This window comes from Cynocephalus volans, chromosome 13 (genome assembly GCF_027409185.1).
Source record: "Cynocephalus volans isolate mCynVol1 chromosome 13, mCynVol1.pri, whole genome shotgun sequence".
NCBI classification, from domain to species: Eukaryota; Metazoa; Chordata; class Mammalia; order Dermoptera; family Cynocephalidae; genus Cynocephalus; species Cynocephalus volans.
The window spans coordinates 74,397,589-74,519,484 of record NC_084472.1 but is presented as its reverse complement, the minus strand read 5'-3'; the positions used below and the strand labels follow the sequence as shown (position 1 = coordinate 74,519,484).

Below are 121,896 nucleotides of genomic sequence, written 5' to 3'. Positions count from 1 at the left end.
TGAGAGATTGAGGGAAAGGGGAAGTCTCTGAAAAACGAAAATGGGGTTTATGATTCTCAAGAATCTAGATATAAAGTCCAGGCTGGGGTCATGGGAACAGATTGTTAAAATGGAGGAGAACCAGATGATAAGCAGAGCTTGTTTATGTGTACTGTATATGTACTTTGGCGTGGAAAGTAGGAAGGGTGGAGTTAACGTCTAGTTGAATCAATATCAGTAAAGGTCAAAACAACAACAGACAGCCATTTACATTAAAAACTTCTAGGACCCACTTCAGCAACAATGGAAAGAGGAAATCAACATTTAATTGTATCTGCTTAGAAGTGGAACAGCAACCTGTATAGCATTTAAAGCACTTGTATGAGATAATTTAATAGATAAACAGAGAACGTTGTCCTTAGACATTGTCTTCCGAGTTAAGAGTAGATTTTGATATCTTGGCTACCATTAACTAGCAGTAGGATCAGGGACAAGTAATTAGGCTTTCTAAGCCTGTTTACCTTATCCACAAGACAGCAACAATAATAGTTATGTACGTCATGGGGTTTTGTGAGATTAAATGTGATAATAAGTGTTAAGGGCTTAGCCTAGTGTCTAGCACATAAAAAAGCTCAATAAATGCTTTTAGGACAAAGCATAATTTTCTCCTGTTAGCAAATGTGTTCTTATGATACAAAGGTCCCGGTAAGTATCAGATACTAGTGAAGAACTGATATAAGATAAACTCATGACTTAACCATGGGTCAAGTGTCAGGTTCTTTTGTTTGCTTTCTCAATATTATTGTCCCTGACACCATGACTATTTTCAATTAAAAAGAAAAGAAAGTGAAGAACACTTGGCAGAAGTAAGTAATGCCTCCATCTCTGTTCTGAAATAACTTGATATTCCAGATTCTGAGAAGAACTTTTTTTCTTCTTCTTTGCTCTTCTGCTCTCTTTCCACTGTGAGCAAGTCACCCCCGCCCTCTCCTTCCTCTGAAGATAAAATTGGTGGTTTCCAATTCTCTCCGTTTACTACCCAACTCACCACCACTTTGAATCTCAATATATTCTGCATACGTATAACATCACGGAATTAAGAGCCTGGAGCACTAAAGGGCAAAGACAGGCTGGGATTGAAACAAATTGCAGACGTTAATAGGAGCGATGGCAAAACTTAAGAGCATTTTTCCTTTCAATTTAAATTCTCTGTGGAGCCTTTCGGGATGGAGAAATGAAACCGAAACTCACACTCTAGGCGTAAAAGACCGGCTGCAGGGGCTGGCATCGCGCAGTATGTCGACGCCTGCGGCCAGGGTCCGCGCTCGGTCTCCTCCCTCCACTCCCTCCCCGCGGGACGCGCAGCGCGGGAGCCCCTCTTTGCACACAGCAGGTCCGGGGTCAAGGGTCAGGGGTCGGGTGAGGAGTGGGGGGCGCTTCGGGGCTCGGCGTGCACTTGGGGCTCTGGGGTGTCAAGGGAGGGTCCTGGGGCGGAGCTGTCCTGCGTGGATTCTAGGTCTCCTTCAACATGTGGATGGGCCCGACGGAGAGGTGGCCCGGGGGCGCGGGGCGCGGGGGGTGCCCACTGCGCTAGCGACCGCGGCGGTGCACCTGCCCCCCTGCTGGCCCGGGAAGCCAGGCGTGGGGAGAGGCAGAGCAAAGGGACGGCCCTGATGATCGCAGAGGGCTGAGGTCTGCAGGAGAGAGGAGGGTGCTTAGGCATTCAAGGGGTGCTCTGCAAAACGGGGCGCTGGGGATGTGGCTGCTGAGGAGAAACTGAGGGACGGCAGATGTGAGCACGGCCGACGAAACCTGGACGTTGACAGCAGGAAACGGCTTCCTCTTCCTGTCCTGAAAGTAAACGCTTTTACCAGCAGAAAATCAGGTTTTATCATATCCCTGGAAAGGTCCTTCGTTCACTCTCTCCACTTCTCTTTTATTTACAAAGTTGCACTTATAAATTCATAATTTCCCAAAGTTTTCCTTGATCAAAGAAGCTGACGTCGTCCCCGATGGGGTATTAAGTGAAAGCTCCTAAGGACTGCAGGAGAGGGACGATTACCAGGCAAAAGTAATTCCCTCAAAGGCAGAGTAAGAGGTCCAGACGATGAACATCGACGTGATACAAATCCTCGTGATTTTGAGTAATTCTCCTGAAAACAGTAATATATCATGCAGCGAATCTCAGGTTTGCAGTTTGAAGTTTAGTAGAAGGACACAGGTGCTGGGAGTTGAGGGTGCTAAAATAATTGAGGGTGGATCTCTGCTTCCATGGCCCCTGTTTCTTCTCTTCTATCCAAAAGACATTCAGAAGAGTTTGATGTGTATCGTTCCTGATACTCTACTCAGAAACAGGTTTATGTGTCTACAGCTTCTGTCTATCCATCCATCCATCTTCCACCCTCTGTCCATCTTTAGATCTATATACTTTTAGAACATATTTGGCTGTCATGCTGGTCTGCAACATGCTTTGTTCACTTAATGATTTATTTGTACGTATCAGTCCCATTTAGTAATTGTCATGTGATGTCCCAGTTGTATGCTGTATCGTAACTGATTAGTTTTATTTGCAGCAAAATGGAAGGACATAAAATAAAAATTAAATGCCCTTTTCTCCTACTTTCCCCTCATACTCAGTCTCACAGTGATAGGACTCCTGAGGGTTAGCATTATAAAACTACACTTATAACTCTATTTCTTGGTTACTTATAAATTGTATACTTATAACTCTGTTTCTTGGTTTATCAACTCTAGACAGATTCTACTGACTCCTTGCTGTGAAATACCCACACACTCTGTTTTCCAATATGGGTTATATATTTAAAACAATTCTTTTCATGTTTAGCTTTATGACCTTAATAATATATCTGTGTTAGTTTCTCTCCATGGCTATGTTGATGTGGGGTTGAAGTCTCTGCCTCCCTGCTATAGGCTCCCTTCCTGTTCCTGTAAGTATGGGGAGGCCTGATGGTTATTTTACTGACATAACCCTTTTCAGGCCAGCTTATAGTTTGTTTGTGAATTATGCAGTTCTGTAAAAAACTTATCTGGCTTCTGGTTGTGTTTGCCGTAGTTAGTTCCTTATGCCAGTAATTACACCCAGAGATCTTACATTTTCATCCTTAATTCCCATGCATATTTCTCAAATTAGTGGAGTCTGTCTTGTTTATTGAAAATGATGGTCTTGCCTGGGAAAAGTAACACTTTCATCTCATCTCTGCAGCAAGGCTACATCCTTCTGTTTAACAGAGAACTCTTTATGAGTCTTTGTTGACCAAAGCTTTTTTTCTTTTTCTTTTTCTTTTCTGTCTTATCGCTTTTTATTTGGGGCACAGAAGCAGTCACCTCATGAGACCCAAATTTTTTGATTCTCTTTCTTCCAACTCTGTTTTCAAAACAGCTGGTTCTTTCCTAAGGTATTTTTTTTCTTCTTTTTTGTCAATAGCTCCTTAAAAATAGCAAGTAAAAGGCAGCAGACACTGACCTTTAACCATTTGCAATCACTTCCCTTGGAACATCAGACTCAGTTGGCATGTGGTTGGCTTCCTGGTTTGGAAAGAGATAGTTTTTACCAAATATTTTGTTTTACGTCACATGGGTTTCCAGTTTTTAAGCCCAACAAGCCTAGTGTCTCACTGCCTGTTATCTATCTACTAGGCCCAAAGACACATGCCATGTTTCATTGATTTTAGTCTTCTGTTTTTACATCTCTGAACCGATGATCTGTGTTACAAATCTGAAGTATGTTACAGTTTACAAATTAAATTCCTGATGATGCGAATAGTACATGACGGGAAGTTTGTCTTTATAGAAGTAACCCAGTTCAAAAAAAGAAAAAAAGAAAAGAAGAAAGAAGATAGAAGGATGGAAGGATTTATATTATCCTCATTTTGAAACATCTAATGAATTGATGGATCTAGACATTTTAAATTGTTGAAGGAGGAGCATGAAATTTGATGCATAGCTAAATGTCTCCAACCTAATACCTAAAACATCTTTTTACATTTTTTCAACTTCAATCAGCATCTAAAAATGTCCTCGCATTGCTATTGGTGGATAAATCTCTGTTTTTTAATGTATAGGTTTTCTTTCTTTTTCTCCCTCCCTCTGTCTCTGTCCCTGTCTCTGTATCTCTCTCTCTCTCTCAATTCTTGTGATTAGAGGCATGATCATTTATTTTGTATTTGTCTGTCAAGAGTTCTTACAGATGGTATTGTGTTCCATTCAGAGACACGTAATGCCTTGCTGTCTCTTTTGTGGTGTCAGAATCCATGGTGTTTAATGTCTAGATCCATTAATTCATTAGATGTTCAAAAAGGAAGATTCATTAATTCATTAGATGTTCCAAAATGAAGATAATGTAAATTCCTCATTTCTTTCTTTTTTCTTTTCTCTTGCTTTTTGACTGGGTTATTTCTATACTGACAAACTTCCCCTCATGTACTATATAATCTTATGCTTAATCAGGGATACAATTTGTGGCGGAAATATGGGATAACTGATTCTTTAAATCTCTGCTTTTGGATTTATCATCTGTCCTAGTTTGCTAGAACTGCCATAACAAAATACCATGGACTGGGGTCTTAAACAACAGAAATTTATTTCTCACAGTTTTGGAGTCTGGGAAGTCCAACATTAAGATTCTGGCTGATTCAATTTCTGGTGAGGGCTCTCTTCCCAGCTTGTACGTGGCCACCTTCTTGTTGTGTTCTGAGTCCTTACATGGTAGAGTAAAAGAGCTCTCCCATATCTGTTTTTATAAACACACAAATTCTCACTGCTTCTTGACCTTTTGGCTAAAATCAAATGTAATATCTGTTCTTATCAGTGTAATATAAAGACTAATTCTATCATATAAAGTCTCCGCCCTCATGACCTCATCTAACCCTAATTACTTTGAAAGGCCCCTTCTCCAGATACCATTACTTTGGGGGTTAGGGCTTCAACATATGAATTTGAAGGATATAACATCATCTTTGGATGCTATCTCCGGACTCCCTATTGTAAAAAAAAAAAAAAAAAAAAAAAAGATAGACATAGCATACTTATTCCTTTCCAACTGTTTGTCTCTCTTTCGACTTTCCAAATTGGTTAGTTACTTTAGCATTTTTACATTGTCATTGTTTAAAATACTTACGTCATGTCTCTGAATCAATTCCATTTATTGTTATCTATATATTGAGTCGAAATGTAAACATAACAAATAACACTTACATTATAACTACATATGGAATATGTATTGTGGAGCCAAGTCTTGTAATTAGATCCAAATAGTAGGAAATTTATCCTCTATCATTAAAATATGCTTACAGTAGATTTTTCAAAGAATTAAATAACATTAAGAACATGGTCAAGTGTCAGAGTTTTCAATGCTGATCATGATGTTAAAAGAGTTACTTTAATCAGTTCTAACTATGTTCTAGGTACTTTTAAAGCAGCTTATGTATTAACACATTTTATCTTGACAGCAATCCCAGGATAATATTATTCCAAATTTGCAGGTGAGGGAACTGAAGCAAAGAGAGAATAAGGAAGTCGTTTCAGGTCACACTACTAGTTCACTGGAGAAGTAGGAATTCAGCCCAGGCATCCTGGCTCCAGAGCTCATGCTCTTATCCTCTCTACTTTACTGCCTTTTTCATTTTCATTCCTTTGTAGCTATAATGTCTTTTCTCTTTGGCCGATTTTAGATTTTATTTTCAGAGCACTGAAATTTACTTTGGTATGTCTAGCTACGAGTTTCTCATTTTTCATCAAACTTCCTTTGTTTTTGGAGAAACTTATAAATTTAGGCACTCATTTCTTTCTTTAGCCCTGGGCTAGTCTCCTTAAATTGCATTTTATCCTATTATATTTTTGTTTATTTCTACCGTCCATTATGGTGTGCCAGTTATTTCCTCCCAGATTTCCTGTTACATGAATTGAAGGCTTTGACAAGTCTTTATGTGTCTTCATGTTTCTTTTCTTTCTACCTCATTGTCTTTTTTCTCTGTATTCTGGGAGATTTCTGGACTCTGTTTTTTAGCTTACTAATTTGGGATTCTGTGATTGTTCAGCAAGCTAATTTATTTTATATTTCTAATCATACTTTGAATTTTCAAGAACATCTTCTTGTTCCCATATTTTTTCTTTTTAATAGCAGTATGCTTTTGCTTCATAGATTCAATATCTTTTTGATTCTCTTGGTGAGAATACTAGTTGGAATTTTTTTGAAGTTCTCTTCTGGCCTCTAAGTCATCCCTGTTTTCTCAGGAGGCAGATGTTTTTTAGTCCATTTATTTGTTTTCTTTCTCTTCACTGTTGGTGTTCATTTTCTGTTTGATCATTATTTTATGTCTGACGATCCTTACTTTTACATTCATAGTATAAATAAAGAAAATTACCCTGGTTAGTAACAAGGCTGATTTGGGCTTCCCTAACCAGTCTCTTCCTTAAATGGGAGAGAAGGCTAATTATGCACTCAAGTTTGTGTTTAGGGTTGAATATTTCAGGGAAACTCTACTGTAGGTTATGAGTTTGGGGGACCCCATACCCTCACATGTAATTTAAAAATCAGCAGAAATGAATTATATGAAAAATGTAACTAATCAAGGGGAAACAATGATGTACTCGTATACTTCATTTATATTAGAATCATCATGATTGCAAATGGACAGTGCTTGTGTTTCAAATACCATGGGTAACTTTACTGTCGGTGTCATAACATTTTAAAATGGTGAAAACCTCTTGGGTTAAGGTCCAAATTTAAAAAAAGAATTATTTTCTTTGATGTACACAGGATTGAAGAAACCCCGTGTATATCAAAATTGTGTTAACAGAGTTTGCATTTGTAAGTAAAATAGGGTTTAATTCTAGGCTTAGAAAATTATAAATCAATTTTCAACCTTCATTAATGTCCAGTAAGACACTCGTAATTTGTGCAAAATGCAGGACAATTTTTCACAAATGGGACTGTCTGTGATTTTCAAGCTATCTAATATTTCTGTACCCTAGTATTAAATGCCAGTGTCACCTGCAAAAATTTCTTAAATGCCTCTAGGGGTGGCACTCCAGCTTTTGGGAACTATAGGACTATCATTTTCTCTCCTTCGATTTTTCTACCAATGTTATTCCATTTATTTGTATAGTCCAAGAATCCCTTTTTATTTTCCAGTACTGTTATGACTACATGATATTAAATGTATGAGTCCATTTTCTGAAGTTTTAGTGAAATCTTGGAGGGAAAAGGAGGCAGTAGTGTCTTTCGTAACACAATCTTGAACTGCAAGTCTCTATCTTTTCCTTTTTCTGGACCTTCAGTCTCTCCACAGACTGCTCAAGGCTAAAACATGCTAAATCTTTTCCATCTTAAAAAGACCTCCATGGATTTTGTACTCCTCTCTAGTTACCTTTCTATTTCTGTATTTTCCTGAAGGAATAAACTTCTTGAAAAAGTAGGTTATGTTTACCATGTCTTCTTTCTCTTACTTCCTCCTTAAAATTTCTCTCGTATACTGTCTGTTTTGTCTTTCATACATCCATTCTCAAAAGAACAGCCAAAGTCATCTTTTGAAAATGAGAATCAGATCATGTCCCTCCCTCCCCAGCAGGCAGTGAACTCTGATTATACTTAGGATGAAGTTCCTACTCCATTTCCTGTCCTATAGTGTCAGCCCTGCCCTAACTCTCCAACCTCGGCTTATGTCACTCTCACGTTCCTCTGCTCCAGTCACAGTGGACTTCCGTCCTTTCCTAGAGCACACCAATCCTTTTCCTACTTGGGTGCTGCACACTTTCATTTTCTTCTTGAAATGCTTGAAAGAAGCACGGCTCTTTGCATGGCCACTCTGTATCTCCTTCAGGTTTCATCTGAAATGTCTTCCTTGGAAATATCTTCTCTAACAAGTCTATCTAATTCTCTATAACCCTCTTTTATTTTTTTAATAGTAGTTGACACAACTTTTAAATATGTAAATTTTTGTTTATTTTTTCCCACCAGAATATAGGCTCCCAGAGTGCAGCAGAGACTACTTTTGTCCTTTTCAATGTGTTCCTGTCACCAAGCACAGTGCCTCGCACATGGCAGGTGCTCATTAAATAGTTGATGAATAAATGCATTCTGCATTTAAGTAAATAAATTTATTCACCCTCTGTCAGCTGGGTGTAGGGGGTCCCATATAAAGCCACAGGTGTGAGCTGAGAGGCATTAGAGCAACAGTGGAAGCTGACACGTGGTACCTGTTTATGTGACCCACTTATGCTCACTAGGTCTGTTTGGCCATGATCTTTAATTACTATTCCCATCATTCATTAGACACTGCTGTGCCTGCCTGACTGTGTGACCTGGAAGGTGTGATGATACTCTGCTCCTGAGAATCACCTTTGATTGCATAGTCACTTGGTACACTGTGGTAAACAACTCAATTGCTGGCAGGGCCAGTAGAAAACTAAGAGCTGCCATAGATTAAGAGGCAACATCTTCTTTATTTATGCCAGTTACCAACTCCCCCCACCTTCGCAATACTTACATGCAGTTCTTTATCATTATTCCAGCTTTCCCTTTAAAAACCAAAGTCTACAACCTACACCCTCCTGCCTCTAGTCTGGTGATGGCATGCCTGCTCAATGCTCCCACACCTAACTCTGCCGGAGTGTTCAGTATATTGTACTGTAGGGACTGATTTGCTTCTTTGTAAAGCTCATGCATTTTTATTTATTTTGTAACATGAATGATACATGCTTAAAAAGTAGGTGTTCTATACATATTTCAGAGGGAAAAGAACTGGGTGGGAGTGGGGAACCAAGTCCAAACCCTGTCTCTACAAATTCTTCCTCAGTGTCCCAGCCTACAGTGACTTCTACCTCTGATCTACATCAATTTTCTCAATTATCTTTAATAATCAAATGACTCACATAATTGTGTTTCTCACCCTGAAAACTGCCCTCCTTTCAAGGAGCTCTGTGCTCTGCTCCATCATGCATCCTGTTGCCCTAGCTTGGATCCAAGGAGTCATCCTTGACACCCTGACTCTCTTCTCCCTCTCCACATGGAATCTATTACCAAGCCATGTCAAATTTACCTTCAAAGTGTCCTTCAAAAGATGAATTTGAGGCGGATCCTAAGATGGTGATGGCTGCGATGGTTGGCGCTGAGTAGCTGAGGTGGAAAAGGCGGCCACTGGGCCTTAGGCAGCCAAGAAACTTGTGGACCTTCCTCTTGCCATCTCTTAAGGGAGGACCACTGCTGGTGGCCGGTCGTGGGGGCTCAACGCCACTTTGCCCTTGGCAGGAGAGGCTGCCTCGTTTATAGGCAACAGCTTTGAAGTGTGGAGCAGGAAAGGAACTGTTTCTTAGCTGCAGTGGCCAGCTGCCCTGTTCAGGATTCGAGGTTTCAGGCCGGCATAAAAGAAGATTCCTGGGAGCGCCCAAGCTGTGCCGCGGGACCGAGTGAGCAGCCCGAGGCGGCGGCGGCCGAGGACGGGGACAGCAACAACGTGGAGGCAGAGAGGGAGCTGCCCGGCCCAGCCCAGCCCCGTGAGTGACCCCCGGCCCGGCCCTGCTCGGGGGGTGGACGCCCGCCAGGCTTCTGCCTGCCCCACCGGGCCACTCACCGGCCCCGGGGCTGCCTCCATTTTCTCAGGTGGTGGCGGCTCCGGCCCGGCTCGGCCAGGCCTGTCTTCCTTGCCCTGCTCGACTCCTCACTGAGACTTCCCACTTGCCTGCCACGGTGCAGGGCTTCCAGGGGCCTGTGGGCTGGCCTCCCCTCCCACTCCCTCGGCAGTTTTCTGGCGGGGCTGGTGGCGTGGGGTGTCCCCGGCCAGTGTCGGGAAGGCAAGGCAGTACGGGCTGGGCCGACTGTCACTCCACCACACCCTGGGCTCTGGCCCCCAGTAAACTTCCTGTTACCAGGAAGCAGATACCATCTCTGTGGCCACCAGTTCGGAAAAACACCTAACTGATTTCTGGTTAGGAATAGTGTGGTAGGAGCATTCCCGAGTTCGCTTGAACCTGCTGAAGAGCTGACTGCAGGCGGGCACCAGAGTCGGTCCGCGCCGGGGGGATTCAAAGGATAACTGTGTGCTGCGGGCTCCTCCCCCGAGGAGCTCACGCTCTGGTGTGGGAGATAAGACAAGTACACAAATAACTGCGATACCAGGAGGAAGGTGATAAGTCCCGAGAAAGATCTACACAGTGCTACAAAGGCACCCAGAGTGACCGGTTGTCTGTACCTAGCAGAAACCTGGTAGACTTCCTGGGCGAGGCGGTGCCGAGCAGGGTCTTGAAGGCCCGGCTGATAGACGAGGGGTGCAGAAGACATGTCCCAGCCCAGCCTAATGCGCATGGAGTGGGGAGACGTCCGGCTAGGGAGGCGGAGACTCGACAGAAACCACACACCCTGTGGGGCCACCACTGCGTGATCCAACAGCCCGGGCCAGAGTGCACAGAACAGGGAGAAGTCCTACACGGGAAGTGGAAGCTCAGCAGAGACCACACACCCTGCGGTACCGCCCTGTGATCCAGCATCCCAGCAGAGTCCAAGCTGACCAGAAAGGTGGCTCCCCGGAGAAGCCCAAGACCCAAGGCAACCACACACACAAGGCACTAGAGGCCAACTGAGCAGTCACGGAGGTAGCCATACCAAATTGGCAACCACAGCAACATCTTAGTTAGTCAATAGTCTCAAACCGGTGGACTGTGAAACCCCCTGCCACAATGAATAAACATCAAAAAAAAGATACCAGAAATACAAAAAATCAAGAAAGTACACCACCAAAAGTAAATAAATCTCAAACTCTAGATCCTATAGAACAAGAAGCCCTTGAAATGACTGACAAGGAATTTCGAGTGATAATTCTAAGGAAACTGAATGAGATACAAGAAAGCTCAGCTAGACATCATGATGAAACAAGGAAAAGTATACAGGATCTGAAAGAGGAAATGTACAAGGAAATCAATGTCCTGAACAAAAATTTAGCAGAACTTGCTGAACTGAAGAAGTTATTCAGCGAAATAAAAAACACAATGGAGAGTTTAACCAGCAGGCTTGTCGAAGTTGAAGAGAGAACCTCTGAACTTGAAGATGGGCAGTTTGAAATAACACAAGCAGACAAAAAAAAAAAAAGAAAAAGGAAAAAGAATCAAAGACATTGAAGAAAATCTGAGAGAGATATCAGACAACCTTAGAACACAATGGATTAAAACTAGAAATTAATAACAAACAAAACTCTGGAAACTATACAAACACATGGAAATTAAACAGCATTCTACTTAATGACACATGGGTCCAAGAAGAAATCAAGCAGGAAATCAAAAAATTTCTTGAAACTAATGAAAATAATGATACATCATACCAAAACCTGTGGGATACTGCAAAAGCCGTATTAAGGGGGAAATTTATTGCATTAAATGCTCACCTCAGAAGAATGGAAATATGGCAAGTGAACAACCTAACAATTCACCTTAGAGAACTAGAAAAACAAGAACAATCCATACCTAAAGTTAGCAGACGGAAGAAATCATTAAGATCAGAGCAGAAATGAATGAAATTGAAACCCGAAAAACAATAGAAAAGATCAATGAATCAAAAAGTTGGTTTTTTGAAAAGATAAATAAAATTGACAAACCATTAGCATGGCTAACAGAAAAAAGAAGAGAGAAGATTCAAATAACAAAAATTAGAAATGAAAAAGGCGATATTACAACTGATTCATCTGAAATACAAGGAATCATTCGAGACTACAATAAACAACTATACACCAACAAATTTGAAAATCTGGAGGAAATGGATAAATTTCTGGACATACACAAGCTCCCAAAACTGAACCATGAAGTCACAGAAAATTTGAACAGACCAATAACAATAAAGGAGATTGAAGTTGTTATCAGAAGGCTCCCAACAAAGAAAATCCCAGGACCAGATGGATTCACAGCAGAATTTTTCCAAACATTCAAACAGGAATTGACTCCGATTCTTTACAAACTATTCCAAAAGATTGAAACAGACACAAATCTCCCAAACTCATTCTATGAAGCAAACATCATCCTGATACCAAAACCAGGTAAAGATATAACCAAAAAAGAAAACTACAGGCTGATATCCTTGATGAATATAGATGCAAAAATCCTCAATAAAATACTAGCAAACAGAATACAGCAACACATACGTAAAATTATTCACCACTATCAAGTGGGATTCATCCCAGGGATGCAAGGTTGGTTCAACATACGCAAATCAATAAATGTGATACACCATATTAAAGTCAAACACAAGGACCATATGATCATCTCTATAGATGCTGAAAAAACATTTGATAAAGTTCAGCACTCATTCATGACAAAGAGTCTCTATAAGTTAGGTATAGAGGGAAAGTATCTCAACATAATTAAAGCCATATATGACAAACCCACTGCCAATATCATCCTGAATGGGGAAAAGCTGAAAGCTTTCCCTTTAAGAACAGGAACTAGACAAGGATGCCCACTCTCACCACTCCTATTCAACATAGTGTTAGAAGTACTAGCCAGAGCAATCAGAGAAGAGAAGGAAATAAAGGGTATCCAGATGGGAAAAGATGAAGTCAAACTGTCTCTGTTTGCAGATGACATGATCCTATATATCGAACAGCCTAAAACCTCTACAAAAAAACTCTTGGAATTGATAAATGATTTCAGCACAGTAGCAGGATACAAAATCAACACACAAAAATCAGTAGCATTTCTTTTCTCCAAGAGTGAACATGCAGAACGAGAAATCAAGAAAGCCTGCCCATTTATAATAGCCACCAAAAAAATAAAATACTTAGGAATTGAGTTAACCAAAGAGGTGAAAAATCTCTATAATGAGAACTACAAACCACTGCTGAGAGAAATTAGAGAGGATACAAGAAGATGGAAAGATATACCATGCTCTTGGATTGGAAGAATCAACATAGTGAAAATGTCCATACTACCCAAAGTGATATACAAATTCAATGCAATCCCCATCAAAATTCCAAAGACATTTTTCTCAGAAATGGAAAGAACTATCCAGACATTTATATGGTATAATAAAAGGCCATGTGTAGCCAAAGCAATGCTGAGCAAAACAACATAAAGCTGGAGGCATAACACTACCTGACTTTAAGCTATACTACAAAGTTATATTAACCAAAACAGTATGGTACTGGTATATGTTCTTACTTATTGGTGGGAGCTAAAAATTCATATATAAATTCACACACACACACAAAAAGTAAACCTGGGGTGGGGGGGGGAAAGATATAACAACTACAATTACTTGAAGTTGATACGACAAGCAAACAGAAAGGACATTGTTGGGGGGGAGGGAGGAGGGATGGAGGTTTTGGTAAGGGGCAACAATAATCATCCACAATATATATCAACAAAATAAAATTAAAAAAAGAAAAGTGTCCTTCAAATAAATCCACACCTCTCCAGTTCTAAATATTACCATATTAGCTCAAACCACCATCATCCTTCTCCAGCACTGTTTTAGTAGCTTTCTCTACACACCTCTCCATCCAATCTGTTATCTGCGCTAAAGCTAGAGTAATGTTTTCCAAATGCAAGTAGTGATCATTTTATAATCCAGCAATGGCTTATCATTGCTCTTAGGATGAAGACAAATCACCAGAAGATTCCTTAAGAGGCTCTGCATAGTTTCCTATTTTTCTAACCTTTTCTGATACTACTGTATTCTTTATTTTCTCTGCTCCTACCACACTAAATTCTTTTCTGAATCTTATACTTTACACACTCTCCCCTGTTACAGGGCCTTTGTACATGCCATTACCCTTGCTAAGAATGCTCTTTATTGCTTTTGGGGGACAAATTAACTATAGGGGAGTACTTATTCTTCAGATCTCAGCTCAAGCAGTGACTCTTTAGGGAAGCCACCTCTGATCTCAGTGCCTTTTGTCACATTTGTGATTTAAATTTTTTCTATGATTATTTGAATTAATGTCTGCCTTGTCCACTAGGTTGTTTGCCCTGTGAAGGATGGTACTATGCCTATTTTTGTTCATTTTCTTTGTTGTAGGAATAAATGCATTTCTTCTTCTTCTTCTTTTTTTTTGTTACAGGGGTGGCATTTACCTCAAATATAGCCATTTTATGGGTGCCAAAATAAAAGACACTAGCCATATTTAAAAATTGCCTGTTCTACTCTATGGCCCAAGTAGCAACAATGATGGGCAATTTTCAATCTTTGATATTTGTAGTTTATAAAACAACAATCTTGTAAGATACTCAAATTCAACAGTATTAAAAAATACAGTCAAGTGCTGCATAATGATGTTTTAGTCAGCAATGGACCGCATATATGACAGTGGTCAGAGCAATAGGCTATACCGTATAGCATAGGGGTGTAGTAGGCTGTACCATCTAGGTTTGTGTAAGTACACCCTATCGTGTTCACAAAAGGAAGAAATCACTTAATGATGCATTTCTCAGAACATATTCCCATAGTTAAGCAACACATGAGTGTAATTTGATTGCCATCTCTCCTTTCCCTAAAAATAACTAAATTATGTAGCTATTTAAAAAATATTGATGGTTTAAAATAATTCTTTCTTCCTTAGGGTTAGAGGACCACGCACTGTTTTTCAGGAAAGTGACACAGTTAATTTTGAGGGAAATGCCAAAAGCTGGGTAAGTACCACCGAAGTGAAAAATAAAGAGCTGTGAAATTTTATGCTCTGTGTATCCAGACATCTAGAAGCTGATACGCACATAAATGACCATTCAGCATACTTATTTGGAGCAGCCTGGTGATGATGGGAAAACATTCTTCTTCCTGTAGTTGTCAATAGCTGTCATTGAACAGATTGTTTCCTAAAGCAATCAGATAGATGGAGCAGGGAGGTGTATCATATATCAGGCATTCTCAAATTCAAATCCTGTCTCTACCATTCAGCATTGGATAAATTGCTTTTCCTCTCTGAGCCTAATTTTCCTTATTATAAAATAGTAACTGTACTACCTCCTTCTTATGAAGGATAGTTGTAATGCATGAAGTAAGAACTCAACGAATAGTAGCTTTTGATAATAATAGTAACAACAACAGTAGCAGCAGTGTCTTTTTGGGACCTGTGTAATCTACAATCTTTATTCTAACCATTTGATTTTTATTCTAGATATTCCAGCTTACTAAATGATTTTGTCGAATCTAATTTTTTTGTGATTGATGGAGATTCCTTGCTTGTCACGTGCCTATGTGAGAAATCATTAAAGCAGGGACAGAATCTCCATTTCTTCTATCTGATGGAATGCTATCTTGTGGATCTTATGAGTAATGGAGGACAATTTGCCATAGTTTTCTTCAAGGTAATAATAGTGATTAATGTCTTTTTAATCCTTTGAAAACTATAACTGAAATCTCTTAACTTACTTTAAAGACTCTTTTACTTACAATAAAGTATATTATGCTAGAAAATATAAAAAAGGACAGATTAGTAAGAAAAAAATCAACTGTAATGTCACTACTCAGAGATAACCATTCTTTAGTTTTCAACATTTTATCATAAGAATTCTCTGATATAGAAAAGTTGAAATATTGTGCAGCAAATACCTATATTCTGACCATCTAAATCTACCATTACATTTCATTATACTTGCTTCAGTATATATCTATCAATTTATCCATGCCTCTCTTTATCCATCAATTCTTTTTTCCTTTTTTTGGAGCATTTCAAAGTAAGTTGCATTCATTATATTTTGCTCTTAAGCACTTCTGCATGTATGCTACTAACTAGAGTTCAGTGCTTATTTGCAGTTTATTTTTTGAGATAAAATTCACATAAAATGAAATGCACAAATCTTAAATGTACCAGTTAATGAATTTTGGCCTATGCATAAGTAATTACTCTTCAGTGAGTTTGGGCAAATGCTTGCCTATGAAATCCAAACTCTTGCTTCACAGCACATTCCCTTATGCCCCTGCTTACTTAGTTCATCCTCATTCCATTTCCCAAATGCAACCACTGTTTAGATTTCTTTCTACCACATATTAGTTTTGCCTGTTCAAGAACTTATAATGAATGGAATCTTATGGTATGAACTCTTCATGTAAGGCTTCTTTCATTCAACGTAATGTTTTTGAGATTCGTTCATTTTGTTGAGTGTATCAGTAGTTTGTTTCTTTATCAGTGCTGAGTAGTATTCTATTGAATAAATGTGCTACCGTTTGTTTATCCATTCTTCTGCTGAATGGACTCTTGGGCTTCTCCCTATTTTGCCTATGAGAATAAAGCTCTTATGCACATCCACATGAAAGTCTTTGTCTGGACGTAAGTTTTCATTTTCCTTATGTAAACATCTATGATTGAAATTGCCATGTAATAAAGTACTTATGCTTAGTTTTATTTTAAAAAAAAAACTGCCTAAACTTTTCTCAAAGTGGTTGTGTCACTTTATACTCCCCTCAACAATGAATGAGAGTTCTGGTGCTATATATACTTGCAAGCACTTGTACTTGATCACTACCTATTCTAGCAGATGTGTGCTGTTATGCCATTGTGGTTTTAATTGTCATTTACGTAATGGCTAATGATGTTGACAATTTTCCAAATGCTTATTGTCCATCTGTATTTGTGAAGCATGTGCTCATATCTTTGACCATTTTTAATTGGATTCTTTATCTTTTTATTATTGAGTTGTAGGAGTTCTTAATATATTCTGGGTAAAACCCTTTGTCATAGATATTGCAAACATGTTCTCTCAGCCCAAGTCTTGCTACCTTGTTTTCTTAATGCTATCTTTGGATGACCAGATATTTTTTGTCTTGATGAAATCTAACTTGTCATTCTTTAATGGTTATTGCCCCTGTATTCTGCTTAAGAAATAATTGTTTATCTTTTAGTCACAATGATATTCTCCTATATTTAATTCTAGAAATATATAGTTTAGCTTTTGCGTTTGGATCTATGATATATCTTGAATTAATTTTTTGTATGCATGGTGTGTATTAGGGATTGAGGTTCAGTTGTTCCATCATCAATTGTTGAGAAGATTTCTCTTTTCCACTGGATTGTTTTGGTTTCTTTGCTAGAAATCAAATAACTGTATATGTCTGGGTTTATTTCTGAATTCTCTACTTTGTTCCATCAAAGGATTTAAAAATTTTTATACAGGTACCATAGCATCCTGGTTAGTGTAACTTTATAGTAAGTCTGGAAATCAACTTCTTCTTTGTTCACCTTTGGCTATTCTAGGTTCTCTGCACCTGCACATAGATTTTAGAATCAACTTGCCAATTTCTATTTTTAAAAAGCTTGATGGAATTATGATTGATATTTATTAAATCTGAGTATCAATAAGGACCCTTTCAATTAATGAACATAGTATATGTCTCCATTTGTTTAGATCTTCTTTAATCTCTATCATCAATGTGTTTTAAATTTTAGTATGGAAGTCTTGTGCATATTTTGTTAATTATAATTTAATATATTTCATGTTTTGATGTTATTGTAAATTGAGTTTTTAAAAATAATTTTTATTTTTTGCTGTTAGTATATAGAAATATAATTGATTTTAAAATATTGACCTAGTATTCTGCTATGTTAATAAACCAACTTATTAATTTTAGTTGCCCATTTGTACATTTCTTAGATATTTCTGCATGTCTTCAGTGAATAAATATATGCTTATTTCTTTTCAATTTTATGTCTTTATTTCTTCTTCAACTTTACGTTTTTATTTCTTCTTCCTCCCTTCTTACACTGGCTGGGATTTTAGTTAATGTTAAAGTTGAGTGAGTGGGTATCTCTATCTAATGGGAAAGTATTCATTATTACACTATTAGGTATCATGTTAGCTGCAGTTATTTTGTAGACAGACATTATCAGATTGAGGAAATTCCCTGCTATTGCTAGTTTTCTGAGTTTTTAATCATTAGAAGGGGTTAAATTTTTTCAAATGCTTTTTCCACATGAGGTGAAATTGTCATATGGATTTTCTCCTTTATTTCTTGATTTAATGAATTACATTGAGTGATTTTTGTGTATTAATTCAACCGTTTATTCCTGGGAGAACCCAAATTGGTCCTGATATATATCTTTTTAAATTTTAATTTAATTTAATTTTGTCAATATACAATGTGGTTGATTATTGTGGCCCCAAAACCTCCCTCCCTTCTCCCTCTCCCCCCTCCCTCCCTCCCAACAGCCTCATATCTGTTCACTTGTCAAATCAACTTCAAGGAATTGTAATTGTTGTGTCTTCTTCCCTCCCCCCCATTTATTTGTGCATTTATTTATTTATTTATTTTTAGCTCCCACCAATAAGTGAGAACATTTCTCTTTCTGTGCCTGACTCGTTTCACTTAATATAATTCTCTCAAGGTCCATCCATGTTGTTGCAAATGGCAGTATTTCATTTGTTTTTATAGCTGAGTAGTATTCCATTGTGTAGATGTACCACATTTTCCGTATCCACTCATCTGATGATGGACATTTGGGCTGGTTCCAACTCTTGGCTATTGTAAAGAGTGCTGCGATGAACATTGGGGAACAGGTATACCTTCGACTTGATGATTTCCATTCCTCTGGGTATATTCCCAACAGTGGGATAGCTGGGTCGTATGGTAGATCTATCTGCAATTGTTTGAGGAACCTCCATACCATTTTCCACAGAGGCTGCACCATTTTGTAGTCCCACCAACAATGTGTGAGTGTTCCTTTTTCTCTGCAACCTCGCCAGCATTTATCATTCAGAGTCTTTTGGATATTAGCCATCCTAACTGGGGTTAGATGGTATCTCAGTGTGATTTTGATTTGCATTTCCCGGATGCTGAGTGATGTTGAGCATTTTTTCATATGTCTGTTGGCCATTTGTATATCTTCCTTAGAGAAATGCCTACTTAGCTCTTTTGTCCATTTTTAAATTGGGTTGCTTGTTTTTTTGTTGTAAAGTTGTTTGAGTTCCTTGTACATTCTGGATATTAATCCTTTGTCAGATGTATATATTGCAAATATTTTCTCCCACTCTGTTGGTTGTCTTTTAACTCTGTTAATTGTTTCTTTTGCTGTGCAGAAGCTTTTTAGTTTGATATAATCCTATTTGTTTATTTTTCCTTTGGTTGCCCGTGCTTTTGGGGTCGTATTCATGAAGTCTGTGCCCAGTCCTATTTCCTGAAGTGTTTCTCCTATGTTTTCTTTAAGAAGTTTTATTGTTTCAGGGTGTGTATTTAATCCTTTAATCCATTTTGAGTTGATTTTAGTATATGGTGAGAGGTATGGGTCTAGTTTCATTCTCCTGCATATAGATATCCAGTTATCCCAGCACCATTTGCTGAAGAGGCAGTCTCTTCCTCAGTGTATAGGCTTGGTGCCTTTGTCAAAGATCAGTTGGCTGTAGGTGTGAGGGTTGATTTCTGGATTCTCTATTCTATTCCATTGATCCATGTGTCTGTTTGTATGCCAGTACCATGCTGTTTTGGTTATTATAGCTTTGTAGTATAGTTGAAAGTCAGGTAGTGTTATGCCTCCAGCTTTATTTTTTTTGCTCAGCATTGCTTTGGCTATGCATGGTCTTTTGTTATTCCAAATAAATGTCTGGATATTTTTTCCATTTCTGAGAAAAATATCATTGGAATTTTGATGGGGATTGCATTAAATTTGTATATCACTTTGGGTAGTATGTACATTTTCACAATGTTGATTTTTCCAATCCAAGAGCTTGGGATATCTTTCCATCTTCTTGGGTCCTTTTCTCTCAGCAGTGGTTTGTAGCTCTCTTGTAGAGATTTTTCACATCCTTGGTTAACTCTATTCCCAAGTATTTTATTTTTTTGGTGGCTATTGTAAATGGGCAAGCTTCCTTGATTTCTTTTTCTGCATGTTAACTATTGGAGTGCTAGAATAATAGAAATGCTACTGAATTTTGCGTGTTGATTTTGAATCCTGTAACTTTGTGAAATCATTTATCAACTCCAGAACTTTTTTTGTAAAGGATTTAGACTATTTGATTATATAGGATCATGTCATGTGTAAACAGGGACAGTTTGACTTCATCTTTTCAATCTGGATGTCTAGTCATTTTGGCAAGGGATTTCATGGTCCACTGGTTCGACACTATTGTCTGGCTAGGATCCTGCGGGGGCTGCCAATTTGGCATGGCTGACTCAGTTTCTGCTCGGTTGCATGCTGGCACCTTGGGTGCATGGTTGCCATGGGTCTCGGGCCTCTCTGGTTGGTGCGCATTCGGCCAGACTGGCGATGGAGTCTGATATGTACCTTTTTATACATTGCTGGATTTGATTTCCTAATATTTTTTGTGTTTTAAATATATATATTCATAAGGAGTATTGATCTATAATTTTGTTTATTATAATGTCTTTGTATGGGTCTGCTATCAGGATTATGCCAATCTAGTAAATGTGTTAAATTGATACTCCCCCTCTATTTTCTGAAAAATCTTTAAAAGATTGGCATTATTTCCTGAGATGGATTTGATAAAATTTGATAAAAACATTATTCTAAGCACTTTCTTAGCTACATACCACACATTTGCATCTATTGCTTTTTTTCTTTACAATTTAATTAGAAATATCTTGTAACATCTCTTGTGATTCTTCTTTGACCAATCAATTATTTATAAGAGTGTTGTTTTAATTTATAAATATTTGGGTTTTTTTCTAGATGTTGCTTTTAATTTCTATTTTAATGCCACAGTGATAAGAGAAAATATTTCTGTATAATTTCGGCTACTTAAAAATCTATTGGGACTTGTTTTTTGGCCCAATATATGGCCTCTTTTGGTGAATGTATCATGTGCTGTTAAAAATAATATATATTCTGCAATTCTTGGGCATTATGTACTAGAAATGTCATTAATTCAAAGTGGTTGATAGCTAAAATTAATTTTTATTTGCAATTATGGATGCTTATTTTAAGGACACCCAGGTAGGAGGAGAAATTTCATCAACAGCCTTTATGCTCTCTGAATTCCCATCCTTAAATTCTATGAAGTACTTTAGGCTTCAAAACTCAGCAGGAATTTCATTTATATTCCAATAGAATGGCAAACTCAACAGAGGCACTATCATATTTTTCTTGTTTGTTTTATGATAAATATCCCCAACAGTGTAATATACTATGATTTTTAAAAATTAAATATTAAATGGCTTCCAATTTTAACAAATCTTGATCCAAATACAGAAGTATATAATTACCCTGTTCCCCCATCCTACTCCCTGGAAGCAATTGATGTTTTACTCTTAAGAATTCTGGCATATATCTATTCAATCTTTATATGTAGAGCTTTTTTTTTTTTTTTTTGTTGGGGGTTTGGTTATTTTTAACATTACTGAAGGTATGAGCATTGTTCTGATCTATACATACAGAAAAGTCAGGGTCCTTCTTTAATAGTGGCAATCTAGACTACAGTTAAAAATGGAAATTTTGATCTGCTGAGAAAAGACTTAAGTTGTTTAAGGAGGAGATGCATTACCTTGAACATTACATTTAATCAAAAAACAGTGCTTGCCAATTTAGATAAAATATATCTATCCACTTTCTACCTTGATACCCTTTCAAATGCAGAGAGTAAAAGAATTGGAAGGTGAGAAGTGAAAGTAATAGGTACTCTGTACTTTTAGTAGTGTATTCCTGCTTAGAGAGAGGAGACAAATCTACTTAATTCAAATTTTGACCTAAGGCACACACTTGTGATATGAGAGTCAACGTTTAAGGACCTCCTTCTCAAACATAATAAAGAGCAAAACAATTGAGTTCCGCTGGATCTGATCCTATGTCCCTTTGTGCTCTAACCAACAAAATTAACAAACCAGTAAACAAAGATTTCAATATAATGTACTTTTTTCTCATTATAGGATGCTGAGTGTGCATATTTTGATTTCCCTGAACTTCTTTCATTGAGAACTGCTTTAATTCTCCATCTTCAACGCAATACTAACATCGATGTTCAAACGGAGTTTTCCGGGTGCTTATCACTAGACTGGAAATTATTCTTGGAAGATCATCACCCGTATTTTCTGGTAGTTTCAGATGAAGGCCTGAATGATCTACAAACATGTCTTTTTAACTTCTTAATCATACATTCCTGGGGAATGGGAGTCAATGTTGTGCTTTCATCGGGACAAGAAACTGATATTCTCAGATTTTATGCATATATTATGGAAAGCACGTACAGAAACCAGACGTTTTCTAAGGAGGTAATTGACATTAATAATTCTCATCTTTTTGTCCTGATTTTTATTATGATTCTCAAAGGGATTTAACTTAATATTATTTTCATCTTTTTTATGGAACTTGTAAATAGTCTCAGAAGAGGTAATAAATTTAATAATTGTCACAATGCTAATGACAGACACTTATTAAGCACGTATAATATCCGAATTTACTTGGATGAATTATGTCTTTTAATTCTCAGAATAATGCTATGAGTTAGGTGGTATTATCATTTCTATTTATCTATTCATATTTATTTATGGTATCATCCCCTCATCTGTAAAAGAGTACTTGCCGTATTGAAGTAATCTGCCCACGTTAAGTACCTATACTAAGAAATATATCTGGACTTTGTCCCCAGTCCCTGTCACAGAGCTCCTAAAGCCCTTGGAAATTCTTGAGGGAGACTAGTGTTTTTTTTCATTTGTCATGATCCCCTTTTGATTACACCTGAGCTTGTATTAATGAGGTGACTTAGGGTGAGGCCCTGAGGTAGTCCCAGGATGGGGCGGGTCACCAGGAAGACCAAGTGATACGAGGGTTGGAATTTCCAGCGTCAACCACCGACGTCTGGGAAGTGAAGGGTGATGGGCCTAGAGATTAATCTCCATCGTCTGGGAAGTGAAGGGTGATGGACCTAGAGATTAAGCTCCATCGTCTGGGAAGTGAAGGGTGATGGACCTAGAGATTAAGCTCCATCGTCTGGGAAGTGAAGGGTGATGGACCTAGAGATTAAGCTCCATCGTCTGGTAAGTGAAGGGTGATGGGCCTAGAGATTAAGCTCCATCGTCTGGGAAGTGAAGGGTGATGGGCCTAGAGATTAAGCTCCATAAATCTATTGAACAATGAGGTTTGATGAGCTTCCCACTGATGTGCTGAGAGGGTGGCTCAGTGGGAAGAGAGGCATGGAAGCTCCGTGTCCCTGCCCTCTACATCTCTTCTATCTGACTGTAGTAATTGGAGTACACAGATGTATCCTGTATGATAAACTACTAATAATGAGTAAACTATTTTCCTTAGTTCTGTGAGCCATTCTAGCTAATTATTTAACCTGCAGAGGGGGTGGTGGAAATCCCTGATTTGTAGCTGGTCAGTCAGAAGTATGGGAGGCCCAGAACTTGTGATTGGTATCTGAAGTGGGGGGCAGTTTGTGGGACTGAGCCCTCAATCTGTGGGTTCAAGGCTAACTCAGCATAGTTAGTTGCAGAATTGAATTAAATTGGATGACACCTAATGGGTGCCTGCAGATAATTAGAGAATTGTTGATGTGGAAAACCCACACGTTTGTTGTCAGTGTTGTGAGCAGAGAAACGGTTTTCCTTTACTAATGAAAGGTTGACAGTGGATTTTTAACAGAAGAGTGTGAGTCTAGCTTCTGTGGATTTAGCCACTGTGGTATTGGGCGTCCCAGATAATGGAAAGGTAGCAATGAATTTAGTTGGAAGTTCCTGTGTTTAGATGTTTATGTGTTTAACATAGGCAGTGAAATTGTGGTTAACATGGAAGACCTTTAATGAGAAAGAAATGAAGAAGGTTGATGAAAAAGGAAGTAATGAGATAATTTATTGTCATAAAATCAGTAGAATTTTAAAAGCATTTTCAAATTTCAATTCCATGATATGATCATTATTTTGGTGTATTTGGTGTATTTATGTAGCATTTCCATGATATAAATGCTATTATTATTTTGGTATATTTGACATATTTATGTATATTTGATATATCTATGTAGCATTTGGTATGTTTATGTAGTATGAAACTTGGGAGTCAAAAATGTATTAATGATCTTATGAGTGAATCTAGTTTTGTTTTAATTTTCACATTTTAAAATGAATCCCAATTATGCAGGTCATTCAATAGCCATCAAAAATTGTCTTCCAATCTAATTCATATTTTTACTTTATCATAGCAAGTCTCTACCCTTTGGAATTGTGATCCCATATTGTTTTTTGTTTGAGCTTGAAAATAGCATTTTAAATGTGCAAATGGCAATAAAAATTAATTAAAATTCATCATATAGTAATTGGAGTACACAGATGTTTGTCATACTTTTAGATTATTTTTTAGATTATTTATTTGCTTTAGTTTTGTTATATCATTAAAATATTTCCCAGGTTTTATTTTAGAACTTTAGAATTAATTTTCATGTTGGGAGGAGGTACTGCTACTAGTAAATTTCTGTTTTGTCTAAGAAATACCAGACTCTGACTCTTGGAATGCAGAACTAGTACCCTGTCTAGTCACTCCTTAAGAATAACCTTTTTTTTTTTTTTTTTTTTCTGACCGGTAAGGGGATCGCAACCCTTAGCACAGTGTTGTCTGCACCACGCTCAGCCAGTGAGTGCACTGGCCATCCCTATATAGGATCCGAACCCATGGCCTCGGTGCTACCAGCACTGCACTCTCCTGAGTGAGCCATGGGGCCAGCCCTTAAGAATAACCTTTAAAAAAAAAAACAAAACAGGATTTTATTTTCCATAAAATTATTTCTTAATTCATTGATATATAGCCACTTCTCTAAAAATAAGTTATTTTATCCACATTTTGAACTGTTAAATCAGTCTCTGAATGAACATTACAATTGTATTATATGTTGATAATTGTTCAGTCCGGGTTATGGGTACATGGACAGGGTACATATTTTCTCTAATTTTCTATACTTTTGAAAACTTCATAACAGCAAAACAATTTATTATATTTTTAAATAAAAATTAATTTGGCAATGAGGAAATACGAGTGTGCATGTTTATTGTAGCTTAAGAAAAATTATCCTAAAGACAGATGAGGGTGATTTTATCTAGTGTACATTGTTACACGTGTAGAATTTAAATATTTCATTTGTTTATAGCTGAGAAAGATACTTTAAGGTACTTTATATAGTTTTCTGACTTTTACAGAATAAAATGGTGATTCAGAGTGCATATATAAGCCTTGTACAACACTTGGAAAAAAGCAGAATTTTAGCATTAGCATTTCATTTTGGACATTTGCTGTGGAAAGATATGATGGAAGAGGTACTGAAATTTCATTTCTTTAAGTAGAAATTTGATAGAATTTGATAACTGAGAAAATATTTGATTAGTCCAATCCTTTATACTAAATCCTTATACATAAAGGTGCCTTATACTTCCTTAATACATGTGTACTATCTGAATGTCACAATGTCATGCTCTTAGTATACCTTGAATTGATCATATGGCATTTGAAATTTAATGTTCATTTCTGGGAGCCATATAAGACAGACTCTGGCAAACTAGAAATTTGTGGTAGTTGATACAACAGTAATCTGTATCTTTGTCACTCTAATTGTGGATGTCCCTAAGATATCATTTGCCATATAAAAAATCAAAATGAGAAATTAATTATATCTTAGGTCTAATTTCCTCAATACCTCCTCAAAAAATGCTTTATGATACTGTTTATTACAATGGATTATTAAGTATTCCTTTTTTTTTTTTTTTTGGATTCTGAAATGGAAAAGGTAATTGCATAAAAAATTTTAGAAAATACAGAAAAGTACTAAGAATATCCATAATTCCATTGCTTGAAGTTTTTCTAGCACTTTAATATATATTTTTACATAGTTGAGGACATATCATGTACACTTTTTAATGTATATTTCCTGGAAGTCATTACAGAAATATGTTCTATGTCATTAAGAATTTTTCATAAATTTAATATTTAATGTGTTACATTTTCTTAATGCTGGGTGTTAAAATTACTTCTAAAATTTGACTGTTACAAATAACGTTGTGGTGAACATTTTGATGTATCAATCTTTTGTATGCATATTGCATTATTCCTTTTGTATGCTAAATTCCCAGAAATTCAACACTGGATCATATGGCATCAATACATTTAATGATCTTGTAGACGTTGCCAAATAGTTTTGAAGGACTTCTGTACTTAGCTATACTTTAATCTTCAGTGTGTAAGAGAAATAACTTATCACATAATTTTCAATGTTGTGTGATGTTATTAAACATAATTTGATATTTTGATATTTATAACATTTTATCTATACTGTTTTAACATGTTTCTCTTTGCTTGTTAGATTGAACTATTTATATATTTTTATTAATAATTTGTATTTCTTTCTCTGTCAATTATTTGTTCATGCTTTAAAATCTTAGATATTTTCTTATTTAGTTATTTACATATTTAGGTTTTCATATGCTCTGGCATATTGATTGTAATTAATTTTCAATTTTCTGTCATTAAAATGATTATACATTTTTAAACATAAACATTTAGAGTTCTGTGTAGTCAGATCTACAATTTTTCCTATATGTTTTCTTCTAGTGACAGCATTTCTGAATTAAAAAATCTTTCTAAATAATTTGACATTTGAAAAGTTTTCTTTTTGACAGGCACATCAGACTACATCTCTGCTTCAGAGCTTATGGCCAGAAGGAGCAGACATCCGGCGTGTTCTCTGTGTTACTTCTTGTTCATTATCCTTGAGAATGTACCATCACTTCTTAGGAAGTAAAAAGAATACAGGATCTGGGCAGGAAACTATCATTCATCAGGTGTGACTGGTGTAACTGCATCGGGTGGTACCAGGGCTCTTCACAGTTGAAATACTCTTGGCTTCTGACTACCGTTTTTTTCATTGGGAATCTATCCTCTCTCCCCACTAATTTATGTATATTAAATACCAAAAAAAGGAAAAAAATTAGGATCTATGTTGATAAAAAAATTATGTTAAATATTTAATGTTTTTCTTAAAATGCAATGTATAGAAAGTTTTGCCTGGTATTTCACTTAGTACTTAGCCTAATTCTTCTAATCAACAGAGAAAGTTCCTTGTTAAAAGAAACAAATTTTGGGGGGGATCCCACTATGTACCTGTGTTTTAGACTCCTTATATACCTGATGCCCTGTAATCTTGCAACAACTTATCACTGTAGATATTATTACCCTCTTTTGCCTACTCAGAACCTTGAGACTGGGACTTCAGTAATCTACCTAAAATAACATTGTAAAAGGGAGCCTGGAGTTTTACTAGGATGGTTGACTTCAAAGCTTATGATGATTCCACTCTATTGAACTGCTTTTTAAAAAGGACATTTCTGTTATCGTTTATCAGTGTCACCCAGGCTAGAGAGATCCTGAATTTTTAAAATTTTTTTGGCCCTTTAAGAATCTATTGAGGAACTTGGATTTTCCTCTCTAGTGTATGCATCTCTATTTGCATATGTGCACACACACACATCTTGTATGCAGTCCGGATATTGGTGTGTTCCAGGCTGAAAAACTGTTCTTAAAACAAAGTAAAACAAAAGAAAAAAAGAAAAGAAAATGTGACTGCACAAGGCTCAAGGAATTAGTATTCCTGTGGGAGGGGATTGTTAATTTTATAAATCTATAAGCATGTTTTCACTAAGTATTTACTTTGTGCTTGGTAATATGTTATGCCAAAAATAAATATGTTTGAGGGGAGAGAAGAAGTAGACATAGTATTTACCCAAATTGATTATGTATGCCTTGGAAAGCAATTTTAATGTCTCTGTGAAATTACTAGAGGAACTCCGGGCTTGTATATCTGCCTACTCAACATTTCTACTTGGATGTGTAGTAGACATCTCAAATTTAAGATGTCTGGAACCAAACTCCTCAAACCTGCTTCTTCCTCACTCTTCCCTATCCCAATAAATGGCAACACCATCCTTCTAGTTTTTAGTTACTCAAGCAAAAAGAAAAAGAAAAAAAAAATGCTGTCAACTGTTTGGGAGTACCATGGAGAGCGGAGAACAGCAATGAACTTTTTGTGTTTCTTCTTGATTTGATTCTTTCCTTGGTTTAAATTTCCCGTCTCTGATTTTATCTTGACTTAGAATATGACTGAACATATTTATTCATTCAATCAGCTAATATTTATTGAATGTCTAACAGGTGCTAACTAATTGCTTTCAGTCTACATAGCTTGCGGATTATGAAGAATAGCTAGTAATAGATAATACTTAGGGCTTACTATGCGTTAGGCATATTCTAGATATTTTACATGTCTGATCTCATTTAGGTTTTAGAAAAACCCTGTGAGAATATGTACTGTTAACTATCCTGATTTTTGCACATAGGAAAACTGACTCCTACAGTGTTTTGACTGGAGTCACACAGTAATGAAAAGCAAATCTAGATTTGGAGCCACTTCCATTTTTAGATCCCAGATGCTGAATTATTGTGCAATTGTCTTTTTAATCTAGGAGACATAGCATTTCAATACTTTAAATTAGTATATAATACAGCAGATCTTAGCTATGTAGATTTCTGTAAAATTGCAGCTTTGGATATTTTAATATTCCAGAAATGTGAAGATTGACTCTTGAAAATACATAACTTGAAAGCTTTACATTCTAAGGAGTGTAAAGTATTCAGCATAATTCCCTGATTTTTAAGAGCATACTCAAATATGATGGTTACCTTAATGTATTCACTTTTCATGATATGCCAAAGACGTGCTGTCAGTGGAAGTGTGAACAGCATGTAACATAGGGTTCTGGGTATAAAATTTAGTTTCTCCCAGAAGTTCACATTTGATTAATTTGACTCTTTCTTATACAATTTCAGAGATGGATAGGACCCACTGTCTCATTTCATTCTCCTCCAAAATTTGCCTAAATGTTTTTGGAGAAACATTTTCATATGACAGGCACAATGTTTTTAATGGTTCTAATTTTTAAAAGTAAACATATTGAACCCAAGTCAATCTCTCTGTAGTTTTGATTATCTCCAATTTCATCCTATGAAGATATCCAGATTAAATTTTATTTACCTTACATGTGACAGCCCTTCACGTATTTGAAAATAGTCCTGAAATCTCTGCTATAGATTAAACACGGCCATTTCTATCCCCCACTTCTCATCCAACATGTTTTTCAGATAGGTTGCCATCCTGAATTTCTCACCCTGAACATGCCATGGGTTTGTGGATATTAGTCTCAGTTTTCTGAAATGGTAGAGTATTTTATGTGAGGCTCCAGCAGCACTCAGATATCTGGATCAATGACTTCTACTATAGATTCATTTAATGTTTGGCTTAACTGAAAATCCTAGGAAATGCATATGTGAATTGCTAAACTTGGAGTTTTCCCTCCCTTTTACCCCCTTCTGCATAAATGCAGTTAAGTTGGTGTATAAAAAATGGGACTATCTCAAAAATGTAAATTGAAGAATGTGATGAAATGTGACTTTGCCTATTTGCTATTTCATGCTCTGCTGTTGTCTGGCCTATTTTCTCTATTTTACGCAGGTGGACAGTAATTGCTTAGCTTTGCAGGAAGTGGAAGATTTCTGTAGACTGCAATGCCTCTCTGTATGGCTTTTCAGCTCCACCTACCTCTTTCTCAGAGAGCTTATTCACGAATCATCACTTCCTCTTGGATTGGGGACATCGATACTTTCTTAAAAATGGTAAACATACTTTTTGTCAGTTTATTTTTTGTTTCAATGTGAGAGATAAAAACCATGATCATGTTTTAAAATAGATTTATATTGGAATAATGCCAGATCTAATTAACTAATAAATCATATCGGTCATATTTTTCAACAAGTTCCAGTTTTGGTGGTATAGTAGAGAATACCACCACAATATATCTCTTTTGTGAAAGTATGAGAGCCTTCTTCTTTTTCCTTTTTTCCTCTGACGAGATCATCCTTTTGTGTAATCAACCACAGAAAATCGGCTGACAGTATACTGTGTAAACTCAGGAAACCGATTTATGAATTTATTTTTTCTGTTTATCATAAAAGTATGTTAAAGAGAAGATGAAAATAGAAGAAAAATAGATATGTACTCCTAGCTCACCCCCCAAATCAATGCTGTTGATTGTTAATATTTTGGTTTAATTTTTTTCATTCTTTTATTTTAGGGCATGAGTTTTATTGTGATTGCTTCTTATATCATCTCAATTGTATTATATATACTACAAATTATTTTATTTTAAAGGGATTTCCATTTCTTGGTTAACATAATTTTTATGGTTATTAAATATTGTGAGTTATTATATCCTAGTTTACTTAACCATCCTCCTATAATGGGATGGTTAAATGATCCTAATTAAGTAATTAGGATCATTTTTAGCTTTTGTATTATAAATGCTACTGATCTTGAGAGTTTTTGTATTTAAGGTTTTCCTTTTAATTTGGAATTAAATATTTCAAATAGATTTCCTGAAATTGGAAAATGGAATTATTGGCCAAAATGGTACAGAAAATTTGAGGATCTTAATATGTACTGTCAAATTGTCATCAGAGGCATTTCATAACTAATCTGTCAGGCAGCTAGCCCACACATGTTTATTCAGTGCGATAAGCCCCTGGGAAGGAGTGGAAAAAAGAACAAACACATCTCCCCACTTTTCTCCTTCCATGGAGCTTCAGTTTGAATCCTTTGAGTAGCTGCAATAACCAATAAAATGATTACAAATGTGCTAATGAATATGCAGGGGAACTAAAGGATGTTTTGGAAACTAATGATCAAAAAAGACACAACCTAGTTTGAAAAGTTGGCTTCTCTGTAGGAGTGAAGAGACTCAAGATCTGAAGGATGAGTAATAGTCAGCTAGGGGAAGTGTGGAACAAAAGGTTTTCAGGACAGGATATAGCACCTGTGAACCTCCCAAGGATCTGAGATATGCTCAGTGTGACCAGAGAGAAAAGATGATGAAGCTGCAGAGGTGGGTAGAAGAAAAATCGTGTAGTACTCTCTGGCTCTATTAGGGATTTAGAAAGTCATAAGCATAATGAGAAATTATTGAAGGGTTCCAATCTGTAATTGACCTTTTGGTTAGAAGTTCTTTGGGCTGAAGTGCATAGAGTACATTGTAGACATTCAGAGGTAGAGGGGAGGAAACCATCCAGGTGATTACATAGTGGTGATTACACTGGTGAAGTTGGTAGCATCAGGAATAAATACAAGTGGAAGATGCAAGAGTTTTTTAGACTGTGGAACTGATGAGGTTACGTAATTGGGTATGAAGCATAAGCGAGAGGGAAAAATCAAAGATGACTTCCAGGTTTCTGGTTTGACCTACTGTATGGATGCTGCCATTGGAGGAAGACAATTTTAGGGAGGAAAATAATGAATGTGGGAAATAGTGAGTTTGAAGTGGTGGCAATGAGATTTCCAAAAGAAGATATCTAGCAGGCAGTTAAGAGTGCTCTGGGATGGAAATAAAGATTTGGGACTCAGCCCATAGATGATGCTGGACACCATGCCAGTCATGCATTTTTCTAGGGAAAGAATAGAGTAAAATGAGAGGGGGTCTTGGTTCAGAGTCTTGAGATAGTCCAGAATTTAGTGGTCAGATGGAAGTGTAAGAATTAGAAGAAGACACTGAAAAGAAGCTGCTAAGATTAATGGTAGAAAAACTAGGAGAATATGTTACCTTGGAGGTCAGATGAATCAGATTTCAAAAAGGAGGGGGTGGTTTACAGTGTGAAATTCTGCAGGTAGTATGTGGATGTTAACAGAACATTCAGTGATTTTAATTTAACGGCATGGAAACAAGGCTGATTATTACATTAAAAGCTGTTTTGGCAGAGTAGTGGGGTACAAAATCTGCACTGGAATGTAGATAATCCAGTGAGTGGATGGTTACAAAATAAAAATAGCGGAGGCAACTCTTTTCTTGGGGTTGGTTTTAGGGCATCTCTAAACTTTGTAGTTGTTACAGCTTTATCATTCTACCCAGAAGCGTCCCTGATGACATACCTTACAGGGTCCTTACAAAGACTATAGAAATCATTCTATGACTCCTTGCTAATAATGTTTTATTTTCAATTTTCAGAAAAAGTGGTGTGAATATTTCATTTTAGGAAATTTAAACTTTTTTGGATGCTGGAATCTGAATTTAAATCATATTTCTGACTTACATGATGAGAATTTGTTGAAGAACATTGCCTTTTACTATGAACTTGAAAATACTCAAGGTAGTACCTTAATATGCATTGACACTATATCTTAAATCAGAATAAACAAATTATATAAAACCCTTTCAAATTTCCCAACATGTACCACAGCAACATTTTTGTTTCTTGAAAACTTTTGTTTGTGTGTGTATGACGTACTTACACACTTGTGCATGCTTATTACATATTTTACCTTTTCTTCATTTGGTAGTATTAAAAAATGATTTCAATGTTATAATATAATGTTAATAGTTATGTTTTTCATTTAAATAGATACATGACTTTTTATAATACTTTCTGTAACTAATACAATCTTTTCACTAGTTTTGGACATTTAGGGATGCATTACTTTTTCCTAAAAATAAATAAAACTGCATTAAACATCTTTGTACATATAATTTGTCTTCCTTTGAATATTTTCTTAGAATAAATTATCTAGAGTGGTTTATGTGGTCAAAGATTAATGTAACGTATTTAAACACCTTTTTCCTGAATGAACATTACTGAAGTTTTTTTGACCTCTGGGATTTAATTCCCTTAGGTGGCAGGCACTGGAATAAACCAATAGCATAAAATGTAGCATATTTTACTAGTTTTTGGTGGCTGGCTGATACGGGGGTCTGAACCACCGACCTTGATGATACAAGCCCATCCTCTGACCAACTGAGCTAACCAGCCAGCCCTATTTTACTAGTTTTTAAAATGTTCTCACTCTCTCTATCTTCTGTAAACTCTTAAAAATATGCTTTTTAATTACTTAGTTTTTAAAGTTGCAAGATTATATGTGGCATATTGCTCTTCATTACTTTAGGAAATAATTATGTATTCATCATTAACATCATTTAGTAAGGGATAGGATTATAAATATAACATTTCTTTATTAAACCTTTATTAAATTTAAAGACCAAATGATTTTAAGAGACTACTGTCATAGTGCCATTGCTAATTTTCATGCAGGTGTATTGTAAATCACTCTAAGTTTCAGTATTTGATAATCTTTCCAGAGCTCTGTGAATTTAGTCAAAAAAAGGTGCTTGTGTGTGTGTGTGTGTGTGTGTGTGTGTGTATGTGTGTACATGTATATGACTTTTGAGACTTTATTATTTTTAATTGTTATGCAGATGTACATCTGAATTTGGGAGATTACATTAGGAGGGATTATGAACACCTGTGGAATTTTGTGTCACAGCTGGTTAAAGAATTTAATGTAGGAAAGTGTTTTCCTCTGAGAACAACAAGAAGACATTTTCTTAGTAGGACGCAGTCAACAATCCAAGGTAATAATTAACTGAATTAAATTGGAGTAAAAGCATGTTTATTCAGCAAAATTTTTAGAAGCCCTTCTAATTCGGTTTTATGAGTATAAATAATTTTCTTTCACTATGCTTTTTTGTTTACTTCTTAACTGAGGTATAAAATATGCGCAATTATGTGCTTAAGGTAAACCAATCTGGAGAAGAAAGCCTGGTGAAATTTTACATAGACATATGTAGGGCAGGGCTATGGAAGGGCAGGCTGGAACTTCTGGTATTAGCTAAAGCTGCAGTCCACACACAGAATTTGTTCTACTTCAGGGAAACCTCAGCTCTGCTCTTAAGGACTTTGACATGACTGGATCAGGACTGCCCAGATTATCTAGGATAATATTCCTTACTTTAAATATATTATGGGCTTTAAGCATATCTGTAAAATACCTTCACGACAACATCTAGATTAGTGTTTAATTGATAACTGGGGTACTATAGTCTAATGAAGTTGGCACATAAAACTGATCATCACAGTCCACTCCTTGTCAATTTAGCACCCATATATGTTTTCTTCAACCATTCTTAATCTCCAAATAAAAACAATACCAAAATCACACTTCTGTCTAACATGATACAACTCTCCAGCATACAACTAAAAGCATGTTAACCCTTTCCTCAGAAGAGGATAAACAATTCTTGGGAAACTTTTACTTTTCTGCTTTGATATCCTGTAACTTAAATACATGACGTAAAGCTGACTAATGTTAATAAATCTTATGTAAACTGATAAGGGAAGAAAAAAATATTTGCCGGATGCATATATATTCATAACAGAGTAAGGAGGAATTACTCATAACTATTCCAGTCCTCATTTTAGCAACTGGTCATGCGGTCAGAACTGATATTTATAACTCCCTTCTACCATTACCTATTCTGAGTTCCCTTGGCCCTCAGCAAGCACTTCAGCTGGTCGTGGTTCTTCGCCTGGTGGGGTGTGTTCCTTTCCTAGGGCTGCTGTAACAAAGTATGACAAACTTGGTGGCTTAAAACAACAGAACTTTATTCTCTCACAGTTCTGGAAGCTAAAGCCTGAAATCAAAGTGTCTGCAGAGTTGGTCTCTTCTGGAGGCTCTGAAATGAAAACCATCTCATGCTTCTCTCTTAGCTTCTGGTGATTAATGGCAATCCTTGGTTTGCAGATGCATCACCCCCCTCTCTGCCTCCATCTTCAAATGGTGTTCTTCCCTCTGTGTGTTTCCTTTGTGTATGTATCCAAATTTCCCTCTTCTTATGAGGACAATAGTCATTAGATTAGGGCCTACCCTAATCCTTAATGACCTCTTCTTAACTTGGTTACATCTGCAAAAATCCTATTTCAAAATAAGGTCTCATTCACAGGTACTAGGACTTGAATACGTATCTTTGGGTAACACAATTTAACCCACAATATGGGGTAACCCAAATCTTTGTCCCTGAAGGGTCTGGACCATTAGACTCCTGTCTGAATTGGGTTGTGGTAGTTTTCCATTGACTTTATTCACATGGCCTGGTAGTACTAAGGGATGTATTATGGGATTCTTAAGGAATTTCATATATTCCAGACATACTTTTTCTTACCTTCATTGTGTAATAGCATTCCAATTTCCCCTTGGTAGTCAGGATCAATCAGCCAGCACAGTAAATCCCTTGTTTGCCTGTTGACTCAGAATCACAAGGAGCCCAAAATAGCAGAATGGCAATCCTAACTTCCAGTTCAATGGAATCATTGTGTCTTCTGGTGGAAACATTCCTTCCTTTGGAACTGAGACCTCTGCACAAACAAAGCATAGGGCTGCTGAAACAGAAAGGAAACATTTTGCTAGTGGATCACTAGGAGTAATAGTTTATAGAGACATTTCATTTTTACCCCTACATCCTGAATTTGTGAATTCTATGTATGGGAGAAATAACACCATACATTGGACACTAATTTAGAGCACATACAGCCTTCCGGAGAACCTTGCTCCAACTCTGCAAGGTATTTCTACCTGTCTGGCACTGTAACTGAGTCTTTCAAAAGCTGTTGAAAGACTCCCGCAGTGGGTAGTCAGTCAGTTCAGGGAGACCCTCCCAAGGAACAGCGAGACCACGGCTTCGGATGCAAAAACAAGAGGTTTATTGAACACACAGGTACCCGGGCGACTCAGTCTTTTGAAAGACTGGCGCGCCGAGTAGAGCTCCTGGGTCCTTTTTATAGCAAAAAGCGCGGGTACAGAAGCGAGAAGCAAGTTTAATTGGTCAGTTCAAATAAGCGCGGGTACAGAAGCGAGAAGCAAGTTTAATTGGTTAGTTTAAATCAAGCCAGGGGTGAACTTCGGTCAAGTGGGAGTCCTTGAAACAGCTGAGGGGCACTCTTGAAACTTTAACTGACTTGTCTATTTCTGGGAACTATCCGCCCTTGGCTCCGGGCTGGGGCCCAGGTGCATAACTGCAGATATCTCAGACCTGCCCTCTTGGCTGTACTTTCCCTATACCCTTGTAAAAAGCACTTCCTTCATTCCCCCATTTCTCTTGTGGATCGCTCTAATCTTAGAGCGGAGTTAAAAGTTATTTTCATTATCTATAGTCTGATATTTTTGTCTAAGAACCAGGACTTTAATTGTACTTATTCTATCATTGATGAATTGGACTAACCTGTTGATGACACAGGGCCCCAGAATGAGCAACAGAAGAAGGAGTACTAGGGGCCCGGCGATGGTTGATAGTAGGGTAGTGAACCAAGGGGAGCTATTGAACCAACCTTCAAACCAGTTTTGATCTTTTTGGCGCTCTAACTGTCTTTTATCTAGTCTTTGTTTGAGTTTGGCCATGGTGTCTCGTATCACACCTGAATGGTCTACATAAAAACAGCACTCCTCTCTGAGGGCCGCGCAGAGGCCTCCCTCTCTTAAAAACAGTAAGTCAAGGCCTCGCCTATTTTGGAGTACTACCTCAGATAGAGAAGTCAATGAGTCCTCTAACTTGCTGACTGAATCCTGGAGGGCCCGGAGGTCAGTGTCCATGGCAGTCTGGAGCTCGGTTAGGCCCCGCTGGAGGTCTATAGGTCCTTTAATCAGAGCAGCCGAGCCGGTACCTATACCTGCCACAATTCCCAGTAGGACAGCTAGGGTAAGTGTGAGAGGTTCTCTCTTAAACCTGGGATGAGGGTTGTCATAGGCCTGCAACAAAGTTTCTTCAGGATGGTAATAGATGCGAGGAATCAGCTGAACCTGGACACAGAAATCCTTAGACTGATTAAAAACTGAGAGGGAAACGCAAGGGGTGAGACCGGTGCTGCAAGCCCACCAGCTATGGTTGGAGGGGAGAAGGTACTGATGGTCCCCGGAGGAATTGATGGATAGGGTCTGGTTGCAAAGATGTTGATGGGTAGAAGGTATTGTTCCTATACATAACCCTTGTCCTGTGACCTCTGTGAGAGTAAGCTTTCCCTGGGTCCCCCAACGGCAACTCTCGGCGCTGGTATAATTGGCCTCTCCCAAAAAGGCTATTCCTTCATAGTAGGGGGGGCTTATGGCCAGACAGAGCCAGCAATGCTCTGTGGCGTTCGGGTTGGTGGCATTTAGAGCTAGGAAGGCCCCCTGTACAAGACCAAAGAGCCTGTCACCCGTGGTGGGGGGTAGAGTGCCTGGTGATAGGAGGCTCTGTGTAGCAGTGCTCCTTTGTGCCGCGGGGGGTTGCCTGCTAGTCATTGGGAACAGCTTGTTGCTAGGAGGTCCCTGTTCTGCAAGGACGGGGTCGGGGCCCACTGCCACAGTTGGCATATTGGTGATATCTAGGCGAATGGTGAACAGTACACCTGGATCGTTTCCCGTCAAATAGAACCTTAGTCCCCAGGTTCTTCCTTGTGCCCAATCTCTGGAATTTTTTCCTTTCTCTGTGAATTTTATTTTAAGGGGGTTACACCAGCCGGAGTTGTCACAGCTTTTACTGCTACCGTTACGTTCTACAGTTATGAGGTCCCATGAGGAACTAGGTCCCCAGTAGACTGTCCCCGTGGTTTCACAACCCCATTCTTTGCAATATAGGGATTCCAGCCCTCCGCACCTTCTAGCTTCTGAAAGGGTCCGGCCATCCCGGGGGCACACGTAGAAGGGGGAAGCGGCAAGCCTGTTTCTAGCTCGGGGATAGCTGCACCCTGGGACCCCCCAGGTGATCTGATTATAAGCTTTTGTATAGTCTGAGTCAGGGGGTCTGATCTGGGCCTTGGAGGCCGATACACTGGATCCCGGGATATCCCAGGTTTCAATACCCGCCGCCAGGGCACATACATCAGGTTTAAGATCGGGCCACCAAGTCCAAGGAGGCTGGGCAGCCTGTTTGACCCAGACAACGTCTCCAGTTTGGGACAGTACCTTCCAGGTGAGGGTCACAGGCCGGTGAGGGTTCTTACCCGGTGGACTCATTTTTCCGCCGCCGAATACGCAGCTTAAGAGGATGATCAGTCCTTTCCAGCTCCCAGGTCTCGTTTGGTGCCGGGGGTGGTGCAGGCTTGAGATGGGAAGCATGGACCCAGGCAGCGATGCCATCAACTTTTACTGCGGTCGGGGTGGTCAGCAATACCAGATACGGGCCTTTCCACCGAGGCTCAAGGTTGCTGGGTCGATGGCGTCTGACCAACACTCGGTCTCCGACCTGGAACGGGTGGGGGACAGCTATGGTACCGGGCTGATATGCCTCTTTGATCTGGTCCCAAATCTGGGTCTTCACAACTTCTAGAGCCTTTAAATGGGTAAATAAGACAGGGAGAAAATTATCATCGGGACCCAGTGTTTCTCCCAACTCAAGTATGGGGGGGGGTCCCCCGTAGAGGATTTCATAGGGAGTTAGACCGTACTGGCCAGGGGTATTCCTGGCTCTGAACAGCGCTAAGGGAAGGAGGGCCACCCAGTCTTTTCCACCGGTCTCTAAGGCCAATTTAGTTAAGGTCTCTTTGATGGTTCTATTCATTCTCTCTACTTGACCTGAGCTCTGGGGCCTATACGCACAATGTAACTTCCAATTTATCCCCAGTTGTGTGGCCAGTCCCTGGCTTTTTTACTGGTAGCAGAGGGGTGTTCCAGGGCGACTGGCAGGGCACTAAGACCCCTAGGTCTAAGAACCTTTGGATGTGGGGTCTGATGCCTTCCCGGGCTTCTTTAGTCATTGGATACTGTCGGACGGCCACCGGTGAGGCACCCGATTTCAGCTCTACTACCACTGGTGGGACTTGATTGGCTAGCCCCATGCCTGCCCTTTCTGCCCATACGGTGGGAAAAAGCTGGAGCCAGGACGGGTCGATAGAGGAGGGAACTGGCTTTTCATGTAGCCGGTATTCTTCTTCTAGGTTTAGGACCAGGCACATGGTAGAGTGATCTCCCCATGTTACTTGTGGGCCCTCTGTAGAAAACTGGATTTGAGCTTTTAGTTTGGTCAGGATGTCCCGGCCCAACAGAGGAGTAGGGCACTCAGGTATGACCAAAAAGGAATGGGTCACTTGCTTATGTCCGACCCTTAAAAGTCTCTGTGTGGTCCAGGGGTAGACTTTGCTGCCGGTCGCTCCTACTACGACTGTCCGCCTGGACCCTACCTTCCCCATGGGTTGGGTCAGTACCGAATGTTCAGCCCCGGTATCGACCAGAAACTCGATGGGGGTCCCCTCCACAGTCAGTGTTACCCTAGGTTCGGGGAGGGGGTCCGAACCCCGACTCCCCTAGTCATCTAGGGATAGAACCTTGGCTTCTCTGATATTCTTTTTCCGGGGACATTCTCTTGCCCAGTGACCCTTCTCTTTACAGTACGCGCATTGGTCTTTGTCTAGAGGGGGTCTTCCATCCCTAGGTGTTTTCTTTGCCCGGTTGCTCAGGTTCCCTGTCTGCCTATCTCTAGACCCTCTTTCACCTACCACTGCGGCCAAAATCCTAGTCAAGTTTTTTTTTTTTTTTTTTTTTTTTTTTTTTTTTTTTCTTGGCGCCTATCGCGCCGTCTCTCTCTCTCTTCTGTCTCTCTTTTTTCTCTTTCTTGTTTTTCCTCTTCTGTCTCTCTCTTGTGGTACACCTTTTCTGCCTCTCTCACTAAATCTTGTAAGGAAAAGTCTTGGAGCCCCTCTAGTCTTTGTAACTTTTTCTTGATATCTGGGGCTGACTGGCCGATAAAAGCCATGGCAACTGCCGCCTGCTGTCCCTCAGAAGAGGGGTCAAACGGAGTGTATCTCCTATATGCCTCCATCAGGCGTTCCAAGAAAACCGAGGGGGGTTCTACCGGTCCCTGCAAGACCTCTCTTACCTTAGCCAAATTGGTGGGGCGCCGGGCTGCCCCTTTGAGACCTGCCACTAGAGTCCGGCGGTAGACCAGGAGACGCTCCCTACCTGCAGCTGTGTTGTAATCCCACTGAGGTCGGTTGAGGGGAAAGGCGTCATTAATGAGGTTCTCGAGTTGAGTGGGGGCCCCGTTGTCCCCAAGGACATTTTTGCGGGCCTCTAGGAGAATCCTTTCTCGCTCCTCAGTGGTGAAAAGAATCTGTAGGAGCTGTTGGCAATCGTCCCAAGTGGGCTGATGAGAAAACATAAGAGACTCAAGGAGTCCCGTGAGTCCTGCTGGATTTTCAGAAAAAGAAGGATGGTTAGATTTCCAATTATAAAGATCTGCTGAGGAAAAAGGCCAATACTGCAAAGGGACCAAGCCACTTGGCTCGGCTGGGGGCCCTATGGCTCGGAGGGGCAAAGCTACGGTGGAGTCAGGACCCGAGTCGCCTTTCGGACTGCGAGGTTGGCGGCTCCTAGTCCCTGCAGCCGGTCCTTCAGGGTTGGGGTCACTGGGTGCTCGTCCTGGTGCCGATCTGTTTGGTTGAGGGGCCAGAGGGGGCAGCGGAGCCGCCGGGTAAGGTGGGGTTTCAGAGAGAGAAAATAGGTCATCTGGTGTCGGGAGGACGGGGGGTTGGGGAGGGGCGGAAGGCTTCCTTGTAGGTGGCCTTTGAGTATTTTCTGATCCCGAAACAACAGCGACTTTGCTGGAGGGTGGCACCCAGGGAGGGGGATTCTGGGCGAGGTCTTGCCATACCACGACATAGGCAACCTGGTCCGGGTGTCCTCCGGTCTCCTGAAAAACAATCTTTTTAACTGCAAAAATGACAGTAAGATCAAAGGTTCCCTCTGGCGGCCAACCTACGCCGAATGTGGGCCACTCAGACGAACAGAAAGTCCGCCATTTTCCTTTTTTGATCTCCACGGACAGATTGTGAGCCCTGGTTTTGACATCTTTCCAATGATCTAGAGTAAGGGAGAGAGGCGTAAGGGCACCTTGCCCCATCTCGAAAATTTCCAATAGGGGAACGACGACGCAAAGACCTATCACAACTAAGACAAAAAGAAACCAGAAACGGCGACGAGACCGAGTGCCGTAGAAATAGAAGAAAGAGTCCGATGGCAGAGCGCGCCTCCCGAGACGCGGTGAGACCAAAACACAATAATCCTCTGCCAAGGGGTCCACCAGGCGTCCCTGGTCCTCCCCTGATCCTGGGACGTCTCCCAGGATTGCCGGGTGGTGAGCCCCCGAACACGTCTGTTCGCTACTCACACATCAACCCGGAACAAACCCGAAACCAAAATGTGCGCACCCTGAGGGACAGTCGAAATCACTGAGTCAGACACAGAGACGAGACACAGAAACGAGACACAGAAACGAGACACAGAAACGAGACACAGAACGACTGCTGGCCAGCTTACCTCCCGTTGGTGGGTCGGTGGTCCCTGGGTGGGGGTCTCCGATCCCGGACGAGCCCCCAAATGAAAGACTCCCGCAGTGGGTAGTCAGTCAGTTCAGGGAGACCCTCCCAAGGAACAGCGAGACCACGGCTTCGGATGCAAAAACAAGAGGTTTATTGAACACACAGGTACCCGGGCGACTCAGTCTTTTGAAAGACTGGCGCGCCGAGTAGAGCTCCTGGGTCCTTTTTATAGCAAAAAGCGCGGGTACAGAAGCGAGAAGCAAGTTTAATTGGTCAGTTCAAATAAGCGCGGGTACAGAAGCGAGAAGCAAGTTTAATTGGTTAGTTTAAATCAAGCCAGGGGTGAACTTCGGTCAAGTGGGAGTCCTTGAAACAGCTGAGGGGCACTCTTGAAACTTTAACTGACTTGTCTATTTCTGGGAACTATCCGCCCTTGGCTCCGGGCTGGGGCCCAGGTGCATAACTGCAGATATCTCAGACCTGCCCTCTTGGCTGTACTTTCCCTATACCCTTGTAAAAAGCACTTCCTTCACTGTTCAGCCATTCTGTTGAGCCAGCTGCTTCACATTGATGGGGGACATGATAAGACCAGTGCACTCCATGGGAATGGGTCCCTTGCTGCACTTCATTTGCTGTAAAATAATTTCCTGAATCAGAAATGATGTTGTGTCAGATATTGCGACTATGGATAAGGCTGCTGTAAGTCAAAGGTTGCTAGTTTTGGCAGAAGCACTGCATGCAGGGAAGGTGAATCTATATCCAGAGTGTTTATTCCAGTAAGAACAGAGAACTTCCCTTTCTAGCTGATCACTGGAGGCATGGTGCCATATCAGCAATCAGTGTTGGTCTCTCCTACTGACAGATAAGGCATTCAGCAGTAGCTATAGCCAAATGGCCTTGGTTAGTGGAAGTCCATGTTACGGAGGCTATACATGACTTCCCCCTCTGCCACCATGTCTACTTTGTTAATGAGTCCATTGGGCAATGACAAGAGTGGCTCAGGAAGGAGGCTGACTAGGATTCACAGAATGGGTCGTTCTATTCATTTGATTTTAAAAATCCTCCTTTGCTGAGGTCATCCTTTGGTGGGCATTTGGACCACAAATATTTTCATGTTTTTGCCTATTCGGAGAGGCCTATTCACATACCTGTTCCACATACCTTCCATTTTCAAATCACATTCCTTCCACATCCCTGGCCATCCAGCCATACCATCAGCCATAGCCCATGAATCAGTACAGATTTGTACCTCTGACATTCCCAAGCAAAATGAACAACCAGGTGCCCTGCTCAAAGTTCTACCCACTGGGAGGATTTCCCTTTACCACTGTTCTTCAGGAATGTCCCAGAAATGGGCTGTAGTGCTATAGCTGTTTACTTTCAGGTGCTACCTGCATATTGTGTAGAACCATCTCTAAACCAAGTGTTGAGTTTTCTCTTCCTCAGTCACCTGATTGTAGGGGACATCCCATGAGGCCATTGGTGCAGATTGGGAGAGAGAAAGTAATGTGGCAAGAGTAGGGGCTACAGGCATGTTCAATCACTTCCTCCTGTTACTTACTTTTACCTTCAGGGCCTGTTCTAGCCTAATCTTGTATATACTTCTTCCATTTGGTATTGGAATGCTTCTGTACGTGATCAGCTTTGTGGCTTGTTTGGTTGGCCAGTTCATGATGGGAAACTCAGGTTGCTGGTAACTTGGTGGCCCACGGTTAAGCATTTAGTCTCTATTAAGGCCCTGAATATAACAAATGAAAAGTTATTTCTTAAAAGGAGAATAGTTATCCGCAGAGGATGGTAGGACTTTGCTCCAAAATCCTAAGGTTCTGTGCTGTGATTCCCCTGTTGGGGCCTGCCATAGGCTTCAAACAGAATCTCTATCTTCCACCGACACCTCAAGAGCTATTGGCTCTTAACTTGAAAATATGGTCCAAGTGGTAGAGCAGCTTACACAGCAGCTTGGACATGTGGCAAACCCATCTCTTGTTCTTGGCTTTTTGGTCACTTGATAAATGGACCCATTCAGAATAACACATCTAAATGAGGAATACGTTGCCTCCAAAATTCAAAGAAGCTCACCAGGAATTGCGCCTCATTTTTGGTTGTAGAAGGGGCCAGATGCATCATTTTATCCTTCACCTTAAAAAGGATATCTTAATATGCCTCACACCATGGAACCCCTACCAATTTCACTGGAGTGGACAGATCCTGAATTTTCGTTGGATTTATTTTCCACCCTCAACATGCAAATGTCTTATCAATCTTTCAAGTGCTTTCTACTTCTTACTCACTAGGTACAAGCAGCATAATATCATCAATGATGGACCAGTGAGGTACCTTGTGGAAGGTTAAGGTAAAAATTCCCCCAAGAAAATTCTCTGAGGACTAAATTATGACGTAAGGTTGGAGAGTTGGTATGCCCCTGAGGTATGACAGTAAAGGTGTATTTCTGGCCTTGCCAGCTGAAAGTAAGCTGCTTTTTCTAGTCTTTATTAACAGGGATGGAGAAAAAAGCATTTGCCAGATCAATAGCTATATACCAGGTACCGGAAAAAGCATGTTAATTTGCTCAAACAATGAAGCTGCATCTGGAACAGCAGCTGCAATTGGAGTCACCATATGGTTAAATTTACAATAAATTTACAGTCTTTAAGATCCATCTGTTTTCTGCATAGTCCAGACAGTCGAGTCGAAAATCATCACCTCTGTCTCTCTGCAGTCCTTAATGATGGCATTAACCTCTGCAGTCCCTCCTTTCAGTATTGCTTTTTTTTTTTTTTTTTTGCAGTATTGCTTTTGGTTTACTATCTTCCTAAGTATAGGCAATTCTAGTGGCTTCCATAATAGCCCTCACTCCACAGGTCAATGAAACAATGGGGGAATTCTGCCAGTTGCTGAGTATATCTGTTCCAATGATGCATTCTCGAACTGGTGAAGTAACCACATGATGGGTTCAGAGATCCAATGTGAGATTGATCTGGGCTAAAATTCCATCAGTAACCTCACCTCCATAAACCCATACTCTAACTAGTGGGCCACAGTGACATTTTGGGTCTCTTGAAATTAGCATCAGTTCAAAACCAGTCTTCAGTAATGCCTTGAAAAGTCGGACTATTTTCCTTTCTCCAGTACACAGTCACCCTGATAAATGGCTATAGGATCCTTTAGGGAAGACTGGGAGAAAGATTAACAGTGCCAGTTGTAGCAGTGCAGTCAGGCCCTTCCTCTGGGCACTCAGCCGCCCCTTCAGTCAAAGAGTTCTGGGTCTGTAAAGTGGCTCAAGTTTGGGAACTGATTAGGGGGCCGTGACTCTTTGTTTTGGTGATTCAAATTAAACTTCAGTTTGCTTATTCTAGAACTCTTCCTCTTATACAGATGAATTTAGAATTTGGTAGACTGTTCATCTATTTCTTTTCCGGGAACACCATTATCAACTAGCCAATGCCATAGGTCTCTGCGAATCAGACTATTCAGATTACTGCTCTGACTTCAGTGCTCATTATAGTAGCTGTGACTTCTTTGTCTTTAGTGACTAACTGCTGCCACTTGGCCCTGCCACCATAGGATCCAATTATGCCCATTGCGTTCAGAGACCCCTGTTTGATGGTAGCAGTTCCCATGGCAATTTCTGACTTAAAAGAGTAGAGTAACCACAAGCTCTTCGAGGTTGCTGGGGTTCCCCTCACAATTTTATTTCTCACAGTTGTGGTGAAAGGTGTGTCCTCTGTAACTTCATGGGGTGGGTGAGCAGATCTCTTATGAGAAACCCACTCTAACATTATAATCTTCCTAAGCTTTGGGTACCGTAGGTCAGCCACATGTCTAGTCAGAGTTTCAGAAGCGAGGACACAGACAACAGTGGAGGAAGCAATATTTAAAGAGATAATGACTGAAAAATTTTCTGCATTAATGAAAGACACAAATACTGGGATTTAGGATGCACATTGACTCTCACGTAGGACACACCCACACGCACTAAAACTACATTATAGTGCAACTGCAGCATATCAAAGTCAGAGTTCTTCAAAGAATTAGAGAAAACAGTTACCTACAAAGGAAAAAAAGTTAAACTGTTCGCAGACTTCTCAACAGCAATAGAAGCAAGATGATAAGAGAGTAATGTTTTTTAAGTAATGAGAAAAAATAACATTTGTTAGGGGATAATGTAACAAGAAAACGTACAATTTAAGAATGAGGAAATAATACAGATATTTCCAGATATACAAGGACTGAGTTAACTAACATCATACCTTCATTAAAAGTATTTATATAGAATGTAATTCAGGGTGAAGGAAATGATCACCAGCAGGAATGTCAGAGATGCAAAAGGAATGCAAATGGGAATTTTGGATGCACTGATAGAGGATATTGTCCAGAATTTAGGGATGAGGAGAAAAAAGATTATAATTTTTCTTCATCTATAATTATAAATAAAAATCAATTTAAGAAATCTGTTATTAGTCCATTAGCATGTTGAGCACGTGGGCCTTATATAACTGAGAAAATAAAAACTCAAGGAGGCCCTGAAGCATATTCAGTGGTGGATAAAAGGATTTCATTGTTGTCAGTTTATTTTCATAGATGCCTATATGCAGATGAACTTTAAGTGACTCTTCTTTTTTCAAGTGCTATTATTTATTTACTGTCACTTAGGAAATAATAAAAAGAATAAGCATTTGGAAATGGAAAACCCATATGTTGGTCTATCTGCTGATCCATCTGCTACCATTTATCTAAAATAGCTTAGCTTACCCAAATAGCTGTATGCCATTTCTTTATATTCTGTTTTGCTCCAAAATGTTTGGTGTGAGGAATATGTCATTTGGAAGAGCTAACTTGGTAGACATTAGCAAAATTTGTGCAAAATATTATGTTTTTGAAATTTTAAAAATAATCTTCAAAGTTTTTGTAGGATAGTTGTATATTTCCTCCAATTTTAATTTTATGTTTGCTTTCAGAAATTTCCTTGAAAAAGATGCCTAGTTTGGGTTTTATTCCAATGACATCTTCGGTAATTGATAAGTTTGTTGGAGACATGGTGAAGGATTTGCCTATTCTAAAGAGGTATAGAGTTAACAAAGTGCCTAATTTAGTGCTTTAAACTCCAAAATACTTGTGGAATTAAGGACTCATCAAAATATCTATGTAAATATCATATCTGAATATAGTGAGTTTGATATAATGGACTATGTTTAAGTGAATATAATATCTAATATGTCTATATAATTTGAACATTATTAGATAAAAATTTATATCATTTTGAACTTATAATAAAATTACTCCAGCTATATAAGATTTATTTATACTAAGTAATTATTGATGTTGATGGGGCTGTTAGAGGAATGGCAGAGATTCAGGGTTCTTACATCTCTTAAAAACCACTGAGATTTCATAACCCACGTCACATCATAGAAATAGAAAGAGGTTGTAAGATATCTATAATATCATAGCCGGAAGTTTGTGCCGTGTTAAAGCTTCATTTGAAGGGCCTAAATATAAACAAATTTTAAATTTAAAAAAATTATTTATTTATTTTTACAGTGATGATCCAGTTATTACTTCACTGTTTAAACGAAAGGAAACTGATGAACTTTTGCACTGGCATGCTCATAGACCTCTTACTGATGTCTATGACAGGACCAAGTGTCACTTTGATGGTAAGCTCTGTGACCGTGATAAAATAGAGCTTATATGAATTGCCTTTTCTGCTCTTTACTGAACAAAAAGTATTATATTATAAACAGAAATTATATTTTGAATGAGATTAGTGCATACGTAATTGAAGAAGCACTTTAGGAAGTGTGCTATCTGAAAAGATCTCACAATATTGCCTGGTGTACATGTGTATGTATGCATGCAGATGTATCTGTTAATTCAAACAGATTTTTTTCATCTTACTAAGAAGAATACATACATGGCATTGTCATTAAAAATATCAGATTCTGTTCTAAGATAGTTTATGATTTTAGGAATCTATTCCTTGAAGTAAATATGCTGATACATCCATAGCCTTCCTAGAAATTTCAGTAAATATTTTAGGCTTTGAAAGCCAAGAGACAAAAATTGAGGCCATGATGTAGGTACTTATGTAACCATTTAAAATATAGCCATTTAAAAATGTAAAAAAAATTCTTATCTCAAAAGCAAAATGGGGGGTGGGGTGGAAGGTGCCAGTCACATTCGACCATGTGGGCCTTAGTTTGTAGACCTCTATTCCAGAGAAATACATTAGTTGAATTTGCCCCTATCTGCCTCTTCTCTTCTCCTGCCAAATGACAGAGGCAATGTCCAGGTACTCTTGGAGGGGGACATTAGCAGAGCTCCTTGTCCATCCCCTTCCTCAAATAAGATAAGGGATTATTTTATCACCATGTTATATACTCTGACCTTATTAGCAAAGACTAAGTTATTGGTCTGGAGTTAAAATAAAAAAAAAAAGAATGAGTGGGAAGGGAGATGTAGTGAAGTAGTAAGTTCATTCTATCAATATATAGCAATGTTTTTAAATACATTTTTACATTTTAAGTCTTTCTGTTTCAGAAAAATCTAGAGACCCTCATGTTATTAATGGCCTAAAAATGAATCAGGCTTATGAGAAATTTTATGGAAACTCATTAGAATCAATCTCTTCAAAAGTCATTGTAACACAAACTACACAGCCGAAGGACGATTCCAGTGGTGCCAACAGTGAAATATTACAGGTAGATTCTATAGATTTTACCTATTCCTTTTTTACATTGCTTTGCTTTCTTTAAACTATTCATTCACATTTTTGGAGGTGTGTTTTTCTTTCTCATATTTGCTTACAAATGAGTTATTATTTTGCTTACTTGCCATGAGAAATTCTAAGAAAATTACATAAAATGCAGTTTATTCTCTTTATGATATTGAAACATATGAAGATACTTCAAAAAATTCATGGTAATACTTGTATTATCTTCTAACTCTAGTTTTCCATCATCTTTTTCAAGTAGCCTCATAGATTTATCTGGTAAAGTACCTAAAGCATTGAAAGATTATGAACTTGGATTTAGAAATGTTGAATTTAAGTTAAAAGGAACATTTTAAAATTACAATGAAAATCTTTTTACATATAGGTGGTAAAAATAGGCCTAACACACCCATCAGCTTTATTAGTTTGCCTGAATTTTGAAAACTACCTATACATTTATAAATGATTTATGCCATCAGTCTGTCTGGGAATTTTGTTTGAATTAAAGGTAAAACCATTTCTTTTTCCTGTAAGGATGGGACGCCTTCATACCTACTTTCTTCCTCTTTCTTCCCTTTACTCTGGGCCATAGTTGTGTACACAATTTATAAAAATATTTTGAAAAGATAATGTGGAAGAGGATCAGGTAATGTAATTGGTAATGTTTATAACTGAACAAATGGTCGGTTTTATGACTTTCCTTGGGAAAATAATACCTTGCGATCGATCATTCTTTATCAGAGGGGATTTCATTAGGCTTGAGTACACCTTTCCTGGCCTCCTGGTTAGGAATTAAAGAAAGACATTTGTTTTTGTAAAACCCCCTTCTGAGGTCAGCGATGCTAAATGTTTGAGAGAACACAAGATAAATTAGTAATGCCAAAGTCATTTAACACAGCTGCCTACCAAATTGGAGTAGGTATGGAAATGTTTCAGAAAATGAAACATAAAGGCCCCGGGGGAAAAAGCCCAAAGTATGTGAATATTTCCTCCTCCCACTAATTTATGAAAATTCTTAACCAGAGACCTGGAGTCTTCCCTTTCCTTGCCAGACCCTCAACTCATTAACAGGACAGAAGGTGAAAGGACTACAAGGAAAGGCAAAATCAGTCAGATGGTCAAGATAACATTGAAGAGTAATCACTAGTTACCCTAAAGGTTTCTTAGCACTGCTGTGAGGTCCCTCCCCTAGAACTATTTCAAAGTCCATCTAGCCATCTCTCACAATTCCCAGCGTACATGCTTTTGGCTGTAGAGGCTCCACTTTAGCCCACAGACCTCACCTCCTCCTCACAGAGGGTGGCCTGGTGAAGCTGGCCCAGGTACAAGTCCAGGCTGGGCTCAAAACACAGAGATCAAAGTGAAAATAGTTCCTAGAAGCCAGCTGAGCCTTGTGCCCATGGCTGCGCCTCTGATCCTTCATGGGCAGTGCTGATCACGGGGCCAGGTGCTGGCCAGCCCTGTTCAGTCCTGTTACCTTGCCCAGGAACTGCTTGGCACTGCAATCCAAGTAAAATGGGAATTAAAAACGGGAATTAAGTGTTACACTCAATTTGAGGGGAGGCGGGAAAAATTACCACCGCGGTAAGTGTCTGGCTCCTCCATTTCCTATTGGGATTTCTGCTTTCTAAATAGGGAATTTTATCCTCCCTCATTACCTAGTGTCTACTTAGAACAGTTTAAGACCATTGGTGTTTTTTCAAGATGAATCTCCAAAGAGGAGATGGGATCAGGGAGGCTCAAAACACTTTGGAGGGTAGAGAATGAATAAATGAATGAATGACTAAATTTGTAAGAAGCTTCCCTATGATCAAGTCCAAAGGCCATTCTTTCTCTTGGTTTTATTACGTTTATTCCTTTATTCATAATTTGCACCACTCAGAAATCTATATAATTTTTAGTAGGGAGAGACTGTTTACTTTTATACTTAATTTTAAGTAGGTCTGCATTGCACAAAGGCTTTATTATGTATTTTTATTTTTTAACTGACACGTAATTGTACATATTTATGGGATACAATATGATATTTGGGTACATGTATACAATGTGTAATGATCGAATCAGGGTAATTAGCATATCCATCACCTCAAACATTTGTCATTTCTTTGTGTTGGGAACATTCAAAATCCTCTCTTAGCTATTTGAAATTATACAATTAGTTGTTGTCAATGGTAGTCCCTTTACAGTGCTACAGAGCACTAGAACTTATTCCTACTATCTAGCTGTAATTTGCATTTGTTGATCAACCTCTCGCTATCCCCCTTCTCTCAACTCGTCCCAGGCTCTAGTAACCACCTTTCTACCCTCTACTTCTATGAGTTCAGCTTTTTTAGCTTTCACATATGAGTGAGAACACGCAGTATTTACCTTTCTGTGCGTGGCATATTTCACTTAACATAATGACCTCCAGGCTTATCCGTGTTGCTGGGAATGACAGGCTGCATAGTCTTCCATTGTGTAGGTATTCCGCATTTTCTTATCCCGTCTTCTGTTGATGGACATTTAGGTTGATTCCATATTGTGAGTAATTGCTATTGTGAGTAATGCTACAATTAACATGGGAGTGCAGGTATTCTGTTGAAATACTGATTTCCTTTCCCTTGAATATATACCCAGTAGTGGGATTGCTAGGTCATGTAGTAGTTCTATTTTAAGGAGCCTCCATACTGTTTTCCATAATGGCTGAACTTATTTACATTCCCATCGACAGTGTATGAGTTCCTTTTTCTCCATTTCCTCCCCACCATTTGTTATTTTTTTTCTCTTTTTGCTAATAGCTGCTCTAACCGAAGTGAGAAGATATCTCATTGTGGGTTTAATTTGCATTTCTGTGATGATTAGTGATGCTGAACATTTTTTTCATATACTTGTTGGCCATTTGTATGTCTTCTTTTGAGAAATGTTTATTCAGATCATTTGCCCATTTTTTAATTGGATTATTTGTTTTTGGTTGTTGTTCGGTTGCTTGAGTTCCTTATATTTTCTGGATATTAGCACTTTGTCAGCTGTATAGTTTAAAATTATTTTCTCCCATTCTGCAGATTGTCTCTTCACTCTGTTGATTGTTTCCTTTGCTATACAGAAGATTTTTAGTTTGATATAATCCCATTTGTTTATTTTTGCTTTAATTGTTTGTGTTTTTAAGGTTTTATTCATGAAATCTTTGCTCAGACCCATATCGTGAAGTGTTTTCCTTATGTTTTCTTCTAGTAGTTTCATAGTTTTGGGTCTCACATTTAAGCCTTTTGTCAATTTTGAGTTGATTTTCATACATGGTGAAAGATAGGTGCCTAATTTTATTCTTCTGAATATGGATATCCAGTTTTCCCAGCACCATTTACTGAAGGAACTGTCCTTTTCCCAGTGTATGCTCTTGGTGCTTTGTCAAAAGTCAGTTGGCTGTAGATACATGGATTTATTTGTGGGTTATATATTCTGTTCAATTGGTCAAGACCTTAATTTTAAGAAAAGGACATTGAGAATGTGCCAGTCCAAGAATAAGGTGATGGTCAAAGACCTCAGTAAACACATGAAGAATACTCTCTCACTAATGAATTGTCATGTAGGAATATTTACATTTGTTTCACAATATGTTCTTTTCTTATTGAGCAGGATACAGAACACAAAAAAATTATTAGAAAGAAAACGAAAAGGTCAATTCTCAAAGATGATCAGAAAGAAAAACGACAATGGAATGCTCTGTCATTTTCTATTGAAGAGGAGATGAAAGAGAATTTAAATTCTGGAATAAAGAAATTAGAAGAATTTTTGATGTCATGTACAAGTAATTCAGTGAAACTTCAAGTTGAAATGGTAGGGTTAATCGCCTGCTTTAAAGCATGGAAAGAACATTGCCAAGGTGGAGGTGAGTGACTCTATAGTAGATGGGTAAAGAGTTACGATAAAAATATTAATGATGCTTACATATTTATCAAGTGCATGGTTGTGCTAAAAATTTTACACGTGTCATCTGATTTTATTTCCAATATGACTCTCTAAGATGGTTATTATCATCCCTATTTTTCAGATGAGGAAGTAGAATTGCAGAGAAGTTGAGACAGGGTGTCAACAGGTTAAAAATGGCACATTCAAAAAGAAATGGAAGAGAATGTAAAGAAAGGACTCTTACAAAAGATGTGGGCAGAATTAATGAAACCAGTAAAGCAGAGGGAGGCCCAGCATTGGCAACAGGGCCTATCAAAGAAGGGAAGCCCTCAGTACCAGGGAGATCTGAAGTTGCGGCTGGGAGGTGATTTTTCATGGGTCTTTCATGTTTCGGCATGCCTTGCAAGCAGAAGCACTGATGGTTTTTGTTCCAGACTGTGTTTTCAGGGATATTTGTGCAGTGAACAGCCTCCGAAGACAAAGATTATGTATCCTTCTGAAGCAGGATAGAACAGGGACTTGCCCCAGGGAGGCTGCTCAAGCTGACACCAGGTAGCAGCACCTTAACCACCCTACCAGTCACCTTGCCCTTCTTCAGAGCCTTGTGGTTTTCTGAAAAGGAAACAAAACCACAGAGTGCAAAAACATCCTTGTTCTTTGGTTCTCAGAAAAGAGCTTACTCAAGAAAAAAAAGCAACTAAACCCCTTTTCTCATCTGTTTTCTTGAATATTCCTCCCCTTAGTTAGGATAGAGAAACACTGCCATCCCAGAACAACATATAAACCCTTCCCTCAATATTCGTGGAGTGGTCCTCATTCACGACGTTGCCTGTGCACCTCCTGTGTGTACTTTGGCTTTGCAATAAACTTTGAGTGTGAGTGTGACTCTGCCTTGTGAGCTTGATGTTATTGTGGGTTCCTGAAGGGGTTCTTCCCTTGGGAAATCCAAGGACCTATCTCTCTGACATCACTTCTAGATCAAAGGCCAGGTTTGTTTATTGTCCAGTGTAATGAAGATAATGTCTCCGTCCAGGGAAAAGTGGTAGATTTGCTTGAAATGCATTATAAAAGATTGGGGTTTTCTAAGTTCAGGGTTCCTTAGCTGTGTCACAATCCCACTGTGTGTGCATCTTCTACCTGGGCTTTATATCTCCCCCATGGAGCACAAGGGAAACTGATATACGCATGATGCTTATATTGCTAGTTATACCATAAGTAATAAATTCTTTTTGTCTCTGACCCAAGACTCTCATATCTTTTGCCAGCATCCATGAAACTGTGGTGAATTAAATTGTTAGTTTGCAGTAGGGTAAAATCTCAGATCTTTCATAGTTCCTGACAGGAGCAAGGAAAAAGAGTGGATATCAGAACTCTTTGAGAGCTTTAGCTACAGAGAATAGATGCCTAAAAGCCGCTATGGCCTTAGGTAATGAAACATAACCATTTACAAACTATGGCTGGCAGGGAGGGAACTGGGTGGAAATGGGTTCTCCTATCTAGCATTCTAAGTGCTCCGTGTTCTACTATCAATATCTCCAACGGGCAGTAGAGAGTAATTTTGGTGAAACAGGTAGCAGGAATGATGTGGGGATACTATTTGTAGGTATTACTTCCTCATGTGACTTACAGAAGTCTGTGCTTTTATTCTCTATGTTCTTGGAGATTGCAATTTGGAAGAAATAGGTAAGGGAAAATGTCAGTGAAAAATTAGACTGAGTAGAGATATATAATTTTGATGCTAGATGAAATTATCACATGCCATTACTTCTCCAAACTGACATTTCTTCCTCAAGTAGTTCCAGTGGACCACCCTGTATTGAGTATCTCCTACTCAGATCCCTTGTATGCATGGCCACGGAACTCTTCTCCGTATTCACACTCAGATCTATTTATTCTGCCACCAACCAAGCCAATCCCTCAGTGGGCCCAAATACCATGGTCATTTCATCTCTCAGCCTTGCCTTATGCAGTTTTGCTTATCCACGATGTTGTATCAGTTGCCATTGGCTGCTGTTAACAGATAAGGATTAACATCGTCTTTTAAAAGCTAGAAGTTTATTTCTCACTCACGTAAAAGAAGTCCAGAGATGGGCAGTCAATGCGGCTGTGGCAACTCTTCAGGGACCCTGGTGCCTTAGGCTCCTCTACCATCATGTTCCCCCATTATTGGTGCATTGATGAGGGTGGCCAGGACCTCCATGATGGCCATATCTCAGAATAAAGGAGGAAGAAGACAAAAAGGCAAATATGTACCATTCCAGTTGTATTACCTCCATTTAATAAGACTTCCCAGAAATTCCACCAACTTTGGCTTACATCTCGATGGCCAATGTTAGTGACCAAGCCATACCTAACCACAGGGAGATTAGAAACTGTGGACTTTTTACTGGCCACATTGCAGTCTTTGTTAATATAGGGATTAATATAAGAATGGATGTTAAAGAGGCATAACCAGTTTCTGCTGCAGAAGTTCTCCTTGTCTCCCTCTACCTAAACTTTGTCTGTCCTCCAAGATCAGTTTATGGCCCATCTCCTCGTGAACCCTTCCCAACTACTTCAGCTCACATACACTTACTGCCTTGATCACCCCTTTTAGACTTTGAATTATGAGTCTCTTCGATTTCTTATTTATCTATTTCAAGACTGATCCCTTGTTTCTTCAATTAGACTTAAAGTTATGGATGTGGGAACTCTTGTCTTAAATCTTTTTTACCTCCTTAAAAGCATATGCTGGGGGTCTGCATAAGCAGTTATTCAGCTGTGTTTGTTGAAGGAAGAGGGCATTACAACAGCCCTGACCTTGTATGAAATGGTTAGAAGTGGGGTAGAGATAAAGGGGCTGGCTATATGTGAACATAAGGTAATAAAAGGGCTTGGAGAGTGTATAGAATAATTGGGATGCAGTGGGGTTGTATCTTAGCCTTCCGTGATTGAAGGGTTCCATTGATTTTTTTCATGAATACAAATACTGTATATGATCAAGAGTAGACTTTAGTAAATGTTGCTGATGTTTTGGTCAGGTATATAAAGTCACAGGGCTTTTTCCTATAAATATAGAGTAAAAGACACACACAAATAGTGTGCAGATTATATTGCATTATTTTCCTCTGGAAACTTGTTCAGAACTGAGTTTAAATCATTCTTATTTTTGCTAAGAATTACAAAGTTTGTTTTCTTTTTCTTTTTTCCTACACTTAACTCAGCTATTTCTTTTTTTTAAAAAAGATATAAAATACTACTTAGTAAATAAAATGTAAAAACATAATTTAACTTTCTTGAGAATATGAGGACATCAGTAGGAAAACTTTTTCTTTTTTACTTGAAACAATTGATTGTACATATCTGTGGGGTACAGAGCTGAATAGCAATACCCCTGTGAAATATGCGATGCTCAAATCAGGGTATAGTATATTTATCATATTGTGATAATATATTAATATATTCATCATTACACAGTGTAATGATGAATATAGTAATTATATTTATCCCCTTTACCCCTCTTCCTCCCCTTTTCCCACCTCTGGTGGCCTCAGTTCCATTCTCTCCTTTTCTCAGCTATTTCTAAGTTACTTAAGATGACAATAAAATGTGGATAAAGTATTAGTTTTATTTAATCATGCGGTTTAGTTTTTTTATGCTCTAAAACCTCCATTAAAGTCAAGGAAAATAGAGTTTAATCAAATTAGGCTAATTGATTGACTTGATTGTGATCAAGTAGTTGTTTCTGATGTTCTTTGTAACAATTTTATTGTTTCTTTAACAAGGCAAAATTTCAAAAGACTTAAGTATAGCTGTTCAAATGATGAAAAGGATCCATTCACTCCTGGAGGGATACCCAGAAATTTTGGAAGAGGAACATCATCAATTTATAGCTAAATGCCTTAAATATTTAGGCTTTCATGATTTGGCAAACTCTTTAGATCCATCCCTGGTAAGATAAATAGAATTTATCATTACTTTTAACTTTCACTCAATTTGAATATAGTAGAATAATTAATAGCTATCATAAAGTATCTCATATATAGTTATCAACTGAACATATTTATTCTGGTTCTAGTTTATAAAACTAATATATTTGAAAGTATTTGTTAATAACCTAGTTGCCAAAATTTGAAGTAAGTTCGAATTAAAAAACTTATATAGATGCTTCCTGGAAGCAGATATTAAATACCTGATGCCACTTTGTAACAAGAATGAATCCTGGAGTTAATTCTAGCACACAATCTAAAAACTGAAGTGAGATTGAAGAATGGTCTTTAATGGGCTTTTCTAGCTTCCAATTCCAGGATGAACTTTTTAAAAATGTTAATATCTGCTGTTTTATTTATCACAAGAATGATATTTTAGGTGCTAAAACTCTTCTTACTTAAATATTGCACTATTTAAAATCATGCTAAAAATGCCTTGTGCTTAGAACATGTTCAATAGATTTTTATTAAATGTTTATTTAATTTTGTAATTTAAGTTGATTTCAAAGAAAATAATACATTAAAATAATAACAGATGTTAGGAGATGACAACAAAAAGAAGGAAAAGAATAAATCTTCAATTGGCATTGGACCAGCTAGGTTTCAACTACAGTACATGGGCTATTACTTGATACGAGATGAGAGAAAAGATCCAGATGCCAGAGTTCAGGATTTTATTCCTGACACATGGCAGGTAATGACAACACTTTATTTTCTTAATTAGTATGATATCGTAGCTTCTCATTGCTGTGTCTCTATGTGTTGTATTTTGCATGAACTTCTTAACCATGTTTAATGCCATTTGAAACTGTTTCATCAATAAGGCTGACTATAAGTTCACATTTCAGGAAGGTAATGTTTCATCTAATAGATAAACTGTTTTCATGTGGGTACATTGATTGAGTTATATAGACATCTTTGAGTCACATTATCATAGAGGATCCTACAGATATTGCCCATAGTAACAGAAGAACTTGTGTAAATATAAGTAGGTACAGGGAAATTTTGGTGGTCTAAGCTGGGAGTTCTTTATGTCTATGTATCCAGCAACACCATCTGTGATGGGTAAGAGAGAGAATCTGATTGTGCATAAGAAGCTCCTTGGTTGCTAGTAACACAAAGTGTCACCATCGAAGTTGTGCACTTTCTGAAGAGTTAACTTTTTCTAAAATGATCAGTCAATTTTGCCTAGGGTGTATTTAATAGAGTTATGGGCAAATTTTTTTTTAAGTGAACGGAAAGATGTGCATAATCCTTAAATATTTATACAGTGAATGCCCAACATTTTCATTGATCTTAAACAAGTTTGTTTAAAATTCATAAAAATTGATTAACAAATGAGAATAAAATATATCCATGTAGGAAGTCAGAACCTGATTTTTTTTTTTTTCCCCTGGAGCAGGAGGAGCAGTTCTTTACTTCAGTGGGGTTAACAAGACAGCTAAATATTCTTCACTAGCTCTATACGAGTTGTAATTCTTCTGGTCAGTTCCTTCTAGGATGTCTCTGGGAGAAGATCCTGAGTAATGAGGGTACACAGGCAGGTGTGTTTTCCCACCTTCTGCTCATGATACATCGAGCAGTGTTACAATTCTTTGGCTAGTGATCATGTTGACACGATATAAGCACAGGCCCAATGGGTGTGTGCCTGTGAAACTCTCACACATTCTCAAAGGTAGTAGATGGTTTTCTCCTGTGCCTGGAGCATGTAACTAGAGTTTGACAGATCATTGACTTTTTTCCTTCTTGGCCTTTTTATTTTCACCATTAGGAAAAGATATATTAGTATCTATTTGTATGTAAAGCTATGTTGATGTGGCATCACTAACTCTTAGAACTCAATTTTGCAAAGCTGTTTCTGTACTTGATAAATGACTATTAAAAGGAAAAAAGTTTTCTGATGGAAAACGATATTTTACTCAGTCTCACTTTCCATTTCTCAGAGATGAAACCCTCCCTCCAGACCAAAATGTAAAATAAAATCTTTTCTGAGGGAATGACGTGAATAAACCAGGCATTCTCCTGAATCCTCCTGAGTGTTTACCCCACCTAGTCTTCAGAGGTTCAGAGGGTTCTCATGTATGTAGCATAACACGAGGACAGCAGAGAGAGGTACAAAGGATATTGTCTTTGTTTTGGTAACAACCTGTTCACTTTCTTGACAAAAATGGTGCTCTGAACCCTGCAGCGAGAGCTCCTCGATGTCGTGGATAATTATGAGTCAGCAGTGATTGTTGCCCCAACGTCCTCAGGCAAAACCTACGCTTCCTACTACTGCATGGAGAAAGTGCTGAAGGAGAGCGATGAAGGGGTGGTTGTGTATGTTGCACCCACAAAGGTAGAGCTCGAGTGAATGTAATGTTCTCTTTTATTTCTGAACCTCCTCCTTAAAAATAATTCACACGTGATGAATCTAGTTCACTTTATTTTTTAACCTGCATTTTCTCTTTCCAGCTTCAAAAGCCACAATGACACTTTCTTTAGAATTTAAGGACAAGTCTGGCTTCCAGACCTTGACTTTGCTTTCAGATTAGGCATTCTGCTTGTATTGAGAGAAGCATCTGCCTTTACTGTGCCACCTTGAGGGTAACCTAAGGACCTAAGAGCTTTTCAGGACTTATAGGATATGTTTGGTCTGTTTTGGACGTTAATAATTGATCTGTTTTCCAGCCAGGTTACAATGACATATTTTCTTTATGGCTAGTTCTGCTTGATGTTAAACTTGGAAATGGAATGAATACCTTACATAAATCTTTGGGCTTTCAGGAGGCAGTTTGATTTACAGAAAGCATAAATTTATATATTCTCATTTTCAAACTCCTGGGCTTGATATGTTATTCTAAGGAGGGCAGATACACTTGGGTGCCTGTTATTCTTTGCATTTCAGTTTGTAGAAAGAAGAACTCATGGCATTTGTTTAATAAAGCTATTCAGCTTTTTCTTCTGCTATGCAAGAATCCCGCCAATTTTTTTTCTCTGATAAAATCATATTTCTTTTCATTTTACTCTACAGTTAAGTCTCATATGTTTAACCAAGTATCTCAAAAATAGATGGGTTCAGCCTCATAACCAAATAAAGCTCCATGTTTAATTAAAATTAGGACTTTGCTTAATTTTTAAAATACCTTTTAAAAAAAAATTTTTAAAGCAGTAAAGTTTTATTGCAGGACATTTAGAAAAAAGGAATAAGGATTGCTAGAGTGTAATTGTTAGAGCTTTTGATATATATTTTGCCAAATTACTCTCAAGTTTGAACCAATTTATATTTCCTTCTTTCCTTCCATCCTTTTATTTTTTTCATAAGATGTGCAGTAGATAGAGGTTCTTAGGTTTGACTAGCCAAGCTACCTGATGAATCCAAAACGTAATTCTGGTGAAGAAGTCTGGGGAGAGTCCCCGAGCAGGAGAGTGACAAGTATGGGGGTCTTTTCTGGACTTTTTTTTAGATGAAGCCATGCTTATTTCCATTTTACCCTCCACTAAGTGTTATCAGCTGAGCCTTATTAGTTTAGTGCAGTATCAAATATAGCCATGTAATACTATGGGATAGAAAAGGGGGTAAGCTTTTTAGTATCATGGAGTAGTACACCGATAGACAGATTCTGCTGTCCTCTGAGGCTTTATATGTCTCTTCTTCACTAAGTAACTAATGGATCTTTTTCCTTGTTAATCAGGCCCTTGTTGGTCAAGTGGTAGCAACTGTTCAGAATCGTTTTACTAAAAAGTTGCCGCATGGCAGAGTCCTGTGTGGTGCTTTCACAAGAGATTACCGTTATAATGCACTGAACTGTCAGGTAAGGCATATTATTAGTTAATATCAAATTATAGAACAGTACTTATGTAGCTCTTTTACTGGGAATCTGCATAGTTGCAAACCCTTGAGCAACTTGCTTCATTGAATTTATGAAAAATGAAATTACTGTAAGGAAAATTTAAAGCTGTTCCACTCTAAAGAGTGAAAACTAGGCTCAAGATTCTCAAAGAATGCTTAGATTATGATCAGAAATTTCATATAGTAGGTTATTATATCTCATCCTGATTTATGAAAAGATTCAAATAGATTTGACAAACCCAATGCGTTATTAAATAACTACCCAAGCTCTTCTTTCCATTCAAAATTTCTTGTTCTTGTGAACAATATTTAAGGATACTCATAATAAAAACTTGTCTCAAAAAAGATTGTTTTGATAGTACATCTGTTGTTAGGTAAATTATAGATAAAGATAGATGATCTCCCTTATTGAACTTACTAGATAAACAATTAAGACTAAACAAAATGTAAAACAGTTATTAGAGAGTATTAGCTTTTTCTCATTTTCATTAATCCAAGTGTTCATAAATACAAGGACTTAAACTACAAATGTCAAAGGTACAACATGATCTTAACGAGACTGTCCTTGGCAGCAATATTCTATCCTAATTACCAGTAGGTACACTCAGTGTGAGTCATACACATATACTTTGTAGGTTTTTATTACCATGCCTGACACAAAATAAATGCTCAGTTAACTACAATAATCATTCATATTTTTAGGTACTTATTACGGTGCCTGCATGTTTTGAAAATCTGTTGCTTGCTCCCCGTTGCCAAAAATGGGTGAAAAGGATCAGATATGTTATATTTGATGAGGTAGGTTTGGTATTATTTCTATGGGTTGATGTCCCAGGATGCATATACACTATAAGTTCTAATTTGAAGGATGTGGGGCTCTGTCAATGATGGTAATTATCTAAGTTGTGTGTCAGCCATGGTATCAATTAAAAATAGATTGCATATCCAAATTAGCATTTAGGACAGTGTTTTTACAAGGGAACTGTTTACAAAGGTTTGTGCAAGGGAAACCACAAGGTAAGTGTGGTAATCCAGAAATAGTACCAGCTCCAAGCTCTTATTATCTGTAGGGATGAAGGGAGGAGGAAGCAGTATGGAACTCAAAAGAAGAGTCTTAGACATGGCTCCTTGGGGAAAGCAGTGAGCTTGGTGGAGGAACACAGACGGCCAAAGTCAACCTCTTAGGGAGGAAGCCACAGAATAAAGACTTTGACCTCACTGTCTTCCCTCCTTCCCACCTCTTGCCTGTGCTGTTCACCAGCCAAACCCAAGCTAGAGAGGTAGGGAGGCTGGTTGACCAAGTTCCCCAGGTCAGACTCATTGGTCAGAGAGCAAGATGGAGAATGGTGTAGATCTGGAGGGACGTAGGCATAATATTACCAATGTGAATTGAAAGTGATGTAAATAGAATGCAAGCTTTATAATTCTTTGCTTCAAGGGATTTCAACTTAAAAGAAAACTAGATGACAAACCTGTAGTGAGTCTACCCTTTCCTTGTGTGAAATTGGCAGCAGGCTAACATCCTTTGACCTTGAAATACTTTACTTCTTTTTTATTCATTGGGCTATACATGTCCTCCTGACCTTGAACATTTTTATTTGAAGAGGAAACAAAACCAAATCCTTGGTCTTCACAATCTGGAACCTTGAATTGTGGTCTTATCTCAAAATGAATAAGTACAATGATTTTATAACTTGGGTAACTCAGTTTTCCCAATTTATACTTGCATAAAACTTGCTTGTAGGAAGGTTTTAAAAATTATCTGTTCTAGAAAGTTCAGAGAAATTGCTAGCTGCTACAAAGTACGAGATTAGCATTGGAAAAATGTGGTCTACCATCTGACCAGATCAAAGTGAGAAGGGATATAGAAATATACTGGCTTATTTGTTTATTATTAGGCTCTGATAGTAAGTTTTTCCAGTTGACTCACGTCTCATTTGTTTTTAATTAAGATCAAATTTTGGACCCCCTCTCTAAGTCTTAATTTGTATTATTTTGTCAAAGGTAATTGATTTATTTATTCAACCTACATTAATTGAGTGCTTATTATGTGCTAGGCCTTGTGCTTGTCCGCTGGTATACCAGTAAGGAAGAGAGTAATTAAAGAAGGAAATGCACCAGTGAAAATATAAGTAAACGTTGTGATAAGAACTCTGAAGAAAAGATCAGTCTGTTTTGACAAAGATAATGGCAAAATGAGAAATCAGAACAACTTTAGAGTGCGTGCTCAGGAAAGGTATTTCTGAGGGAGTGACCCAGCTGAGCTTTGCAGGGTAAGCAGGAATAGTCAGCAGAGAGAGGTGGATGAGAGTTTTCAGCAGAGGGAGTAGTGTGTGTGTGAAGGCCCTGAGGGGGACTGATGTGTTCAAGGAATGCAAAGAAGACCAGTATGTCTGGAGCAGCATGAATGCTGGGAAGAGTGACCAGAGATGAGGTTGGAGAGATAAGCAAGGGCCAGATTATGCAGGAAGTTACACTTCCAGTTAAGCTGTTTATACTTTGCTCTGAATTCATTGGGAAGACATCGTAGGGCTTTCATTAGGGACAGGACCTAATTTAATTTATGTTTATGACGTCTATGATGTTCAGAATGTATAGGGAAAGCGTGAAAGCTAAGAGAACAATCGAAATGCTATTAAAGAAAGCCAGATGATGGTAGCTTGAATAACAATAGGGATAGAGAGGAAAACCTGGCTTCAAAATAGATTTTTGGAGTTGGAATCTATAGGAATTGATGATGGATTAGTTATGAATACTGAAAAAGAGTTAAATGTCAGTGGTCTCTATTGCCTGAATTCATTACTATTCACTTTCTTTAGGCTTGGGTAACTATATAAACCTGGAAAAATGTGCATGACTATTTTATACTGCTATGCTGTTTTTCCATTTTGAAATCAACTTTTTAACTGATAATTTTTTTTTCTCACTAGGTCCATTATCTTGGCAGAGAAACTGGAGGAAAACTTTGGGAGCTTCTCCTTGTCATGATCCGATGTCCCTTTTTGGTTCTTTCAGCTACCATAAATAACCCTAATCATCTCACTAAGTGAGTACATATTTCTTATACATTGAATGGTTGAATTATATACTTTCTATATGATCTTCAGTCTTTAAGGTTATTTCATTAATGTTATAACTGAAATAAATGTGTTACCTGGTTTGTGAAACTTCAGAGAATATCACTTCTCTAAAAATTTTTTGAAGATATACTCCCTGGAAGTCATAGAAGGAAGACATCTTCCCCCTCAAAAAATCAAGGTCTCTCACAGCCAGATCTGAAATGGTGTAAGAAAATTTTCAAAAATTCTCAAATAAATGTCATCTGAAGTGACAGAATTGCATCCCCTTTTCTTTGTCCTTATCCAAGAAGTAAAGCTAAAATGGAAATAACTTGGACACAGTTACTGAATCTGCAGATGGCTGATCATAAAAACAACAAAACATTATTTGAATATCAATTATTGTTTTGTTACCTGATTTGATTTTCCCTAGTAACAACAATAACAACAGCAGATACTTACATAGTGTTTCCTATATGACAGGTACATTAATTTATTAATCCTTATAATGACCTTATTAGGAAGAGACTATTCTTCTTCTTCTTTTTCTGATGAAGCAATGGAGGCATAGAGAAGTTGAGAAAATGTCCCAAAAGTCCATGGCTATGAAATGATGGAGCTAGGATTCAAATTCAGGCAGGTTAAATCTAGAGCCCATGTGCTTAAGCATATATTTTTAGATTTGTGAAATTTTTTTTTCTTAAAATATCTAAGATCTTGATAAATATTTTCATACTCTGCTTAAATAATATGCATACTTATTCTGTAAGGTGGCTGCAATCAGTAAAACGGTACTGGAAACAGGAAGACAAGATTATGGAGGAAAAATTTATTTCTGAAAAAAAGGCTGACAAATGTTTCCACTTTCTCAAAGACAACTTGCATATAAATCAATCCTATGAAGTTAGACTTGGTAAGCTGTATATAGAAGTAGAGGGATTTTTATATTTCACTTTAAGTTATCTATATTCCAATCATTATATATCCATTAATTTGGAAATCCTTGCTTTTAATTTTTAGTGCTCTATGGAGAGAGATACAATGATTTAGAGAAGCATATATGTTCAGTAAAGCATGATGATATTTATTTTGATCATTTTCACCCATATGCAGCATTAACGACAGATCTTGTAAGTATAAAGCCGCATTTGTTCTGTTAGTGGAATTTTTAGGGTATGTTACAACTGGAAAGTGGTTTAATTAATCTTCATAGAATTGCAGGATACACAGATAATCTGAACCCTAGGAGCATGGGCATCAAGAATGGACTTCATGGGAGAGGGCAAAACCCCTAAAAATTTTGTGTATATATAATTATTCTAGCTTTCATTAGATCTTCAGAGTTATCTGGGACACCCAAAGATGAATAACTACCTCTAGAGAGGAAGTAATAGAGAATTCTAATTTGAGTTCTTCTGTTAGTTTATTCTTTGTCTTTATTTACAGACATTGTCTTTCCCTACCTAGCTTCTTAGTACGTATTTCTGTCTTCCACTTTTCTGTGACTAGCAGTGCTGCTAAAACTGTAGGGGCACCCCTTATTCACGTCAGAATTTGCTCACTGTCAAATTGTCTGAACAAGGAAGAGGCATTTCCTACTAATATGAAGATCTCAACATGATTTTTTCATGGTGGATTTCATGATAATGTAGAGGCCTTAAGAAATCTCAGATGGGGGCACTGGGTTACAAGTGTGAGAAGGTCTATTAATTTCTCTTGCTTTTCTCTCCTGCTTTTCCATCCTATTCCCATGACTAGGTCATGTAGGCACGTATGCCTCTCAAAGGTATAATGATTTTGGCCAGTAGCTGGTCCTCTTTTCATTATGCCATGTTCAAAAATCTGCTACTCCATTAATCTTCCTGAAATGTAATTCTGATCCTCTACCTCTTCTACTCAAAAGCTTTCAATAGTTCTCCATTGGAAACAAATAAATTTCAAACTTCTTAGCTTGGCATCCAAGGTCTTCTATAACATAACCCACTTTCTTTTCCACCAAAACCCTGAATGTGACTTACCTGGAAGTCCTCATGTAATATATTGTACCTGCGATGCTTCACCCCAGATGCCAATCTCTAGATTTCCAGATCTTATTCATCTTCCATGTCTCTGCCAACGTGGGACCTTATTCATAAGTCTTTCTATGATCTCACATATGGAAGTAATCTTCTTTTCTGATAATATATAGCTTATTATTTGTATTTTAACCTTCACAATAACTTTATTATAAGAGTACTATGATTATTCCCAACTTATGGATGAGGAAAGAGAGGAATATGGAGGTTATATAACTAGCCCAAGCACTCAGTAACTGAGTAAGCCCAAGGGTTAGTAACTGTTGGGCTAGGATACAAATTTCAGATGGTCTGACCCCAAAGTGTAATGCTCTTAACTACAGTGTTATATCAAAAAAATTGTGGATTGAATGCATGAGTGAGGGTAATGATTGGAAATGATTTCATGGACTCTGAGCTGTGACGATTAAGGGTATGTAAAACCCAACTGCAGTGATTCTGTCTCATGAAAGTTTTCAAATAGAATTTTATTATGTAGCCTCTTTGTTCGCAATGACATGCCAAATGTTATAAGACACATTCCTTTCCCTCATGCCTTTCTTCATCCCTGCCTCTAAGTCTAGAAAGTAGATATATGATAAAGACACATCATTTTTTAAGTTTTCCAATGATTTTCTGACATTTTCTGCATAGGATTCCCAGGAAGTTTCTAATTGCATAGTATTTTATAATTTTTTTTTTATGGTTTACTTTGCTTAGCATGATTCAAGACAGCTTATCTTTAAGCAATTGGGAGTACTGTGGCTTAGAGTACTTGGTGAGATCATCATTTTGGGCCACATGCCTTCCTCTATCATCAGCAGCTATTAATGGAGTAACTGGAAAGCAACAGAATGACTGCAGTGTGTTCTGACCTTGTATGACTTCTGCATGGTTATGCTGTTGTATGAGTCTTCCTAAATCTCTACTCTTTTACCGTTTACTTTTTTGTACCTGGGGATAGATACAGAGACATGCTTTCTTTAAATGTTTAGACAACTGTGGTTAAATTTGTGAGGTGTGTACTTACATAGAACTTTCCTTGTGCTCTTAGGGCAATAACAGTAAGTTGGTCTATCCACATGCGCAACTTATTCTAGTTCTAGCGTAGCATCCATCAGATTAAATTGAAATTGCTAAGTCATGAGGGGAGGCAAAATGTATTGAGGTAACAAAAGAAGAATGAAAGGGAAATTCTGACCTGGGTCCTCTCCTCTGTTAACTCTCATGGAAATAGCTTCAGAGAGGAAGGGAAGGAACAGGGTGAGTGCATTAATCCAGCTATGGTGAGGGATCACCTTCAATCCAGATGTGGCTTGTTGCAAAGTAAAGAGCTACATAGCCTTTGCTGTGAATTATGCTGCCATAAAAGAACAGCTGCTTAGCTTCCTGAGAAGCTGTCAGCAGGAGGCAGTCCTAGAAAGAACTGCTGTCTGTCCCTTTCCATCCAGTTCAGATAAATGTTTACCATTGCCTATGACTTTCAAGTCATTTTCTGTTCTGTTTCACTTTATTTTATTTTTGTAAAAAGAGCATTGTGGTAAGATATGATTGTGTTTATGAATGAAGAAGTTGAACAAACCAATGATATTTTCTCTTATATGTCATCTTTCTATATCATTTTATATATCATCTAGGCTAGCCTAAGATATACCAGCTAATTACATGTGCAGAGGAGAACAACTGAGTTTAATGTACTCTTTTAGTGTTAGAGTTGATAAACTGATGATATCAAATACCTGTAAGTTGATAATCAATCACCTTTATAGGCGGGATACTAAAAAAGAGCCAGACATTTTAATAGCATATTAAATACATTACTTCATTCAATCTTCATGACAAACCTGTGTCATAAGGATAATAATCCTCATTTTAGAGAAGAAGAAACTAAGGCACATGAAACAGAACGGGAGACACTTTGGAAATTACACCACTAATATTTCAGAGACCAAAACAGAAGCATAACATTAGTAAGAATCTTATAATTCTTAGAAAGCTCTAATTACTTAAGTCAGGAATAGCCTCATTTAGAGACAGAATATGTGGTCACCTACACAATATAATTTCTACAATTCTGAAATCCTCACTTTCTAAGGTAATGTATAAATTTACTAGTCTGTTCAAATGTAGTCTTTGCCATCTAGCTAGCTTCATAAATCCAATCTGAGAGTTGGTAAATGACTCTTTATATTTCATACCACAGTAGGAAAAAAGTCTGAGTATATTTAATTCATTTGAGTCTCACCACAAATCTGAAAGGCAAACAGTGAAGACATTGTCATTGTCATAGTATAGATGAGAAAACCAAAACCCAGGGAGCTAATAATTAAAGCTGGGATTAGAACTCCAACCGTGCTACACTGTCCACCACAACAAACATCGTTATATCCTTTCCAAAATGTGTTATCTTAGGAGTGGCTCCAAATACTGGAGTAGCCCAGTATTTCCAATCTTCTAGGAACAAGTAATCTCCTAGGAATGAATAATAGGTATTACTTAAAACAAGAGTTCTTTATCAAATGTTTGGGAAAAGTGTTGTGCCATATTTCTTTCTTGGAGATTCACAGTGCACATCAACATAACAAATCTTGAAACAAAGATGTTTTGTTAATTGTGTTTAATAGGGAATTTCCCATAGATCCCCCACCCTAAATTTTTTTCTTCAATGGTCATGATTTGGAAAATGTTATTCTAGCCCTTTCACCCACAGTAGATTAGGAGTAGTGATGTTCGAAACCACAGGAGTAGAGAACGTAAGCTCTATGAGGGTGGAATTTTTTTTCTCGTGTCTGAAACTGTGCTAGACAGGTAGCTAACACTAAAAGTATTTGTAAGAGGAAAAATTAGTGCACATATTCTGAGGGCGTAAGAGAGAATATGGTCAGTAACCCGGGCAGCCATAAGGTAGAAATTTCTTTGAGTATCTGAAGGTTGTTTGAGATCTTTTGTCTGCATAAATAAAGTTGGCCCACCTCTTAACGTTGGATCTCTAGCTAATAAAGCTTTGCCTCTTTCTGCATGGCTTGGTACCCATAAAATCATCTTGACTGTGCTCTCCATTCTTTCTTTTTGAAGAGTTCATCCATCACCATTTCAATTTCAGTTTCAAAGATATATTTCAAACAGGAAACTATATTTCTTGTCTACACTGAGACTATACTATGAGTGTTTATATTTTCTAACTGCCAGTACCCTCAAAGGTATTCTAGAGGTGTTTCGTAAAAAGAGCTGTTAGTTTATTATCTAGTACAAATAGTCTTAGGAAATAATATGAAACTTACTAATGAACTTTGGAGTTTTTCTAATTCAGCAGGTTAAGGATGGTCTTAGTTAAGATTTTAACAGTTAGATCCTTGAAAGGGTGAAATATTATTGCCTGTTAATGTCCCTGGATTCATGAATAAAGACTGGAAGCAAAGTTTATGACATAAGATGAAATAGAAGAAAAAGTAAAAATTCCCATTTTATTCATTTATCCATCCATCAATTAACTAATTTATTCACAGATTGAAAAGTCTGGATTCCCTCCTGATCTTACTCTTTCCCCTCAAGAAAGCATCCAGCTTTATGATACCATGGTTCAAGTCTGGAAAACTTGGCCCCGGGCTCAGGTAAATATATAAATAAATACATACTCATAACTTTAGTTAATGCTATTAAAGAATATGGCAAAAATTACTCTTCAGTTAAGCACATTTATTCTCTCGACTTAATTGAAGCTGATATTTTGAAATAATCAGTTATTTTTTCTTCTCAGACATTCTTCTTAACTCTTGCATTTTATAATGTGGAATATCCTATAATTCTTGAAAATATTTCTTCTTTTAGCTTTGGGATATTTTACTTTAGTTCTCTTTTTGGATTCATATTTCTCTGTCCTCTTCTATTGCATTCTCTTCTCTCTGTCAATTTTTATCTTTTCCTTGACTGTGCTTTCCATTCTTTCTTTTTGAAGAGTTCATCCATCATCATAGGTTTATGTATTAGAAGTTAGGGAAAGATAAAAAGATGTACGGAAAATGTGGTACATCTACACAATGGAATACTACTCAGCTATAAAAACGAATGAAATACTGCCATTTGCAACAACATGGATGGACCTTGAGAGAATTATATTAAGTGAAACAAGTCAGGCACAGAAAGAGAAATACCACATGTTCTCACTTATTGGTGGGAGCTAAAAATTAATATATGAATTCACACACACACATACACACATACACACACAAACCGGGGGGGGGGGAAGAAGATATAACAACCACAATTATTTGAAGTTGATACAACAAACAAACAGAAAGGACATGGTTGGGGGGAGGGGGGGAGGGAGAAGGGAGGGAGGTTTTGGTGATGGGGAGCATTAATCAGCTACAATGTATATCGACAAAATAAAATTTAAAAAAAAAAAAAAAAAGATGTTCAACAGCCTCTGCCCTCAACAAATTTGCAAATTTGGTTAAGGAGATAAGTAAACTTTAATATATCATTGTATTTTTTTTTAATGTAAGTTGCATAATTTAAATTAATTTTGTGGGTTTTTTTTTCCCCAAGGAGTTGTGTCCAGAGAACTTCATTCATTTTAAGAACAAAATCGTCATTAAAAAGTTGGATGCTAGAAAATATGAAGAAAACTTAAAGGCAGAATTAACAAATTGGATTAAAAATGGCAATGTAAAGAAGGTAATTTTAATGCTTTCTTGGACAAAGTTTCTCTTAATTGTGTGGAGTTGTACAATTTAGCCAATGCCAATTTTATAATGTTTTTCTTCCCATTTTCATTTTAGAAATTTTATTTAAACACATTATTCAGTGAGTCTGAGGTAGAAAGAAAGAGGAGAGAACTGATTTCATCTCTTAACTCAGTGTCCACTAAAACATGGGCCATAGGATTTTGGTTTCTTTCAGGTAACAGTTAAAAACAGAGAACTCTCTAGTAGGAGAATCAATGCCTTTGATGCTGCCTTCACAGAAGGGAACTGTCTCCAGAGTAATAGTTGAGATGATTGGGAATTAGTAGAAGAGCCAACCTAAGTAAGTTTCAGACAACTAAAAAGAAATTTTACAAAAATAACCAATTTCTGAAAGTTATATATATGATGATAGATGAAGAAATATAAATATGTTTGAAAGAGGCTCAGGCAAATTTACAGATGACAGACTGTATTAGTCTGACTTTCTGTTGCTTATGTCAAAATACATGCAACTGGGTAACTTATAAGAAAACAAAATATATTGCTTACTGTTACAGAGGCTAGGAAGCCCAAAGTCCAGGGAACACATCTAGTGAAGGGTTTCTTTGGTGGTGACTTCAGTGATGGCAGATTATCACATTGCAAAATGGCAGAACAGAGAGAGCAGAGAGAGAGTAAGAGGATAACCTCCTCATTCACTCTCCTTTTAAAGCCCTCAGAACCATGCCCGTGGCCACCATTTTTAATCCATTCACTACATGGTCCTGCAACCTAATCACCTCTTCAAGTTCCAAACTTTCAACTACCATGAGAGGATTTCCCACCCTCAACAGTTAAAGTGGGGATTAAGCTTCTAATGTATGAAACTTGGGGACACAATTCAACCTTCAGTGAGCTTTCGGGGGGACACGATTCAATCCACTATGCAGACTAATAAGTGGCTACTCTGAGAAGCAGAGATATCTTTGAGCATTAAGACGATGAACCTTTGGTTCTAGTCTGTGGACTGAGTGCCATGTTCCTTTGCCTTTTTCACTGCAGTAATAAAGGAAATAAAGTAGAAATAAAATAGAGATGGTATTGATGTGAGGAAATCCTACAGCAAATATTTTAGCCTTCTTTTCGGCACTGAACATTCCAGTAACTGTTAACAGAGAAAAATCTGGAAATCCAAGTCTTCCTTATCCTCCACTCCCCAAATGATGCCTAGAAAGGAAAATGAATTAATCAAGAAAATGTAGTCATAGTAACACATTCCTATTTATGTTATCAAAGATTTTTCCATTGTATACTATGTAAGGAAATTTAATATGAAATTACTTGATATAAAATAATGTTTACTTCTTTTATGATGAAAAAAGTAGTAAATGCTCTTTATGGAAAGTTGTAAAGTATGAAATAGTAGAATAAGAATGACCACCCACAACTGCACCACTCTGAGGCAAGCACTTTGTTGCACTTGTGTCTAGTCCCTTTTGTGACTCACTCATCTTTGAATTTTCAGTTATAAGTACATTTCTATGTTATTACAAATAATTAGTACACAGTTAAAAACATTCTTTTTTTTTTTTTTTTTTAAAAGATGACCGGTAAGGGGATCTTAACCCTTCACTTGACTTGGTGTTGTCAGCACCACGCTCACCCAGTGAGCGAACCAGCCATCCCTGTAAGGGATCTGAACCCGGGGCCTTGGTGTTATCAGCACCACACTCTCCCAAGTGAGCCACGGGCCGGCCCCAAAACATTCTTTTTTTATTTTAAGAGTTTTTCATGTGGCTTGCTGAAAAATTACAAAACAGAAAATTATAAAGAAAAAATCTAAGCAATAGGCAATTTATGAAAGTACCCAATTTACTGTACCATTATAAACGATATCAATGGGCCCTTCCTTGCTTTTTTAAAAATAAGTATTTGCTAATTTGATAGAGAAAATTTTATCTCAATTTTGCTTGATATTTTATTTAAAAATTACTACAAAGTCTAAAAATGTTCCTATATCTTTGTAATTTAAACTTTTGGGGGCTATTGTTCTTTTATTCATTTTTCTTTTTATTTCCATAAAAACATTATTTGACATGTTTTCATTTCAAGATTGTGTGTGTGTGTGTGTGTGTGTGTATAAAGAATATTAACCCTGTGTCATATTGTATAAAAGAATAATTTCCCTGTCCATATGTTTTTTTGGAGTTGTTCATGACTTTTACATTTTAATTTTGTTCTTTTACAACTTGAAGAGGTTTCCAATTTTTTTGAGTTCAATGTATTGAACTTTAACCAGTGAGGGGATTGCAACCCTCGGCACAGTGCAGTCCGCACCACACTAAACCAGTGAGCACACCGGCCATCCCTATATAGGATCCGAACCCGCGGCCTCGGTGCTACCAGCGCTGCACTCTCCTGAGTGAGCCATGGGGCCAGCCCAATGTATTGATTGAACTTTTCTTATGTAATTTTTGTATTACTGTAAGTTTAAAAAACCTCCCCCCATCCAGATGAGTGACAAATATCCTCTTTTGTTTTATGCTAGCTATTTTTTCATTAGTTTTACCTACTCTTTAATGTATTTAGAAGATATTTTACTATCTAATAATTGGAAAGGCCCTGAGCCACCCTCTCTTTAAATAGTTGATAAGCAACAATCCTTATCCTACTGACATTTGTAGTATAGAAAAGTGTTTGCTTCTGTATCAACTACTGGAGGAGAGGTTGACTCCAGGCCTTTCCAATTATTTCAAAAAATAATATATCAATAATATATCATATCTTATATATACTACTGTCTATATTTTGATAACTATTCTTTCATGTTGAAATGTCTATTACTCTGTTGTTTTCACCATAATTTGATAATACATCTTAAAAGGAATATTTTTAAAAACCCACAAAAATTATTGCTGAAAAATTCTTCAAATTTTGGCCACTAAGTAATATCTTTCTTTGTTCTATTTTATGCAAATTTTTTAAAAATCAATTTTTATCTACAACTCTAGGCTGAAAGAGTACTGAGGAATCTTAGCCCAGATTCATTGTCTAATTCAGAAGATATGGAAAAAATGTTTCCCCTTCTCATTGAAAAATTAAGACAAATGGATAAGTTGCCTGCACTAGTTTTTTGGTAAGTTACTGAAGCTTAATTTGTTTCTGCTTATGTGTTAGAATTTTTTGTTTTGTTCTGTTTTCAATTAGTCTCATTCATATAAAGTGGGTAGAAGTAAGCACATTTGTTACCATTTTCGTGTGTATTTAAAAAAAATCAGTATAGCTAGATTTTATTTTTAAAGAAATGAACATATGTTTCTGGTTCAATCCTTGTAAAATTATTTCTACTTTTGTCCCTTTAATTCCTTGACTCTTGATTTTTTTGACTTATTTAGCTTTGTTAATTTTCTTATAAGTAACCAACCGTTACTTGAGTATATATCTTTAGAAATGCTCCTTCAGAAACCAAATTGCACATTCATGTACACACGTAAAACATATAAAGTACTCGAAATTTATTGGTATATTTGGTTTTTAATTTATAGTTAAGAAAACAAAAACCTGGAGGCATTCCTGAGTACAGTGCAATGTGCTATAATACAAAGAGCTTGAGTAGAATGTAAGCATCTAGCTTTAATAAAGAGAACAGAAGAGAAACACATTAAGTGGGTAGTACTTTGAGGTCAGAATAGAAAAAAGTATTTAGCCAAGATAATTTTAAATTATTTTAATTATGGAAGCTTTGTATAAAAGTTCCCAGCACCTTGAATCAAGGGTAATGTTAAATTACATACATAGACAGATACAGAAAACATTGTGTGTGTAGATACATTAAATGTAGCACTACAGCCACATTTATATTATTATGCATCTGAATGTCCTTGCTGGTGGTGGGTAACTAAGCAAGATGATGATAGAAATAAAAGGTTAGTATGAGTGAGGACACACATTTTGGGAATTGCAAGAAAATTTCTCCTTTTTTTGCTGTTGTGCCAAAGTAAATAAATGAGGCATTCTGCTGATATGTGACAATATCTACCCAGATTACTTTCCACTGTGGCTATTGATTTTAATTAGAAATGAATATATACCTATATCTTTGAGACTGGCTGAAAGTATAACTTTGAGATAGGAATCTAAATAGGACTTGTTCCTTGTTTATATATACATACAAATTTAAAATTTTAGATAAAATGTTTTATTATGTGTCTAAATATCTAAAATATCTGGGCACAGGATCTTGGCAAGTTTCAATGAAACTTTCACTTTTCTTAAAACTATAACACAGAAATCCTAGGTCTTACTCAATGGTTTGTAACACTGGAACATTGAAAACTCTGTATGACGATTGGTTTAGGCTCAAGCTGGACCAGCCATCTTTCCTTAATCTGGACTCTTGGTGCTAGCAAGGTGCATGTTTAGTGTTTGGGGCCCATCTAGAGGCATGGCTAAGAGCACACACTTTGGGCCAAATCTAATAACTAATTCATTAGGTTGGGACATGAATTAAATGAAATAATTTATGTAAACACCTAACTCAGCAGTTGAAAATATGATCGATTCAAGTCCAATTAGCTTGGTTCAGGACTTTTCTTTACACTGGACATTTTTCACAGATTATCAGAGAGGGATTGAAGAATTATTTCTAGGTAAAGTAGGTTTGTTCATTTGTTTGCTTTAAAGCAGTAGGATGAAACCATTTAATGCTGCCTTATAAGATACCACTTGCAATCATCATTACATGAGTATTGCTCATTAGCTTGTATTACAAACTAGAAGGTAAACTGCCGGTGTGGTAAATAACCTGGCTTCAAGGGCTGAGTTGCCCGGATGCTAATCCCAACCCAGTCCTTTACTGTACTGTGTGTGGCCTTGGAGAAGTTCTGAAATTTCCTTTGGAAATTATTTCCTCACCTGTAAAACACAGATAATAGTAGTACCTTCCTCATGATGTCATAGTGGGGATAAATGAATTACTGTATTTAATCCATATAGAGCGGTGCCTGGAACTTGGTAAGCCCTTTATAATTGTTTGCTACTATTATTTTTGCTTGTTTACATATCAGATCTTCTAAGCACACATACTAGACTGTGACTTTCCTAGTCTTTATTTCTCCAAGGCACCAATTTAATCTTGATCAGTTAAATAACATCCCTTTTCAAAGTCTGCTTCCTAAACATGGTAGTAAATCCATAACCTCACAAGTAATATTCTATAAATTTCTTGGGTAGACCCAAAATATAATGAGTGAAATGTTACTGGCCGATCCAAAAAATTTTCCCAATGAGCTATACATCAAGATGATAGTGGTAGATGGAAATATAATGTGAATGGAAACATAGTCTTTTCAAAGCATTATTTTTATTTGTTTTAAGTTTTAAGAATGATGATGTGGAAAAAAAAGCTAGAAGTATGTGCAATTTACTGGTGAAGAAAGAGGGAGAAAGCCATCCGCAAACTGAATGTCATAGCTATGTCCATGACATAGGTAAGAAAATTGAAGAAACTGAAAAAATCATGAAGAAACAAAAGGGCATGTAAGTATTTACTCAAACAAATTGGCCATTCTCACACTGTCAGAAATATATACACACCCAGGCCACAAAGAGGTTCTTGTTATTGGTTCACTTTGCCGATAGAGTAAATGTGAGTGGGAGGATGGGAGGAAGGTAAGGTGACTTAACCATATGCCTCTTAGTTGCATGTAGATAAATGTCATTTAGGAATTAAAGGCAGGACCACTGTCTGCAAGCCTAGCAGATTATCTGGTCTGACCATATGTCAATTCAACTCTTCAAACGATCTCATATTTCATGTGTCATCTGCGTCTCCTAGGAGGCCCTCAGCCTACTTAACCGTGGCCTGCATTCATCCCCTCAGACCATGACCTGGAGGTTTCCCTGATGCAGTATCAGTGTGTGAGCAAACATTGGCCTACAGAATGAACTGCTGTACCAATTTTGTGCTTGGGGTAGAACTCACTGCTTTGATTATTCTTCCTTCCTCCCAATGTCTAATTAATTCTGACAGTTCTATGTGCAAGATGTTTCTTCTCTCTTTGCCATTCTCTCCACCCTCACTTACTGATTCTTCCTTAGTTCAGGCCCTTAGCATCTCTTACCTGGGGTTCTGTAGTATCTTTCCCATGTGATTTCCTGTTCCAGGTGTACCTTCTCCAAAGTGATTGACACAGAGTTGCTGGTATGATCATTCTAACATGCACATTTAATCAAATTATCCCACATACAAAATTTTTCCTCCTTATTTGCCTAGTAGAGTTGTTAAAGCATAGTCTCTTTAGTATTGTATACAAGGGTCTTCGTGATTTGGTCCCTGCCTAACTCTGTGGTGTTATTGTCATTTCCTGCTACCCCTGTCCAGTAAGACTCAATCTTTCATAATTCTCCACACATGAAGGGCTCTCTACCACCCTAATCTACATGCTGAGCACTACATCTATATGGAGGACCTTCTCTTCTGTTAGCTCATACATCTTGTACTCTTTTTTTTTTTCTGTTCAAAATCTATCTTCCCTTTGATGTTTATAATGATTTCCCCAAGAAGACTTATTATCCTTTTTCTTTGGTTCCCACTCCACTTTGAATTATTAAAGTATTCCAATCAATTATAACACTGCATTGCAGTTTGTATATGTTTCTTTTTCCAGATGGTAGGTTTCCCTGCAACAAGAACTGTGTGTATTCCTCTTTGTATGCTTGGTACTAGTGTATTGTCTGGCAGGTAATAGTGCTTCACAAGTTCTTGTTGAAAGAAAGATTGGACCTTCCCTCAACATTTGTGTTAGTCTGTTTGGGCCATGCTATAACAGATTACCTAGACTGGGTAGTTTACAAACAACAGATATTTATTTCTCACAGTTTTGGAAGCTTGGAAGCCCAAGATCAGAGTCTTGGTAGATTTGGTGTCAGGTAGGTGTCTGGTTCATAGAAGGATGTCATCTTTCTATGTCCTCTTGTCATGCAAGGGGTGAGGGAGCTCTCTGAGACCTCTTTTATAAGGGCTCTAATCCCAATCATGAGGGATTATGACTTAATTATCTTCCAAAGACCCCACCTCTTAATGCCATCACATGGGGGTTAGGATTTTAACATATTCATTTTGGAGGGACACAGACATTCAGCCCATAACAACAGTGAAACAGCTTCCACAGTCATCCCAATTTTAGATATTTCCTCAAGACTAGAGCAGACTTTGTCTTGATGCCGTGTCTGCTTTTATCTTCTTCCTGTTTTTTGTGCAGATATTCCTGGACATATTCAAAGGGAGAGGGCCTAAGAGAGAGGTGTTGGAGATACAGGCCCTATCAGGTCTGACTGATTCTCTTTAGTCAGTCATTTTTCAGGACTAGGGACACATTTCCAGCTGGATGTGTAGCAAACAATATGAGCTATGAAAATAAAGGGTATTGAATGCTATCAATAGCATTCCTCCTAGGCCCAGTCAAGAAGGTCTCTGCTCTCAACATAGAGATTTAAAGTGTCCTTCTCTGGCTGGGCCCCTACCCATGAGACCAGGAGTCATAGGTGCCAAGGGGATATACCAATCTGTTCTGGACTATGCCACGCTCCCCTCTTGCTTTTCCACTGTGCTCTGGCCACCACTCAGGAGAGCTGCAGGAGCAGCAGTTCTTCTGAGAAGAACTAGATTTCCAGTATATCAAGAAAGAGAGGGGATCATGCAGAGAAAAGGAAGACGATATAGGGGATTTTGCTGACAAACGACCATGACTTCTTTAGCAAAACTGGATGTGCATGTGTGGGGAAGGAGGCTAAGTCAGGATTGGTAGAGCTGCATGTGAGAGTCAACATCGGGTAATGGAAGGTGATCTGGGAAGTCTTAGGCTTCCTGTGGTGGCCGAATATGAATTTTCATTACTTAAAACTTTATTCTTATTTTTTAATAACAACATTAAAAAAGACCAGGGAAAGGCCAGGAAATTGGCAAGAAAACTGAGTTTTGAAGCTGAATATATTAATTTCCTGGAGAATCTGAAGAAGATTCTAGAAATCTCTAAGGACCACACATATGCTGATGTCAATGCACTACACACGGAGATCGTGGAGAATCGCTCAGTACGTCAGACTTAAAATACTTTCTCAGTCATGACGTTTTTTGTTATGGTGATTATTTAATATCTTTGGACACTGTATAAAATCCCTATTAGAAATTACTCGTTTGTGTAATATCTTTGAAATATTATTTCCATGTATTATTTTGTTTGCTTTATGGTGATTACCCAAATTTGATATGCTAAAGTTCTATAGGTGATTTTTTTCTTGCTCAGTAGTTTGCCTGTGAGAGTGTTGTCCTTATGTTTTATTTCACTCTACTGTCCTGGGTTGGTGTGCATTTATGTGGATAAGTATAAATTTATGTAATCAGTCATCTCTCCCCTGGCTGCATAGGTTATTTTCATTGTTTTTTCTTGTGGCTATAAGCAGTGTTTACCTTTAACATCTTTGCCAACTGCTAGATTTTCTCCTTAGGGTAAATTCTTAGGAGTGAAATTGTGAGGGTATGAACATTTTTAAAGCTTTGGATATGAGTTGTGATTGATTCACAGTGGGAAGTAAGAATTCTCTGATCATCTAGTGTAGGAAACCTGCTTTGCCTTCTTGGAGAAGTCTCTCTGTCCAAGAGAGAACAACTCCTAAAGTTCCAGTGGAGGACTAGTCACCCCTCTCAGGCAGCAGCAGATTGTACACTCACCTGTTGTGGACATTTGGTCTATTGCTTTAACAGAACCTTTCCCCCTTCTGCTTATGACTGTCTTTTTGAGATAGTCTGTTCAAAAAGATGGGAAGATTGTTTCTGGAGTCATCCAATACTTTTCTTTCTTATATAGGTTCAGGGTCAAAGAGTGTGCAAGGTATAAATGACTTGTTCATGACAATATCCTTTGATTCTGATTAAACTTAAAATTAAATAAAATATACGATCAGTTGTTCTACACTTCTTTCTTGTTTTAGACTTTGAACAAGGTGTTTCAACGAGTACAATCAACAAGAAAAGGTGAAGAACTGAAGGCGTTAGCCCAGAGAGGAATTGGATATCATCACAACTCCATGTATTTTAAAGAAAAAGAGTTAGTTGAGATACTCTTCATGAAAGGGTTTATCAGGGTAGGTAATTTTTTTTTTTTTTTGCATTATGCATAGAAGAGGCTGAATATCAGTGAAAAGTGAAAAATTATTGCATTTTTTCTCATTTAATAAAAGCATCTTTTTCTAACAAACTCGACTGCTCCATCTATTCTATTTATTAGAGGATTTTAAAAATTATTTCTATTTTGAAAAACAACATATATAATAAAATATTGTATCTATGGTAATTTAGGCATAACCCTCTATGTTTTATCACTTAGTGCCTAGAACATCTCTCTTTCAGTTTTACTCAATATTCTTAAGACTATTTAATATATGCTTTTGGGCCGGCCCCGTGGCTCACTCGGGAGAGTGTGGCACTGGGAGCTCCGAGGCCGCGGGTTCGGATCCTACGTAGGGATGGCCGGTGCACTCACTGGCTGCGCTTGGTGCGGGCCACACCGTGCCGAGGGTTACGATCCCCTTACCAGTCAAAAAAAAAAAAACAGATATGCTTTTGGTCAGACTTTTTTCTTTTTTTTTTTTTTTTTTTTTTTTTAAATTTTATTTTGTCGATATACATTGTAGCTGATTATTGCTTCCCATCACCAAAACCTCCCTCCCTTCTCCCTCCCCCCGCCCCCGACAATGTCCTTTCTGTTTGCTTGTTGTATCAACTTCAAATAATTGTGGTTGTTATATCTTCTTCCCCCCCCCCCCCGGTTTGTGTGTGTGTATGTATGTGTGTGTGTGAATTTATATATTAATTTTTAGCTCCCTCCAATAAGTGAGAACATGTGGTATTTCTCTTTCTGTGCCTGACTTGTTTCACTTAATATAATTCTCTCAAGGTCCATCCATGTTGTTGCAAATGGCAGTATTTCATTCGTTTTTATAGCTGAGTAGTATTCCATTGTGTAGATGTACCACATTTTCCGTATCCACTCATCTGATGATGGGCATTTGGGCTGGTTCCAACTCTTGGCTATTGTAAAGAGTGCTGCGATGAACATTGGGGAACAGGTATACCTTCGACTTGATGATTTCCATTCCTCTGGGTATATTCCCAACAGTGGGATGGCTGGGTCGTATGGTAGATCTATTTGCAATTGTTTAAGGAACCTCCATACCATTTTCCATAGAGGCTGCACTATTTTGCAGTCCCACCAACAATGTATGAGAGTTCCTTTTTCTCCGCAGCCTCGCCAGCATTTATCGTTCAGAGTCTTTTGGATTTTAGCCATCCTAACTGGGGTTAGATGGTATCTCAATGTGGTTTTGATTTGCATTTCCCGGATGCTGAGTGATGTTGAGCATTTTTTCATATGTCTGTTGGCCACATAGATTCAAAAATCCTCACTAAAATACTAGCAAACAGAATACAGCAACACATACGAAAAATTATTCATCACGATCAAGTGGGATTCATCCCAGGGATGCAAGGTTGGTTCAACATACGCAAATCAATAAATGTGATACACCATATTAATAAACTCAAACACAAGGACCATATGATCATCTCTATAGATGCTGAAAAAGCATTTGATAAAGTTCAGCACTCATTCATGACAAAGACCCTCTATAAGTTAGGTATAGAGGGAAAGTATCTCAACATAATTAAAGCCATATATGACAAACCCACTGCCAATATCATCCTGAATGGGGAAAAGCTGAAAGCTTTTCCTTTAAGAACAGGCACTAGACAAGGATGCCCACTCTCACCACTTCTATTCAACATAGTGTTGGAAGTACTAGCCAGAGCAATCAGAGAAGAGAAGGAAATAAAGGGCATCCAGATTGGAAAAGATGAAGTCAAACTGTCCCTGTTTGCAGATGACATGATCCTATATATCGGACAGCCTAAAACCTCTACAAAAAAACTGTTGGAATTGATAAATGATTTCAGCACAGTAGCAGGATACAAAATCAACACACAAAAATCAGTAGCATTTCTTTTCTCCAATAGTGAACATGCAGAAGGAGAAATCAAGAAAGCCTGCCCATTTACAATAGCCACCAAAAAAATAAAATACTTAGGAATTGAGTTAACCAAGGATGTGAAAAATCTCTATAATGAGAACTACAAACCACTGCTGAGAGAAATTAGAGAGGATATAAGAAGATGGAAAGATATTCCATGCTCTTGGATTGGAAGAATCAACATAGTGAAAATGTCCATACTACCCAAAGTGATATACAAATTCAATGCAATCCCCATCAAAATTCCAAAGACATTTTTCTCAGAAATGGAAAAAACTATTCAGACATTTATATGGAACAATAAAAGACCACGAATAGCCAAAGCAATGCTGAGCAAAAAAAATAAAGCTGGAGGCATAACACTACCTGACTTTAAGCTATACTACAAAGCTATAATAACCAAAACAGTATGGTACTGGCATAAAAACAGACACAGTGACCAATGGAATAGAATAGAGAATCCAGAAATCAACCCACGCACTTACTGCCATCTGATCTTTGACAAAGGCACCAAGCCTATTCACTGGGGAAGGAACTGCCTCTTCAGCAAGTGGTGCTGGGATAACTGGATATCGATATGCAGGAGATTGAAACTAGATCCATACCTCTCACCGTATACTAAAATCAACTCAAAATGGTCAGACTTTTTTCTGATGTCATACTTTAGCTAAGAGAAAGACATACGTTTTCCAGGAATTGGAAAAATTTGTCCTAGATTAACATGTTCTAGGCAGAGTTTATAGATGTGGCATCTCTAAATGAACTTGGAAAAGGATAAGGAAATCTTAGATGGTTCATAGTCAAACACTTGTTAGCTTTTAAGCATGCAACATTCTTTTTTTTTTTTTTCCCCTTAATTTTATTTTGTCGATATACAATGTGGTTGATTATTGTGGCCCGTTACCGAAACCCCCTTCCCTCCTCCCTCTCCCCCCTCCCACCCAACAATGTCCTTTCTGTTTGCTTGTTGTATCAACTTCAAGGAATTGTAGTTGTTGTGTCTTCTTCTCCACCCCCCCCCCGGTTTTTGTGTGTGTGTGTGTGAATTTATTTATTTATTTTTAGCTCCCACCAATAAGTGAGAACATGTTGTATTTCTCTTTCTGTGCCTGACTTGTTTCACCTAATATAATTCTCTCAAGGTCCATCCATGTTGTTGCAAATGGCAGTATTTCATTCGTTTTTATAGCTGAGTAGTATTCCATTGTGTAGATGTACCACATTTTCCGTATCCACTCATCTGATGATGGGCATTTGGGCTGGTTCCAACTCTTGGCTATTGCGAAGAGTGCTGCAGTGAACATTGGGGAACAGGTATACCTTCGACTTGATGATTTCCATTCCTCTGGGTATATTCCCAACAGTGGGATAGTTGGGTCGTATGGTAGATCTATCTGCAATTGTTTGAGGAACCTCCATACCATTTTCCATAGAGGCTGCAACATTTTGCAGTCCCACCAACAATGTATGAGAGTTCCTTTTTCTCCGCAACCTCGCCAGCATGTATCGTTCAGAGTCTTTTGGATTTTAGCCATCCTAACTGGGGTGAGATGGTATCTCAGTGTAGTTTTGATTCGCGTTTCCTGGATGCTGAGTGATTTTGATCATTTTTTCAGATGTCTGTTGGCCATTTGTATATCTTCCTTAGAGAAATGCCTGCTTAGCTCTTTTGCTCGGAAGCATGCAACATTCTATTTCTAGGTGGTGATAGTCTCCATAAATTCACCAAGAATATTTCTATGATTACCTAGTCAATTTTCTTTTTCAGCGATTTGAAAAAATAGCCACCAGATTTATTGCTTGCATACACATGTGTGTGTCCGTGTGTGAAGAGTTGTGTACAAGGGCAGTTATTCTTCTATTCAGGGTATTTATCTTTATAATCTTAAGAAAAGAATAGTGAGGAGTATTGGATATCATTAATTAAAGTTATTTCTTGCTATTTATCAAAACAAAATATCATGAACAACTCTGTTCAATTTTCGTATATGTATATATGTGTATAATTTATCATTTTTAAGGTCAAGAACAAGAGAAAACAGTTGTAAAGATTATTAATTGAAGACAAAGGTCACATATTTTGTTCATCACACCCCGTAATATAGACCTTGTTACATAGTAGTTGCTCAAGAAAAGTTAATGAGTGAGTAATTGAGTGAATGAATGAATAACCAGACTATTATAATAGGCTTATTCTGGAAATAGTGGTATCTTTGCTACACAGAACACATCTTTAAAATGGTACTTATTATAGTTAAATTCTAAATTTTAGTGAATTGAGTCTTTCTTTTTATTGATGAACTTTTTAAGATGAACAAGTAATGGGTTGAATTTAGATGGGCTTATAAATATCAATTAGAAAGTCTCTTTGCTTATTCTTTATCATTAAATAATTAAGATAATTAAGGCACAGGTTAATATCTATGTATTTCAGAGGAAGAGAGGGCAATTATATACATTCAACACTAAATAGGTGAGTGGGTGCATAGCTGATGATATGAAAAGTAAATAAACGAAGAAGTGTAACTTTATTATGCTTCAGTTAATTAGATCAGTTATCTATATTGATAAAATCTCTATAAGCACGAGGGTAGGGGAAGGTGGTTGTCCAGAGTGCGTGAGGAAAACTGTGATTGTCTCATCTTAAGGAAATTCGTGAGCTAGTTGTACATTCATGCATTGATTGATTGAACACATGTTTATTGTGCATCTACTATGTGCTCAGTCCTCTCCCAGCTGCTGGGGATGCAGCAGTGACTAAGGCAGATCAATGCCCTGTCCTTATGATACTTAAGGTTCAGGAGGGAAAGTAAAAATGGTTCTTTTAGAAATTGTTTTCCAGGAAGTGCTTTTTGACATTTATGTAGAGATCATAAAGAATCTGTAAAGGAAGGTTTTGGGAAAGCCATTGTACGCTGATCAGACAGCAACAGTTAAGGCACTGAAGTACTTTATACAGTGTGCTTTGTGTAGTCAGGAAGTAACAAGAACAGTGTGGTTAGTGAGTCAGCTTTAATAACATGTGGTTTATTGAAGTTCAAAGAGTTTTTTGGTAACTGGAGCAGAAAATATATCTTGTGTCCTTATACATATGCTATATTTTGAATTAACTCTCGTTCTTTATTTCCTAGGTTGTGACAGCCACTGGAACACTTGCCTTAGGAATCCATGTGCCATGTAAATCTGTTGTTTTTGCTCAAGACTCAGTCTATCTAGATGCTTTAAATTACAGACAGGTAACTGCGACTCCAGATGCTGAAAGATGAGTAGTGAGATAATGCACCATGTGGCACTTTCATGTGCTAACAGGCTACAGTTCTTCCTTTTACTTCCTATGTGACATAACATTATTGTCCAGTTACCTCCTATCTTGTCGCTTCCTGCCATGTGATTTATCTGCTTCAGTATTTTCACATAGTCAGTGTTAAAAGGTTTAGTTTAGTGTAGTTTTTAATATTTTTCTTGAGAAATATAGAGCTGTTTTTATTCTACATTATTCATGATACACCTTTATTTTATTTTTCTGGGAGCGTGTAAAATGTTCTGAAATTTCTCGCATCATTTGTTGCCTTTAACTTGCCTTTCTCTGCATATGGCACTTAGTATCAACAATTCCTGGAGGAATTCCTGGGATTATGTCATTTAAATCAAGTAGGATTTGACTTTCTTACTGCAAGGTTAGTACTAAGTATTTTGGGATCATTTACCATCTATTTTCTGAATTCCAAAATTTCATTACTGTTCACTTTCTTGTGTGGATTTATGCTTAAAAAATAAATTTTTATGGTCATTGTAGTGAAATTTCTGGAGGGAAAGATGTTACTTGTATATCTCTAAGTTAACTTTTAAAAATCAAGAATATGTTCTGTATCATAGGGCAAGGGATGAAAGAGAGATAAGTAAAAGAAGGACAAGGTTGAGAGTGAGAGAAAGCAAAATAAAAGAGAAAGGCTATGCGACAGAGACGTAGCGACAGATAATGAAAATGATGTTATATTTGAGCATCTTCTCATTTCCCTTATGACACAGAAATGTGATATCATATATTGCAAGTAAAAAACCACCTCTCCTCCACACACTGCCAAAAAAAAATGACAAATATATTTGCAGTCTCAAAATGTAAATTTTTTTCATTTTGCTTGTTCTTCAATTTTTTCTTTTCTCATTTAAATAGAGATCATGTTAACTCTCCCAGATTGGAATGAAAAGACTGTAATTTTACAGAGAAATGGAGTTTATGTCCAATTCATGGCCTTTTAGAATATTGCTGTTTAAATTTTAAAAGCCATGTTGCCCTTTTCTCAAGTATAGCTATGGACCATATTGACTTTTGACATGTGCTATTTGGGCTGAGAAACAGGAAGTCCAGCCCCTGAGCTGGAATTTTCCAGTCTTGCTCTTTTTGTGCAGTGAGTGAAGTTTGTCTTAAGGGACTTCTGCTTCCCTTTAGAATTATAGTCCCTTTTTTGCCTCTCTTCCTTGCCAAAATCTCTTGCTTGGAAGAAATTCAAGATTGTTCTTTTATTATGGACCTTAATGTGAACGGAATTACATTATTATTCTACCCTGGTGATTTGGCATTCTCTCCAAGGAGAGAATAAAAATCTTCCCTTTTTGAATGTATTTTGTTTGCTTCTGGAGGGTCAGGTGGCAGACCTTTCTGGGAACTTACACCTTTAACTTACACCCTGGAACAACTACCTAGTCTTCCCATGTGCGAGGTTGTCTCTGTTTAGATGTATGCAGTTAAATCAGAAAACTTTGACCACATTTCCAAATTTTTTACAGGTTATCTATAAGGATGTGTTATACAATAAGAACTAGAAAATGTTAGTTCTACTGCTTGCATTTGAGACCACTTAACATTAACCATACAAAAATATTTCAAACAGTTCTGTTTCATCATGATCTTATATCTAGTCTTAGGTTAGCTGAGTCAATATTTTGACTTCATGTCAGTATTTTGACACATCTCCCAACTAAAAGTAAACATTCACTCTGTTTTATATTTAAAGTAAAGTTTAAAAGAATGAAAATCCACCTGTGAACTTATGTTTCTCACTCAACAACTGAGTTATTATTTAGAATATGTATGCCAATAGATACATCAAATCATGCACACAGACCAAGGGGAATATCTGAGATCCAGTCTCCAAAGCTGGTTCACTAGGATCTTACTCCAGTTACTTTGTCCAGTTCTATTGCAATCTTGTTTTTTCTCTAGATCTGTTCTAACATCTGATGTGAAACTGTACCTCTTCCTTCCTTGTGGGCTCAGTGTTTTTGCACTTTCTTTTGTAGAGGAATCTAGTCTCTTGAGAATTAGCTAACACAAACCACTGAACTATGTACTATAGAATAGCACTGTAAAGCAAATAACATGTTTCATTGTATTAATTTTTAAAAGTTTATGGGTTTTCTGCTAACACTACATTTTCTCCTTTTAGTCTTCCTGTTTTCTGTCTTTAAAAAAAATCATTTATTCATGCATTCAGATGGCATTCATTATTCATGCATTCATTATTATGAGTCTAATATGTTCCATGGTCTGCTGCTACATGTCTTCCTCATGTCACTCAACTGTCCACAGGACTTTATTGCCTGTAGAATAAAGGGAATGCTTGTTAGCTTTGCTTTCCCTTCAAGAAATTGCTTTTCCTCAACATTCAAGGAGACTGTGAACAGCAGGAGTCTGTGAATATTAGGATCACTGGGAGCCACTGAGAAAGCTGCCTACCAGTCTTCCCACAGTCTGGGCTGCCATGAGTGACAACACATTCACTAGCTACCAAGGTCTCCAAAAGTCTCATTCTGATCATAAGCCTGGGGCTGCTTTAGTTATCAGAATGCCCTTATTGTTATCACGGTCTGTGGATGTCCTCTCCTGGGCTTTCTCATCACCACGTCAGTGTTGCCTCGGTTCTGCCTACTTTCAGCCCAACCTGTGGCCCTGCCCCTCTCCAGCTATGAGTGCTGTGCCATCGTGCTGGTGGCCTGGCTTAAGTCTTGCCTCAGGTACCCCTGCCCTGGGTCCTCAGGGCACCTTTGAGGGGTTGTGTGGGATCTTATGACTGTGGGGTCTAGCCCTAAACTCCCTAGGCTTAAATCCTTGTTTTACAATGTTCTAGCTGTGCAAACTCAGGTAAATTAGCTAACCTCTCAGGGTGTCAGTTTCTTCATCTGGGAAATGGTGACAATAATTGTATTCCATAAAGTTGTTATGAGGACTAATTGAAAATTGTAGACCACTCAGAACTGTGCCTGGTACACAGTAAGTGCCCAGTAAATGCCAGCTCTCATTAGAAGGGCCCTTTGCATTTTGACCACCGTGTGTTTATCACCTGTTCTTTCCCAGTGTGAACCCTCAGGCACAAATTGTTTTAGTAATTGACCACTAGTTTCTGCTATGCCTTGTTTATCTGAACCTTTGCTGTGCGCCTTCCTCTTGGAGAATCTTCCTTCTCTCGCCTGATTGAAATCCCAGCCCCTCTTCAAGGTTATAAATGAACAGTCTTTATTTGTTTTCTTTGGAATCTTCCTTGATTCCCCACCTTTAGGGAAATGTGATTGCCCTTGTTCTTTCACTGTTCCTGCTATTTATTCTTGTAAATTCCATGAGAGGATTCGTACCTCTAATAGCAATTTTCAAGAGATGACACTGAGATGCTCAAGGTGTTTGTGGAACTGGTCATTTCTTCTCTACAGTGTTCACACCTTGGCATCCATCTACAGCAGGCTGTCATTTTCAGCTGTGGTCATAATGGAAACTGTTATAATAAAAAGTGTGTGGGTGTAGGGTTAGGTGATTATTGCTCACCAGATGTGTGGCCTTGGGTGAGATATCTAAACTGCTGGATCCTCATTTACTACCTGCACAGTGGTGGTGGTAATCACTACCCTATTGGATTTGGAAGGATTAAATGAAGTAGGGAAGAGACACATTGAAGGTGCTCAGTAATCATTCCCGCACTCATTCATCATGCACACACCTTTTTACTCCAGAGTTATCATTAATGTTTCCCTCTCCATTGCTTCTGATAGTCATTCTATTAGAAAGACCACCCCATTATTCTCCTGTAGTGGCCTGGCAGATTTCTGTCTCATAATTTCTGTAGCCAGCATCTTCCTTCTTTCATTCTTTTCTAGGGTCTATTATAACAGTCTCCCCGGTTACCCTTTCCCTATACTCTATTCAGTGCTCCAGATGACTGATAGCATAGTTTTTCTTCATGATTTTCCTGCTCACGAGTATTTGGTGACTAATTCTACCCTAGGATCAAATGTAAAAGTGTCGGTAGTAGTCAAGCCATTTATCACCGAGTTCCTTTTCTCTGTGTGTCTAAAGTGTCTGTATTGTTATGCTCATGAACATTTGTCCTAATCAATCTAGTCTTCTTACTATTACCAGCAATTTTACTATTCTCTGTCTTCTTGCCTCTTGCTGCCACTCTGCATGAATTGTCCCCCATGTGATCTTCAAGAATCTCATTTTTTAGGATTTCAGGCTAATGTCATCCTTAGGAACACAAATTTGGTCATAAAGTGTCAGGATTTGAATCTGCTACTTCTCAGTTGTTGGATTGAGGATAAGTTACTTAGGTTCTCTGTGCTCATGTTCCTCATCTTTAAATGTGGAAACAGCACTATCTACTTGACGGGGTTGTTATGAAGACTGCCTAAAATTAATTTAAATAAAGGGCCTAGCACATAATGAGCATTTAATAAATGACCATTCTTTCTTCTTAGTTGATTCTTGACATACTTCTTCCAAGAAGCCTTTCATAATCTTGTCTTACTCAGTGAATTTACTTGATCTGTGTCTCAAGGAGCCCAGGAACACTGTTTTTATTTTATTATCTTTATTTGTAGTTTCTAATTATATTCATTTATCTCTGTGCAGACAGATAGAGAAAGAGGGATAGACTGTAAGTTCTTTGAGAGCAGAGTGCAGTTGTAAATTCATTTTACATGTTATTTTACAATGCCGAGTTCAGTTGTCTGAATGATATGGGTGCCTGTTAATGATACATGCCTCGTTTACCATTTTGCCCCAGCCACGCTGAATTTTATAAATACCACAACAACATAGATTAGTTTCAGGACTTCATGCACAATTTACTTTAGCCAATTCAGGATAATAAACATAAAGTCATAGATCTTTTACCTTCATAGTAAATTATTTAAGGAAGTTTTACATTATGATTCTATTTGGTTTCCAGATGTCTGGTCGTGCTGGAAGACGAGGTCAAGACCTGCTGGGAAATGTGTATTTCTTTGATATTCCATTGCCCAAAATTAAAAGACTCATCACATCTAATGTTCCTGAGTTGAGAGGACAGTTCCCTCTCAGCATAAGCCTGGTCCTGCGACTTATGCTTCTGGCATCCAAGGGAGGTGACCCAGAGGATGCCACAGCCAAGGTACAGTGCTGGACACTATCTGACGTTTAGCCTTCATCATTGGCCTGGCTGTGGTTGGGTCTGCTGTTCTTTTGGAAGTCTGTAGTGGGGGCCGACCCCGTAGCTCACTCAGGAGAGTGTGGCGCTGGGAGCACAGCGGCGCTCCCGCCGCGGGTTCGGATCCTATATAGGGATGGCCGGTGCGCTCACTGGCTGAGCGCGGTGCGGATGACACCAAGCCAAGGGTTGCGATCCCCTTACTGGTCACAAAAAGAAAAAAAAAAAAAAAAGAAGTCTGTAGTGGTAACTCTTCAGTTTCATCAGTCTTTTAATGCTTTGTATTTTTATAATTATTATATGTTTATTGGGGGCAGGAAAAAGAAAATAATTATTTTTATTTTGTTTTACCACCAGAGGTCACATTCAGGGCACTAAGAATTACCCAGGTTTATTTGAGTGTGTGAGAAACAATGCAGTACAGTGGTCAAGTATTGGCTATAGACTCCTAAATGTCTGGAATAGAACCCTGGGTCAGCCATTTACTGACTGTTTATGCTTGATTTGTAGTAAACATGTAAGTGTTAGCCATCATCATTATTAGTCTCGGTTCTTATGTTTTTACTTTATTATTTTTTTTTGCTTTAGTCTTCTTTATAGAAAAGAATGGGAAAAGCAATTTGCTGACTTCATCCTTTCTATATGTTGTTGTAATATTTCCTTTATAAAGGAAATCAAGTATAAGTTAGAAGTGGTAATAGAGTTTGGTTTGTGACTGTCAAGATATATTTTGTGGTGATATTTGCGTGTACCTTAAATTCTGTTATGTTGTCAGCATTTGCCACTCAATTAATTAGTTCTTTGGATTAATAAGAAATTTCTACATTTAAAAATTATTAGAAGAAGTATAGTTTAAGTGAAAGATGGATTTTACTCTGAAAACATATTGCTCTTCTAAATCCTAGACAAGAATGAGGACATCGGTATTGATCCATTAAAAATAAAAATTATATATTTTTCATATAATGCAGCCCAAGTTTATTGAAGAGTATTTAGAAAACATAGAAAAGTTGAAAGAAGGAAAACAGTCACCCGTGTGTAGTTCCACTGCTCAAAGGAAACTGCATCATTATTTTGGTACATTTCTTCCAGTCTTTTCTGCAAAACATGGGTGGAAGTTTACTTTTTAAATAATGGATGCAGTTATATTAAATTGACTTCAGAATTTGGTACTAAACTTTGCCTGAGGTTTTCAAATGAGAGGAGGGTTACTGGAAACAAAATTACAGCTAGATAGGAAAAATAATTTCTCTTGGTGTACAGTAGTTCTAGGCATCTATAATTAACAATAATTTATTGTATGCTGTCAAATGGCTGAGAGGAGCTTAAATGTTCTCATCACAAAGAAATGATAAATTTTTACAATGATGAATTTGCTTACTACTCTGATTTGACTGCTACACATTGTATACACGTGCTGAAATATAACTCCGTACCCATAAATCTATATAACCAATAAATTTCAATTAAATAAAAGAAGAACAAGTTGAGGACATAATCCCATGTCAGATGTACAACTCACATTGAAATTAAAATGTAATAAAATGTCTTTGTAAGATTGCCAAGTCTTTCATATTCTTGTATATTCATTATTGTGGTCAGTTAAATCAGATTCTACTTGCTAAGATGAGGAGTCTGCTCAGAACCCCTGTAATGAATAGAGGGTTGTGCTCGTTGGTGGTCCCAAAGGATATTAACACAAGTTTTATGGAGAAGTGGCTCAATTCTTAGATTCTTAATTTTGATTAATATCTCAGTAAGGGAATAGTACACCTTCAAGGTTTTTTTTTTTTTTTTTTTTTTTTTATAATAAGGGTTATGAGGGTGGAATATTTTCTTTGTCCCTGCTTATTTGAGAGCATTTGTGTTTTTTTGGAATCCAGCCATTAGTCTTCAAAGTTGATGATGCTTCAGTGTCTTTTGGCATTTACTGTTGTAGAGACACAATCTACGGTTCCACTGATTACTGTTTCCTTGTAGGTCACCTGACTTTTTCTGCACATATGTATATATCTTTTTCTTTATTCTTATGTTTCAATTTTTTTTTTTTTTTTTTTGTCTTTTTTGTGACCGGCACTCAGGCAGTGAGTGCACCGGCCATTCCCATATAGGATCCGAACCCGCGGCGGGAGCATCGCCGCGCTGCCAGCGCCGCACTCTCCCGAGTGCGCCACGGGCTCGGCCCCATGTTTCAATTTTTTAAAGTGAGGAATTTCTAGTAATAGTTTTTTAATTGAGAGTGCTTATTATAGGCTGAATCTTTTCAATTTGTCGCACAGTTTTTTTGAGCTAAGAAGTGTATTTATTACATTATGTTTTTAAATTGGCTTCTATTTTAGTTATTTTGGTTTCCTCACTAGGAAAAAGCTTTAATTCTTAGGTCGAATCTCCATTGGTGAGTGTCTGTCCTTTGCTTCATTGGGGAATAGCTTCCAAAGTTCATCTTCCACATTATGGATGCTGTTTTCTAAATGCTGGTTCTTCTTCCTAGTGACACAAATAAGGGTTTCAGTTCTTCCACTGGACTTTTATAGATAAATACAGACAGATGTTGATGTTAAAGAAGCAGAACCAAGGTTTTACTTCTTGTATAATCCTTTTCATCTATATCTATAGTTACCTATCTGTCTGTCACCTTCCTGTCTATCTTCAATTTAGTTTCTCCTTATGTACTTCTGCCTTTTCTCATAGGAGACACACCTTTTGGAATCCCACTGCAAACAATGAAATGTATTTAAAAAATTTGTCTTGCTTTCTGTAGGAAATCGTTCTCATAGGTTGGCTCTCCTAAACCCTTTCTGTGATCTAGAGTATCTCACACGATTGGACTCACCACTCCATCTTTGACATGATCTCCTATTCTTTTTCTTGTCACTGACTAAACTTCTGTCACACTGTATGGTTTTTTGTTCCTTAATGTGCCAGATATCTCCGGTCTTTGGTCCTTTGTTCTTTCTTTATCTTCCTTCTACCTAGAAATTGCTAGAATAGAGCCTGGTACATGGAAAGAACTCAATGAAAGTTGTTGAGCTAATTAATAAGTTAAGGTGAAGCTCACTTTTCCTTGTAAAAAATTCAAGTATAAACCCCACGTTGATTTTTTTTATTTGAACCCGTTTTCTATCTTTGAATTAAGTCAATTTATGTAAGTCTCATAGTCTGTCAAATGAATAGTGCAGGTTATTTCTTCTGGACTCATGCTCTGTCCATTTGAGGATTGTTCAAATATCTTTTATTATCTATGTCTAGATAGGTAACTGACAGGCCCTGCCTCTAGCTCAGTTCTCAGTGTTTAATGGGTTTTCCTGTAGTGTAATTTTGTCCTCTTGAGAGTGATTATCTTCTGTCTCCACTGCCTGGCTTGCTGAGTTCTTGATGGTACAGGTGTCATTCATCACTTAAATATCCTGAATGTATTGCTGATAGGATTATTACTGTTTTAGCAACACTATAATTATGGGGTCTATACCTCTAAGAATAAAATCTGCCTTCATGACTTCTTCATTCCATATCCTACCTGTTGTTTCTGACAGTTGGAGCCTCTGACTGAGTATAGAGAGGGATTGGAAGGGCATTTTGACTCCTCCAGAAAATGGGATGGTTGTCCAGTTTAATAGTTGGTACAGACTTATTCTCCATCCCTCCCTCCCTTCCACTCTCCCTCCTTTTTACCCTGCCTTCCTTCTTCCTTTCTTGTCTTTTGGCCTTATAGCAAGAGGAAATTCCTTCATTATTCTTTTTAAAAATTTTTTTAAAATTAATTTTTATTTTTTTGTGACCGGTAAGGGGATCGTAACCCTTGGCTTGGTGTCGCCCGCACCACGCTCAGCCAGTGAGTGCACCGGCCATCCCTATATAGGATCCGAACCTGAGGCCTCGGGGCTCCCAGCACCGCACTCTCCCGAGTGAGCCATGGGTTCGGCCCCCTTCATTATTCTAAAATATACCAACATAAGCATTGTGAGCCATATGTTTTGATGACACTGGAAGTTTTTGGTCATTTTCTGAGACTGCATGGATATTTTATTAAAAAATTGGGTGACTGGATAGATGTTATTTTCACTGGAAACCAAACAATATTTCTAGTCTGTTGATTGCAATCTACCTAGTTCGATTAGTTTTGATTGGATAACCCAGGAATCAGAACAATATAATCAGCTGGTTTAGAATGGCCTATGAGAGTTGAACTTGTGAATTGGACTGGCTTTCATATTTTACTCTTTCTGGCCAGTACTGACCACCACTATTCCAGAGACTTACCAAACTGTTTACCAATCTGTGTTATTTCCAATAATTCTGCTTTGTGTGATCTATTTTATTCAAGGAAGCATGTATCATACAAAAATACAGTCAAAGAAATAATATGAAATCAAAAGAAATTTACTTTCACATAAGATTTATCCTGTGAATATTATGTATTTATATAGTATGTATGTGTGCTAGTTATCACATAATGATATTTACAAATACTGCTTAAAACTGGATAAATTAAAGTACTCTTCTTTCTAGGTGCTGTCAGTGCTGAAGCATTCATTGCTGACTTTTAAACGACAAAGAGCCTTGGATATTTTGAAACTTTACTTCTTGTTTTCTTTGCAGTTCCTGGTCAAAGAGGTATGATTATGCTTTCTATGTAATTAATATTATGTACATTTCTTACCATGCCAAGCCAACTGAAGTGTTTACAAGCTGCATTTAGTGATTATTATTACTCCTCATTTATTATCAAACGAGGTCAAGCAATATTTGTCAATCACTGACACCAGTATTAAATGGTGTTTCAATGCATGACAAGTTAACCTAATTTTTTTTCCATTTTTTTAAGGGCTATTTAGATCAAGAAGGTAAACCTATGAAATTTGCAGAACTTGTGTCACATTTGCATGGTCATGAACCTTCAAATTTTGTTTTTGTCAGTTTTCTTATGAAAGGTCTTTTCCATAATCTCTGTCAGCCAACCTCAAAAGGTAAGCCTGAGGTTTTATACATGTAGTCCAAAAATAATAAAATATTTATAAAATAGCCAAAACCTCAAAAATCTTCTCCTCCTCCTCCTCCTCCTTTTTACATATATATGTAATAAATAAATACTAATTAAATGTTCAGATTTGCAGATGCCAAAACATTAGATACTGAAAGTCAACTTATTTTTATTTCATCTCACTAACAAATACCATGTGAGGGATTTTTATGTATCATTTAACTAATTAGGAATATTTGCAGAAGAGGAAACTGAGACACATAGGGGGTAATAACTTTCCCATAGTCACACGGTTTTAATAAGTATCAGAGCCCAGTTAATTAAGCCGAGCCACCTCTTCATGGCTATAGTATCAATGCTCATATGTTATGAGGAATGGAGAGTAAATCAAAGTGATCAGAATTTAGAACTAGCATTGGGAAGTGTCAGTAGTTAAGTATGGGCGCTTAGTTTTTGGTGAGATTTTGAAACACCCTACCTAAATGGTAGGCCAAAAAACCTACTTTTTGTTTTTTTTTTTAAATTAGTCATTGAGAAGGCAGTGGAGAGTTTGAGTAAGGGAGAGACATGATCATAGCGATGCTTTGGGAAGATTGGCCATTCTCCAAGAAGGCCTGAGGGAGGAGAGCACAGTTAGGAAATCGGTTAATAAGCATTCTTGGGGGTGGGAACTAGGATGGATGTAGCAAGAATGAAAAAGCACAGAGCACAAAGCTGCCTGCCTTAACCAAAAACTAAATGTACGCATCGTATGGCAGATACATATATTTACTAAAAAATTTTTACCTGGAAAGGAAGTGTAATATAAAAACAAATTTAAGCACAAAATATATTTGTGCTTAAATGTATTTAACATTTTTCTTATTTACAATAATACTTTTTCTTTGAATAGGCTCACAACAGTTTTCTCAGGATGTGATGGAAAAGCTCATGTTAGTATTGGCCAATTTGTTTGGAAGGAACTATTTTCCAGCAAAATTGCGAGATGCTAATTTAAGTTTTTCTCAATCAGAGGTGAGGTTTATTATACTTATAATGATATAATAATGATAGTTATTAAATGTATACGACTGGAAAGGATTCGGTACCTTTACTTTTACTAGGGTTAAATTAGTAGAGCTGTTTCATTTGTTTTTATAATGTTAATTTGATCTTTCTATAATCAGAGTTCTATTTAATTTTTAATTCAAACATCATCCCCTACTGATCTAACATACAATTCTTATCTAAAGTTTTTCGTTTTATTCATGCAAATTGCATCATTCAGTGGCAACCGAGAAGATGTAGGCAAGTAATCATTTAAATGAAACGACAGCCCTGTTGCTGAACCTATAGTTCTCTTGGGATTGTTGACACCTGGTGGTGGGAGTTCAAAGAAAGGACCTAGGTCATGAGCTCGGACTTCCTCCTTAGACAATGTTGTGATGGCCACCTAAGACAGAATCTCCTAACTCAAGGTTATTCAAGAGATTGAAAGCAGGAAAACTATTTTTCATATTTATTTGCAACATTTTCTTTGTTCCTAATTTCTTACAAAAAGCAAAGAAACAGCAACAAAACAATAACAAACAAACAAAAACCAAGAAAACCTTCATTAGAACCTGAGAATGTAGAAGAAGCTTGTTTCTATCAAAGAACTCTAATGAGTAGATAGCTAAAAGGAGACTAACGCTAATCTATACTTTCTGACCTCATAATGCCTCTGGATATACTTCCAGACCTATGCATCCAACTTTAGTTGCTCATATATATCCACTTTGCATTCCACTGAAACTATTATTTCTTTTTCTCATATGTACCCACATTTTAAAATATTTCAAAAGGAAACTTTGTATTTACTTCTACTGTAAATGGAAGGCCAATATCTCTCACTTTAAAAATAAGATAAGCATAACAATAGATGCAATTAACCATGTTAATGAAGCTACTCTCTCATTGCTAAAAAAAAAAACCCCAGAGATGATCAAGTTTTAGAGAAATGATAGAGGCTTACCACCTCCGGATTTTCTGTGGTTATCAGAAAGAATGAAAGGGAATTGGAAAGGGGACCGCTTTAATATTTAATATTATCTAATGCTCCATTTGTGCGTCATGCAAAATCATCTCATGTACCTTTAAATTTAAGTGTGTTACAATTTGGGAATAACTGCTCTGGATCAGTCAATGAGCAGAGATTTATTGAGCAATAACTGTGCGAGAACCCTTTGTAGAAAAATCAGAGCTAGAAAACATAGTTGCAGCCTTCAAAGAGCTTGCTCTCTAGCTGGGACTATATAGCATGCACCCTGGAGAAGGTGGCTCCCAGCACAGGGCTGTACATGATTAGCAGTACATGCTCCCCTGGCACAGTGTCCAGCAGCAGCACAACGGTAGGCACATGAAAGGCATAGCAGTAAATATTTGTGGAAAACCAAATGAGGATCACATCACTTTACCCAACTGCAGAATTGCTTTCATTGACTTCTTTTCTGGTCTTTGCCCATCCACAGATAGAGGTAGCCCTGTGAAAATTGTCATACTATCTGTTGTGAGGATTTGGTTAGGAACATTCTTTATTATAACTGCACAGCATGGTTTTTGTAAGAATCCGCCTGAGAAATTCTTATCTGATTTTAGTACTGAGAATAACTTTTTCTCGTGAACATTGAGAAATGTGAAAATGCTGAGGTTTATAACTTGTGGCCCATTTAAGGCTGTCTTTCTAGTTTTTCTTTCCTTTTTTACCCCATTTTGATTTATATGATCTTATCATATTATCTTCATCCTTATAAAATACCTTTTTTTGTTAGAAAACTGCAGGATATGAATAAATTAAATATCAAATGAAGAACAGAAATAGTAATTGTAATAGAAGAAGACCCAGAACATTTCTAATGTCATAGGTCATTTCCAACCCATACTAAAGAAATTTCTAGTACTAATACTGAAAGAATTTGTGTTCAGGAATAAAATTTGGAAGCTGAGTTAGCTTGCAATACCAGCTACTTCTTCACCTACTGTATGTGTAACTTAGAGCAAGTTTACCTCTGTGAGGGTTAGTTCCCTCATCTATAAAATACAGACAAAATTCCAACTTCATAGGGTTGTTCTTAAGATCAGCTGAGCTAACACAAACAAGTTCTTGGCACAGCACAGCATAATGATGGATAAATGATCAGAACTTTATAAAGAATTGATGCTACTATTACTACACTAACTTGTTACTTTCTCTCTAAATATGCCCTTCAAGTCCTTGACATGTACACAAGTTTAAGATCAGCTTAGGGTCTGTTTTTATTTAAATTATGTTTTTGACTAGGTAGTGTCAAAGCAAATTTTAAAGATATTTGCACTTATAAATGTTGGTTGGAATCAAAATGAGATTTTACTTTGATCTCACGAGTGAATAAAATGAGCAATGATTTCAATGAATGAACATTAGTCTACAGAACTATGCTGCAATATTTTCACCAAGCAGTTTAATTTTTAAAATAAAAATAAAGAGATCTTTCTGAAAAGTATTTTGCCTATAGGTAATCCTTGGTGAACTCCCGGAGGATTTTAAAGCTGCTTTACATGAGTATAACTTGAAAGTGACAAAGGACTTTGCCTCCTTCCTGCTGTTTGCTTCCAAGTTGGCGAACACGAGAAATGAATCTCAACTCCCTTTATCAAGAATCAGTAAGCAAATTTTAGTTCTATTTTGGAACAATTAAAAGAATAAATAATATTGGCTAGGAAAGCCACTGGATATTGGATGCTTCAAAGCTGGTAGAAGGAACTCATTACAGAGCAGCTGTATTAACCTGAATATTTAACCCCCAGAGAACAAGTTAGCTCATCATAGAGTGTGGTAACGCCTTCTGTTTTCCAAGTAGAGAAACTTTATGATTACCAAACATTAATTGGGAAACGGAGGGGAAAAAAACAAGCCATTCGTGAACTGTTTTGATTGAAGGTTACCTATATATTCAGGCTGGAAAATCAGATCAGAAAATGTGTCAGGTGGAGAAAATAAGCACTATTTCTGCCATTTCCCCCCCCAGCGGTAGTGTCACTTAGTGGTTACAAATGTAAACTCTGGAAGCAGAGTACCAAGGTTCAAATCCTGACTTTGCTACTTGTTAGGCATGTGATCTCACACCAGTTACCTAATCTTTTTGTGTCTCAATTTTGTTACCTGTAATATGAAAGAAATAATATTACCTACTTTATAGGACTGTTGGAGGATCAGGTGTATTAATGTTTATAGTTTTTAAAACAGTGCATGGCACATGGTACACACTCTATAAGTCTATTCTACCTAGTATGGTAGCCACATATTACATGTCTCTATTTAAATTTAAATTAATTAAAAGTACAAAAATTAAAAATTCAATTCTTCAGTGGCACTAACTACATTTCAAGTGTTAGTAGCTTCCATTTTGGACATACCTTGCTCTTCTGATATGAGATAGAACATTTCTATCATCGCAGAGAGTTCTATTGGATATCATTGTTTGCTTCTATTATTTTTCCTTTTGTAGAAATTATACAGCAGAAAACTTCTAGGGGCGAATAAATGGAAAGAAGGAGCTGGGGTAAGAGAAAAGAGGAGAGCCATAAAGTAGTTTCTTTATCTTCTGTATCCTAAAGTATTCTTAATTCAAGTAAAGGACAGGAGGTGAGCTTTGCAGATTCTCAAGACTTACTGGTGTAGGAAGAAGCATGAACAAAAGCAGACAGTAATGGTGAGGCAAGGAGAGCACCACAGAGAAAAGAAAATGGGTGTGTATGAATGTCTCTTTGTCATAAAAAGGAGTCACGTCCAACTGCATGACCTGATGATGCCTTTGCAAGTTCAATGAGATGGTACCTAGAACATGGATGGAAAACATGTTTCATCTTTTATGTCAGCTCCAAGTGCACTGATAGTAGCTGCCTGAACATCATATTCAGGAGGATTCTGAGGTTATATTTGAGTTCCTAGGAAAAAGTAACAGATAATAAAAAGTAGTGTTAATAAGCTAATAGTCAACATTGAACGATTACTCTGTGCCAAGAGGAGTTAATCATTTTATGTGCCATATCTCAGTCAGTCTTCATTAAAATGTCCTTCATAGGCAGACAAATGTCAACCCCTGTGGTATGACCTACAGTAAGTTTACCAAGGTTAACATTTGCATTGATTTTTACATCCTGATATGACCCAATACAAAATGGTCAGAATTTACAGGTAAAAAATGTGAAGACTCCCAGCTTGTGTCTCACTTGATGAGCTGCAAGGAAGGAAGAATAGCCATTTCACCATTTGTTTGTCTCTCCGGAAACACAGATGATGATTTGCTTCGACCAGAGATGATCAACCAGGTAAGTGAAGAATGGATTTTGTGGATAAACAGAGAGAGTGAAGGTATATTGTTGTGCAGCCTTGATGGGACCTTAAACCTCAAATGCTGATAAATGTCCATTGATACCAATACTGTTATCCAAGAGAATGATGCCCTGGAGGCCAGTACGATTTCATTTTCTTTGGAATTGACCTGAGGAAACCTGTTCCTTTATGGAAAATTTCAGACATCACCTCTTTTCTCTCATTTTTGAAGACTCCAGTTTTGCTCTGGGAAGAGCAAAAGGAATTAGCTCACATTTTCCCAAAATTGATTATAGACTTCGTAATGCTCTCTCCACTCCAGAACACATGGATCTTCTAGGACAGTGGTCTCCACAGTGGAGCACAAAGACTAGAACTTCCTAAGAAGTTCTGGACAAAATATTAGGGTGATGGAAGATTTAGCTTTAATTTGAACTATGAGAAATAAATTCAGCTTTGATGATATTTAATAGGATAAATTGACACTTGTGCCCTGACTACATTGATTCCTAGGTCTGAGAGTCACATGTCACACAAAGCAATGATCTTCAAATACTTTTGCTTATGTAACATCCAAAAGAACTTTAAAAAATCATAAATCTTCTTGCACAGTTTAGGTTGATATCTAAAATTCTTTTTAACCAAAGTTTAAATAGTTGCTAATGTTGTAATTTCAGGTTATTGTAAATATTGACATTTTAAAAGAACTGTTAAGTCTTTAAAAAATTTATTCAATAGAATATAAATATCAAAGCTATTTGACACCTATAGCAATAAAATAAAAAAGAACACATATGGTCCAACAACTTCTTCAAAGTTACAAATTCCACATTATTTATTTTTCTTCTTGAACTTGTATTTTCATTCCATTTGCCCCATAGTTTAATTTTACACACCCACTAGCAGAGTTTGCTGATTCCTCCTGATTCCATAAGATTAATTTGTCCAATGTGCCCAGAGCCAGGAAGGCTTAGTTTATGTTTGTTTGTTTGCCTCTCTTCTTTTTTTCTTTCTCTCCCATCTCCTCCCTCTCCTCAGCTTTCCTTCTCTTTGGAACCCAAAGGTTTGTGCTATTTTGCTGCATTCTCACCTGTGGGTGCAGAGAGACACTAGCTACATGACACTCCTTCCAAGGTCATTCTGTGTACCAATTAAGAGTATGATGAAAATTCTACCTTATAATCAGCTTCACTTTATTTTTCCTTAGTGAATCTTGCTAACATATGGGGGTTGGGTGATTGAAATTGCCCTCGGTGTGCTGTAAGGTTCCCTGTTTCCCTCAGTGGGGCTGCTGCATCCCGAAGCATACTTAGAGTGCCATTGCCCAGTGTGCGTGCAGCATCCCGCTGCCTCACCAGGATGGACCTATTTCCCTTGACCCCTATGGAGTCTAAATCTGCCCACCTCCTTCCACTTCATCTTTTGCAGAATGTACTTTAAGAAACTGGGATTTATAAAAAAGAAATCACAAACTGCAAATGATTACCCTTTATATATAAATGGTGAATTATTTGGAAATGCCTTTCTTCAGGTCATTCTGCGCACAATCAGTGTCAATGGCACTCAGGCTCCCATGCTGTGGACACAGAAATTAGATAACCAAGGAAGAAGAATGCCACTAAATGCTTATGCACTCAATTTCTACAAACATGGCTGCTTGACAAGATTAGGCCAAACCAGTGGGTAGGTTTATGTGTGTGTGTCTATAAAATGCATACATACATATTATATATCTACATTTTATTATTATGTATTTACATTATACATTTATATACAAATTTATATCACAGTATATCATTTGTTATGTATTTATGCAAACATAAGTTTATTTTAAAAATAGGAATTTTAATACGAAATATTTTTAAGAGTTTAAAGTACAAAATCAACCATGCAAACATACTAGATGTCTTTCTAGAAGACTAATTTCTGGTGATTAAAAATTCCAGTATTATTTTGGTTTTACTACCAAAATCTTGGTGCTTGACTATCTTTGGTGAACATAACTCCAAAGACAAAAATATTGGATATACTAAGAGCTCAAAAAGATATTTTTTCATTTGTTATTATACTACCTATTCATTAAGAAATAATGTTGAATGATTTCCAGGAGTGTATCAAAGATTATTTTTATGAAGTAAATAAACTCATATTTATTTGTTCTCCATAATTGTGACTTGGAGGGAAAACATCTGGAACGTAGATTGTGAGGAAGTTAACTTAGCAGTTGTCCATTAGAAACTGACCTTTGTTTTGGTTATTTGCCAGAGAAATAATTTTCCAAAGCAGGGCAGAGGGATGAATACTTAGAATTCACATGAGAAATGAAGAATTTGGTTATGAAAACTGGCAGGTAGAGATGGGGAAGGTCACGCTGTTAAATAGTGATTCAGAAATTCAATATGTGTTTTACATAAATTTTTTAATAATTCTGATTTAAATTAGTTTTTAAATGTTCTGCTATTCCTGAAAAATCTGGAGATATGTCTCATTTTTTCTTATATCTAGTTCCTAGAAATGACATTAGGAAGTAATAACTTCTTGTTTTCACTTTAATCTCTAGTCCCCATTGACCCTTCTAAGCTTTAATTTTATATATTTTTTCCTCCCCTTAAGATGGTTAGCTTCTCTGTTTATTAATATTTTGTGGTTTTGACACCTGTGCCTCTGAACTTCATTGTGATTAATAAAACAGGATGATTATCAACTGGGGATATATTGGCAGAAAAATTAAACTATCATGAACAGATCTACTATTAAAGTTTGAGTTAATTCATTTATGCTTTTGTATTTTTAATTAAGAATTTTGTTCTCTTTAGGATGACTAGGGGGAAGCTTTTAAAGCTTTTAAAAGACTTTGCATTCAACATTCAGGATATCAGGTATGTTGTATGCTGAGTGTGATTTTATCAATTATTTAATGATAGGTTAGCAAATGTTGAGCTGTTCTTTTGTGTCAAGTTCATGATACTCATGAAGGATTCATTGAGACACCATTGAGCCTTCTAGCTTCCATGTAACTCGGGTACCCAAAGGCTCAGCAGGTCCTCTCCTCATGACCCTGTAGCACTGGTTTTTTGTACTAGGAATAATCTGAAATCATTCGTCATGAAATTTCATTCAGATTGGAGCCTCAAAGCCATGTCCCCAAATTTCATAAATCTCTGGGCCTGACTATACTCAATTCTGCAAATGATAAATGGGACTCCAGAGGGCCACACCCTAAGGACACCACGAGGTCTCTAGTTTATATCCACTTCAAAGTGCTTAGTCTTTCTAATACTCAGTGCTTTTCCAAGACTCACCTGACTCTGGCATCACCTGTTGACTACCTGGGTCCATCTGCCCCAATGCCCAATAGGGGCCCAAGCAAATACAAACTCTTGGAGGTTACTTCTGTCCCTAGACTCCGTTGGTCATCTAGTTTTTGTCTAGCTCCATCATCCCTACCTCCAGTCCTTACCCACTTCAAGCGGGGTGTGTGTGTGTGGTTTTTCACTTAAAATAAATTCATGCTAGTGAGGACATGTTTGTGATTTTCTTTGGGAAACTCTCTGCAGAGAGTAGGAGTCTTAGGATGGCCCTGTTTTGCACACATCAGGTATCTCTAGGGGATTCCATGAGTGGCTTGAAGTTACCAAAGCTACAACCTTTTTGAGCAGTTTGAGAAATTCCACTAAAACTATTTCAAGAGTTGGGAAAAGTATTCATCGATTCATTTATCAACCATAATACTATTAAGGTATTGTCATGTTAAAGGCATTCCTTCAGGAACTTCAGTGTCATGGGAGAAAATATTTTGTAGACGATGTGGTAAGAGCTGTGATTGAGTTACATATGAAATACAATGATAACACAAATAACTTTATGATTAATGCTACTAGAATCAGAGAAAATGTAACAGAAGTAGTAATTTTCCAATCAGGTCCTAAAGGATAAGTGAGAATTCATTAAATATATTAAAAACTGGGAGTGGGGGGAGGTGGTAAGAGAGGATTTCAAGCACAGGAATAGTGTGTCCAAAGGTACAGAAATGTTAAAAATACTGATGCATCAGGGGTAGGCCCCAAGCTCATGATGGTGGAATGTAGAATGCAGAAGTTGTGATGGGGATGTGGGTAAATGCTGAGTGGTGAGGGTAATGTCTTTAAAAGGTATTTGGCTGTACATGTGAAGGGTCTTACTTGTCATGTCATGGAAACTAGATTTAAAATGGTACATAGTGGTGATGCAGAGAAAGTTTCTAAGAATGAGCATGACATAAATACATATTTTAAAGATATTATTCCGGCAGAGGTATGTAGATTGACTGAAGAGATAGATGACCTGAAAGCAGGGAGCTAAGGTTGGAGGCTACAGCCATATTCCAGGTGAGAGAAAATGATGGTTTTAATTCAGGCATTGGCAGGAATAAATGGTGGGGATTAGAAAAATGTTTAAGAGTGGAATTCATGTAATGTGACAAGAGATATTGGTGATAACTGGGATTTCAAATTTGGTTAACAATGACATTAATGAAAGTAGGCAATACAGGATGATGATGGTTTAGGAACTGACAACTAAAAATAATATGATTTAATATTTAAAATTATGGCATGTGGTGTCTGTAAGACACGCAGGGAGAAATATCCAGGGGTCAGATAGAATTATGTCTGCAAAACTCTGGAAAAATGTCAGACTTGGAGGTAAAGATGTGATTGTTCCTAGTATTCAGCTACTGGGGATTAATAAAAAATTGAAACTCTGCCCTGGTGTGAATAAGATGGAGTACGACAACAAAAAGAATGATAAACTGTCAAATCGCAATTACTTTCCAGGCTTGAATAACATGTGAGGCAGCGGAGAGACTCGTTTTTTTTCTGTCTCTCCTCTCTTGTTTACCCCAGCTTCCGGTTTCTTAGATATATGGGTAGGGACAAAAGTTTCTGTCACTTAACTGGTGATTGTGGGTTTCAAAAATAATAGTCACAGTACTAGAAAACCCAGAAGATGGCTTTAAGGAGATTAGTGGAGAGAAGAAAAGGAATCGGATAACTGCAGTTAGGATATAGAGACATGGAATTCTGTAGTCTTTTAAATTTACAGAGCACATTTAAAGGTAAGGTAAACAGGAAATGCATGAAGGTATATCTCTTTTTTCTTAAGATATATGATGTATTTTGTGAAGGTTTTACAGGGTAAATGTACACCTTATCCTGCCTGTTTTCTGTACATATTTCCATCTGGTGGATTTTGAGTAACTTCTGCCAACCTATTGAATGTTATCAAAATGTGGACTTATTATTATTGCTTTTTATTGTACAGTGATTCCTTGAGTGAACTATGTGAAGATGAGCATGACAATGTGGTCTTAGCATTTAAACAATTGAGTCAAAGCTTCTATGAAAAACTTCAAGAAGTCCAAACTCAAATGCATCCACATCATTTGAGATAACACCATGGAAAATTTTCAAGTTTAATTACGTGGTTTTTATTCTTTTGCTGGAAAGATATATTTGAGCCTATGCAATGGAATGGAAAGAGGATTCATCCTGGAGTAAAACAGAATTGAATTTATATTAACTCTGCTGTTTTCTAGCTGAATGACCTTTGATATGTAATACATCTGAGCCTTAATTTTCTTTTTGGCAAAATGAGAGTAAAAATGCATAACTCTGATTGTTTGGGGGACTAAATGAGATAATGTATGTAAAGTGATTGGGAGAGAGTGGTGACTCAATAAATGATAGTTTTTTTTTTTTTTTTGTAGTTAAAGTTAATGGATAGTAGAATTTTAGTTGCACATTATCAAATTTTGGGGGTATGTCCACAGCCTACTGGATTTTCTTAAATTAATGGTCCACAAACCCCCAAAGACCCAAATCAATTCTGAACAATTTAGTTATATAAGAAGACTTCTGAGATTACAAGAAAACCACTGCTATGGACTGAATGTTTGTGTCCCACCAAATGTATATGTTGAAATCTTAACCCCAATGTGATGGTATTAGGAGGTGGGGTTTTTTGGGAGGTGATTAGGTCATGAGGGCAAAACCCTCATGAGTGGGATTAGTTCCCTTATACTTAGAAACAGGAGAGTTTGCTCCCCTTCCTCTGCTATTTGAGGATACAGTGAGAAGATGGCCATCTGCAAAAAGCCAGGAAGAGTGCCTTCATAAGAAACAAATCTGCTGGCACCTTAATCTTGGGCTTCCCAACCTCCAGAACTGTGTGAAATAAATATTTATTGTTTAAGCCACACAGTCTTACAGTATTCTATTTTAGCAGCCCAGACTTACTAAAACAATCTTAGTGTGGTTATAAACTACTTTCCTAGTGAAAACAACTAGGAAAAACAAGTTGTTTTTCCAATAGCATTGATAGATTTTGTTTGAGTCCCCTGTACTTTCTTACTTGATCTTCTCAAGTGATGAGGACCACCCTCTTCTACTTTTTGGCAATGGTTAAGGATTTTGCATGTGACTGAGAAAAACTCTTCACCCTGTGAAGCTGAAATACAGAATTCAATATGGAATTCAGAGTATTTTCTCTCTCAATAGCATACATAAAACATCCCCCCCCAAAAAAGAGCAAACAACAACCACAATAAAAACAGACAAATATTTAGCCTATTCAGGCATGATAAATGAATACAGTACTCTGTAGGAGAAAAAAATCTCTCCAATGAGCTTAATCAGCAACTGACTTAGAAATCGAAGAATGTGATTCTTAAAGCTATTAAAATTGTTTCAACTAGCAAACTTCAGGTGAATTTTTTTTATGTAAATAAGATCTTGGGTATAAGTTCTGTGATGCTTTAAGAAAATAGCTGATAACTTGGTATTATTGTAATAAGTGAGTGGGCAGCAGTAATTAAATAAAATGTTAAGTTTGTTTACTGTTGGCTCCTTGTGTTAAATCTGTCAGTCAATCCATTTGCAGACATGTATGCATTAGGCATTCTGCTTTCATTGTTCTCTATCTTATTGTAGCTCAGGTAATAGACTACAAAATCTGTGTTAGACCCAGATCTTGAACATAGGACGTTTCAATCTCAGGGTAAAAGATATAACCTCTTGTTTCATCCAGAATCTCTTATCAGGACACCATCTATAATATAAGATTACTTATAGATAGATTACATTGGCTTAGAAAAACACCAGTGTTAAAGACTCTGAATGATAAATGCTGGCGAGGTTGCGGAGAAAAAGGAACTCTCATACATTGTTGGTGGGACTGCAAAATGGTGCAGCCTCTATGGAAAATGGTATGGAGGTTCCTCAAACAATTGCAGATAGATCTACCATACGACCCAGCTATCCCACTGCTGGGAATATACCCAGAGGAATGGAAATCATCAAGTCGAAGGTATACCTGTTCCCCAATGTTCACTGCAGCACTCTTTGCAATAGCCAAGAGTTGGAACCAGCCCAAATGTCCATCATCAGATGAGTGGATACGGAAAATGTGGTACATCTACACAATGGAATACTACTCAGCTATAAAAACGAATGAAATACTGCCATTTGCAACAACATGGATGGACCTTGAGAGAATTATATTAAGTGAAACAAGTCAGGCACAGAAAGAGAAATACCACATGTTCTCACTTATTGGTGGGAGCTAAAAATTAATATATAAATTCACACACACACACACACACACACACACACACACACACACAAACCGGGGGGGGGGGGAAGATGATATAACAACCACAATTACTTGAAGTTGATACAACAAGCAAACAGAAAGGACATTGTTGGGGGGGAGGGGGGAGGGGGAAGGGAGGGAGGTTTTGGGGATGGGGAGCAATAATCAGCTACAATGTATATCTACAAAATAAAATGAAAAAAAAAAATAATAAATAAATAAATAAATAAATAAATAAATAAATAAATAAATAAAATAAAATAAAAAAAGAAAAACACCAGTGTTTCACTTTGTCTAGAAATGGAAAAACCTCTATTCTATAGAACTGATAATTAACTTATATTAGACATGTGCCAAAATCAGGTATGACTATTTTCTTTGAACTAATTCTAAATTTTTAAATTTGAAATAAGAACATAGTAACAAATATGGTGGATATTAATCCAACCAAATCAATAATCACTTTAAATATCAATGCTCTAAATACAATTAAAGGACAGAGTTTGTCAGAATAAATAAAAAAAACAAGAACCAACACTCTGTTGTTTACAAAAAACCTACTTTAAATGTAAAGACACATATAAATTAAAAGTAAATAAATGGGGCTTCCATTTACTACATGTAAGGAGCTTGGAAGCTGCTGCTCCATCCTAACAACAGGAACAAAGTTTAACAAACTGAGGAATTGAAAACTCTTCTTGAACCCCTAAGAGAAGTGAGGTCAAGGGGCAAATCACTGCTCCCTAAATTGGAGAGAAAGAAAGATGGATACAGGGAATAAGAGCACTCTGGAGCAGAAACCTCCATGAGAAAGAGTGATAGAAATAGGAAACCTGAACTGTTACTGATGAATTGCTGAAGTCTAGGTGTGGACAACTCTAAGAGTTAAAAACTCCAGGATTGGGGACCATGTTTTGTGAGCTTCGCTAGGGTCTTATAGTAAATATCAGAGAAAAATCCCCTCATGCTTCTGGAAGGAGATTGGAGCAGGGGGCCGGGGGGCGGGGGGGGGGGGATGAATCATTTTGAAATACACCAGAGTATTCTGTTCTTCTTAACAAGTCTGCCCACATGAGAAGGTAGTTAACCAGACTTAACCTGCGGGAGTTTTATCAGAGTCTAAGTGACCTGCGGGAAGGAAAACATCCTACTGCAGACCACTGTAGGCATCCTGTCTCACTTAAGGGGAGAAAAAATAAAGAAAAAAAAAAAAAAAAAAAAAAAACATAGTCCAGAGGCATAGACTCACTAAAAGACCAAGGCCTAATCATAGCTCTTTGGAACACTTCCCCTCTACCCATGCCTTACTACCACATTACCACCTATTTCTAGTAGCTCCTTTTACCCAGTACATGTCTAGCTATCAAGAAAATAATTACAAGGCATACTAAAAACACAGTTTGAAGAGACAGGAAGCATTAGAACAAGACTCCATATGGTAGGGATGATGGAATTATTAGAATGGGAATTTAAAACAACTACAATTAACATGTGAAGGTCTCTAATGATAAAGCAGACAGCATATGTGAACAGATGGGCAATGTAAGCAGAGAGATGGAAATCCTAAAAAAGTATTAAAACTAAACACAGGAAATCAAAACACTGTAACTTAAATGAAGGACGCCTGTGATGGGATTATTAACAGACTGGACATGGCTGAAGAAAGACTCTGAGTTTGAGGATAAGTCAATAAAAACCTTCAAAACTGAAGAGCAAAGAGAACAAAAACTAAAAAACAAAAGCAAAAAACAGAATACAATATCCAAGAATAGTGGAAACATATACGTAATGGGGATATCTGAAGGAGAAAAGAGAAAGAAACAGAAGAAATATTGGAAATAATAATGACAAAATTTCCCCAAACTAATGTCAGACACCAAACCACAGATTCAGGAAACTCGGAGAACACCAAGCAGTATAAATGTCAAAAAAGAAAGAAAGAAAACGAAAAATGAAAAACAACCCAACTTCACCCAGCCATTATCATTTTCAAACTATAGAAAATCTAAGATAAAGAAAAAAACCCTGAAAGACAGAAGAAAAAAAATACTTTACTCACAGAAGAACAAATATAAGATTACATCCGACTTCTCAAAAACCAAAAAAACAGTGGAATGAAATATTTAAAAAGTGTTGAGAGGAAAAAAGCTACCAAACTAAAATTCTGCACCCTAAGAAATTATCCTTTGAAAGTAAAGGAGAAATAAAGAGTTTCTCAGACAAACAAAATTTGAGACAATTTGTTGCCAGTAGATCTGACTTGCAAGAAACGTTAAGAGAAATTCTTTAGACAGAAGGAAAATAATATAGATTTGAAAGTCAGATCTCCATAAAGAAAGGAAAAGCATCAAAGAAGGAATAAGTAAAGAAAAATTTTAAACTTTTATTTTTTCTTATTCTTAATTGATCTAACAGATAACAGTTTTTTCAAAATAATAATAGCAATAATGAGTTTAATATACGTGCCTAGGTATATATCTTATGTATGCTTGTATATAAATGAAATGAATGACAACAATGACATAAGAGACAGAGGGAGGAATTAGGATTATTTTGTTATTATAAGACACTCATGCTACCCATGAAGCAGTATAATGTTATTTTAAAGTGGGTTTGGATTAGTTGTAAATGTATATTTCAAACTGTAGGGCAACCACTAAAAATATAGTAAAAAAAGAAGTATAACATGCTAAGAAAGGAGAGAAAATAGAATCATATATAAAATGTTCAGTTAAAATCATGAAAGGCAGAAAAAGAGTAAAAGACAAAAATAGAAACAAAGAACAAAGGCAGCAAACAGAAGTCAGTAACAAACAACAGATATTAATCCAACTATAACAATAATCACTTTGAACACCAATGATCTTAATCACACCAATAATAGATAGAGATTGTCAGAGTATACAAGAGTACAAGACACAACCATTTCTGGTCTATAAAAACCCACTTTAAGTATAAACATATAGATTAAAAGTAAATAGATGTAGACAAATATAACATGCTAACATTAGTTTTTTTTAAAAAAAGCAGGAATAGCTATATTAATTTCAGGCAGAGCAGACTTCAAAACAGGGAAAGTTATCAGGGATAAAAGGGGGTATTATAGGGCCGAGCCCGTGGTGCACTCGGGAGAGTGCGGCGCTGGGAGTGCAGCAATGCTCCCGCCGTGGGTTCGGATCCTATATAGGAATGGCAGGTGCACTCACTGGCTGAGTGCTAGTCACGAAAAAGACAAAAAAAAAAAAAAAAGGGGGGGGGTATTATATCATTAAAAAGGGATCAATTCTCCAAGTAGACATAACAATTCTTGATGTGTGTACAGCTAACAACAGAGCCTCAAAATATGTGAGGCAAAAACTGATAGAAGGGCAAGGAGAAATAGATGAATCCACTGTTATAGCTGGTGACTGCAGCACCCCTCTGTCATAAATGAACAGATCCAGCAGGCAAAAAATCAGTAAGGGCATAGTTAAAGTCAACAAAACTGTCAGTCAATTAAATATAATTAAATATTTTTTACAATTAAATATAATTGACATCTATTGACTACTTCATACATTATTGCAGGATACATATTAATTATTCTCAAGTTCACATGAAACTTTTCCCAAGATAGGCCACATTCTGGACTATAAAATACACCTTACAAAATTTAAAAAGAATAGAAACAATAAAATCTCTGCTTTTGAACCACAGTAGAATTAAACTAGAAATCTGTATCAGAAAAATTACCAGTAAGTCCCGAGATAATGTCGATCAAACAACACACTTCCAAATAACACATAGATTGAAGGTGAAATCTAAAGAGAAATTAAAAATATTTTGAACTCAAGAAAATGAAAACAGAACTTATTAAAACGTGTGGGATGCAGCAAAAGCAGTACTTAGAGGAAATTTATAGCATTAAATGCATATTTTAGAAAAAAAGAAAGATCTAAAATCAATTGTCTAAACTTCCACCTTAGGAAACTAGAAAAAGAAGAACAAATTAAATCTAAAGGAAGTAGAAGAGAAATGATTAAAAATCACAGCAGAGGGGGCGGTTCAAGATGGCGGCGGCTGCGGAGGCTGGCGTGGAGTAGCTGAGGTGGAAAAGGAGGCCACTGGGCCTCAGGCAGCCGGGAAACTTGTGGACATTCCTCTCGCCATCTCTTAAGGGAGGACCGCTGCTGCTGGACGGTCGTGGGGGGTGACCGCCACTTTGCCCCCGGCAGGAGAGGCTGCCTCATTTACAGGCAACAGCTTTGAAGTGTGGAGCAGGAAAAAAAAGCCTGGTCCAGAGCACACGGAACAGGGAGAAGTCCTGCACGGGAAGTGAAAGCTCAACAGAGATCACACACCCTGTGGTGCGTGATCCACCAGCCCAGCAGAGCCCAAGCTGACCAGAAAGGCGGCTCCCCAGAGAAGCCCAAGACCCGAGGCAACCACACACACAAGGCACTAGAGGCCAACTGAGCAGTCACGGAGGCAGTCATACGAAATTGGCAACCACAGCAACATCCTAGTTAGTCATTAGTCTCAAACCGGTGAACTGTGAAACTCCCTGCCACAATGAATAAACACCAAAAAAAAGATACCAGAAATACAAAAAATCAAGAAAGTACACCACCAAAAGTTAATAAATCTCAAACGCTAGATCCTATAGAACAAGAAGCCCTTGAAATGACTGACAAGGAATTTCGAGTGATAATTCTAAGGAAACTGAATGAGATACAAGAAAACTCAGCTAGACATCATGATGAAATGAGGAAAAGTATACAGGATCTGAAAGAGGAAATGTACAAGGAAATCAATGTCCTGAAAAAAAATGTAGCAGAACTTGCTGAACTAAAGAAGTTATTCAGCGAAATAAAAAACACAACGGAGAGTTTAACCAGCAGGCTTGTCGAAGTTGAAGAGAGAACCTCTGAACTTGAAGATGGGCTGTTTGAAATAACACAAGCAGACAAAAAGAAAGAAAAAAGAATCAAGGACATGGAAGAAAATCTGAGAGAGATATCAGACAACCTTAAGCGCTCAAATATCCGAGTCATGGGTATTCCAGAAGGGGAGGAAAATGGAGATTCCATTGAAAACATATTCAACAAAATAGTGGCAGAAAACTTCCCAGGTATAGGAAAAATCACAGATCTTCAGATCCAGGAAGCTCAACGATCTCCAAATGCATTCAACCCAAAAAGACCTTCTCCAAGACATGTCATAGTCAAATTGGCAAAACTCAGAGACAAAGAGAGAATCTTAAAAGCTGCAAGAGAGAAGCGTCAAATCACCTATAAGGGAGCCCCAATCAGGTTAACATCAGACTTTTCATCACAAACACTAAAAGCTAGAAAGGAATGGGATGATATTTTCAAAATACTAAAAGACAAAGATTACCAGCCAAGAATACTCTACCCTGCAAGGCTATCCTTCCGAAATGAGGGGCAAATAGTATATTTCTCAGACAAACAAAAACTGCGAGAGTTCACTACCACACGACCACCCTTACAAGAAATCCTCAAGGGAGTACTGGGTTTGGTTCCTGAAAAATAACTACCACTGCCATAAAAACCCAAGAAAAATCAATACCCACTAGTATAATAAAAATGGCATTCATGAAGAGAAAACAAGCTAACAAAAACACTATCTACAAAGCAAGGAACCAACAAACACAGAAACCAAACAGTAAATCAGAAAGCAAGGAACAAAAGACACCTAAGACAACCAAACAACCAATAAAATGCTAGGAATAAATCAACACCTTTCAATAACAACTCTTAATGTAAAAGGCTTAAATTCCCCAATTAAAAGACACAGACTGGCTGACTGGATCAAAAAGCAGGACCCAACTATTTGCTGCCTACAAGAGACCCACCTCACCCATAAAGATTCACACAGACTAAGAGTGAAAGGATGGAAAAAGATTTACCATGCAAACAGAAAAGAAAAACGTGCTGGAGTAGCTATTCTTATATCTGACAAAATAGACTTTAAACTAAAAACCATAAAAAGAGACAATGAGGGACACTACTTAATGATAAAAGGACTGATCCATCAAGAAGACATAACAATCATAAATATGTACGCACCCAATGTTGGAGCAGCCAGATTTATAAAACAAACTCTATTAGACCGAAAGAAGGAAATAGACACTAATACCATAATAGCAGGGGACCTGAACACCCCACTGTCAATATTAGATCATCTAGGCAAAGAATCAGTAGAGAAACACAAGATCTAAACAAGACTCTAGACCAATTGGAATTGGCAGATATCTACAGAACATTCCACCCAACAACCTCAGAATATTCATTCTTCTCATCAGCACATGGATCATTCTCCAGGATAGATCACATATTAGGTCACAAATCAAGTCTCAATAAATTCAAAAAAATTGGAATTATCCCATGTATCTTCTCAGAACACAATGGATTAAAACTAGAAATTAATAACAAGCGAAACTCTGGAAACTATACAAACACATGGAAATTAAACAGCATTCTACTTAATGACATATGGGTCCAAGAAGAAATCAAGCAGGAAATCAAAAAATTTATTGAAACTAATGAAAACAATGATACATCATACCAAAACCTGTGGGATACTGCAAAAGCAGTATTGAGGGGGAAATTTATTGCATTAAACGCTCACTTCAGAAGACTGGAAAGATGGCAAATGAACAACCTAACACTTCACCTTAAAGAACTAGAAAAACAAGAACAATCCAAACCTAAAATTAGCAGACGGAAAGAAATCATTAAGATCAGAGCAGAAATGAATGAAATTGAAAACCAAAAAACAATTCAAAAGATCAACGAATCAAAAAGTTGGTTTTTTGAAAAGATAAATAAAATTGACAAACCATTAGCATGGCTAACAAAAAAAAGAAGAGAGAAGACTCAAATAACAAAAATTAGAAATGAAAAAGGCGATATTACAACTGATTCATCTGAAATACAAGGAATCATTCGAGACTACTATAAACAACTATACGCCAACAAATTTGAAAATCTGGAGGAAATGGATAAATTTCTGGACACACACAAGCTCCCAAAACTGAACCATGAAGACGTAGCAAATTTGAACAGACCAATAACAATAAAGGAGATTGACGCTGTTATCAGAAGGCTCCCAACAAAGAAAAGCCCAGGACCAGATGGATTCACAGCAGAATTTTACCAAACATTCAAAGAGGAATTGACACCAATTCTTTACAAACTATTCCAAAAGATTGAAATGGACACAAATCTCCCAAACTCATTCTATGAAGCAAACATTATCCTGATACCAAAACCAGGTAAAGATATAACCAAAAAAGAAAACTACAGGCCAATATCCTTGATGAATATAGATGCAAAAATCCTCACTAAAATACTAGCAAACAGATTACAGCAACACATACGTAAAATTATTCATCACGATCAAGTGGGATTCATCCCAGGGATGCAAGGTTGGTTCAACATACGCAAATCAATAAATGTGATACACCATATTAATAAACTCAAACACAAGGACCATATGATCATATCTATAGATGCTGAAAAAGCATTCGATAAAGTTCAGCACTCATTCATGACAAAGACCCTCTATAAGTTAGGTATAGAGGGAAAGTATCTCAACATAATTAAAGCCATATATGCCAAGCCCACTGCCAATATCATCCTGAATGGGGAAAAGCTGAAAGCTTTTCCTTTAAGAACAGGAACTAGACAAGGATGCCCACTCTCACCACTCCTATTCAACATAGTGTTGGAAGTACTAGCCAGAGCAATCAGAGAAGAGAAGGAAATAAAGGGCATCCAGATTGGAAAAGAGGAAGTCAAACTGTCCCTGTTTGCAGATGACATGATCCTATATATCGAACAGCCTAAAACCTCTACAAAAAAACTGTTGGAATTGATAAATGATTTCAGCACAGTAGCAGGATACAAAATCAACACACAAAAATCAGTAGCATTTCTTTTCTCCAATAGTGAACATGCAGAAGGAGAAATCAAGAAAGCCTGCCCATTTACAATAGCCACCCAAAACATAAAATACTTAGGAATTGAGTTAACCAAGGAGGTGAAAAATCTCTATAACGAGAACTACAAACCACTGCTGAGAGAAATTAGAGAGGATACAAGAAGATGGAAAGATATCCCATGCTCTTGGATTGGAAGAATCAACATAGTGAAAATGTCCATACTACCCAAAGTGATATACAAATTCAATGCAATCCCCATCAAAATTCCAAAGACATTTTTCTCAGAAATGGAAAAAACTATTCAGACATTTATATGGAACAATAAAAGACCACGCATAGCCAAAACAATGCTGAGCAAAAAAAATAAAGCTGGAGGCATAACACTACCTGACTTTAAGCTATACTACAAAGCTATAATAACCAAAACAGTATGGTACTGGCATAAAAACAGACACACTGACCAATGGAATAGAATAGAGAATCCAGAAATCAACCCACACACTTACTGCCATCTGATCTTTGACAAAGGCACCAAACCTATTCACTGGGGAAGGGACTGCCTCTTCAGCAAATGGTGCTGGGATAACTGGATATCCATATGCAGGAGAATGAAACTAGATCCATACCTCTCACCATATACTAAAATCAACTCAAAATGGATTAAGGATTTAAATATACACCCTGAAACAATAAAACTTCTTAAAGAAAACATAGGAGAAACACTTCAGGAAATAGGACTGGGCACAGACTTCATGAATACGACCCCAAAAGCACGGGCAACCAAAGGAAAAATAAACAAATGGGATTATATCAAACTAAAAAGCTTCTGCACAGCAAAAGAAACAATTAACAGAGTTAAAAGACAACCAACAGAGTGGGAGAAAATATTTGCAAAATATACATCTGACAAAGGATTAATATCCAGAATATATAAGGAACTCAAACAACTTTACAAGAAGAAAACAAGCAACCCAATTAAAAAATGGGCTAAAGAGCTAAGTAGGCATTTCTCTAAGGAAGATATCCAAATGGCCAACAGACATATGAAAAAATGCTCAACATCACTCAGCATCCGGGAAATGCAAATCAAAACCACATTGAGATACCATCTAACCCCAGTTAGGATGGCTAAAATCCAAAAGACTATGAACGATAAATGCTGGCAAGGCTGCGGAGAAAAAGGAACTCTCATACATTGTTGGTGGGACTGCAAAATGGTGCAGCCTCTATGGAAAATGGTATGGAGGTTCCTTAAACAATTGCAAATAGATCTACCATACGACCCAGCTATCCCACTGTTGGGAATATACCCAGAGGAATGGAAATCTTCAAGTCGAAGGTATACCTGTTCCCCAATGTTTATCGCAGCACTCTTTACAATAGCCAAGAGTTGGAACCAGCCCAAATGCCCATCATCAGATGAGTGGATACGGAAAATGTGGTACATCTACACAATGGAATACTACTCAGCTATAAAAACGAATGAAATACTGCCATTTGCAACAACATGGATGGACCTTGAGAGAATTATATTAAGTGAAACAAGTCAGGCACAGAAAGAGAAATACCACATGTTCTCACTTATTGGTGGGAGCTAAAAATTAATATATAAATTCACACACACACACACACACACACACACACAAAACCGGGGGGGGGGAGAAGATATAACAACCACAATTATTTGAAGTTGATACGACAAGCAAACAGAAAGGACATTGTTGGGGGGAGAGGGGGAGGGAGAAGGGAGGGAGGTTTTGGTGACGGGCAGCAATAATCAGCCACAATGTATATCAACAAAATAAAAATTAAAAAATTAAAAAATAAAAAAAAAAATAAAAAAAAAAATAAATAAATAAAAGAATTGCTCTTCAAAAAAAAAAAAAAAAAAAAAAAAAATCACAGCCGAGATCAATGAAATTGAAAATTGGAAAACAGTAGAAAAAAATCAACAAAACCAAAAGCTGGTTCTTTGACAAGGTCAACAAAATCAATAACCCTCTAAACAGGCTAATGAAGAAAAAAAGAGAGAGGACATAATTACTAATATTAGAAATGAAAGAGAGGACATCACTCTAGATCCCACTGGTATTAACAGGATAACAGAGGAATACTATGAACAACTCTATGCCCACAAGTTTGATAACCTAGATAAAATGGATTATTTGAAAGACAGTCTGAGAAAACTCAGCACATGAATAGGACTTTTTTTATTAAATGAATTAAATTAATAGTTTTCTGAAAAAGAGAGCACCGGGCCCAGATGGGTTCATTGGTGAATTCTACCAAACATTTAAAGGATAGATTATGCCAATTCTCTACAATCTTTTTTTAGAAGATAGAAGCAATAGGAATACTTCCTCAGTCATTTTATGAAGCCATCATCACTTTACTTGCAAATCCAGACAAAAGCATTATAAGAAACCAACAGATCAATTTCTCTCTTGACCACAAAACATGCTCAACAAAATATAAGCAAATCAAATGCAACAATGTATAAAAAGAATTCTATACTACAACCAATGTGGGCATTATCCTAAGTATGCAAGGTGGATTCAGCATTTAAAAACTAATTGTTGTAAGGCTTCACATGAATAGTCAAAAGAAGAATCACATGATCATATCGATAGATGCAGAAAAAGCATTTGACAAAACCCCAACACCCTTTTATGATAAACATAGGAATGAAGAGGGGTGCATCCTTAACCTGATGCAGAATATTTACAAAAAACTCGCAGCTAACGTCATACTTAATGATGAGAAACTAGAAGTTTTCTCACTAAGATCAGTAACAAAGCAAGGATGTTCCCACTTACCACTCCTTTTCAGCACCACACTGGAAGTCTATCTAATGCAATAAGGCAAGGAAAGAAAATGAATGTTATACTGATTGGGAAGGAAGAAATAAAACTGTTTTTCTTTGCAGATGACATGATTGTCTTTGTAGAAAATCTGGAAGAATTGACAAAAAATTCCTTAAACTAATAAGTGATTATAGGAAGGTTGCAGGATTTTATATAAGAAAGTCAATCATTTTCCCAAATATTAGCAATGAACAGTGGAATTTGAAATTTATAACATGATATTATTTACATTAGCATGCCAAAATATGAAATGTATAAATCTAACAAAATGTGTATGAGTTAAAGATCTATATAAAATAATTATAAAACTCTGTTGAAAGAAATCAAAGAAGAAATAAATAAGTGGAAAGACAGTCCATGTTCATAGATAGGAAGACTCAATATTGTCAAGATGTCAGTTCTTCCCAATTAAATCTCTTAATTCAATACAGTCTCAGTCAAAACCCCAGCAAGTTATTTTGTAAATACTAACCAACTGATTCTAAAGTTTATATGGAGAGGCAAAAAAAATCTGGAATAGTTAACACAATATTGAAGAAGAAAATAGTAGGAGAACTGATATTATCTAGCCCTAAGGTTTACTATAAAACTACAATAATAGTTTGGTGTGGTGTTGACAAAAAAAAATCGACAAATAAATCAACAAAATCGAATAGAGAGCCCAGAAATAGATCCACACATAGTCAACTGACCTTTGAACAAGGAACAAAGCCAATACAATGGAGAAAAGATAGTCCTTTCAACTAAGGTGTTGAAACAACTGGACATTTAAATGGAGAATAATAAATCTAGTACAGATTTTACACTCCTCACAAAAATTAAAACTCAAAGTGGATCACAGACCTAACTAAATATAAAGTGCAAAATTACAGAGTTCTTAGAAGATAACATAGGAGAAATTCTAGATAATCTTGGGTTTAGTGATTACTTTTTAGGTACAACAGCAAAGGTATGATCCATGAAAGAAATAATTGATAAGCAGATCTTTATTAAAATTAGAAATTTCTGCTGTGTGAAAAACAGAGCCACAGATTGGAAGAAAATATTTGCAAAAGTCATGTCTTATAAAGGACTGTTATATACAGTCCTTTAATATACAAAGATTACTTAAAACCTAACAATATGAAAACAAACAACCTGATTAAAAAAATGGGTCAAAGATCTTAACAGACACCTCACCAGAGAAGATATACAGATGGTAAATAAGCATATGAAAAGATGCTTCACATCATACATTATCATGGAAATGCAAACTAAAACAACGATGAGTTACCATTTCACACCTTTCAGAATGGCCAAAATACAGATCACTGATAACACCAGATTCTGGTGAGAATGTGGAGCAGCAGGATTTCTCATTCATTGCTGGTGGAACGCAAAATGGTACAGCCATTTTGGAAGATAGTTTGGCACTTCCTTACAAAACTAAACATACTCTTATCACATGATTCAGCAATAGGACTCCTGGGTATTTACCCAAAGATGCTGTAAAATTATGTCCATATAAAAATTTGCATGCAGATGTTTATAGCAGTTTTATTCATAATTGCTGAAACTTAGAAGCAACCAAGATGCCTCTCAGTAGGTTGAATGGATATATAAAATGTGGTACATCCAGATGATGAAATATTATTCAATGCTAAAAAGAAATGAGCTATCAAGTTATGAAAAAGCATGGAGAAACTTTAAATGCATATTAATCAGTGAAAGAAGCCGATCTGAAAAGGCCATATACTGTTATGATTCCAACTATATGACATTCTGGAAAAGGCAAAACTATGGAGCCAGTAAATGAATTAGTGGTTGCCAGGTGTTGGGGGTAGGAATGGATGAACAGGTGGAACACAGAAGATTTTTAGGGCAGTGAAAATACTCTGTATGATAACGTAATGGCAGATAAACATTTTCATACCTTTGTTGAAACCCATAGCACGTATAGCACCAGAGTGAACTCAAATGTGAACTATAGCCTTTGGATGATAGTGATTTGTCAATGTAGGTTCATTGATTGTAACAAACATACCACTTTGGTGTGGGACTTTGATAGTGGGGAGGCTGTGCATTTGCACGGAGGAGGGTATATGTGAAATCTTTGCACTTCCCTCTCAATTTTTCTGTGAATCTAAAACTGCTGTCAAAAATAGAGTCTATTAAAAAAAAATAAGCACAGAGAGAGCAGTTTTTGGAGCCAAACATCTGGAGATTATAGAAATTTCTCCTGTTTCTTATTCTTTACCCCAAATAATCTTAACACATCACCACATTAGTTTCCACTCTCTACTTATGGTTCTAGGTGTTTGGTTGGGAGATAAGCCTTTTTTTTCTCCCTGGTGACTGAGCCAACATTGATCCCTTCCCTTTGGAAGAGTAATAAAGGGTGTGGAATACAACCTGGTTTCTGTTTAAAAAAGAACTCTTTCTAAACTTTTTTATACCACTGCATGTGCAAATATTCTTGGTGGTAATTGTGTCCAGTTATAATTACATTGCTTCATTTGAGGTAGGTCTAATGAGTAGGCCTCTCTGTGTTTTGTTTTGTTTTGAGGTTTTTTTTTTTTAAAGCAAGAACCTTAAAGAGAAACCTGTCATAGTGATTTCATAGGGAGCTCTGATAGCATTAAATGCTCCATTTATTATAATAATGTAAAATTTCTCTTTCAATGAATTCCTCCTTTGGAAATTTTTGGACACAAAAATATTGAACTGAGACAATACTTTTTTGATGGATGAAGAAATAAGATGTGTGCTTCTCTGATTCAGAGAAGCAGAGTTGACTGGTTGGCTCAAAGAAGAAAGAGTAAAACCAATGCTTCACAGACAGTCCTGACAACATTTGAGGTCCTAGTTTATTCCTTTATTCATGAGCATATACTGAACACCTGGTATGCACCAGACACTGATCTAGAATGTGGGCATAAATGAGTAATTTAGATAGACAAAAAGTCCCTGCTTTCGAGAAGTTTGCATTCCAATGGAATAGGTAGATAATAAATAAGTAAACATACAATATATGATAAAATTTTTTGTAGTAATAGAGTGTATGACTGAATAGATAGTGACATAGAAAGTGTGGGAGAAAAACAACACGTGAACATTTGGGGAAAGAAATTTCCAGGCAGACGCAATAGTAGTTCTTCTGAAAAAAAAAATGAACATGTTTTCAAAATACAATGAGAAGGACAGCATGGTTGGGGAGTAGCAAACGGGCAGGAAAGGCCATAGAAGGTAGGATCTCATAGGCTGTAGAACCTAAATACTTAAGGAAACCACTGGAGCATTTTGGCCAGGAAAAGGATATGGTCTGATGTGAGGTTATAAAAGATGTTTCTGATGACTGTAAGAGAACAGGCAGAAGGAGGAGTTAAGAAGCGAAGCATGCCGCTATAGTAGTCATGGTGCTTGAATTAGGTTTGATGTAACTGAGAGCGATTAGTATTTAGCCATTGGTATTTAGCTTAAATATGGGTGAAGTTCTAGATAACTGGCCAAATTCAACAAAACTGGAAGAACTTGCTGGTGGACCATATGAGTAATATGAGGTTAAGACAGGAAACAAGGGTGACCTGTAAATTTTTGCCTTGTGATAGGGTGAGCACTGTTTAGTGAGAGAGTGTGGGGCATGTATGGGGATGTGCATGGATCAAGAGTTCTGTTTTGAAACTATTCAGTTTGAGAAGCCTGTTGGACTTTCAAGTGCACATAGCTTGAACTCAGATAGAGGTCAGGGCTTGATGTAAAAATATGGGGTAGTTAGCATATAATTGATATAAAGCCACAGGAGCGGATGAGATCACCATGAGTGGGTGTAGATAGAGAAACGAGACCATTCAGTCCACCGTTTTCAAGTCAGAAACTCATGGAGGAGTTGGAAAAAGAGATTGAAAAGGAGTGGCCATTGAAAAAGGAGAAAAACTGTAAGTATAGAACATGTTTCAAAAGGAGAGAATCATCAACTATGGAGATGTTTGAATAGGATGAGAATGGATGCAGCAACGTGCAGTTTCACAAGGGAGTGATCAAGATCAAGGTGTTGATGGAGTAGTTGGAGAAGAGACTGGGAGGTGAGGAAGTAGAGCAGGCAAATACAGACAACTTTCCCATTTTCATATAAAAGGGAGCAGAGATATGGAGTGATACTTGGAGTCATTTATGAGGTTAAGTGAAGATTTTTTTAAAGTTGGGAGAATTAATAGCATTCTTGTATGCTGTTAATTTATTAGCAATTTACTAGTATAGAGGGAGAAAGCAATGAAGCACAGATGTATTAGTATCCTATGGATGCTGTAACAGATTACCACAAGCTTGTTGGTTTAAAACAAAAGAATGTATTCTCTCATAGTTCTAGAGGCCAGAATTATGTAATCAGTAACACTGGGCCA

The 121,896-nt window shown here is 37.3% G+C and overlaps 1 protein-coding gene and 1 pseudogene across 1 annotated transcript; both read left to right on the top strand.

Moving 5' to 3' along the window:
* The first annotated feature begins 1,264 nt into the window (after window positions 1–1,264).
* DDX60L (DExD/H-box 60 like) lies at window positions 1,265–104,510 on the top strand. The gene is given in 38 exon segments (XM_063076699.1): window positions 1,265–1,372; window positions 14,538–14,607; window positions 15,093–15,282; window positions 21,788–22,129; window positions 25,043–25,159; window positions 26,516–26,628; window positions 29,400–29,457; window positions 29,460–29,561; window positions 31,940–32,081; window positions 33,182–33,337; window positions 46,007–46,112; window positions 46,590–46,705; window positions 47,589–47,749; window positions 51,373–51,625; window positions 55,410–55,576; window positions 56,149–56,307; window positions 57,802–57,951; window positions 59,288–59,407; window positions 60,148–60,243; window positions 62,376–62,491; window positions 63,275–63,417; window positions 63,525–63,634; window positions 68,065–68,169; window positions 69,107–69,235; window positions 72,237–72,361; window positions 74,602–74,763; window positions 77,151–77,319; window positions 78,217–78,369; window positions 83,442–83,546; window positions 88,530–88,730; window positions 93,276–93,380; window positions 93,592–93,733; window positions 94,640–94,761; window positions 97,260–97,407; window positions 98,933–99,075; window positions 100,611–100,762; window positions 101,896–101,958; window positions 104,381–104,510. Coding segments are annotated over 38 exon segments (5,238 nt in total). The 5' UTR covers window positions 1,265–1,275.
* On the top strand, window positions 4,756–4,927 carry LOC134362341 (U2 spliceosomal RNA; annotated as a pseudogene).
* Window positions 104,511–121,896: the final 17,386 nt, after the last annotated feature.